A 141,196-nucleotide genomic window follows, 5' to 3' on the forward strand; every position below is an offset into this window, starting at 1 on the left:
TGTGCCCGGCTTTGTCTCCCTAACCCCCAATGTGATGGGTTTGGAGGTAATTAGGTTTAGATGAGGTCATGAGGGTGGGGCCTCTATGATGGGATTAGAGCCCTTATAAGAAGCAGAAGAGACCAGAGCTCTCTCTTTCTCTACCACATGAGAACACACTGAGAAGGCAACCATCTGTAAACCAGGAAGAGGGTTCACCAAAAACCAACCATACTGGCACGCTGATCTCAGACTTCCAGCCTCCAAGACCGCGAAAGATATTATAGATTTCTGTTGTTTAAGCCAAACAGTCTCTGGTATTCTGTCATCGCCACTCCGACTGACTACAATACTTTTATGTAGTCATCATCCACACTGAATCAGGGCTGGCCTAAGTGGACAATAGAATGTGGCAGAAGTGACAGTGTGTGACTTTCAAAGCTACATCAAAAAAGGCATTGCAGCTTCTTTCTCCCTTGGTCTCTTGAATCTCTCAAGAGCATCCAGCCACCATGTCATGAGGACAGTCAGGCAGCCTGCAGAGACAACCAGAGGCCACCCACCAACAGCCAGCAACAGCTTGTCAGCCATGCGGGTGAACCGCCTTGGAAGTGGGAGTGGAGTCTCAGTTAAGATGTCATCTAACTGTGATTTCACCAGAGACCCTGAGCCAACACCAGGCAGGTAGGCTACTCCCACATTCCTGACCCACAAGAGATGAGAGATGATAAATGATTTTCGTGGTGTTTTTGTGTGTGTGTGTGTGTGTGTGTGTGTGTGACAGAGTCTCACTCTGTTGCCCGGGCTAGAGTGAGTGCCGTGGCGTCAGCCTAGCTCACAGCAACCTCAAACTCCTGGGCTTAAGCGATCCTCCTGCCTCAGCCTCCCGAGTAGCTGGGACTACAGGCATGCACCACCATGCCCGGCTAATTTTTTTCTATATATATTTTTAGCTGTCCGTATAATTTCTTTCTATTTTTAGTAGAGATGCGGTCTCGCTCAGGCTGGTCTCGAACTCCTGACCTCGAGCAATCTGCCCACCTCGGCCTCCCAGAGTGCTAGGATTACAGGTGTGAGCCACCGGGCCTGGCCGATTTTCGTGTTTTAAACCAACACATTCTAGGTGATTTGTTTCACAGCAATAGATTGCTAATAATACTGAATCAAAAGCCAGCATTCTTAAGATGTGTGATCTAGAATGCCATTTTTCTTCCCTTTTCATATCACCAGATTGTCAGTTCTTATTCTGACGTGGAACTGGCTTGCATGATCTAAGGTGATCTCCTGGTAGGAGCTCCTGTCAGCTCTGGAGATGCGAGGTGTTTGCAAAGCCCCACGTGTGACCGACAGCCCTTGCCATGCTGTTCCCACAGGAAGATTGGTTTTTGATTTGTGGCTGTGAGCACTTCCAGGACGGGATGTTCACAGCTTGTTACTTGGGCCCAGCTAAACCATCTAATAGCCCAAGCCAGGCAGCAGAGAAAGCCCAGCCTGTTATAATTGTTCCTTTCTCTGGATTCTGAAAAGCTTTCGAAGGAGTGTAAGCAAAAACATCTGGCCTATGAAAGAATACTTCGTCAGAGGCCATGCAACCGAAGTGAGGGTTATGGTGAGGAGGTCAATGTTCATTTCTACGGCTCACGTGCCCAAAACATTCCCCACGTGATATACAGACCAAGGAACCTACATGGGCACCTGGAGATGTATTCATTTCATCATTAATATGCTCAGTAAACATTTACGTAGCATCCTAGACACTGCTAGGCTTTGGAAAAATTCAAAGGAATGGAAGTCACAGTGATCTTCATGCTTGTGGTTGTTCATAGAGGCAGTAATCGGACTAAAAAGCCCACAGATGTAGTTTGAACTAGGTTCAAATCCCAGCTACACCACCTACATCCTGTGTGCCCCTGGTTGGGTTTCTGGACCTCTCTGAGCCTTAGTGTCCTTTTCTAAAAGGAGAGGAGAATAATAGTTCTTATCTATTTGGAATATTTTGAGGAATAAATGAGATATGCACATGAAACACTTAGTACCAGGCTTAGAGCATAGCATGTGTTCAACAATTGCTGAGTTTATTATTATTGGTAGTAAAATGTCCCAGGTGCCTTGCATGGGCTCATGTGACAAAATTAGACACATCCATATTTGAATGCCAACTGTGTGCATTGCATAAAAATATAAAAACATAATAAAAAATAAATAAAAAAACACACTATAGCAATAACTCAGCAATGTGGGTGTGGGGAAGGGGAGAGTGCAGGCTCTGAAGTCAGAAACACCATGTGGTTCCTCATTCTATAAGATATAGCTATATAATCTCAAGTTCCTTCTGCTCTGGAAGCCTTAGTTTCCTCTTCTGTAAAATGGGCATGACAATGGGGCCTATGTTCTAAGATTGCTGTGAGGATTCAATGAGATCTTTCCTATAAAGCTCCTAGCCCAGGAAGACTTAATGGGCTCTGTATGTCCGAGCAGCCAATTTTTTAGCCTCAATACTATTGACATTCGGGGCCTAATACTTCTTTGCTGGGGAGCATGAGAGGCTGTCCCATGCACTTAAAATATTTGGCAACATTCATGGCCTCTACCCACTCACTGCCAGGAGCACCCTCCTAGTTGTGACAACCAAAAGTGTCTCCAGACACTGCCATATGTCCCCTGGGGGGAGGTGGGGAAGAAAATTGCCCCTAGTTGAGAGCCACTGGTGTAAGCCTTTGTTGTTATTAATTAACAATAATTCCGTTTTCCTTTGAGGCTGAGGCACGTGATTTGTGAGGGGGGTGCTGGCCAGGTTGGGCTCTTGCAGACTGTATAAGCCGTTATGAGCTTTATTACCTCAATAATGAGATTTACATGGACGAGTGAGCCCTTTTTATGCCAAGATTCATATTTAAGTTTTGAAAAAATCTGCATGAGAGCATTATCTGGAAATTCTTCTAGCTGAAGTTCTATTGAGGTTGTCAAAGGGTGACCTTGGACCTAATTAGGGTCTTGATATAATACCTAGAATTTATAGAATCTCTTCCCCCTTTAAAAAACACAATAACGTTTCTGATTTCCAACTGTTGATTGCACGTTGCAGAAAAACGAGAGCAGGAAATACAGGGCAGGAAATGTGAAAAGGAAGCTTACCTATTGTGATGGTTAATTTTATGTGTCAACTTGGCTGAGCCACAGGATGCCCAGATATCTCATTAAACATCATTTCTGGATGTGATCGTGAAGATGTGTTCAGAGGAGATTAACATTTGAATCAGGGGGCTGAGTAAATCCAACGGCCCTCCCCAGCGTGGGTCATCCAACCTGCTGAGAGCCCAATGGAACATAAAGGCTGAGGAAGGCGTGTGCCAACTCACGCCTGTAGTCCCAGCAACTCAGGAGGCTGAGGCAGGAGGATGGCTTGAAGCCAGGAGTTCAAGACCAACCTGAGCAACCTAGTGAGACCCTGTCCCTAAGACAACTAAATACAAATAAATAAAAAAATGATTTTAAAGAACTTTTTTAAAAAGGCTGAGGAAGTTTAGATTCTCTCTCCCCCTGCCTGTTTGAGTTGGGACGGTCTTCTGTCTTCGGCACTCCTCGGACTTAGGCTGTCGTTCTTGAACTGGAATCTCCACCATCGGCCCTGTGGACTTTGGACCACACCACTGGTCGTCCCCAGTCTCCAGCTCGCACGGGGCAGATTGTGGGACTTCTCAGCCTCCATATTTGCACAAGCCAAAACTTTATGACAAATCTCTATCTATCTCCTGTTGGTTTTGTTTCACTGGAGAACCCTGACTAATACACCCGTTAATTCTAAATCCTAGGTCTCACAGATAATTTTTATTACTCTGCACATGCATGCATGTGTGTGTGCGTGTGGTTTATAAAAATGGAACATTGCTGTTTTCTGACCTACCTGTTTCCTCTAAGAGCACATCTGGAATGTCTTTACATATCGTTAAGTCACAAATGTTCTTCCATAAAATTCTTTTACTTTTCCTACTTAAGAACCTTCTGTGGCTTCCGGTGGCCTGGGAGTACTCAGCCTTCACCAAGAGAACAAGCTGAGGCCACACTCCGTGGTTCCTGTTGAACTGCGGTTCTTTGCCGGTGTCTTCTGGCCACGTAGAGGCCGGAGACCACAGATCTCATGAAGGAGGAGGGCAGAGGTTGGTACTAGAGAGTCATTCTTGCCTTCAAGATGAGGTACAGACATTTTTAGCTGTTGTTCATGCTCTGTAACGCCCAGCCTCAGTCTGGTGGTATCCCTTATTTATAGCATTTATAGCGTTCTTTCCAATCTTACCCATCTCTTCTTATTGGGTATCAAGGGTTGTTTCCATAACGAACAGTGGTGTGACAAATGTCCTTATACGTAGACCTCCTCATTATTCATTGATTCCGTATGTGCGCATTCATGTATTCACCAAAATTTATTTGTAACCCCAAAAGCAATACTCGGGGTGACTTTGCAGTCATTTGTGGACACGTGTATGTGCAGAGTAGGGAAACATTTGGGACCCCAATGTGCACATTCCCAGCGGAGGTTGAACAAGGCAGTGTTCTGCCTTTTTGTTTCAGCTCTTGTACTGTAAACGAGCATCCTGTCTTAATCCTTTGGGGCTGCTATAACAAAATGCCATAAACTGGGTAGTGTATAAACAACAGAAATTTATTTCTCACAGTTCTGGAGGTGAGGAAGTCCAAGATCAAGGCAGACTTAATGTCTGGTGGGGGCCCATTTCCTGGTTCATAGATGGTGACTTCTCACTGTGTCCTCACATGGTGGAAAGGGACAGGGGGTCTCCCTTGGGCCGCATTTATAAAGGCACTAATCCCATTCATGAGGGCTGTCCCTCAATGACCCAATCACCCACCTCCAAAAGCCCCCAACTCCTAATACCATCACCTGGGGCTTAGGATTTCAGTGTCTCAATTTTAGGGGGACAGAAACATTCAGACTATAGCATAACTTTTCACAGTATGTTTTGTGCTACATTTTTAGCATTTGTGTGCTTTTTTGGCTCTATTTCGCTGTTTCAAATAGCCCCCAAATGTGCTAAAGTACCGAGTAGTATTCCTAAGCCAAAAAGGCAGCTATGTGCCTTATGGGGAAAATACATGGCTTAGATAAGCTTCATTCAAACACGAGTTATCATGGTATTGGCTGTGAGTTCAATGTTAATGAATCATATAAATCAACCGTATATAATCCTAGCACTCTGGGAGGCCGAGGTGGGAGGATCACTTGAGGTCAGGAGTTCGAGACCAGCCTGAGCAAGAGTGAGACCCCCAGGACTGCTGCTGCTGATCGCCTTGACAGGCTACACGGTGAAGAATGCGTGGAAGAACGACCTCTTCTTCTCCTGGTCCTATTTTTCTGGGGGGCTGGCTTTACCCTTCTCAATTATCGCGGGTAACCTGGAAGCAGGAAGAGGGTGGAGACTGCCTAGACGACCCTCTCCCCCAGAGACTTCCCAGCTGCCCTCCTAGGAAACCCTACAGTGGCCCCCCCAGGAGCTCCTCAACACATTCCATTCCCGAATCCCCCGCAGACCCGGCAGAGACGCCCTTGGAGCCCCAAACCCCAGTCCCCAAGGCCTGTCTGGCCATCTGCCCCAGGACCCACCTTCCTCCACCCGCCCTCTGCTCCCCTCCACCAGGCTTATGCTTTCTGCTGGCAGACATGATCGTGCAGAGCACCGACGCCATCAGTGGATTCCCCCGTGTGCCTGTGACTGCAGCCTGCCTGGGGCAGAATAAAGGAATAGTTTTTTAAAAAAAGAAAAAAGAGTGAAAAAAGTGATAGCACACACACACTCCCGGTCACTTTTCACAGAGAAATGAAGACTTACGTTCACGCAAAAACCCATACATGAATGTTTATAATGTTTATAGAAGCTTTATTGATAATGACCCCAAACTGGAAACAACAAACAACTTAGATGTCCTTCAGTGGGTGAATGGTTCAAGCATGGTTCAAGGATATACCAAGTGTGGTATATCCACACTATGGAACCATACTCAGCAATAACAAGGAACAAAATATTCATACATGCAACAGAGATTTACGCTGAGTGAAAAAAGCCAATCCCCCAAAGTTACATTTATATCACATTCTTGAAATGACACAATTATACAAATGTAGAGCAGATGAGTGGTTGCCAGGGGTTAAGGAGAGGGTGGGTGCAAGATGGAAGTGGGTATGGCTATAAAAGGGCAACATGAAGGATCCTTGTGGTGCTGGAAATACCTTGTATCTTGACTGTATCACTGTCGATATCCAGGTTATAATGTACTATAGTCTTGCAAGATTTTACCATTGGGGGAAACTGGATAAAGGGTACACATGATCTCTTTGTATTATTTCTTATAGCAGCATGTGAATCTATAATTATCTCAAAATAAAAGTTTTAGATAAAAAAAAGGGCATCTGTCGGTAGCTGGTCAATTATTCAGCACTTTTCCAGTCCCTATTTTGCAGAAATAAGCACCCGAAGCAGTGAGAATCAAGGTTCATCAATGTAGGGTGAATTTTAATATTCCCCAGGCTTTGTCCTCTTCTGTCACTCAATTAGGGGTCTTGACTACTGAGATTACTCTAAGGGCTTCCAGTCTCATTTATTTAATACTATTATTATTAATGCTTCCATGGGGCTAATTCACTTAGCTTCCAGGTTACCCTGGCAACCTAAAACTAATGTCCACATTTGGTACTAAGAGATACCAGAAAAATGATTTGCTAAGGAGCCTCCGGATGCAGCTCCCGCTGTTTTTGCTTCTTCAAACACGAGCAAGCACCTGTATCATGTAGAGCCTGGAATCACTCTTATTTTTTCTGATCATTAAATTCCTCTCCATCTAACATCTGTCTTAGGCCACTTTAAAAATCACCAGCTTTTGAGAGCCTAGAAAGAGTCTCAGGCTGAGTGTGGTGACTCACATCTGTAATCCCAGCACTCTGGGAGGCCACGGCGGAAGGATCAGTTGAGGCCAAGAGTTCAAGACCAGCCTAAGCAACATAATCTCTACAAAAAATAGAAAACCTAGGTAGGCGTGGTGGCACACACTTGTAGTCGCAGCTACTTGGGAGGCTGAGGTAGGAGGGTTGCTTGAGCCCAGGAGTCTGAGGTCGCAGTGAGCTATCATGATGCCACTGCGTTCTAGCACAGGCAGCAGAGGGAAACCCTGTCTCACATACACACACACAAAAGAAAAAAAAAAAAAAGAGATAGAGACTCTCAAATCCAGCATCTTACCTGATCTTACCTGGACCTGAATCCCTTCATTTAGGACCAGATTGGAAAGAGCCAAGGTTTCCTTCAGGCCCACAAAGGGGTGGCTGGAGATTCAAGAACAGGGAAATGATGGGGTTTGCTTCCAGCAAAGGGTTATGCATTTTTCCTGCTGTTTCTGGGAGTAGCAGTTCTCAGCTATCACATTTGGGGCAGGTGTCGGGTAAGGTGATGTGGCATTGCTTCTGCTTTTGGATGCATCTATGAAAGGATCACCTCCCCCAGCTCAGGGATAAAACTAGGAACCGAAACAAGCAGCTGGAAGGTGAAGACCTTGGAATCTTTCTTTCTCCGCGTATTGCACGGTTGCTTTATGGTGGTGTCATCCAGTGGGGGGAAGTGGTGTCATGGGAAACTTTACTTCTAATTTCATCATTTAAAGAACTGGGGGAAGGGAATCACCATGTTTTAAGCACCTGCTGTGTGCTGGGTACTTTGCCATGTCTTAATTCATTGAATCTGAACTCCTGAATCTTCAAAACCACTCCCTGACATAACCATTTACATGATCCCCACCAGGAGAGTAGGGCTCAGAAAGCAGAAATGACTTACCCAATGTCACACGGGAAGAGGTGGACCCTGAATTTGAACCCAGGTCTGTCAGAATGCAAAGTCCTTGGTTTTTCTATTCTCTCTTGCTGCCACAGAGGCACTTTAGTCTAAGGACTAACTGGCCAAGAGTGTTAGGTTCTGCAATTAGACAGATGTGGGTTTTACCTGGTTTAAGCCGTGTGACTTGGGCAAGTAATTTCGCTTCTTTGAGTCTCAGTTTCTTCACCTTTATAGGTAGGGATTAAGAATTCTTTCTATGGCCACAGGATTATTGAGGGATTTCAGGAGATTCTGCATGTAAAGCACTCAGATAGTGCCTGGCATATATAAGTGATGGCTAAATGTTAGCTATAATCTGTTTCCAAAAGTAAGTCACTTACTCGGTGGTTCCCAGTTGCAACGCAAAGCACTTTATCAACCTTCAATTTCCCCAAACCGTGCAGAACCCACTGCTATCAATGCCCTTGTTTAAAGATGGGAATCGTAAAAATAGTGAATTGTTTTTCAGCATTGCCATATGGCAGGCACTGCACTGGGTGCTTTAACACATTCGTTTATCTCATTTAAATGAAGAGCGTGGCAAATCTTGCTGCAGAAAGGGTGCTGAGTCCCTCCCATTAGGAGTGGCTGCTTGAAGGCAGAATGTAACCCATCCTTTCATACTGTGGAGGCAGGGCAGTAGCAGCAACAGGTAGCATCTGCTGAGGGTTTATCACAAGCCAGGCACCCTTCTAAGTGCAATACTAACATGGTCTCATGGAACTCTGTGAGGAGGTGTTGCTATTATTCCTATTTTAGAGACAAACTGAACCTTAGAGAGCATAAGTCATTTGCTGTGATAGCTGTTTTAGTTCAGGTGGACCTTGGTTTACATAACACACATTTCTGAGACTCATGCTTAAAATGAAAAATCCCCCTGTGACTTGCAAAGATGCCTTGCTTTGGGAAGTCAGCAGCCCCACCTCTCAGCAGGCCCGCCCTGTCAATTCAGTTCCCCAGGCCCAGTTTCCCCAAATCTTGGTATTTCTGAGCTTGGTATTTCAGGAAGGGGCTCTGGATATCAACAGGACAACTTCTTCACGACGAGGATCAGGAATCTCAGGCCCAGTTCCAGAAGGAACCGCCCCAAGTCACAGTCTGACGGCAGATCTGGGACTGGAATCCCGGGCTCTGAGTTTCAGGCCTGGGACGCCCAGCTGTTGAGGGACTTTGGCCAGGGAAAGGAAGGGAGGGACTCTGCAGTTTCCATTTCCTCACCTGTGAAATGGGGTCAATCCCGGGCCATCTTTGCGTCGTTGCTGGGGTCACGTGGGTGTGGCCCAGCCCAGGGGAGGCCACCCTGCACCAGGAACTTACAGGCAGGGATGGAACGTCGGGAGTCCCCAGAGGTGGCAGTGGGAGGGTGAGACGGGGCAGGGGCGGAGCTTCGAAAGCCAGAGGCGGGGATTCGCGGCTTCGGGGCGGGATTTGCAGATGAAGCGTTTAGACAGATAGTGGGCGGGGCCTAAGTTGCTGCCAATAGCATCGAGGGTCCCTGGGCGGGGCTTCTGGCAGTCTGGGCGGGGCTTCTGGCAGTCTGGGCGGGGTTTTGCGGCGCCCATGGGCCAGTTCTGAAGCGGAATTGGGCGGGGAGCTGGGCTCAGGGAACTGGGAGGCGGGCTTCAGGGCTTGGGTGGGCGGTGGGCGGGACTCAGGGGAGCCGATGTTCCGGTTTTAAGGGACTCGGGGGAATCTTTGCGGAGCCAGGGACTGTGGCTCGCTGAGCCAAGCGGGTCAGTGGGCGGAGCTCTAAGAACCCAGCTGCAAGTTCTAAGCGGCGGTGGGCGTGGCCGGAGGCCCCTGTGGGCGTGGCCGTCCGGCCACTCAGATGACTGGAGAGCGGGGCGTGCGCTGGGGCACCGCCCTCCTCCTCGGCCCACCTGCATCCCTCGGCGCGACCAGAGGGGCGCTAGGGAGGGCGAGGCGTGGAGCGTCGAGTGGGAAGCGGGCTTCCCCTCCCGGAAGTGGGCGTGGCGCGGCGCGGCCCGGCGGCCCCGGTTGGGCGCGGCGCGGCGCGGGGGCGGGGCCTGCGCGCGGCGGCGGGGGCGGGGGCGGCTGCCCGCGCCCCTCCCCCGCGCGGCGCTCAGTGCCAGGCGGGAGGCGGCAGCGGTTGGAGGCTTCGCCCGGCTTTGCAGCGGGGACTTCGGCGGCGGCGGCGGCGGCGGTGGCGCCTTAGGCACCTCGGCCCTGGTGAGCGGCGCGCGCTCGGCGGGGCCGCTCGGGAGCGAGCCGGGCGGGCGGACCTGTCCTCTCAGCATGTGGCAGCGCCCGCTGACAGGAGCCGGCGGGGCGAGGGGCAGGGCCGGGTGGGGCAGAGGGCTGGGGCGGGCGCGCGGGGCGCGGACCCCCGGGCCGGTGTGCAGGGGCTGGGGATGCGGGCTGCTGCCGGAGGCTCGGGGTCTCGGGGGCAGGGGAGCTGGGACGGAACCAGGTGGCCTGGGAGAGTGAAGCGGGGACCCTGTGGGGAGGAGGCTGCCCAGGGGAGGGTCTTAGAGGTCCGGACCCCTCCTGGCCGGGTGAGGAGTCGCGGGGGATGCGGCTGCCCAAGGAAGGTTTTGGGGGACCAGGGACCGCCTGGTTGGGTGAGGAGAGGCTGCTGGGGTCTGGGGCGCAGAGCCCGGGGGCGCCAGGCCTGGGGGCGGGGTTTGAGTCGCCCCGGGGAGCGGGTGGGTGAGGGGTGGGCAGGGGCCGGGCTCACGTGGGGCCGGGGCGAGCTGGGCCCTGCGTTGGGAGGGGCGAGGGCGGCTGCCTGGCGTAGGGGTTGCCTGGCTTTGGGGGCGAGGCCAGCTCTGGGCCCCGAAGGTCTAGGTTGGGGGCCAGGCAGGGCGGGGCAGGGCTGGAGCCGGAGTAATGTGGGTGGGGGCGGCCTGGGAAGAGGCTGAGCCCGGCCGAGGGAGCAGAGGGCTGGGACTGGCGGGGGGGTTGGGCGAGGAAGAGCGAAGCAGGAACGCTGCAGGGTCGGGGGGCCTGGGGCGTCCGAGTGAACGGGGTGATTCAGAGGTGTGTTCCCCTAATAGCGGGGCAGCTGGAGAGGGACGCAGGAAAAAGCAGCTAGGTGCAGGTGGGGTTCCGCTGCGCCGAAATGACTGAGGATGAGGTCAGATGTTGAGGGTGGAAATGCAGGAACCAAGCTCTCCCGCCTGTCCCCACAGGCGCCCGCTCTCACCAGCTCTCCGTCTCTCAAATGATTTGAATGTGTTGGGGGAAGTGGCAGGCTTCGGGGAGAGCCGAGAAGAAAGGGGCTTCCTCTTGGAGGGAGGCGCTGGCCCTGCCATCCTTTTTTGGGAGTGTTAAAAGGATTTTGAACGCTGGAAAAGGAATCGTAGGCTTTACTGCCTCATGGTTTAGAATCACATCCTATATTTGGCCTTAATGTAGGCTGCCCTTGTTTTGTGGTGTCTGAAGTGCTTGCTCTACATGTTACAAACGTGGGATTCAGAGTGAGAAGCAAATTGCAAGTTGTTCATCTCCCCAGGGAGAGCAAGATACAAAGGCTTTTCCTTCCTATAAGACATTTAAAAAGAATTGAATGTAGTGCGTGTTTATAAACTGTGTTTATAAACTGGGTGGCAAATATATTCACTTTTGGGGAAATAGTTATTACGAGATATTGGGCTGTGTTACCACAGCCTTCCTGCCTGGGATTACATTCTAAAACAGTACTTGTAGGGCTCTTAGTCACTCTATATAATAATGCATCTCATTGTCCTTATCTGGCAGAACGTTCTCCTGACACCAGGGCCTGCTAGAATAGACAGAAACATGATTAAATATAAGCAGTTGCTTTGTACCGTCTGTTCAATTGTAAAGGCAAATAGATATCTGTTTAATATTAATTCACTTTCTGCATTCCCCGTAAAACTGCAGAAATGCACAAAATCTATTTTGGACTTGATTCTATACATTTTAGAAGACTGATTTAAGGAAACTTTTTTTTTTTTTTTTTTTGGCTTTAGTCATAATGTTTAGATATGAAGCCTTAAGTAGTAAATGGGTGTGAGAGATTGCATAAATAAATAGAGAAAAAGTGAAATAAAACTGAGAATTGTACCTTAGGTCTTGAAGTGCAGTGTTTTTTTATATATTTTTTTTTCTTTTCTTTTCTTTTTTTTTTTTGAGACAGAGTCACGCTCTGTCACCCTGGCTAGAGTGCCGTGGCGTCAGCCTAGCTCACAGCAACCTCCAGCTCCTGGGCTCAAGGGATCCTCCTGCCTCAGCCTCCTGAGTAGCTGGGACTACAGACTTGCACCACCATGCCCAGCTAATTTTTTGTATTTTTATTAGAGACGGGGTCTCACTCTTGCTCAGGCTGGTCTCAAACTGAACTCAAGGAATCCTCCCACCTCAGCCTCCCAGAGTATTAGGATTACAGGCGTGAGCCACCGCGCCCGGCCCTGCAGTGTTTTATAGTAGATGATAGTCATGTGTACTGTGGATTGAACGAAGATTTGGCATAAAGGTCAGGTACACACCTTTTTGACAAATCTGGAACATATCTTGTTCACATTTGTTTTTGATTACTTATGGAAGGTACATTAAAGCCTGATGAATAGATACATACCAATGAAACATCACTGCACACAATATTGAATTTTTCACGATCATTTGTTACTTTGCCTGCAGATTGTGCTAATCAGCATTTATGTCTATTTATGTGTAGTTTAAGATGAGATTCATCATCAGTGAATAACAATTTTTAAACACTGTTGGGTTTTTTTGATATAAGTTTTATGTTTAACGCATCTGTCACTTCTGGGATCCACTCCAACCATGAGGAGGAGAGTGACTCTAATGCCTATGAGATGGAATGTTCCAAAGGATAAATTATCAGTTCTTATTAATAGTTATATAAGTGGGAATGTGGAAGATTCAGTTCTTTATGATGGCAGAATATTCATTTCTTAATATTTGGATTTGTCACACCGTGGTACTTTAGAAACAGATATTATTAATTAGGCTGTTTTACCTTTTTCCTCTCTTCAGGGGTAGAGCAATAATAAATTTGAGTACTACTTTCGTATTCAGAGTACAAATCCATATGGTATAACCTCTTAGGCTGGTTTTCCATTTAATGACTTCCCTGTGTTATCCTATCCCTAAGTTTTGAAAACTCTTTTCTGACACTTTTATGTCTTTTTAAACTTAAAATCCCTTTTCTGTATTAAACATGGAATTCTTCATGAATATTTCAGTATGACCTAGTACCTAGAATGTTAAGTAATAGGATCTCTCTGGGTTTTCATTGCCCTAGTTCAGATCCTTTAAAGTGAGTGAACAATATTCTCTACTCCTTCCTGAGCACACACTTTGTATTTGAGCAGTGCATAATGGAATTTTTTTTTGTTTTATAACAGCTTTATTGAGATGTAATTCATGTACCATATAATTCACCCATTTAAAGTGTATAGTTCAGGCCGGATGTGGTGGCTCATGCCTATAATCTTAGCACTCTGGGAGACCGAGGCAGGAGGATCACTTGAGGTCAGGAGTTCGAGACCAGCCTGAGCAAGAGTGAGTAATCCCAGCTACTACTTAGAGTAAGAGCCCCTGTCTCTACAAAAAATAGAAAAATTAGTTGGGCATGGTGGCATATGCCTGTAGTCCCAGCTACTTGGGAGGCTGAGGCAGGAGGATTTCTTGAGCAAGACTCTGTCTCAATCAATCAATCTTAAAAAGTGTACAATTCGGTGGTCTTCAGTATACAGTATTCACTGAGTTGTGCAGCCATAACTACAATCAATTATAGAACATTTTCATCATCCTCAAAAAGAAACCCCATCCCGTTAGCAGTGCCCCCTCATCATACCCTTCCCTCCCCAGCACTAGGCAACCACTAATCTGCTTTCTCTATGGATTTACCTATTTTGGACATTTCATATAAATGGAATCATACAATATATGGTCTTTGTGTCTCACTTCTTTCTTTTACTTAGCATGTTTTCAAGGTTTATGTATGTTGTATGTATAGTACTTCATTCTTCTTTATGGTCAAATAATATTCCATTGTATGGATATATTGTATTTTGTTTATCGTTCATCAGTTGATGAGCATTTGGGTATTTCCCCTTTTTGGCTTTTATGAACAATGCTACGAACATATATTTTCATTTCTCTTGAGTATATAGCTGGGAGTGGAATTGCTGGATCATATGGTAACTCTGTGTTTGACTGTTGGAGGAACTGCCAGACTGTTTTCCAAAGCAGCTGGGCCATTTTATAATTTTCACCAACAGTGTTTGACGGTTCCAATTTCTCCATATTCTCACCAACACTTGTTATTCTCTATTTGATTCTAGCCATCCTAGTGGTATCTCATTATGGTTTTTACATTTTCCTAATGGCTAATGATGTAGAGCATTTTTTCATTAAATTAGTGGACATTTGTGTATCTAATCTTTGGCAAAATGTTCAAAATGCTTTGCTCATTTTTATTGAGTTGTCTTTTTATTGTCATTTTGAGAGTTTATATATTCTAGATACAAGTACCTTGTCAGATACATGATTTGCAAAAGTTTTCCCCCATTCTGTGAGTAGACTTTTCATTTTCTTGATGGTGTTCCCTTTGAAGCACAAACACTTTAAATTTTGATGATGTCCAATTTTTGCATAATGGAATCTTACTAGTTACAAATAATTTAGACCTTAAACCATATCTCATCAGTATTTTGGTTATAAAAATTAAAAGCCAAATGTGAAAGGGTGAGGGAAAAATTTGAGTTAATTCACTTTAGGATAGGCTATAGATCAAAAATGGTTCATCAGGGAGCATGTCATTGGTCTGTTCATATCCACCGGTGGCTTACACCCCATTGTTCATGAAATAAAGTTCAGACTTCTTAATGTGGTTGTGGATTAAGGCATGTCTGATTTCAGCCTGCTTTATCTCTCACTGTTCCCCTTCCGATGTCTTCATCTCAGGTGCCACTCCCTGAAACGTCTCAGCTTTCAAATCTGTGATGAGCTTATTACTCCACCTCCTTTCCACTTTCTAGTTCCCACTTGTCCTTTGGGATTCAGTTCATGAGGCTTTTCCTCCATGAAAACTCCTCCTCCTCCTCACAGCCAGACTTTGTCCCTGTCCTCATGGATCATACATTCATTGCTATTGTCTGCTGTTGTGAGTGAATTTGAGTTTACAGTCTGAAAGGTGCCTTTCCCTTGAAGGCAGAAGGCAGCAGAGAACTTCTTGGAAGGCAGACTGAAATTTTCTTATTCACAGTTTGGTCACCAGTGCCTTTTGGATATTCGCTGAATGAATAATTATTTATTGAAGTTAACTGGAAAGATTCTGAGGTCAGTGGGTTTCTCTGATTATTATTAACATCTTTATTGACTATATTAAAATAACACAAAGGACAGGGGTAATTCCCTTCTGCCTTTCTGGCATCCAAGTCTAGCTCTTACCAAAAAAGTGCTCAGATGTAAAAACCAAGTGTTTAAAACATTTTTCCCCAAGGGCAGAACATTCTCGTCCAGGTTCTTTCTTCTTAATGAACAGTAATGACTGGCGCCCAGCCTTCTAAGTAGGGCAGATGGCCAGGGAGCACATTTAGTTTGGTATGATTTAGCCACACCAAATGCATACAGGCCAGCCTTACTGGTCTTGGGTCAGTCAATAGTGGAACCTCCCCTGTGCACTCATGAGAATGGTTGCAGATTGGATTTTAAGGGCATGTACTTGTTTTCGTTCTCTCGCTTCTCTTGGAGCATCTGACTCAAGTTAGTATTCCTTAGTTATATTTTATGTTATGTTCATTTTTAATGCTTTAATTATTAATAGAATATTTCACTTAGGATCTTCTGAGAATTAGGAGAAACCAGTTGGCCATTTTTGGGTACATTTTCTTCTTTTGTGTTCATTAAAGGTTGAATTGTAGCAAGGTAGTAAAGAAGAGAAGAAGAAAAATAAATTTCAAATTTCTTGTTTGTCTAATCAGGCTGAGTGAGCTATGAGTACCTTACATAGTTTCTTGCTCTGAGAGAATTTTGTGTTTGGGGGAACTGAGGCTGTGGAGGTGCAGGCCTTTACAGCCACACGGAGCTGGCTTTCACTCTGGGGTCTACTTCTCACTAGCTGTGGCTTCACCAGGTACCTCACCTCCCTGAGCCTCATTTTCCTCTTCTGTGGTATGCTGATGCTAATGGCTACTTTAGAGGGTCATTGTCAAGATTAAATGAGGAAAAGTATGGAAAGTGCCTAATGCAGAGTAGATGCTGAGTACATTCCTGTTCCCTTGCTCTTCACTCTGAAAGGTCTGTTAATGAATGGAACTGGGGAGAATCAAATAGAGTACGTTTAATACATTTTACTGCTGATGTTAAGCTATTAAGGTATGAGTTCCCATTCCCACCTGAGGATTTTACACTTTGAGTCACAGTTGAGTCACTGAAGAGGGAAAATAATGTCTAATTTTAGGATGAGAACATGGTGTTAAAAATGAGGCAGTGTTTTTGCATCTGTCTGAATTGGAAATGTCTATTCAGATAAGCTTCCCTTATTCAGGCTTTATGTATTCAGTCTGTCTGTCTGTCTGCCTGCCTGTCTGTCTGTCTGTCTATTTTAAGGACAAGGGTTTAGTTCCTGGCAAAAGATTGATCATTTTAGGGTTTGGAAGGAGATTGCACTGCAGTGCCTGAGATACTCATCTGGTTATAATGTGACTGGCAGTGTTGTGATAAAGTGTAACATTCTGTGTGGGAAGAGAGCCTCTGTAGTTTCATGGGATGTGAAATTAGGCCTGTCATTTGAATCTTACGTTAATAACAAAAATCAGTTCCATTTGCTGCAGTAGTGAGAAATTAAAACAATGCAAAGGTGAGTGTGAAAGAGAGAAACTACAATATAAATGAGAGCAGAAAGTTTTATGTATTATATAACTGAAGGCAGTAACTTCACAATACAAATTTATTTTTTCCCCTTTGGGCATGCAATGATCTACATTTCTTTTTTAAAAATTATGAATGATAGATCATGTTAGCACCAGTATTTCATCACTTTTTAAAGAACATACCATTTTAGGGGCGTTTGGGAGATTATTTATTTCTCAGGTCCAGAAGTCCTCAAGTCCTCATTCCTGACGGTCTGTGAGGATCAGCTGTCCACCTTTATGAACATGGCTGCCGGGCCCTGAGCTCCCTGGTGAGTCTGAATCACAGCCAGAGCAGGAAGCGCTGAGCACCTCGTGTTACGGATGGATGGGGGACTGTGGTCACAGGAGCTTGAGGGACTTGCCCAAGATCAGGAACATAACTGTCCCTTCCCTCCTTCCCCTCAACCCACCTCCACCTCATTTCATGTGTAGTGTGAATTCATTTTTATAGTTGGTAATGTAGATGTGTTGTATAGTGTGTATTTTTTTTTTTCAAACAGTGTGAATCTGACATGGCTTTCCCTTTTAGTCTTTGACCCAGTGCAGCAGTTCTATTCTCTTAACCTTTCACTGTGGTCTTTTGCCAGATCTGCAAACTGAGCCTGTTCACAGGGTTTGTCTCTTCAATTCATCACCACAATGGTAGCTAGTACCTGTGTTGCTGTTGTTGTTGTTATTTTTCCACACATATTCAGGTTGTGCATATATTAAACTGTGAAACTTGGCCCGGCTTTTCAAGAGGCTTTTTAGATGCATTTTTGGGAAATTTGAAAATACATGCAATTTCTTAGCTAAGCCTTTGGTAGTCTTGATTTTCTAGTTTTAATGTAAAGTTCCTCGGCAATCTTTTATTGATCCCTTTTTATTTCCTCAGTCTTACAATCTGACCATTAGTAATCAACGATTTTAAGGCTTTGTCTTGTGTATTTGGAAGACCAGTTATTTTTGAAAAGGTGCCCTTGCACTGTGTCTTGCCAGAAGATTCGGCACTGGTAGGCCACCTGTATGTGAAAACACTGAGTTTGGACAGGAACAGCACAAGTCCAGTACTGGAACTATATGGATTGCAACAGTCACAGTGAAAACCATTTCAGATTAGCAGATGTTGATCATTGCTTCACAGTGTGGTCATTCTGTCTCTGGGGATCCAAGACAGACTGCAAGTCTGGTCACATGGTAGTTTGGTGTAAGAGCCTTTCTTGCTCCATTGTGGAATTGGGTATGTGTCCCCATGTCCCAATGACCGCTGAGGCCTTCATTCTGAATGAACAAAGCTGTAGTTTTTCAGTTTCACAAGAAACCATAGTAGACACATGGGAAGGGAAGTGTTGGGAGAGTGAAGCCTTCGGGTGTATTTTCCACTCTTGGCATTGTAGGGGTGCTTAACAAAATTCGCAAGCACCCCCTCCTTATGACAAATGTTTAATCACCATTATTTGCTTACTTCACATGAAAGATACTTAAATTCCTTTTCATAATGGTCAAGCATTCTTTTCTAGTTAAAGATTCTAATTCCTTTCATTCTTAGGAACTTAAAGAATTGAGACTGATTTATAAAAGCTCAAATGCTGCCTGAGTGGTGACTAAGGAACACATGTGAACTCGAACGATCATCTCTGTTAAGCAGAGAGATTTATTAGGACACTAGTCACTTTACAAGCTGGATGGTGAATTAATTTTGTGGTTAGTAGTATCTTTAGCTTAACATTGTCATCCTAGTTTTTCTTGGCAAGCAAGAGAGAGACTGGAGCCAACGAGGTTTGGCCACAGCTCTTTGGGGTGATATTTAATAAGATGCATGTTGTCTGTTTTAGAAATAGAGTAACTGTCCTTTAGGCTCTCTCTTATGTGGGCCACTATTGCTTTATAGTGCTACTGTAGGCAAAGGTAAGTTGGAAGTCTTTTTTTCTCTCTCCCTAGGACTGCCAGTTTGATCTTCTCACGTACTATGGCAATGTATTGAATGCACTGGGCCGAATTACACTGTCAAGTAGAACACATAACATATCGTACCTGCAAAGAAAAGTTGTGAACCATGTGTTTCTCTCAAAGTGAATGACAGCCCAAATGCAATTTCTGTTTTGGAGGCAGTGTGTGCATTTGGTCCCCAACCCAACTCAGGACTGGGTTGTGTTCCAGAGTCTAACTTGGTTATTTAGAACTCAGGTGGCATTTTTTATGTAGAGTCAGCATTATAAGTGGTGGGTAAGTTCCCAGCCGAGACTGAAGGAATCTGTTTAAAAACAGCACAGTTTTTTAAATTGTTAATGGTGATAGTAGAATTCTGGATCTTGGGAGCTGATAGTCCCATGAAAGCGAAATAAGGACCCATGTTCCACGCTCAAGGGCCTCCCTTTGCAGGCTATGTGGCATTCAGAGGCCTCAGGCCACAGCAGCCCTCCAGATCTGTGCTGGCCCTCCAAGTTCTCCCTCCTCCTTGGTATCTCTTTTAATTTGAAACTTCTACTCCTCTAGTTAAGCTGATCTCCTTTAAATAGCAGTAGCAAAGCACATGGTTCAAGTTCATTTCCACTAATATGTGCATATGTGATCACAGTTAGTACTAGACCACTATTATTCAGTGTTAGGACGCCTATGGGCTTTATTTATATTGTTTCACTCACGTCCTTTAATCCTTTTAGAGGTAGAAGATTAATATTTTTTAAAAGGAGTTTCCTTACTGCTAAATGGATTGTCTCTGAGGTTTTTGCATTCAGTCAGTTGTGGCAAGGCTTCAAGGAGAAAGTTGTGTGGAGGCACGTGGGGTCAGGCAGAGCTCATACAGGGAGGCCACCCCTGACACCTGGAATCAGGAAAAAACCCTGCCTGCTTTTGAAAGATTCTTCCTGTTATCTATAAAACAGTGAATCTGCCAATTTTTTTTTAAACTATTCATGATTCCTTTTCTTCTTTTCCATTGGGAGTCACAGCTTGAAGGGAGTCTTAGGTTTTAAGCACAGTGGCTTGGTTTCTATGACCTTCGGGAAGCAGATCAGGGCAGGGTAATGGTTGTAAATTAGGGAAGCTTGTACGGGCCAGAGCTAGGCATTGGTCCCGTCTATTTTTCTATTCTTTTATAAACTTACCAAAGAGTGACCAGGTGTGGTAGCTCACACCTATAATTCCTAGCATTTTGGGAGATCAAGGTTGAAGGATTGTTTGAGCCCAGGAGTTTAAGACAAGCCTGGATGACATAGTGAGACTCCCCATCTCTACAAAAAAATTAAAAAATTAGCCTGGCGTGGTGGCGTGCACCTGTAGTCCCCGCTACTCGGGAGGCTGAGGCAGGAGGATTGCTTGAGCCTTGGAGTTTGAGACTGCAGTGAGCTATGATGGTGCCACTCCACTCCAGCCTCAATGACAGAGCGAGACCTTGTCTTAAAAAAAAAAAAAAAACCAACACCACTTTTTTACATCAAGCAGTGGGAAATAATTGACTTCTCTTTTTTGTTGATGCCTCTGTGAAGGGTTTGGACTGCCTGGTTTCAAACAACTCTCCTCATTCAAACATTTCATGATGCATAGTGTAATAAGGATTAGGGACTTGCATTTTCTGGTTTCATTAAAAAATTCTTATGCACAAAGTCTCTTGTGGGAAGCTTAATGTTTTAATTTACTTAAAAAATATGTAAAAGTTTAAAAAATACATTAGAAGCTTCCTGTAGCCCTCAAGTGAATGACTCTTTGATGCTGAATTCTGCGGTATGGACTGTGAGGGCCTGTAGGAATTCAGGGGGCAGGCGTTGGAGAGTCGGTGGCTATGGGCCACTGAGAGTGGGACCCTGCCCAAGAGTGAGAATAGTAGTCCTAGGCTGACTCAGAACAGGTGTAACTGGGGAAGAGTAATGTAAAGATGGGCAGGTAGGGTGGCCTGGACTGTGGAAAGCCATGATAATAGAAAGTACATTTATGCAATATGTTAGAGTAAAATGTAAATATCGTTTGGTTATGGAGTTACAAAGGTAGATGTAAATGTAATTGTGGGTGTCACTAGTGTTAGTGATTTCTGTGCTAATACTAATTACATTTTGGATTAAATGAGTAGAAATTAAACAATAAGTAAAGTATAGAATTATTTCCTAGTTTGTGAACGTGACCACCAATACCACTATATTTCACATTCCTTAAAGGCAGAGAATGTCTTACATTCTTTTGTGCCTCCATTTCCTAGCATACTGCCCAGCACATAGTAGGTGCTCAGTAAATGTTAGTCTAATTGAATTTTAATTTTGCTTAATGCACTTGTGATAGAGATTATCAGTCTTTTCACTTTCCTAGAACATGAAAGGAATAAAGAAGTTTTCTATTATGTAAAAGAAGGACTACTAATTGTAAATATGTGCTTATTAAATTATCTGATGATAGGATACATTCTCTGTTTCCAGGGTTAAAAATATTTATGAAAAATATATTTTAAAAATTATTTTATAAGCTAACCTCATAATTTTAAGCCAGGCACAGTAGCTCATGCCTGTAATCCTTTGGGAGGCTGAGAAAGGAGGATTGCTTGAGCCCAGGAGTTTGAGACCACCTGGGCAACATAGCCAGAACCTGTCTGTACAAAAGTAAAAAAAGAAAAAAATTAGCTGAGCATGGTGGCACATGCCTATAGTCCTAGCTATTTGGGAGGCTGAGGCGGGAGGATCACTTGAGCCCAGGAATTTGAGGCTGCAGTGAGCTATGATTGTGTACTACACTCTTGCCTGGGTGACAGAGTGAGACCCTGTCTCTGAAAAGAAAAAAACAAAAATGTTAGCAAGGTGTTTGTGTCTATGTGCATATATATATATGTATATGCATGTGCATATATATGTATATATGTGTGTATATGTACACAAAGGAAAAATTTTATAAAATTTTGGAATGCATATTTTGTAAATAAAGGTAACTTTAGCCACAATTTCCCATTTTCCCTATGTATGGCAACTTTTGGGACACCCTGTGTATACATACACACACATATCCTTATTTATCGAAACGTGTTTTATTTGTAAAGCAAATATTGGAGTTTTGGTTATTTAAAGCATAAATTCTAATAAAAAGCATGATGACATTGCATTTTGGTAGTTTATTGCAAATTTACTTAACTGACTTGAATAAATTGAAAATATTGGTAGCATGAGGTTCTTATGGCTTTTTTTTTTTTGTAGCTCTGGTTAGCATTGACTTTAGAATCAATGAGGTAGCATCCTAAGGAAGCTTTCATCTGAGAGTCTTTGTCAACATAGATATGGGAAGAACCATAATTTGTATCAAAGTGAGGATTTAAAGTTAAGGTAGCCATTGAAAAAACCGAGTTTCCCTTTATTGTCTTTGTCTTCTTGTTTCTTGTCCTTTGATGTGCGGATTGACTAGAAAGTGTCATGGCACCAAGTCCTCCCTAGAGGAGGAAGTGGAAGTTTGTCCACAGTGGACCTGTTGGGGGTTCCAGGCCCAGCCCCAGAGGAATCTTAGGACAGGTCTTGGGGCATATGAGTGATGCCTGGAGCCCCAAGGATTTAATGTGTTGGGAATTTATTTGACTTGAGAATGTGACAAAAACTAAGTAAATTAAGATAGGGTAAATTGTGTACCATTTCAACTATTAAATGATCTCAGCATTTAGGAGTTCATTTATACATATTAAAGTTTGAAAAATTGTAGGCTTTGGTTTATATCCTATTAGTGATGTTATAAGTGGTCACAAAAAATGAATTTTATAATTGCATTGTGTGTGTGTGAGAGAGAGAGAGAGAGAGAGAGAGAGAGATTTCTGGCAGTTTTGAGAGATTACTACAAACCATAAATGTAGTTGTTCAGAAGAGTATTAGGAATGGGAAACCCCCAATCTTTCTGCTGGCATTCTACTCAAAATCATTTAAAAATGATCCATCCTGCTTTCATTTGAGGAATAGAGAATTTCTCTTTTAGTTACCATTATGCAGTTCAATTAATTTAACACAGAGAATTGAGAATTACAATGTTCTTTTTAAGTCTTGATACAATTTGGAAGGAAAGTGGATTTGAGATAGTTACGGTTTTACTAGCTAAGGCTGCTAAAAGCCTTGTGTGTTAGCGTATTCACTCTCAGAATATCTAGCCTAAATGTTTCCTCCTGAAAATGGGCTTTATTTATTTGTCTCTACTTTCCCCGAGGTATTTTCATTTTATTGGTGAAATTGGATGTGTAGTGTTTTCTTCCTAAAGAGCTGAGATCTTCTAAAGGTATTGGGTAGTGGTACCGTATTTATTTGGTAGTAACTACACTTTCCCCTGTGAGTTACATTCTTACAGTTTCTTATACTCTGTTGTGGATACTGATATTATGTTTTTTTTGCTTCCCTTTAGAAGAGAGGTATGCTGATAATGAAATAGTTTGTAATTTTTTCAAAAAAGATCTGGCAGACAAGATGATTTTTCCTAAGGTGAAGTAAGACTGTAAAAGCTCTGTTTTCGTGTTTCTATAGGATGCCTGAAAATTCCAGAAACAGGGAGATTTTTATTTCAAACAGTGTTAGTTTCATTTTCCAAAAGCATGTTCAATATGTTTTCCTTTAAGCTGTAGACACCTTTGTGGGTGAAAGTACTGTAATTTTAAAGCCACAGATGCAGTTATTAATCTGAAAAGGTAATTACGTTTTAAAAAATATATTTGAAAGTATTTTCTCCATGGTTTTACTCTTCACATATCTACTTGTAAAGAGAAAGCTCTTCGGAACTACTCCTAAGAGGCAGTAAGTCTTCCTCAGCACTAAAGAGCTCAAGGGAAGGCCCTACAAACCACCTAGTTGCATGAGTCAAAATTAGGCCTCAGTGTTGATACACTTCTGTATCTAAAACGCTTTTAAATTCAGTTGATTTCAAGTCTTTTGAGTCCATCCATTTGTCTCTATTTCCATTGAGACTGTCACTTCTGGCCTGGACAAGTGCGGTGACCTCCTAACTTGCTTCCCTGATTCCTCTCAGATGCTTCCACCTGCACATCCATTCTCCAGCTGCATTCATGGTGATCTTTTTAAATGCAAATCTGATTATGTGACACACTCACACTTAAGAAATTTCCTATGGCTCCCAAGACTTTAAAGATAAAATCCTTAGCATGGCCTAGAGGGCCCTGCTGGCCTCCCAGTCTCTTGTAGCCTAGCTTTTTTTGGCTCCAGCCCCTCCTGGCTAAGTAGTGCCGTCTAACTAGCCCTTGCTCTTAATACAGCCCCTTTACACCTGTTGTTCCTCCCAGCTGGAACTCACTTTTATTTTTGCCCAATTAACTTCTCATTCTTTGATTTCAACCTAATGTCGCTTATCTGGTTCTGTTCCCCTGATTATTGACTCGCTTACCTTGTGTACTTCTGCATCTCAACACTTGTCACAGCAGCACATTAATGTTTGTGTGACTGTCTGGTTAAGGTGTGTCTCCTCCAGTATACTGCAAGCTCCATGAGAGTAGGCGCCGGGTCTGCTTGCTCAGTTGTGTCTGCACTGTCTCCATGGTGCCAGGCAGGTCAAAGCTCAATAAATAGTTGTGGAATAAATAAATGGGATTAAGGGCCTATTCAGCATTCACGGTTGAGTTTATGTGTTATACGTATAACCCTGTGAGTGCTAGTAACTAATTTAGTTTGCAGTAAGTTGTGTATGTTTTATGGGGGGGGGAGAGTAATACAGATTGCATCCCAGTGAAAGAAGGATTCCCTGTAGACCCTTAGGCTTCAGATTCTGATAGGACCCTAGAAAATCATTTATTTTAGTTCTCCCATTTTATATATGAAGAATCCAACAACCAGAGGACCAAAATGATTTGTAGGTCAGAATATACTCGTGTATGACACCCAAGCCATAGATTTTCCTTGATGTTACTTTGAAACATCGTGAGGAGTATATGTTCATTTAATCCATTTACTCCCTGCTTGCCCAGGGTATAAGGTATTGAAAAGGGAAGACAAATTCTTCAGTTGAAGGTGAGTATTTTGTCTTTTGGTGCTGCTAGTTTTGCCTAAGACTAGCCTTTTGAGGTTCTCATAAAAATGCCCTCCTCCTTAAGGACTGGGAGTACAGTAATGCATTTCCTGGTATAGCAATATTGCAAAAGAATTAATAAAATTTTATTCCAAGAGAAACTCCATCTGACTAAATAGTGGAAAACAGACTCAGCAGGTTTGAACAGTCATACGGTGTGCTTTTTACCAGTTGTTGATAAGAAAAGTAGGTCATTAATATAGAAAGAATATTTCGAAACACATTCATGGATTAATTTTTAAGTGAGATTGCTAGGTCGCTTATGTCTGTAAAAGTTCTGCAATTGGTTTGGGATCTCTTGGGATTAATTTGGCTCTTTGAGTTGTGTCCTCCTTTTTCAAGAGAGATGCAGAATTGAGCTGCTGAGTCTAGTCTCCTGTAGTGCACTTTAGGGAGATGGCTGCAGCCTCAGATGATTTTATACGGTTCCACGGTGTTCTCTGGGGCAGGGAGTGCTTGCCTCTGTCTTCGTGATGGAGGTTTCTTTAACAGTCTTTTTTCAAAGCTCTGGGGATGGGGAGAGGTGGTTGTGTTTGTAAAGATGCTGGTGATAACCAGAAAATTGGGAGATATGAGGAATGTCATCCTTGCACATTATCTCTGCAATAAAAATATGCATTTCTGTCATTAGAACTAGAGATGACTCCTAAAACTTTATAATCTTATGTTTTAGTAATTGCAAATTTTCTGTGATGTCCTTATTATATTTTAAGTGAGTTACAAGCCTCATTAAGGTTATCTTTTAGTTCATAAAGGGTCTCTCTTTAATACAAGTGTGAGAGGATTTAGGATTTTTATCTTTTGTCTTCAGGCTCTTTATGTGTTGCTGTTTTGCTATTTATATGATGCTCATTTATTTTTTGTCAGATTTGATTTTCAGCAGTCATTTTCATGGCTTCACATTCTATTCTAAATCATCAGTGAGTGCCTATGTTTGATGTTAGGTAGTCCCCAACTTCTCTTTGTAAGAAGTTCCTAAAATGAGTACAGATTATAAAAATGTGAAAGTAAAAGTTCTTTTCTTAGAAAGCTATAAAAAGTAAAACCTCTTCATTATACCTCACCTTTAAATACTTTCCTTGATGTATACACACACACACATTTCTAGTGTTTATGCATGCTCTTTTATGTTCTCTTTTTGGACAATTGAGCACATAGTCCTCCAGCTTAAGCCTAAGGGTTTTCAGTCAGAAGTAAAGATTTGCTTCCTTGGTCATAACTAATGCTTTCTGTTGTTTGTCTCAGTATATTTGCATGTGAGTTTACGTGTTTTGATTTTTCCATTTTTACTTATATTTATAAAGTGTAGGCAAAAATGCAATTTCATATTTAAAACTTGTACAAACTGGCCAGTTGGACACGTGGGCTATCAAGGCTGCACTCCCATGGCAGAGCTCTGAGTGCTGTTGTTGGCTGATGTGGGGAAGCTGAATTATATATATGTATGATGCAGGATTTATCATTGAACGAGTATGAAAGTTCATGGGGTGAAAAGTTGAACTGCCCTGTACTTTGTGGTTGGAGGTCATGTGTTTCTCTTAGAAGTTCTTTATCTTTGGGCGAGTCACATGATGTCTCCAGGCTGAAAAAATGAAGGGCCTGGAAGTGATGAGTTTTGGAACCCTGGCCACTCCAGGCTTCTGTGAGCCAGATGAGTCTTGGTAGATCTTATTTGCATTTTCTTGTCTCTTTCTCCCTAGAAATATTTTAAAACTAAATGATATGGGGTTATTGATGCCTCATTCTCAGCATGTTACATATTACCTGGATTGATAAGCACATGAAACTACTTGGAAGGCTACAGCAAGTGTGAATTTTTCCCCCTTACTCTTACCATTCTTGGTGTCATGATAATTGAGCCAACATCAAGGTTGTTCCATACTTGCAGTCAGTTGTCGTAAGTGGTCAGCAGTTTTTCTAGAAAAAACATTTCTTTCAAAAAGTCCATGTCACGGGGGAATGCAAATCTCTTTCAGCCGCAGCTGCTGTGAATGAGGAGGTCTTTCGTGTATCTTTTTTGTTGTGCTTTATAGCAAATGTTGCGTGTGGTCTTTTTTCTTCCTTTTTAAAAACAGCTTCTGGCCAGGCGCGGTGGCTCACGCCTGTAATCCTAGCCCTCTGGGAGGCCAAGACGGGTGGATTGCTCGAGGTCAAGAGTTCGAGACCAGCCTGAGCAAGACCCGGTCTCTACTAAAAATAGAAATAAATTATCTGGACAACTAAAAATATACATAGAAAAAATTAGCCGGGCATGGTGGCGCATGCCTGTAGTCCCAGCTACTCGGGAGGCTGAGGCAGTAGGATCGCTTAAGCCCAGGAGTTTGAGGTTGCTGTGAGCTAGGCTGACGCCACGGCACTCACTCTAGCCCGGGCAACAGAGTGAGACTCTGTCTCAAAAAAAACCAAAAAACAGCTTCTATTAAAGTAGGTAAATAAGGTATGTTTTTTCTTGGAATGTCTCATGTATGAATCTCATAGTTAAAGAGTTGGATGCGGTATAAATGTGATTTGTTAGGTGGACTCTTGGGAGTGTCACGGTGGGTTTTGTTTAAGAAAATTTGAAAAAGCTCAGCCATCTCATATCCAGAAAGGATGAATGTTGAATTTTTGCATTTAATCAGAGTACCTCCCATATTTGCTTTGCGTGTCTGCTCTCATGAATGTGTATTCTGTGTAGGCTTACATATTACTACATTTCCAACTTCTTAAAAGGAATTTTCAACTGTTGGCAATGCCATTTTAATAGCTGAGTTTAGGACATTTATCTCATCTGCTATCCTACTTGTCTTTTTCGATGAAATAACATATCTCATCTCTTACACATTGAAAAGTACCTGCCCTAAGAGCAGCAGCTTAAAGGGAACAAGTCCTTTGTCTAGTGAGACATTTTGGAGTCTTGCTGTGGTTGCTGCTGGCTGAGGGAACATTTCTCAGCCTACTGAGCACTGGAGTAGCTGATGCTCCAGAATGGTCTCAGCAAATGGGCTGAGCAGGATTTTGCTACTAGTAGGGGTTTTCCTGTAATGTGTTCCTAGCAGGATGTGTTTCCTTTCATATGAACCATAAAAGTCCATCTGCTGGAATCTTTAAACAGATAACTTCTCAAATAAACAGGAAAATGTCAAAATTGTGGTCATTTTTTATGAGATTGATGGAAGTAGAGAGAATAGAGAGAACGTAGTAACATTTACTCAGGTGTTTTGAGTGTATTTTATTTGGTGCCATTACAGTATAAGTTCCCTGTCTTGTCTACATTTTTTTCCTCCTGACACCCAACATGTTTCTTGTGTGGCCTATGAAATAAATTTTCTCTATATAACCTGACTTAGTAGGACCATAAGAAGCATGCCTTTTTTACACTGTCCTAGAGGTTGAGGATTATCAACTGACTATAAAATGGAAATTTTATTATAAGAATGCAAACTTTCTTCTGACACATAAAATAAATCCTTAAACCATGGAGGTAGACCTTATTCTTATTGTTCTTGGTTAAATGTTCACCCAGCATATACAGAAAATTTTAATTGTTTTTGTTTCCTTAAATCTTAAGTATTATGAATTTTAGTTATTGCTTTTAGATTTTCTTTATTGGAAGCTAAAAACAGGAGTATGTTGTCTGCTTATTAAAAATTTATCATGATGATTTCTGGATAGTCAAGATGTATCCTTTAATTCTCCTGTTTGGCTTTTAGTATCACCTGGAAACATGGGCAGGGAAACAACTGTCCATGTTTCTAAGATAGAAGTTTCAACCAACTCCCAGAGAGACCATCTCATAGTTGAGCCTATGCACTCAGCCTATTCTCACATTATCTTCAAAGGTGTATCACTTTTTATTATAATAAGAACCCATTCTAGAAATGAAAACCATGTTAAAGTAGTGCCAGTCTTATTGGAGATATGGGTAGAGTGATAAATTTCATCTTATAAAGCCTAATTCCACATTTTGTGGAAATTAAAAACCCTATTGCATTGTCTCCCATCTAAAGTCAATTTATGTTGAAATTTATAAACATTTCTTTGTTTTGTTTAATGAATGACTTATTGCTACATCATCTTCCTCTTTATTACTGAGATGATCTTACCATTGCAAAGAAAAGGTCTTTTGCAGTTTTAAGAATTTGTACTTGAAAGACCTAATGAGCAAGCAGCTTATCCAACTTTTCTATTCTCTGACAAGACATTTATAATTGTGCCTAGTATTTCATTGGACTTTGTGCCTATTGTATTAATTCAGAATTTTTTTCATTTACTCTTCTATTTTTTTTTTTTTTTTTTTTGAGAGAGTCTCGCTCTGTTGCCTGGGCTAGAGTGAGTGCCGTGGCATCAGCCTAGCTCACAGCAACCTCAAACTCTTGGGCTTAAGCGATCCTCCTGCCTCAGCCTCCCGAGTAGCTGGGACTACAGGCATGCGCCACCATGCCTGGCTAATTTTTTTTCTATATATATTTTTAGTTGGCCAGATAATTTCTTTCTATTTTTAGTAGAGACAGGGTCTCGCTCTTGCTCAGGCTGGTCTCGAACTCCTGACCTCGAGCGATCCACCCACCTTGGCCTCCCAGAGGGCTAGGATTACAGGCGTGAGCCACCGCGCCCGGCTACACTTCTATTTTTTTAATGGAACGCTTCATAAATTTGTGTGTCATCTTTGTGCAGGGACTATGCTAATCTTCTCTGTATCATTCCAAGTTTTTAGTATATGTGTTGTTGAAGTGAGCACCATTTATTCTTTTTGAGAATTAGACCCCTTTTTAAAATGCTTTAGTTTTAGTGGGAAACTTTATTTTTTAATTATTCATTATTTATTTTTTTGGAAACAGGATCTCACTCTCTTATCTGGGCTAGAGTGCAGTGGTGTCATCGTAGTTTAAACTTCTAGGCTCAAGCGATCCTCCTGCTTCAGCCTCCCAAATAGCTGGGATTACAGGCATGTACTACCATGCCCAACTAATTTTTCTATTTTTTGTAGAGATGGGGGTCTTGCTATATCGTCCAGGCTGGTCTTGAACTCCTGACTTGTCAAATGATCCTCCTGTCTGAGCCTCCCAAAGTGCTGGGTAGGGGGACAGTTTAGTCCTCTAATTTGTGGTTTAATCAGTTTGGGATAAGATATCTAATAAAATAACTTCTAAGTTTGATTATATGACATCTTAATTTGGAAATTTATAGCTGAACAGTTTTTAAATTGGTGAAACACTAATACCATTTGACAATTCAGGCAGTTCTCTTAAGAAGAAGGAGGTTTTGTGTTTGGGATAGTTCCCATTTTTTTCTTTGCTTGAAGAGAAATTAAAGTGTAGAAATACCGTGCTGAGGTGGGAGAACGTAAAATTTTATAAAGGGTCTTTTATAACTGATCCTCGTTCTCTTATATGAAAATTGTACTCTTGGCCCATAATCAGTATGGAATTGATTTGGGTTTTTCCTCCTGGGTAGGGAAACCTATTAGTGCTCGTAAATAATAATAGCTAACATTTATTAGCTAATATGTACTATTTTTTAGATTCTATGCTAAGTACTTTGCAGATCTTTTAAAAAACATTTTTGAGATATAATTAATATACCATACAATCCACTCATTTAAAGTGTACAATTCAATGGTTTTTATTATTGAATCCATTTTTTTAAATCCATTAATCCATTTTTTTTTTAAGAGATGGGGTCTTGCTGTGTTGCTCAGGCTGGTCTTGAACTCCTTGCCTCAAGTGATCCTCCCACCTGAGCCTTCCAAGTCTCTAGGATTACAGGCATGAGCCACTGGGCCCAGCTCCCCTTTGATCCATTTTTAAATTGGATTATTATCTTTTTATTATTGAGTTATACAAGTTCTTTATGCATTCTAGATACAAGTGCCTTATCATATATAAGATGTGCAACAATTTTTCTCCCTTTCTGTGAGTTGTCTTTTCACATTCTTGATAGTGTCCTTTGAAGCACAAAAGCTTAAATTTTGATGGGGTCCAGTTTATCTACTTTTTCTTTTGTTGCTTGTGGTTTTAGTGTCATATCTAAGAATCCTTTGCCAAATTGAAGACCACGAAGATTTCCTCCCATGTTTTCTTCTAAGAGTTTTATAGTTTTTTAGCCCTTAGAGCTAGGTCTTTGATCTATTTTGAGTTAATTATTTATGTGGTATGAGGTAAAGGTCTAACTTCATTCTTTTGTATGTTGCTATCCAGTTGTCCCAGCACCATTTGCTGAAAAGATCATTCTTCCCCCGTTGAATGGTATTAGCACCCCTGTTGAAAATTAGTTGACCAAAGATGTATGAATTTACTTCTGGACTTTAATTCCATCCCACTGATATGTATGTCTGTCCTTGTTTCAGTATCAGTGCCTTGATTATTGTTGTTTTGTAATAAGTTTTGAAATTGGGAAATGTTAGTCTTCCTAATTTGTTCTTCTTTTTCAAGGTTGTTTGGCTATTTTTGGATCCTTGTAATTCCATATGAATTTTAGAATCAATTCATCAATTTCTACAAAGAATTCATCTGGGATTCTGATAGGGATTGCATTGAACTGTATCAGTTTGGGGAATATTGCCATCTTAATGTTAAGCCTTCTGATGTATGAACGTGGGATGTCTTTCGTTTATTTGTGTTGTCTTTAATTTTTTTCAACATTGTTTTCAGTGTACAAGTCTTACACCTCCTTGATTAAGTTTTATTCCTAAGTATTTTATTCTTTTTGATGCTATTGTTAGTGGAATTATTTTCTTAATTTCACTTATGAATTGTTATGACTGTATAGAAATATAATTGATTTTTGTATATTGATCTTGTATCCTGCAACCTTGCTGAACTTATTAGTTCTAATAGTTCTTTTAATAGATTCCTTATATATATTTTCTACATATAAGATCAGGTCATCTGTGTACAGGGATGGCTTTACTCCTTTTCCAATCTGAATATGTTTTATTCCTTTTTCTTGCCTAGTTGCCCTGGCTAGAACCTGTATTACAATCCTGAATAGAAGTTGCAAGGGTGGACATCTTTGTCTTATTTCTGATCTTAGGGAGAAGCATCCTTTACCATTGCATATTGTGTTAACTGTAGTATTTCATGGATGCCCTTTATTAGGTTGAGGATGTTCCCTTCTATTCCTAGTTTGTTGAGTTTTGTATCATGAAAGCGTGTTGGATTTTTTCAAATGTTCTTTCTGTGCCTGAGGTGATTGTGTGATTTTTGTTTTTTATTCTGTCAATACAATGTGTTACATGAATTGATTTTCAGATGTTGAACCAATGTTGCGTTCTTGGGATAAGTCGATAAGTCCTGGATCGTGGTGCATAATTCTTTTTCTACATTGCTGGCTTTGGTTTGCTAGTATTTTGTTAAGGCTTTTTGCATCTGTATTCATAAGAGATAATGGTCTATAGTTTTCTTGTTATGTCTTTGGTTTTGGTATGAGGGTAATACTGGCCTCATACAATTAGTTTGGAAGTGTTCTCTCCCTTTCTTTAAATGTTTGATCAACTTCAGCAGTGAAACCATCTGGAACTGGGCTTTCTTTCTCAAATACTGGTTGAAATTCTTGTTAGAGGTATCATTTCCTTTATTCTATAGATCAGGAAACAGAGGCTCAGAGAGGTTAAAGAATTTGCTATTAAATGGCAGAGCTAGGATTTGAATCCAGATTATTTTATATCGATTACTAGATGACAACAGTAGGTAACATTTATGGAGTGGTTAGTTTTGTGTGTCTAACCATACAAGGTGCTATAACATAGTCATCTCTGGCCACCATCCTATCACCAGTTGCTCTTTTAATGATCACTTCAACTTTATATGCATTGTACTCATACAGAATCTGACACTTCCGGGAATTCAGTGACTTGCCCTGCTGAACCATGGCCAGGAAGTAAATGGCACAGTTGTGCTTCTCACTCACAAGGCTGTCTGACTCTGGAGCTTGCTCTCTTAATTGCTATTCTCTATTGTGTGCCTGGAGGGTCTGAGACATTCTGTGTAGCAAAAGCAGCTGTGCCACATGTGCATAGCTGAGCCCAGATCAGGTCTGACCTTGGAAGAGAATGGGCTTGTACTGCCCTTCAAGCTCCACTTTGCCGTGCCTGAGTCCGCACAGCACTGTGAAAAGCACTGGCGTTTCTCCCTCCTGCTCTGTAGCTAAAATTCTACTCCGTGATTGTAGCAAAAGAACTTCTATGATCACTCTGCCCAGATGTAGTTAGGATGAAAATAAGTTGTCACTATGCATAATACAGAAATGTCTTTTTAAGGTATTTTAGTATGTAAGTCAGCCAGCAGATTTGTATTATATAATGTGTTTCAATGAAGACAGTCTAAGTACTTTACATATTTATATTAGTCTTTGTATTGTGAGATTAAATGGTATCTAGCTTATTTGAGTGAAGTGGAAAAATTGTTAGAGGCTTTCGTCAAATATCCCTGCACATTTAAACGTGAGGCTCTAAAAGGTGACCTGATGCCTATGTGGGAGGAAGGGCATGTTGAGTGGTGGACCTCACCCCGGGCAGTGAGATCTGATCTCCCGCAGGGTGGGGTGAGTGGTATCTTGGGAGCCAGGAGGAACAAGGGGCCGGAGGCCCCATTGTGCAGAACCGGCTTGTCAGTACGGCACCTGCTGACACCTGTGCTCTCTTGTGCTGCGTGTCATCCTGTCCAGAGGCCTGCAGCCTGGCCTCTCCTGGCTTCTGCTGAGGAGAGGCCAGTATCCTAGTTGTGCAGCCCTAGAGGGAGGGGCTCTAGTTGTCCAGCTGTCCCTAATTTAGGCTTTCAGTCAATTCTCTTTGCAGCCCCTCTCCCACATCCCTGTCTTCAGAGACACACAGTTTCTCCTCTGAGTGTTCTGGCTATTCACAGTGGGCTCTGGCATTCTTCTGGTGAGCACTCTCTGAGACTCTCAGCTGAGTAGAGGACACGCACACTGTAGTCAGTTACATGTGCATGACAGCTTTCCATCATCCAAGAGTTTGTTGTCACAGTTGTCCTCTTGTAGGCTTGCTTTTGGTTCTCTTGTCCTTTGGTGTTTATACCTGCTTTTATTCCTTTGCTGAGATTAGGATTTTAGGAAGGGGTGGAGATAAATGCCATTTGTGTTTCATTTATAAATTACTTCTTCATGTCCTTTAGCTAATTTTTTTTATATAGGAGGGATATTAACTATTTGACATGGTGCAGTCTTTTTTTTCTTCTATGTTAACTTACTTTTGAAACCCTTGCTGGAAGGTGCTGGTGGGGATTCCAGCATTTGTTACTTGTACAGATGGTTGTGGGGAAGTGGATTCTGAGATCAGCTGGCTGAATGTTGGCTTTTATATGGATGGGCTTTCCTTTTGGTTCTCCCCGCCTCATGGAAGCTGTCTTATCTAACTCATGCTTGAGTATTCCCACTGTTGCACAAATGAAGGGTCCTGGCCAAGTAGAAGCATATCATTTGCCATCTCCTGCATCAAGTACTCAAAATGTATGGTCCTGGTCGTCGGCTGGAAAGGTCTGGCAACAGCTGGGCTGAGGAACATGGGTGCTCAATGGCCTGCCAAGGGTCTGTTGCCTCAGCCCAGCCACATGCCCCAGCATTGGAGAGAGGCCACCTTTGCACGTGCCTTGGCAGAAGTGGACAAGTGTTAGCCCTCCTCTGTACATGGGGTTCTGGTTTTCAGCTGAGCTGTTAAGGTTGAACCATATTCTATTTCCACTTAGGTTTTATCCAGGCTCCTTCTGTCCTAACCAATATGAACAGAATGACCTGCTGTAGCAGGTGGGAAAGTTACACTGGGTGCGGTCTAGGAAACCTGAATCAGGCAGGGCCTGGTCATCCTAACGTGCAAAGCTTTCAGTGTCTATCAGACAATTTAGTGGAATTTGGAGTCTGAAATGACAAATAAGGGAGGGTAGGAACCTAGTTCTGTGTTCCCTTCCCTCCCCTCCCCTCAGATTTCCTGGTTCACTAGGGAAGTGGCTATGGTGAATGGTCAACTCTGACTGGAAACCCATCCTGGCTTCACTTCCCCTCGAGAATAGCCTCTGCATTTTTCCTTTCCTCTGTCCCAACTGTTGCTGCCAGATCATTCTGGACCTTTCTCGGGCTTGGTTTATTATCTATTATGGTTTCCTAGCCCAGTGCCTGGCTTTGAGCTTCCCATCTAATTCGTTCAGTGTGCCACTGCCAGACTTATTGTCCTCTTAAACATCCCTTTAATCACATTGCTTTCCATTTAAATACTTGCTCCTCTTTTCTAAGACCTGGCTCTTGGTCCATTAGGCTGTTTCAGGCTGATTTTTCCTGTTTTTCACTGTGAAGCACTGAGCACTAGGCAGTTGGTCCTGGGGTGGTCCGATTATTATGCCTGTGTTAGAAGGAGATTAGAAGGCTCCTGAAGACAAAGGTGGTTGCTGGGCCTCTTGAATTCCTCCCTACCTGGAGTTGGTCTTGTGGAAACACTCTGGGGAGCAGGCACAGTTCTCAGACAGCAGAGTGCTGATGTCTGGGGAAAATGTTTAAAAACTGAAAAATTACCTTGGCAGGCTGAGGACAAAGCCACAAAATCATAACTTGTTTTTTGGGCTTTATTTAGCTTCACATCTACCAGATAACTTCACTTTGGAGTTTTCCTATCTTTAAAAGGGGAAGGGGTGAGAGTGAATTATCTGTCAGTTCCCAACCAACCCTGAAAAGCTAATTTTCCTTCATTCTTTGCCTTAATCTTTCTACTGTAATTAAAACTGATGAGTTGTTTCTGGATCTTGAATTAGGAATTTTTCATTTCTTTGTAATTCTTTCCCTGACGCATTTTGCAGTTGTCTCTGGGTATGTGCTGCTAAGGGAAATTTGGATTTGCAATTTGGCTACTTTTTTGAGGAGAGGAGACAAAATGCCATATCATTCTGTTTTTCCTACTTAGAGCCTTTCATTTGTAAAAGTAAAGCTTTCAGGGCCTAATTCTAACATAATTCCCGCTCTTCCTCTGCAGACACGATGAGGCGAGTGGTACGACAGAGCAAGTTTCGGCATGTTTTTGGACAAGCAGTGAAAAATGACCAGTGCTATGATGACATCCGGGTTTCTCGTGTGACCTGGGATAGTTCTTTTTGCGCTGTCAATCCCAGATTTGTTGCCATAATCATAGAAGCGAGTGGGGGAGGAGCGTTCCTTGTGCTCCCTCTGCACAAGGTAAGTAACTTCACCTTCCATTCTGTTAGACACCCTCTGGTAGTCTCTATATTTTTTCTGTAATAGATTGACAGTTCACTAAGAATTGTGTTTACTGCGACCATTAGACTCTGATGTAATTGAGGTTAAGTTCCACACGCCTTACTAACCACATCAGTTTTTCTCTAACAGAATCATTAAACAGAATGGTGACCTCTGTTCTGGGCGTGCCGTCTATGGATGAAAAAAATTATTAGAATGATGTGAGCACAAGTAGGCATAGGAATTTTACGATTTGGGTCTTAATCATCCACTTTTCACAAAAATTTTTCTTTTGGAGTAGTTTTAAAAACAGTTATGTTTTTGCTCCAAAGTGAAGTTTTAAAACCAGTTATATTTTTAAATGGGCAGAAATTTATAAGATAATGTTCACTTTTTTTGTGAAGTCACGAGGACGGAGACTTTTTGGCTTTGTGAATAGTAAATGGAACGAGGGCTCAAAAAAATGTTCCAAAGCAATACAGATTTCAATTCTGGACAGTGATAAGTTTCACTATAGGATTTAAACAGTGTTAAGAAGTGGTAGAAATAAAGGATCTTTACTGAAAATGGATCTGTGTGTTCAAATGCAGTGGGCTTCCAAGTCCTCTCTTCTCCCTACTTTATCCTCCAGAGAGCCCGCTCCAAGGTGGGAGATTAGATAGGAATTTTGTGTATGTGCTGACTGATCATGAACGCTGCAGATCAAAATCTGCACTTACTTTATCAGCAAATCCCAGAGTGGCAAATAATGAAGGAAAAAAAGCTATGAAGACGGCATAGAAGCAGTTGTTTTCTGTTAGCTTTTGGGAAGAAACTGAGTTTGGGGAGTCCTGAGCTCCAGTGATGAGGCTCAGTGCTGGTGCAGACACAGATGTGGGTCACATTACAGCTGTGTCCACTCTGCTAGAGGCAGTGTGGGAAGTGGATGCCCCCCTCCCCCCAAGCCATGCACATTAGGGGTGCATCTCATCATAATGGTCCATGGGATTGTGACAGTGGTTACAGTAAAGTGAATTTCTGTCAAAGTAATGTTTGACAGAGTCAAAGTATTGTATTTTGATATTTTTTTCCTTGGGAAAACTTCCATCTCTTATGCTTTTCTCTGAGTGATGCTCATGACTAACTTGTTTTATTTTAATATCTGATTTTTACATTAGTAGCCAGATTGATGTGGTATTGATATTACACAGTAGAACTGTCTCACTATAGAAGTAGGGAGTTGGATGCCTTTGGGGAACAAATTTGATTTGTGTTTTCAGATGCACCTTCTTTCTTATTAGCAAAGGTGACTCTTTTCATTAAGTTGAAAATTGATTTAATATTTGGGTACTTTCATTTCTGTGGAGAAAATTGCCGTTGAATTGCAAATAAGTGCACCACACTATTATTTTGAAGTAGATAACCAACACTTCATCCAAACATGATAATTTTTTAAAGCAACCTATTCTATCCTAATTACTGTAAGGCTGGTGAAAGAGCAAAATACTAAAATAACTTAACTGTGCATTTGGTTTCCACAACTTTTTAGTTTATTTGGAAACTTGACTTTTTATTGGTGGGTTTTATGGCTGCCAGCTGAGAAGACAGCCACACATTGTCAACCCAGATCAGGCACTGGAATGCCATGATCTGTTTTGGAGTTAGTTTTTATTTCCCCTTTATAGACTGAGGGATAAATTTAAGACTTTTTTTTCTTCAAAGAAATGAAACAAACCAATTAAGAAGCCCAGATAAACTTTTGAATGGCTAATCTTCCACTGAATTTAGATAGTTCCCTTCAGCTTCCACATCCAGAAAAGGCTCTGTGAGTCCATCATTGCTTTTACAAACCATGGGAAACTTTGAGTTTCATTTAAACCATTTAAGGGAGACTCGTAAGCTCCAGCCTTAAGCTTACTGGATCTTATGATTTGGTTTTTCATTAAGTAGCCTACATTTAATAAATATGTTTTAGTATTTTGCTCGTTAGCCTTACAAGAATTAGGGTAGAATAAGTTGCTTTAAAAATTATTATGTTTGGATGCAGTGTTGGTGTTCAGAGGAGCCATGAGGATCTTTTGTTCCCAGGCTATAATACTGTCTTTGTGGCTTGCACCTTAAATATTGTTTTAGAGGTGGTAACATTGGTCTAACCTAAGCCCGTGACAGTCATTGGAAATGTCAATACTTGGGGTTCAGTAACTGGTAGGTTGCCATGTACTATGTGAGATTCTTGTGTATTAAAGTGTATTTAGCCCTGAATGTCAATATGGGTAGAGGAAAGAACACAGGTCTGGAAATTGAGGAGCTGTGGAGTTCAGTCCTGGTTTGGTCACTGACTTTCAGTGGGGTATGGATGTGTCACTCTGCCCTGCTCTTCTACTTCTCTATAACATGAGGGGCTGTCTATAGAAGCGATTTTCTGCCTTGGTAGTTCTCGATGATCTCAGAAGTGCTGCTCATCTCCCACGGTTCCCATTATGAAGTGATTCTAACGCAGCTGGTCTGATACTCAAAATTCAGCAGAGAAAACACTGTTGTTTCTTTCTTTCCCTTAGTCCAACATGTAACTTTGAGAAGTAGATTAGATGCCTTTTTACTTGTGGCTACTTTTCCACCAAGGCCCAAGGCTGAGCCCAGCGAAGAAGAATAGTCTCGTGTTTTCTCTAGACAGTTGTGTGCCTGGGGAGCTCTTGGAAAGATGGCCTGTGGTGGCAGGGCCTGGTCCATGAGCCCTGGAGTGTCAAGTGACACTCTGCTTTCTTTTCTTCCTAGGTCACTGTCCCTGCCTAAGTTGCTGGCTGGCTACTGGGGCATCAGTAGCTGTCAGAAAATGTAACCCTCTTCCACATTGTCAGGAAACCAACAGTTTTGTCTCATTTATGGGGCTAACTGTCCTTTTGATATCTACTTTATAATTTTGGTATAATCACGAATATTTAAGGACTATAAGTTTTATATTTTCACAGTTGATATTTGATTGTTTATGAAATATGAGTAAGTCTTCACATTGATTAGTTGGTTTGATCTTCTGTAAGCTGAGTACCTGCTGTGTGCCAGCATCTCTCCCCTGCAGGAGCACTTGCATCTGGTTTTTGTTGTGGTCAGTTTCCTGGTCTCCCCCAGAAAGCATCCTAGCAGATCACTGGTACTGAGGTGTTTGTCCCCTCTTTAGATGTTCAGCCTTGAAGAATAAAAACATGATGGGGACTCCAAGTACATTGTGAACCTGTTAATCCTAATATAGGGCTCTTCGCCCTGGAAAAGAGTCCTACAGCTTCAGTGTGTTGGCAGCTATGAAGTAGTTTTATGATGAGGTGCTGCTGTGTTTTAAAAGCAAAAAACAAAAAAAAACCTCCAAAAACAGCCAAATTCCAAGATATAATATGAAGTTATGCTTGAAATCAAGAAAGCAAGAAATTAATACCATAGGTGTGTGTTAGGCTAACCCCAGTATATGTTGGTAGCATTCTGGGGTTATTCTAAACACGAACCTTAGGAGATGGGCATAGTTTTTAATAACTATTTCAGGGGCTTCTAATAATATTTCCCCTTTTTATTTCTGGTTATAGACAGGGAGGTTGGTTTTGGTGATGCTTTTGGGGCTCTGTGCTTATTAATATTGAATATGTGTACATATTGATCTTAAAGTGGATTGTAACCCTTTCAGAAAGGCTCCCATTTGCAAACATGGCTTTCCGTGAATTTCTCTTGAAAGCTAGTGAGTTGTCAGCAGCTAATAGGGCTTATTATTGCAAACTCATGAGGCTTGTGGTTAGATTCTGGGAGAATGTAAAATCAGTTAGACATGATCTCTGTCTTCCAGGTCTTAAAATCTGAAGTGGAAAGTGTAATAGGAACAAACACATTAAAACATGTGTACAAGTACATGCACACATGCAGCAAGAAGCACACTTATGAGTGTATGTTTACATGTATGGTTTATGAGGTTTGTGAGGAAGATTTTATTAGAGAAAGTGATATTTTAAGAGGTCATTGCTGGAGGAATACGGGAAGTCCTCAATCCTGAGGTGCGGTGATTTAGATTAGCACACGTGATGCCTGATGTCTTTTGTAATGCTTCCATCAAGCTGTGGCTTGCCACTCTGCCATGACTCTTCAAGGTGTGGCTTAGTGCATTTTCTCTTTAGTCTTTCAGAAGATGAATAATAAACAGCAGTCTTGCTGAACACAAGTTGGCTTTGTGGTTTTGGCTATGAGGTATACTTTTTTTTCTTGCCACAACTACACAAACTGCCTTGTCGCAAGAACACACAGGTTTTCAGCCCCCTGTGTAATCTACCACGTTGGCATGAATAAGCCTTTCCTTTGTGGAGCAGCCACACTCGTGATGTAGGGCTGAGGCATTCCCTCCCTACTGTGAACCCTGGAGGCTCATACAGACATACCAGTGTTTCTGGTTAGGTGTACGTGTACACACACACACACACACACACACACACACACACACACACACACGTCAGAGGGAACCTGTAAATCCTGCCTTAAAACAAGTAAGAGTGGGGGGAATTGGTTAGAATTATATGCTCTTGATCTCTTCACATTGACTTGAATGGAGGATGCAAAATGGATGGCTCATCTTCTCTAATTGCATTCTCCTTCCTCCCTTGAGTATTCCTGCTGTGAAGGAACTTCAGTGTGTTGGAATGATGGCTATTTTCAACCTTGCAGTAACTTGCCTGGTGAGATGGGTCACTGTCTCTCCTTCTAGCTCCTTTGCTGTAGCTTTGCAGTTCCTTCTTGTACATATTTTTGTTTCTCCTATTTATTTTAGGAACTGTGTGCGAGAATATTTGGGATCTTGCTTTATTTGTGTCTATGAACTATTTTTTTTCCAACTCATTTTGCAGTATTTTTCAACGAGGGTTTTGTGAAAGAATTTAGCCCTACAGAAAATCATTTGAATGACTGTTTTTTTAGTTCTACCCAAGAAGGAACATAGCTGGTGCCTGCTAGATGCATAGGAGAGAAATTAATTTATTACATACAGTAGCTGCCTTAGAGCATTAGGATTTAAATCTCTTAAAGGACACTCTAAAGCAAGGTTGACAAGGTCTGCTTTAGAGTGTTTCTGTTGTTTGTTGAGGAAGAAATCTTGATTCACTTCAGTCAGTATTCTGCTAGTGAGACGTGGTGGTCTCTTCTTACTGTTCAGGATCCAGCTCACATGTTACCTTGGATTTGCCGAGATGGAGGAAATCATCCTTTGTGTTCTCTTGGTTGCTTGTCTGTACCGCTAGTACCACAGGCTGCATTGTCACATTGTGTTATAATTATTTTCTTATTCACTTAACAGATGGGGGAAGCAGTTAGAGTTATATGCTCTTGATTTGTTGACACTCCTGATTTCTTGACTCTCTTGGATAGGGGATGCAGACTGGGTGGCTAGTAGCCTTCTGTACAGGTTCTCCCAAGTCTTGCCTTACTGCGTTGTGGTAGGCAGCCCTGAAGATGGCCTCCAGTGGCTCTCATCTCCTGGTATTCATGCCGTTTTGTGGTTTCCTCCCACATTAAATATGGCTGACCTGTGTAACCACAGGTTATGGTGGAATTGATGGAATGTGACTTCTGAGACTAGGTCATAAAAGCTTATTGGCATCCACTTTGTTTCTTTTGGAGCTACCATGTTGTGAGGATACTTAAGCAGCTCTGTGGAGAGGTCCATAGGACCTCCTGCCAACGGCCAGCACCAGTTTACCAGCCATGGGGATAAACCATTTGGAAAGTAGATCCTGCAGCCCTAGTCAAGCTGCCAGATGACTGCAGCCCAGACAGACACCTAGACTCATAAAAGACCCTGGGCCAGAACCCCCCAGATAAGCTGTTCTTGAACTCAGAAACTGTGTGAGATAATGAATGTTTGTTGTTTTAGGCAGCTGGATTTTAGGATAACTTGTTTAAAGTAGCAATTGATGACAAATATATGTATTCTCAGAATATATTACTTGACTCATAATGGTTAATTCACACAATTCATATATGAATAATTCAGAATGACCTAAAAGGCCTTCTGGTGGTTTCGAGCACTATTTTTCCGCCTCTCCTTTTAAAAAATACAAAATATAAAATATATCTATATAGATAGATAGATTATATGTATATACATATAAACATTTTTAAATGTCTTAAATGAATAATTGAAGAATTCTGTGCAATAGAAGAGAGAGTTATATTATGTGGCAAGATTTTGTTATTCTGTGTTCTGTGATACCTTCAAAAAATGTGTTATAAGATCATAGTCACTATTTTATGCTTAACTTCAATTATGTTATTGGTGTTTAGGAAAAAGTCTGGAACGTTAACATTGATGGGACTAAAGGTGATTTTTATTTTCTTCATTATAATTACCCATATTTTTTTCAAAATATTTTACAATAAGTTTATTATATGCCAAGATTATTATTATTTATTTTTTTTTTTTTTTTGAGACAGGGTCTTACTCTGTCACTCTGGCAAGGGTGCAGAGGCATCATCATGGCTCACTGTGACCTCAAACTCCTGGGCTCAAGCTATTCTCCTGCTTCAGCCTCCTGAATAGCTGGGCCTACAGGTGTGCACCACCATGCCTGGCTAATTTTTCTATTTTTTGTAGAGATGGGGTCTCTCTGTTGCTCAGTCTAGTCTTGAACTCCTGGGCTCAAGCAATCCTCCTGCCTCAGCTTTCCAAATTGCTAAGAAACAGTACTTTAAAAAGTCACATTCATTTATTCACATACTCATTCCTTAGGCATTTGAGTACCTGTTACATTCCCGGACCTGTGCTGGGTTCTTGCTTTTAAAAAGCTTCAGTGACAGCTGCCCTTGATCTCTCTAGTGCAGAGCTTTGTGTGTGCATATAGTGCTCTGGCACAGCGATGTGAGAGATGAGTTCCACCTGAGCCTCGGAAGGCAAGGAAGACTCACAGGGAAGGAAGGTTCAGTTTGAATTCATACTTCTCCTGTGTGTAGGGGCAAGAGATGATAACAGAAGAGGAGCCCAGCCAATTCCCTAAACCACTAAGTGAGAAGAGGTGCTCTTCTCACTTCTAAAGACTCCAGAATGACATCAGATTGTACTTGGAGGGTCTTCTTCATAAACAGTGTCTCTGTTTTTGCACTTAGTAGGGTTGCTGTCATTCCTCTGTTCTACAGCTGCAGAAATTGAAACTCAGATTGAGTGATTGCCCAAGACTGTGGGGTCCTTTGTGGATTTGAATTTAGGTCTCTGAGTCTTTATTTGATTTGTACGTGTATATTTTTTACTAACATTTTTTGTCTACTGAGCATGAAGAATTTGTTTGGTATAGAAACTGTGGTCTAATTGACACTTAATCCTTTGCATTCTTTCTCTGGGATTAGGAAGCTTAATAACAAAAACACTAGCTTCTCATGGCTTTGATTCTGTCAGCTCAGAGAATTGTCTTAAGGTTTGGAAAGTACTTGGTCTATGCCATGCAGTGATGAAATCACAGCAGTTCGTATTTGTTGCAGGCTTCCTTTAAGTGCCAGGCGCCATGCTGATAAGTGCCTCCTTTCATGGGCTAGTTCAGAGGGAATGGCAGTCTCCTGATGGTGCTTTTCTGTGTGATCTGCAGTGGCTGCCAGCACCTGCTGGATTTGCATTGGCTGCATCTTCGTCTTACTGTACACTGCTGACAGGCAATTTCCATTTCTACAAATAGTGGTGCTCTGTTTTAGTCAAGGGTGGCAGCACCAGTAGCCTTTTGTACAGATGTGGGCGTTTGGCACTTGGTAGCTTTGGTGTTATGGACAGAGGATATCATTCGGTGCCAGCCAGTGTCCTGATGCGCCCAGGGGTGCCCACTTACTGCCTCCCGAAACAGGTTCTGTCTGATGCCAGGGCACCTTAAACTGTCAAGCACACGGGCTGTGAAAGGCTAGGGAGAGACGGGGAGGGGTGGAGGATACAGGGGGAGGGCACCAGGTGCAGAACAATGACTTCCAAATTATGTCACGAGCTGCCAGCCACACGAGCACTCTGGCCTCATTACCACATGAAGTGCCACAGAAGGGCCTTTTCATTTTCTCCTAGTGACTGTTTGCCACGGTCTTGCTGGGCTTGGGGGGAGGGCCACCCTACTCACCCCCAGTTAACAATGGAGCACAAAGTCCTGGCAGAAGGAACTTCACAATGTACCCTGGGGCTATTTTTGATGACAGTGAGTGGCTGTGACTCACTGTGAGAGGGTGCCCTGGCAGATGCCGGCTTTCCATCCTCCCTTCCCAGCCCTCCCCTGGAGATGAGCAGGCAGCCTGTCCTTTGTGCGCTGCCTGGCCGGCTGCTCCTGCTGCTGCAGCTCACTGATATGTCCACAGCAGCGGCCTGACGGGGCTCTGACAGTGGTTTTTACCATATATGGCCATCAGCGCGCCAGGCTGTCAGCTGGCCAGGATAATTTCCTTCCTTTGCTTTGATTGGCTGCACTGTTCTCAGAGAATGGTGGGATCTGGGAGTGTGTGGTGAAGAGAAGCCACTGAGTCAAGTGCAGAGAACGGTTAACCCTTTCTTGGGTTTGTGGAGAGCACTAGTCTGTGCTGAGCACACAGGCAAGTGCTGCTGCAAAAGCCCTTGGTGTGTAAATGTGATAACCCCAGTCTGGGAAAGCGGCTCTATCTTAGGCTGAGAAAGGTGCCTGAACACAGATGCCTCTGGAATAGACTCAAGGTGTAGTGAACAAATTTCTGCACTCATAATTTGTCCAGAGGCTGCCTTATAACCACGCGGAGCAAATTGCTCCCGCCAAGCTGAACGTCTGTGTTGGCTAGGGGTGGGACCTGAGTTCCATCCAGGGAAGACTGTGCGGGGAGGGCCAGTGGTGGGGCACATGCCTGCTTCCTCTGAGGAACAGGGGCTTGGGTTTCATTTCTGGTTGAGCTTTAAGTCATGAGTAAAAGATACCAGCTACTGAATTGGGTCTGTACTCCAGTCCTCTTGCTTGTTTACAACTGCTGCACGATGTGAACTGCCTGGGCCATGGAGCCCAAGGCATTTACCTAAAAAAAAAAAAAAAGTTGCAATCTTTTTCTGTCTTTCATCCCCACTTCAAGGAGGATTGATTTTCCTTCTGAGGCTCGTGGATAAGCCAATGCAAAGCTGCGATTGGAAAGGGTAGCCCTGGAGTTCTTCGTCAGTCACAGAGGGTCCCAGTAGAGAAATCTCTAGCATCATTTGCTCTCTGCGAGAGATTAGGCAACCAATTGTTCTCTTTTCTGATTTGATTTGAATGCTTTAATTTCCTATATTGCATTTGCATCTATCTATAGTTCTTTTGCTTTTTAGCTTTTGCTTTCCAGCCGAATTTTATTTTAACTAGGTTCTACCTCATTTTGGATTCCTGGTTTTGTTTGTTCTCTGCCTAGAAGCATCGTGTGGAATTACCTGTCTGCAACGATGAGCAGGAAATATTAGATTTTCACTTTATAAATTTGTTGTTAAGTCAGGAATTTAGGAAATACAGCTTCTCTGGTCTCTATTGCATATTTAGACATGGTTGAGTAAGGAAATGTTAACTTTTCTACTTTTTTGCTTTCTGACAATAAAATATTCATAGTTTTACAGTAATTTCCCTCAGGTTCTTAATGGGCTTTAAAATATGGTGTATTCAGTATTAAACACAGTTTTTTTTTTTTTTTTTTTTTTTGAGACAGAGTCTCACTTTGTTGCCCAGGCTAGAGTGAGTGCCGTGGCGTCAGCCTAGCTCACAGCAACCTCACACTCCTGGGCTTAAGCGATCCTACTGCCTCAGCCTCCCGAGTAGCTGGGACTACAGGCATGTGCCACCATGCCCGGCTAATTTTTTTTTTGCTATATATATTTTTAGTTGGCCAGATAATTTCTTTCTATTTTTAGTAGAGACGGGGTCTCACTCAGGCTGGTCTTGAACTCCTGACCTCGAGCGATCCACCCGCCTCGGCCTCCCAGAGTGCTAGGATTACAGGCGTGAGCCACCGCGCCCGGCCTAAACACAGTTTTTAAAGAGGACCTGTGATGCCAAAATTATTTGCTTGGCATTTTCACTTCTGCCCATGAAGACTGCTCTTTTTCACTCACAGGCAGGTGAGGTATCTACAGGACCACGCTGCCTCTCCCTGGCAGCTTTAGTTGCTAGCTTACCTTACCTTACAGGGTAACTCAAGCTGTATATTTTATTCCAGAACACCTCCTCTTACCTCAAGGTTGGTGTTTCTGGTTCCCTTAAAGTAAAGCCTCGTCAGAATGCTTTAATCCTGGGCTGGGAGCTGTGTGTGAGGGGCCAGCCTGTCCACAGGTCACAGATTGTGTGCATCAGTCTTTCTGGTTTGCTGCCTAGTCCGTCCCATCATCCACTCCACTCCCTGTCCCACGGCCACAGTCACTCTAGCTTCTCCCCGGGGAGCAGTGAGGGCTCTAGAAATTCCAATAGAACATGTAGCCACATAAATAATACTGTCATAAGAGAAAGGAAGTTGTAAAACAAGGAAAACCCACTTCAATAGATATCCTTCTGACTCCTTTGAACTCCGTATAGTGTGAATGGAGCCCTTATGCTCGGGTGGAAAACTTTTCTTCTGCTTCCGAGCACATGTGTGACTTATGATTCTCTTTGCTGAGTTCAAGACTTCTCATTATATTGCCCCAAGCCAGAAATGAGTTGTCGTTGAAATGTAGGCACATATGTGATTTTGATACTCATTTTTTCCTAAGTGAAAACTTAGATATAAAGTAGGAATGAACAGTTTGGAAAATCTTTAACTCTCCCTTATTCCTTGAGTCTGGTAATGTAAAGTGTCTTTGATTGCCTTCCCTGGGATGTGGTGGGGGCTCTTCAGGCCCTTACATCTGAGAGTGGTATAACCAGTCTGGATAGTAGGCACAGAGGACTGCAGATTAGAAGTTGGAAAAGTACTGGGAAGTGAGACAGCTGCCTGTGCCGGATTAGATAAGGGCGGCAGTATGGAGAGCAGTCAAAATCCGGCACCCTAGGAAGGTTTAGGTTTCTATCAGGAATTCCATAATCTAAACTAGAAAGCATTTGTCTGTGAAATGTACTAGAGGGAACTATTTGATTTGAATGATACAATGAGTGTTACTTTTTACCACCATGGGGGTTTATTAACTTTATGAAAACATATGCTAGTTATGAGAAAGAGTAAGCCAGCTGGGCGAGGTATTGTGTGACTTTGACAAAATGTGACATGTCTCCATTCTTGAAGGAACAAGTGATTATTAGATTGATCTGCCTTAGCACCGATTTGGTAGCATCATCAACCCTAATCTTATATTGAGCAAGTTAATGTGTGGGTTGAAAACAATTATGTGAGGAATCACTCTTACAGTAAGAAATAATCATTCTGAATAATCTTTTGTATAATATGTAGGACATATTGGAAGCATCCCAATTTGAAATTTGAGGGTTTAGGAAGGTGAAAATGTCTTCAGGTACATCTGCAATATACCATATCTCCTTTAAAAACATATCCCAGAGGAGAACTACTTTATTGAAACATATCTGGGGAATTTTCTATATATGTTTATATACATTTAGGATTTTTTGGTTGTACAGTACTGTCCTCAGTATGTAGGATGAGTATGTTTCTTAAATGTGGATTCCTTTTTGGAATGAGGTGTGAGATAAATAAGATACACTATTAGATGTAAGTAGAAGCTTTATGATTTTTCATTAAAATTGATGGGAAATATACTTGCAACTAGAAATACCATTTCTTAAGAGTTACATTGAATTTTCTGTGCCTAAAGATAAATGTTTTTGCAAAGTTATTTAAATTACAGACATTACTTTTTATACCAATTAGGTAAATCTCCCTCCCTGTCCCCCTTCCACCCAGGCCAAATGCCCTTTGGAGGAAAATGTTGCCTAACTCTGTGGGTTTAGTTGATGCCTCAGTCTCTAGGAGCTCTCCTGAGTCTCTTGGATACTTTGAAATTTTTAAGGTTTTTCCCCAAAGCCAGAGCAAATGATAATGCTGGTATCTAGGATGGTTTTCGCCATGGTGAGGGTTGCTGGCTGGAACGTATTCAAAGCCATTACCCTCAGCTCGGGCGAGCCACGCGGGAATTGTGCCATTACACCTCTCCCTTGTGCCAACTGTACACACGCTTCGGAGGCTGAATTTTCCCTTGGGCTCATGTTGCTTGGCTCTAGGCAGGCCACTGGATCTCTCAGATAATAATGTCTGTAAGCCAGTGTCCTGACCTATTTCACCAGTGTCCCATGAGTTTATGAATTGGGCTCTGGGCCAGAGCCTTTGGGAACCTCGGTGTTGGTCATTTTTGCCACTTGTTGAGTTGACTTGCTGATAATCCCAATCACTTGGAGTTTTAATTAAAGATGTATAATAAAAGCTATTCTATGGCATGTGATTTGGACTAGTAATAATCAATCAAAAAGATTTATTTAAAGCGTGATCTAAATAGCTGTTACTTTCTCAGCTAACTTCAATTCTGTGCTAGAAAAATAGTAATATTCTAGATGATGCAACAGAGGTGGTTTATCCTTAATGAAACAGTAGACTGATCTGATAGTAAAATGAAGTTATTTTATATGTTAGCCTTGGAAGATTGGTGGGAGGTTCTTAAAATGGCACCTTCTAGTTAAACAAGTTATCTAAAAGCTGGCGTTAAATTCTTATACATCTTCCTTCCTGCCTGAGCATTCATTTAAATTTGCTGCCTAGAGGTGCAGGTAAGCTGTGTTGTCCCCAAAACGTGGTGGATATCTTTCTGAATGGCCCTTCACAATCTAGCGAATTAGACACGGATTCTTTGGCTTATTCACTGGGTGATAAACGAGTATGTGTCATGGGGATGAATGAGAATTGCATTCTCATTAGATCCTAGTGTAAAGTGTCGTTCAGAATGAGTTTCCTCATCTTTACCATATAAGGCCATCATTAGTATGGTTTTCTTCAGTCTCCATGTACTTGAGCTCTCAGCAGTTTATAAGTGCCTAGCTCTGCATTTTTAATAATATATACTCACTTCGTGAATAATGTATACTCACTGGGCACAAATACATTGTTGTGCTTTTGTCTTGATTTTTGTTAGGAGTAGGAAGATATTTGGATATTAATTATATACTAAGAAGCTTACTGAGTGACTTTTTTTTTCAAGTTAAAATGAATAATAACCCCGGCTAAAAGCTAATAGCAGTTCACTAGCATTCCTCAGTCTAGCTTTCCCCTGGATAGCAAGGTAGCTGGTACTTGACCGTGTGCGTGTGAACGTCCAGCGTGTCAAATGATTGATGTACATTTAAGATGCCATTTTCCCCATACTTTCTTCTCATTTTTGTTCTTTTATCACTATCAGATATTTAGTCCATTGCCTTTCTCTTGTGCTGCAGTGTGATGCTACTTTCCCTGTTTTATTTGTTGTAAGGATTTATGGTGACGTCACAACCAGAGGAAGCAGCTGCTTGCAGAATATCATTTTTTATTAACTCTGATGTTTCTGATGGCCAGCTGCCAATTATTTTAACATTACTTCTGTGCCTTTTCCACAACACATGGGACAGTGGAAATTTTCTTTCCCTATCCAAATCTAGTATGGATGGTCAGTAATATTTTATTGTCTGCTTCTCGACTTTTTGCCTCAGTCTCTTTATTTAGAAGTGGGGATAATAAAGTTTGATAATAAAATAAAGGTTGTTGTGAGAATGAAGATATTAAGGTCTTCAGACAGTTCCTAGCATGATAAATATTCTAAAAGTATTAGCCATTATTGTTATTATTATTTGATTGTGATAGAAAGGATGGAAGTGTAGGCGGCAGTTGCCCTTTCAGTGATATTCAGGTCCCTGTGAAAATGTTAGATGCTAGTATTTTTATGCTACAGACTTACCAAGGCTGAGTTGGGAATGGCAGAAATGTATATTACTATTCTCAAATGCTTTAGTTGACTGAGGAATGCTAGTGAATAGCTATTAACTTTTAGCCAGGGTTATTCATTTTAACTTGAAAAAAAAAGTCATTTAGTAAGCTTCTTAGTATTTAATTAAGAACAACTAGTGCTAGTACTTTCAGATTCCCCTCAAAATTGCTTTATGTCTGAGCAAAAGTTCTTAGCCCAGATTGGAAAAAATCACTTGGTGTTCTTGGAGTTTCAGAGTTCAGTACTGTACTTTGCCATCAAGGATGCCAAATGTGGTTTTCTGGGGAGAGCCTAAGAATGCAGACTCTGAGATAAAGTAAAGCAATTCAGGTAGAAAACCTTTTTTCCTTGGGAGTAAAAAGTTTTTAAAATGTAAAGTTAGTAACAATGCATTGGTGTGTTTCTCAACTTTATTATATTTTTAATTCTTTTTCTCAAAATAGGAAATGTATCAAACAAATAAAATAACAGGACACTTATTTACTCACCCACAAGATTAAACAGATGTTAATATTTAGCCATGTTTATTTCATATCTCTCTTTTTTGGAAGAAAAAAAGGCATAACAGATGTAACTAAAATACCATTTTCCTTCCTTCTTTTCTCCTTCCCCCAGTTAATCATTTCTTCAAATTTTGTATTTTTATTACATATGTATGCATCTGTAACATACTTTTATGTGTGCCAACTTTTATGTAAGTAATATTTATTTCCATATTGAAAGATAGTGAAATTGCTTCTGCTTTTACCACTATTTCCAACAGTACTACAAAAAATATTCTTCTTATACAAAATGTGGGAGCATTTCTCTCACCCAGGCCACCTAGAAGTGGTATTGCTGTAGTGGACATCGTCACCTCTGCCCATTACCAAATTGCTCTGGAAGAGGATTGCTGTGGGATATTTTGTAAGCAGTTTATATGAGTGCCTCTGTCTTGACATTTTCACTGGCACTTGTATTTAGACTTTCTAATTTGTAGTTGTCTCTAATGACTAGTGAGATTGAGTATCTTTTTTTTTTTTTTTAATTTTTAAAAATTTTTGAGATGGGTCTTGCTCTTTTGCCTGGGCTAGAATGTAGTGGCATCGTCATAGCTCACTGCAACCTCAAGCACCTGGGCTCAAGTGATCCTCCTGCCTCAGCCTTCAGGGTAGCTGAGACTAGAGGCTCATGCCACCACACCTGGCTTATTTTTCTATAGTGACAGGGTCTCACTATGTTGCTCAGGCTGGTCTCCAATTCCTGACCTCAAGTGGTCCTCCCTCCCCAGCCTCCCAAAGTGTTAGGTTTACAGATGTGAGCCATAATTTTTAATCGTATTGCATTGTACTCAGAACATGCTGTATATCACATTGATTCCTTGGTATTTTTTGAGATTTGCTTTGTAGTCTCCTAATTGGCCATTTATAAAAATTAATGTTTAATGTGTGGTTGAAAAAAATGTATTTTAAAATGTTGGCTACAAGGCTAAATATATATCTATTAGATCAAAATTGTTAATTTTGTTACAGTCTTTTTTTTTTTGCTGAGTATTCTCCATAACAAAAATTCTTTTAAAATCTTCTGTATTCATGTTAATTTTGTCTGCTTGATCTCTTAAGTCTTTGTTGAAATGTCTTAAGATTATGGCCTTGTCATTTTCTTCTTAGAGTTCTGTCAACTTTCGCTTTAATTATTTTGAAGCTATGTAGTTACAGCTACATAGTTGAAGTTTATAGTGACAATGTAACTTTCCAGTGAATTGTTTCTTTAAATCTTGGGTAGTGACATTAATCTTCAGTGATGCATTTCACCTTAAAGTCTGTTTGTTCTGGTATTAATTCAGCTACCAGGTATATATTTTAATATGCCGCTCCCCACCTTTAGTTGCCTTTTAATTTCCTGTTTCTCTGGGATTGAATGAGTTTTTTAATTCCAGTGGCACTGCCCCCTCCTGCCTTTTGGAAGTCATGCATTTTCTTTCCTTTTAGTGTTTGCCCTTAATTTTAACATGCTTGCATGACTTAAAATCTAAAATTAGTCAATTTTTCTGCTTTTCTCTAGAGAAGGGCTCTGAAACCTTTGACCTCAGATCACATGCCTTTTACCTTACATGTTATTGTTTTCTAATATTTTATTTCTGCCTTGTTTTTATCTGTACTCCAATTAGTCATTAATACTAAGGTTTTACATAGTCAGTACTTATTTGTATTTACCATATTTACTGCCCCCCCCCTTTTTCTCACTGTTGTTTTGATGTCTCAGTCCAGTTCACTTTCTTTTCCTGAAATGAGTCCTTGAACTTAATTCTTTGAAATTAATTTTGAAATTCTTTAAGTCCAAAAATTTAATTTTGTACAAGGGTTGATACATGGTAAATTCTGTCTCTTTTTGTCTAAAATGTCTTTTGTTTGCTTTTTTTGGTCATCACTCTTGAATAATAATGTATCTTGGTATAGAATACAAGGGTTGTTTTTCTTAGCATTTCCAAGATACTTTCCCATTTCTCTGTTTCTATAATTGCTTTTGAAAAGTCTGCTCACCGTCAGATTACTCTGTAGGTAATCTGTCCTTTCTCTTGGTTGCTTCTGAGATTTTCTTTGTTTTAGGTATTTTACGTTGCACTAGGATGTGACTAGGTAGGTATTTATTTTCATTTACACTATTTGGGACTTGTGCCTCTTGAATCTAAAGGCTTACACATTTGAGCAATAGAACATTACCTGGGGTGGTAGCTCCAGGGGTACAAGTGAAAACTAACTCTCACATGGCTTTTGTGGGAATACAGTAAGAGAATTAGGTAAAATCACCTGGCTTAAGTGTAGTAGCTCTTCCTTCTTTAAGGAGAGACACCATCAGAGCTGTGGTAGAGTGGAGTCCAGCATTTGTTCAATTTTGGGTAACATTTATTGAGCACTTCAAGTGCTGAGACAGTACCAAGAACTTTACCTTCATTATCTCATTTAGTCCTCACATCAACTCTTAATGAATGAACTGCTAGCATTCTAGTTTTACAGATGAGGAAGGGGGTTGACAGGTGAAGTCATCTGGCCAGGACCTCCACAGCTAGGAAGTGGCCAGGAAGCTGGCCAGGACCTCCACAGCAGAGCTGTGACCCCAACCTGGGCCGTCTGCTTCTCAACCGTTGGTGCTTCATTGCCTGTAAATGACCCACGTGGCTCCTTCTTAAAACACCTAGATTCCATTTAATATGGTGTTCATTGACATTTCCTTTTTTAAGTCCCTTGCTGGTGAGGGATTTCGGGATATTAAAGCTGGGTTTAATTAGTTTTGCAAGGGAAAAGGGGAGGATGTGAAGAAGCCTAGGCCTTCGGACTGGACAGGCCCATCTTCAGTTCTCAACTTAGAACTCACTTTTCTCAGCAGAAAACCTTCCCAAAGACGATGACCCCATAAGCCTGGTGGAGAGCCCTTCTTCTGTGTTCCTCTGCCCTGTGCCTGTCCTCATGCAGCATGTCTCATGCTGCGCTGTCACTGGCTGTTTAGATGTCTCTCTCTGTCCTCTCTCTCCCACTGGACTCCACGCTTAGCCAGGGCAGGACTGCCCTGTTCATGTCTGTATCTCCAGCACTCAGCACAGTGTCTGGTCCTAACAGTTCACAAATAACACATATTTGTTAATTCTTAATGATGGAGTTAATTATTGTATCAGAAGAACTAACTAATAGTGACCGTTTTTTATCGAGTATTTATTGTATTATAATTAAATTTTTAATATTATATAATATATAAAATTTATTATATATTATGATTTATATAATCTATATAATATGTATAATGTATAATATATATTATATATTATAATTTGTATAATATATAATTTATTATATTATATTATAATTAAATTTTTCACATACCTTACACAGATAATTGTAATACTGAATTATGATTTACCTAAAAACGTTCTCTCATTTGATTCTTGTAGTAATCCCAGGAGGCAGTATTATTGTTACCTATTTTACAGATGATGAGCCGCAGCTTAGAGAGATTACATGACTTGTGTAAGGTTACCTGCTGTTTAATCAGTAAAGGCTGGATTTGAACCCACATCTGTTTGATTCCAGAGCCTCTGGCATTGCACTTTAGCATACTGCTTCTCTAGAGATTTCTACAGTCAAGTCAAATTAGAGAAATCATAGAATTTACTGATCTTGAAAAATTGCCAAGAGGCCTGCCCAGTGTTAGAATGATTGGCCATACTAAGAGAGCAACAATGACAGCAAATGGATTCAGTTATACATTGCGGTGATTCCTTTTTGTTCACCTGCTCTTAGAGCGTATACAACCTCAGCATGAACAGCATTAACTTGTTTAGAAAACAAAATAGCTTTTATCCACGTGTTGTTACACTGGCAGTGGTCTCAGCTGACACAAAATTGGTCTGATAAGCTGGGTTGTCTTGTTAGATACAAATATGTAACATAAGCAAATTGTGGTGGCTATTTATGACCAGCATTACACATTTTATTCTTAACGAGATGTGGAACTGGCTAATGGGTGAGGTCTAAGTTGGTGTTAATTGGACTGTCTGGCATTTCTGCTGAGTGAAGGCAGTGGAGAGACTGAGGCATTATAGTATAGTATGCCCTTTAGCCCCTAAGCAATAACTGAAGCTTTTCTTTTTTTAACTTAACTTTTTTTTTTTTACTTTAACAATGCCATCCATTTCCAGACCGTTAACTTGTATATTCAAGGGTATTGTCTTATTGTATTGAGAGGTATATTTCACATTTTGAATACCAAGATTCAGGGTTTCTTCTGTTTGTTTCTTTATACAGCAAAAACATCCTTATAAGTTATAATTTGGCTATTTTAGAATTGTATTTTGATAAAAAGACATATTCTCTTTTGCTATGTCTGTTAATGCAGTTGATTAAATAAAATCTTTGTGGTTGTAGAAATTTAGATCTTTGTAATTTGATGGAGTGTGCTTGGTAGTAGCTTTTTCTAGAAATGAAAGTTTACAGTCTCACTAGTTGACACTGACTAATACAAATGTCGTCATATGTAGACAGTTGAGAGTTTTGGATAGAGGTTATAAAAGAGAAATGAACCTGAGAAAACATTTAAACTCTATGATGTTGGTGCTACATAATAGGTTTGTTTCTGTCTTCTTTCAGACTGGTCGAATTGACAAATCCTACCCTACAGTATGTGGCCACACAGGACCAGTGCTGGACATAGACTGGTGCCCACATAACGATCAGGTCATTGCCAGCGGTTCGGAGGACTGCACAGTTATGGTAAGCTCCCCGGGTGCTGCGTGCACATAGGCCAGGCCAGCGAGACTCACCTGCTGCTTTCAGAAGTGTGTGTGTGTGTGTGTGTGTGTGTGCGTGCGTGCGTGCGTGCGTGCGCGCGCGCGCGCGTAGGCTTAAACAGCAGAAAGTCGTAGCAGTTTTGACTGTCCATTGGATTATATAGGACTACGTTAAAATTTAACTACAGATAAACCTTTTATAAGCCCTTCTATCAGAGGGTTGTCCTGTATTGTCTTTCTTCTTCTTTTGTGTATATATGTGTATGTACTTATTGGCCGTTGATATCTACTCTGTGGAATGATTTTTAGGGAAAGTAAAATGACTTTCCAATAATTCAATGAATACTGTTTGACCATATGACCTCCCCAGAAAAGGAGAGGAATAATTGCTGGCACAAACTGTATATGATGGTGAAGTAAGATGCCAAAAGAGACATGTAACAGGTATTAAGAGATAGTAAGATTTTTGGCAAGTGCTTATTTCCAAGATAATTTCAAAAGGTATGTTCTGTCTAGTGGAACCTGGTTAAGAAAGTCCTTTTCATGAAGATACGCAAACAAAAAACTGGAAAGATAAAATAAGTTCTTTACATTCCCTCGTTTAGACTCCAAAAGTAGGTTGTATATGAAACCAGGCTTTGGAGTACGTTTTTATGTAAAGTTTTTGTTCTTGATTATCATCTTTGGCTTTAAAATGTGATTGTTGGTTTGGATCAGTTTTTAATACTAGCCAAAATACATTGAAAAGGTTAGGCATAAGCATAGATGAGAATATTGCTGCCCTGGGAATAAGTGAAGATAGTCCCTAATTAATTTGTAAGTAGTCTCACACATGACAGGTAGAGAGCTCGGAGAACCATGCTACTTTTAGTTTCCTCTTCATTGTGTGTAGACTGAAACATTGTTTGGAAGGCTTTATTAATTGAAATTATTTTACATAAACACAAATTAATTCCTAAACTGTGTCATTTAAACATTTACCCACTTTTCCTCATGGGCTTTTGGCTGAGGATGTCTCCTCCTGTGATCTCATAGTTTTGGCAGCCAAAGCATATTAAAGAAATATGCTGCTGTTAAAAGAAATTGTTCCGATTAATGTGCTTTGCTAAATTGACCATTTTAATGGCTGCAGATACATTTTGCTTACGGAAAGGAATATTATTTAGACTCAATGCCAGAATCTTAAACTGAGAATCTTCACGTCTTCTAAGAGGCAGGTTTGACCCTTGACCCATCTCTTCCCCACCCCACCCCCAGTGTTACTGGTCATATTATACTTTTTTAAAAAAACTTTTGTATTATAAAACACACAGAAAAACACACAAAATTGTTAAGTGAAATAAGTGAGTTAAATGATTTGTTACAGATGAACACCTTGTGAACCACCCCTTCCGGGTCAAGAAATAGAACTTTCCCAGCCCCCTTTCCAGGTGCCCCATCCTGCATAAAGGCCATCTGCATTTTACTTATTACACCTTCATGGTGCAGTTCCACATGCTCCTCGGTCCTCCAGATTTCTCGTAAATTGGCAGCTGGATCCCGAAATGTGTTCACTATATTGCTAGTGTCAATTTCTTCCATCAGGAGGCACGAGATGTCATGATATCTGGTTTTTGGTCTTTTTGATTTGTGCAGCTATTGGTGCTCAATGCCTAGGTTCTGTAATTCATTAGGGGTTGTAAAATGGTGATAGTAAATTCTATCATTTTGTTTGCAATTTCTAACTGGTAAAATTTTATCAGATGACGTTCTCTCTTGATTACTATTAATATTTAGTTACTCAGTAAGCATAGTTCATTTAGGAAAGCGGGTTAAATGCTTGATTCTTTCCTTTTATTTACCCAGTTTTCAAGATAATGAATTGGTTCTCTGTCATCCTCAGAAGGTGACGAAATTAGTTTTTTTGCCCTTTCCTTTCATTTGTGACATATGGATTTGAACATATTTGATGGATTTCAGTCCATCAAAGCTCAGATTGCCAATGGGAACCTCTTCAAGGTTCCTGAGTTGCTTTGAAATGACATTTGTAGTCTTTAATAGCTTTCTTGCTGTCTGATATGTTAAGGTGTTTCAGGCTCACATTGGATATCTCTGCCCGGACTGTTTCTTTCAGAATTAGCTATTTCTTTCAGAAGCCCTGCTTTCTTTTAATGGAAAATGATATTTCTAGGTCACAGTCTGGGTGCTGGGGATGGTCATTATTACCATGATGATCATTATTTTTAATGGTCAAGTAAATGAGGCTAGAAATCGCATATATATTTAAAGATATGATGCTTTGTGATTTCATCCTAATTTCAGTTCAAATTCAGAATACAGACATACCTGTAGAATACAGGCATACCTCAGAGACATTATGGGTTGTGTTCAAGACCACCACAATAAAGCAAATATTGCAATAAAGCAAGTCACAAATAAGAATACATATGAGAGTTATGTTTACACTAAACTGTGGTCTATTAGTATGCAATAGCATTATGTCTAAAAAATTATGTACATGCCTTAATTAAAAAGTACTTTATTGCTCAAAAATGCTAACGATCATCTGAGCCTTCAGTGAGTCCTAAACTTTTTGCTGGCAGAGAGTCTGAACCTTGATGTTGATGGCTGCTGTCTGATCGGGGTGGTGGTTGCTGAAGATTGGGGTGGCTGTGGTAATTTCTTAAAATAAGACAGCAATGAAGTTCACTACATTGATTGATTTTTCCCTTCATGAAAGACTTCTCTGAAACATGTGATGCTGTTCAGTAGCATTTTACCCACAGTAGGACTTCTTTGAAAATTGGAGTCAGTCCTCTCCAACCCTGCTACTACTTTATCAACTAAATTTATGTAATGTTCTAAATCTTTTGTTGTCATTTCAACAGTGTTTACAGCATCTCCACCAGGAATAGATTCCGTCTCAAAAAACCACTTTCTTTGCTCATCCACAAGAAGCAGCTCCTCATCAATTCAGGTTTTATCATGAGATTGCAGCAATTTAGTCACATCTTCTAACTCTCTGGCTGTTTGTACCATATCTGCAGTTAATTCATCCACTGGAGTCTTGAGCCCCTCAAAGTCATCCATGAGGGTTGGAATCAACTTTTTCCAAATTCCTGTTAATGTAGATAATTTGACCTCCTCCCCTGAATCATGAATGTTCTTAATATCATCTAGAGCGGTGAATCCTTTCCAGAAGGTTTTCAATTTATTTTGCCCAGATCCATCAGGGGAATTACTATCTATGGCAGCTGTAGCCTTACGGAATGTATTTCTTAAATAATAAGACTTGAAAATTGAAATTACTCCTTGATCCCATGGGCTGCAGAATTGATGTTTTATTCGCAGGCATGAAAACAATCTTAATCTCCTTGTACATCTCCATCAGAGCTCTTGGATGATGAGGTGTGTTGTCAATGAGAAGTAATACTTTGAAAGGAATCTTTTTTCTGAGCAATGGGTTTCAACAGTGGGCTTGAAATATTCAGTAAACCATGCTGCAAACAGATTTACTGTCATCAGGCTTTATTGTTCCATTTCTAGAGTACAGGCAGAGTAGATTTAGCACAGTGTTTTTTTGTTTTTGTTCTTTGGGGGGTTTTTTGAGACGGGTTCTTGCTATGTTGCTCAGTATGGTCATGAGCTTCTGGACTCAAGTGATCTTCCTGGTCAGCCTCTGGAGTAGCTGGGACTGTGGCTAGATTTAACACAGTTCTTAAGGGCCCTAGGATTTTCAGCATGATAAATGAGCATTGGCTTCAACTTAAAGTCACCAGCTACATTAGCCCCTAACAGGAGAATCAGCCTGTCCTTTGAAGCTTTGAAGCCAGGCATTGACTTCTCTCTAGTTACGAAAGTCCTAAATGGCATCTTCTTCCGACATAAGGCTGTTGTGTCTACATTGAAAATCTGTTGTTTAGTGTAGCCTATGATCTTATTTAGATCTTCTGGATAATTTGCTGCAGCTTCTACATCATCATTTTCTTCTTCACCTTTCACTTTTATGGTATGGAGACGGCTTATTTCCTTAAATCATTAATCAACCTCGTCTAGCTTCAGGCTCTTCTTCTGCAGCTTCCTGACCTCTCAGCCTTCATAGAATTGAAGAGAGTTGGGGCCTTGCTCTGAATTAGCTTTGGCTTAAGGGATCGTTACAGCTGGTTTGATCTTCTGTCCAGACCACTAAATTATTTCTTCATATCAGTAATAAGGCTGTTTCACTTTCTTAGTGTCTTCTATCTCATTTTGAAATAGTATATTATAGTTTTATCTCTTTTGAGCATATCTGTTTAGCATTCTTATATTTGTAGTGCTATTATTGTGTTCTTTGTTCTTTTTTCTTATAGTAATTTGGGGATTTGGCTTTGTGGTTTTTTTTTTTTTGCTTATTTTTGTGTGAATTTAGATTTCCCAAGCTTTTTAGAAGGTGGCTTGGTTCAGATAGCTGTTCTAACTTCTCAGAGCCCCCTCTTCTGCCATCTCCAGGTACTGTTGAGAAACAGGGTGGCTTGCTTTTTGAGATTTCCTGGCCTGCTTTTATTTGGCCTTTCTCATTCCTTTGTCCGTCTTATTTCTATCCTGCTCCAATTTGATTCCATTCCCTGGGGTTTCTCCTTAGTGTAGGGCCTGTCCTGGAAGGGAGCCCTCTCTGGGTGGTCTGGAGAGTGCTGGGTGTAGATTGCTTCTGCCCCTCCAGACCTTTTTATTTCAGGCCCTCTGGCTCAGCAGCTATTGCAGAGGGCAAAACCCGTCCCCGTTTCTACTGCTGGTCTCAGATTGGCCTGCTGTTCTCAGGTCTGCCAGGTTCCCCGTAGGTATAGATCATTTGGCTGTTGGTTTGACTCTGCCCACTTGCATTTTGGGGTTATCCCCAAGTTTTTTTTATAAATATTGTCTCTGGAGTTTGTTTTGTTTTGTTTTATTATCTGCTTGCTCTGTGTTTTTATGGAGGGACTTGGGAAAAATCCCAAAACTATGCTGCCACCGAGGTCACCATTTTCTCAGAGTCCTCTAATGTTTGCGCCTTTATTGGTGTTGCTGGAGTGACCATTTTGTAAATTAAATAATGCTTTGGGATAAATCCTTCTAATTTGTTTTAAACCCTTAAGTATGGAACTGATATTTAAATCACTCTTTAATCATTTAATGTCCCTCAAATCATATGTTATTATTGGGGTAATTGAAGTTTTTACAGCTTAGCAGTTGAAATGAAAGTTTAAAGAAATATTTGATCTTCTATCCTACCTGCTTCTTAATACCTTATTTTCCACTTTGCTCTTCTAAAGGTAAAAGAACACTGTAGGATAGATCAAATGGTTTCAAACAACACCCCTCCCTTTTTTTTTTTCACAAACAGAAAAGCTTTCTGTACTTTCTTAAGCCTAGGTTATTGGTAGTAGCTCATGAGCTGCAAATAGTATAGTATAGTAGAGTAGAGTAGAGGGAGGATACCAAGAAGAGCCTGAGACTAGGAGTTCTGAGCACATGCAGGTCACTGAAATGCTCTCAGCTTCAATGCCTTACATATAAAATGGAGGTATAATAATAATGCCTATTGAGAGGAGCAAACGGAAGCTATAAATATAGAATGAGCTATTTTTTGTAATGGGTTTTGATGTATATCTGTAGTGGATTCATAGCAGCAAGATTACCTTTAACAGATATTTGGTAGAAAAATATATTAGAACCAATTTATGAAATGAACTGTAAAAGGGATAAAATTAGCTTTCAAAAAACTGCTTTTTGTGTTACTTATAGCATAAATCCATTAAGTACTAAGCATTTAAGCATTGATTTGTTAATTTTGTGAGCACTGATTCTGTGACAATGATGTCTCTTTGCAGTTTTAGGAGAGGGAATACCAGTCTTAAGGTATATTCCTCCATCTTTTAGAGGTGGCTTCTTGAAGCAGCCTAAAAGTAAATTATACTGAGACAGTTTACCTTTCCTATACTGCTTTTTGAAGCAATGCTTCATACCAGCAAACCACAGTTATGTAAATCCTACTCCCAGAAACTACACTTTGCTCCTAGGTTTTCTAAAGTTTTGGTTCTTTTCTTCAACAATATCTTCACATAGAGAGTTTTAGGATTGTGGCTACTACGTATTTTACTTGGGGAAATTTTAGCTCTAAGAAAATAATAGTGCTTTAAATAATACAAAGAGCAGCCGAGTTAAGTTTATCGGATGATGTTGATTCAACATTATTCCTTATCTGCAGGGTAGTAATCAAACACAAATGCAAAAAATGGCTAATTTAAACAATGGGATTGTGTAATTGTTTCTTCCAGAGCCTGGGGGATGGAAAGATCTTGCAGACATGATAATCTTAATTGTCTCCCGTATATGTATGGCCTGAATGGTCCCAAATGATTAAGTTTAAGTGGACACTTTGCCCCTTCTTCCAAATCGGCTTTATTCTTCTGCAGAAATCAACAACAATAAACTCCCTATCTTATTCATTTTTGTTTCCATCATAAATTTCCCTAATTTTTCAGGGTTTTTCAGTTAGAAAAAAAAAGCCCTGCTAAACAGATTTAAAAAGAGCTGTAATACTTCCTAATATAGTTTTTGCCATGAAATAAAAAATGGGAGTGACGTGTGGTTCCTCTCAGTCATTCAGCAGGGCCCCATATTATTTCCATTTGTACAGATTGTATCTGGGCCATTTGCCAGTGAGTATTAGAACCTTGGCAAATCCAAAGCCAGCACTCAGTTCTCGATTTTCCCAAACCTAGTGTTGCTCTTGGTGTCATGGTTCATTTAGGAATGTCCTGACACCTGACATGCCACCCCGTGGGGTTACTGGGTCAGTGTTTCTGTAGGGGATTGTGCTACTCTGCAGCTGCTACCCAATCTGTAAGTCTCTTCCTGTCTCTTAAGATCATCACTTTATTTTCCCTTTGGAATTGGTTTCCTTAGCATTTTAAAAATATGGCCTTTGGGGAGAATAGCCCTTTTTATGGCTGTAACTCTAGTGCCTAACCCAGTAGCAGGTTCATGATGGATGATTAAAATAGAGAAGCAGTGTCTGGAAACACTTAGCGTGTGCTTTAAATTTGCACTGTATTTCAAAAATAAAACCATTAAACTAATTGTACTTTAAATTACTACTTGAGAGAAACCTAAGTTTCTTAATTTTCCTTTTTTTTTTTTTCTTATTGGAATTGTTCTCCTGAGCTGTCTTTTTTTCCCCCCTATCCAGAGTTTCACATGTGAAAAGGATGCCAGTGATACAGTAGTTCTGAACATGTGCTTAAAGTTGTTTTTTTCCTGAACCACAATGGGTTTTCACTGACTTATTCATTTTTTTCATCTGGGAGCCCTTAGGACTGATTACATTTTCGTCCTTTCTTACAAAACAAAACAAAACATTGCCATAGTAATGTCTTGTCCAAATAGAAAATTTTAGAAATACACATCTTTATTTGACAATTAAAAAAAAAGTGGGAGAGGGGATAACTTTTGTAGTCCCTGCTGTGCTGAGATGCCCACTGTATGTGTTTTTAAGAAAGCTGATTGGTGTTAGAGTACCTATCTGTAACCTTGGAGCAGAGAAAAGCTAACAGGTCTACATGAAGATCAAATCTGTTCTCACTGTGGTAATTGGCCTAGGCATAAACTAGAGCTTTCATACAAATGACATCTTGGGTGTAAATTACTTAGTGTTAATTAGTTGGGTGCAGTGCCATATTCATTTGCAGATAAGACTCATTCCAAGAAATCTTGATGTTCAGACCTAGAAATATGTGGGGTCATAGTGGTCATAGTAACAGCAAGAAAAGTAATGATAAACATACAGTAGACCTTTTTTTGCCAAGCACTATTTTAAGTTAATTTTTTTTTTTTTTTTTTGAGATAAGATCTCACTCTGTTGCCCAGGCAGTGGTGTGGTGGTGCAGTGGTATCATCATAATTCACCACGACCTCAAACTACTGGGCTCAAGGGATCCTTCTGTCTCAGACTCCCAAGTAGCTAGCTGGGACTACAGGTGCCTCCCACCATGTCTGGCTAATTTTTTTTTAATTTTAAATTTTTTGTAGAGAAGAGTTCTTATGCTTGCTCAGGCTGGTCTCAAATTCCTGGGCCCAAGCAATCCTCCTACGTCAGCCTCCCAGAGTGGTAGGATTACAGATGTGAGCCACCTCACCCAGCTAATTTTTCTGTTTTTCCTTTCCTTTTTTTTTTTGTTTTTTGTAGAATCGGGGTCTCACTATGTTGCTCAGGCCTCAAACTCCTGGCCTCAAGTGATCCGCCTGCCTTAGCCTCCCAAAGTTATTTTAAGCTTTTATGTGCGTGATGATATTTAATCATTGTAACAGCACAGTAGGGCAGGAGTATGGCCCATTTTACAACTTAGAGTGGCAGTTTTGTCAAAGGTCACACAGCTGATAAAGGGCATGGCCAGACCCAGATCTGTCCAGCTTCAAAGCCTGTGTTCTTCTCCCTAGTAGTAGTTTTTCCTGTTAGGGTAGTGCTTCAGATATGACCTTTCTAGTAACTCCAGAGTAAGCACAGATATCCCAAGTATCAGACAAGGAAATTGAGGCTCCCAGAAGTGAAATCCCTTCTTAATGCTAACATGTTCAGTTAGCGCCCCAGCTCCAGCAGGAGCCTGTGTCTTCTGACACCCCAGCCAGTGTCCCAGATTACACACAAAAAGACTGAACGTGTGCCGAGTGGCACTTCTGTTCCTTGTTGTCCCTGAGCTGCAGGAGCAAGACCTCTTCAGTCCAAACTGGCAGGCCATTACCCAGAAGTAGTAGACAGCCCTAAAAAGGGCAGAGAGCTACATCATGACAGGCCTGTGAGCGGAGCCTGTGGGCACCAGCCAGAGCATGTGTGTGCTGTGCTCAGTGGGGAAAGACTTACCTGCTCTTTCCGCGGTCCACGTGGGGAGCACCACCACGTACATTTACCAGCAGACACAAGAGCTTGGTTCACAGACTTTTCTAATCACTTCCTCCTCCCACTGCAATCCTCTTGCCTATGGCATTGCTGTTTTGACTCTGGTGCCTTTGCCCCGTCAATCCCCTCATCCCAAACCGTTGGGACATTGTTTAGATGCTTCATATACTTTTTAGAAAATTGCTGTACACATGTGTTTTTTATTTTGAAGCTAGGTACTCAACTTCCTTCCTTCCTCCCTCATCCCTTTCTTTCCTTTTACCTAACTCCTGTTCATCCTCAGAGGTCATTTCCTCAGGGAGCCCTCCTGGGTGGACCAAGCTTGGTTAGCAAGAAGGTCACCTCATGACACTTGAGTTTCTATTCGGCATTCAGCGTATGCCAGCATAGCGTTGGTTACCCTACGTGGTTCCTAGTGAATAACATAACACAAGTAATAACAATAGCTACCACTTACTGAGTATCTGCCTCATCCCAAGCATCATTCTGAATGCATCAGATTCATGTCACCATGGTAGTCCTCAAATCAAATCACCCCATTTGAGGGCAGGTTCATTATTATCTCTATTTTATAGAAGAGAAAACTTCAAGCCCAGGAAAGTTAGGTGAGTGTGCCCAAGGCTGCACCACTGATACGTGGCAGAATCAGGAACTGAACCATCAGTCTGGCTAGAGGCCATGTTCTTAACCACTGCTCTGTACTTCTCTACATTTGGGGGCATGATTTGTGTGTCAGGCTCTGTTCTAAGGGCCTGATTAACTCACTTAATCCTCACAGCAGCCCCAGGAGGCACAGGTACTGATGTTTCCTCTGTGCACAGTGATGTTTGCCCAGGATCATCAGGGTAAGAGGCCCAGGCAGGATTTGAACCAGGGTCCATCTGGCTCCAGAGCCCACTCTCTTAACCCTCTGCATCACATCACTTGTATTTGCTGTCTTTGATCTTCAGTCTAATAGAACTCTCTGCTTTCTGTTAGACCATTAGCTTCTCGAGAGCAGGGCCTGTATTTAGCCACCCCGTATCAGACTTGCCTTACAGTGGCATATTCAGTAAATGTGCTCCATGAATGAGTCACACCCAAGGGAGTAAAACGGGCAGTGCCTGTGTCCAATGCATAAACCTAGTTGAGCGAATCATGAAATCTGCTGAAAATGAAGTAAAGAAGGAACAGGGAGTTTCCTCATTTTAAAAATTACATAATAAATGTTTTGCTTCATCATTAAAATTTCCTCTCAGTCCAAGGAAAAGATGGATGGAGGAGAAGCTAGAGAAAGGAAAATGTGAAGTCCCATTATGAGCTCTGCCTCCGCCCTCACATTTAAGGTTGGAGATGCTGATTATAACCAAAGCCTCCCATCACTCCACGCCTCATTAGGGATTTGGAAAATGCACTATTTAGTTGTGGTTGGAGTTAGGCACAGAAGGTTCTACAGTTCTTGCAGGAAAACCCAGCAGTCTGTGGTTAGGGTGCCATCTGGAGATGGCAAGTGGTATTACCCCTCTTTCAGTTCCAAGTGGGGTCAGAATTCTTGCAAAATGCATTTCCTGTTGAGTCACTCATGTCCCATTTCATAATTGTTTCTGTGTCGACTTCATGCTTTGATCAAATCAGTAGTCATTGTTTTCTGTTTGTTCTTTTCAAAATTTCAGTCCTGCTTTATATTCACATAGCCAAGTTAAATTTGTAGTTGTTTTACTAATCATGAACCCTTGAATAAAAATAGTACGTATCAGGATGAAAGCTGGCATATAATGCTGGGGGAGGAGTGGATGCCCACACTCTCCCAAGGGAAAGAGAGGCTTAGTTCAAAGTCTGTTTGGCAAGGAGAGGTTGTGGTCTGAGAGAGGGTGGGGTATCTTACTTCTGCCTTCCATGCTTGTTCACACCTGCCTTATTTGAAATTTGCTGAATGAAGAGGGAGTTCAGGAGAAACTAGGTGATGTCCCAAGGTTGGGTCCTCAAAAGGCAGGCTTAAGGAGTTATATTTAGCCTGGGCAGAATTTAACTGTAAAAATGGATGAATCATTCAACTCATGCATTTTTCCCACTGTTCAGGATAGCAAATTTTCTTATTTTTTTGCAGGGCAGCAAAACTGAGCAGAACCTTAAACACTCATCTAATCCAGGTCTCTGCCTTCCACTAAGCAACTGAAAACAGGCAGTTGTTTGTCTCCTTAAAAATCCCCACAAAGGAAAATTCTATTTCTCACTTGTTCCACTGTTGGCCAGTGATTTCTCACTGGCAGGTTCTAAGTTTTTCATGAGCTAGTTCCTTAAGATCTTTTTTTGATGGTAAATTTACCTATTTTAATCTTCGTATAGAAGATAATTGTTTTAAACCTCAGCTTTTCCCCAAATTTAAATATTATTTAATATCTAGTCTTCTGTAGGGTTCTTGGTGATACTCAGCTTACCTGTAACTAAGTCCTTTTCTTCTTAGAGGGTGTTTCTATTTCTTAACCTTTTAAAACCTTTGTCTTCCATTGTTAAACATAAAATCTCTTATTCCTTCCACTCTGATACTTCCCCTATGCCTTTCTCCTCCTGCTGCACAGGCAGGTCCCCAGTTAGGATATGACGAATCTTTTGCATGTCTTCACCAGTCAAGAGGATTAAAAAAAAATAGCTTTATTGAGATATAATTCACATAGAATTCATCCATTCAAAATGTACAAATTCACTGATTTTTAGAGTTTCCACAGATATGTACAACTATCACCACAGACAACTTAAGAATATTTTCATCATCTCAAAAAGAAACTCCACATCCTTTAGTTATCAGCTCCCTCCCCTGTTCCCCAACACTGGGCAGCCACTAATCTGCTTTCTGTCTCCCTGTATTCTCCTATTCTGGACATGTCACATATGTGGAATCCTACAATGTGTGGTCTTATCAGTAGATGGACATTTGGGCTGTGTCCACCTTTTGGCTATTATAAGTAATGCTGCAATATACAAGTTTTTGTGTGGATGTCTATTTTCATTCCTCTTGGATCTATTCCTAGAAGTATTGCTGGGTCATATGGTAGTTCTGTGTTTAATCATTTGAGGAACTGCTAGATTGTTTTCCAAAGTGGCTGCACCATTTTCCATTCCCACCATCAGTGTCACAGGCTCTGATTTTCCACATCCCTATCAACACCTGTTGTTATCTGTCTTTTCCGTTCTAGCCATCCTGGTGGATGTGAAGTGAGATCTCGTGGTTTTACTTTTCATTTCTGTAATGAATAATGTCAAGCATTTTTTCATGGCCTTTTGGCTATTCGTATATCCTCCTTGAAGAAATGTCTGTTTAGTTTCCTTGCTCATTTTTACATTGAGTTATTTGTCCTTTTATTGTTGAGTTGCAAAAGTTCTTTATTCTAGATACAAGTCCCTTATCAGGTATATGATTTGCAAAGTATTTTCTCCCATTATGTGGGTTGTTTTTTTGCTATCTTTATAGTGTCCTCTGAACCACAAAAGTTTTTAGTTTTGATGAGGTCCAATCTATTTTCTTTTGTAAGGCTTATTTTCTATAGTACGTGTTACAAAAACATTATATTTTCGTTTTCTAAATGTAAAATTATAGAAAATAATGTTTTAAAAACTGCACCGTCCCCTCAAGAACCACGGACTTAGCTAAGAGTTTTTACTCCAATGCTTCGTTCCATGAGTGCTTCAGTTATTTTGTATTTTTCTTTCAATTTTTTGCATGCTTCTAACTGGAGAGTTTTGAACTTAACAAGGAATTTAAAATAATATTAAATAAAAGCCGACAGGTAGCGCTTTATAGCCCTTACTGATATCTTGACCTTTAATATCATATTACATTTTCAAAACAACTGAACCACAGTCATTTCACAATATTCTGCCTTTTATGTAAATATCACTGTATATTGTTTGTGTAAAGACTTTAAACTGGATGGCCACGGTAAATGTGATAATGAAAGGCGATAGCTTTCATATGGATTGTCTTTTCTTTCTTCTCCAACAGGTATGGCAGATCCCAGAAAATGGACTCACCCTCTCCCTAACTGAACCTGTGGTGATTTTAGAAGGCCACTCAAAGAGAGTCGGCATTGTGGCTTGGCATCCGACGGCTCGCAACGTGCTTCTCAGTGCAGGTAGGGGCTGAGCAGTCCTGGCCTTGGCCTGGCCCCCTCACTGCTCACGGCTCTTTGTGGGGGGGGGGCAGCAAAGCGTTTTGATTGTTTGCTATACAGTTTTGAAGCAGATTATTAGGAAACCATGGTGAGGAGCATCGAGATGCAGTGCTTCCCCAACCCATACATGTGTTTGCACGCACGTGTGTGTGTGTGTGTGTGTGTGTGTGTGTGTGTATGAGTGTGTGTTTCAAGGCCACTGCCGACAATCTGATGAAAGCTATGGGCTTTCTGCTTTGAAAAGCGAACAGATACATACTTTTTTGCCTGTAATTTCAGCAGGTTTATGGTTCCTGCTGAGGCCCTCCAGAACCACAGTTGGGAGCCAGAAGCCCTGGGTTCTTTCTCTGGTGTTGCTGCCAACTTTGGGGTGATCTCCATTTGGGCAAATATGCGCCTTCCTTTTAAAAAAATACTTTTCATTTTAAGTAGTGCATATATATTATAGAAAACATATAGACAAAAGGGAAAAAAATAAAAACCACTTGTAATTCCACCACCCAGAGGGTAGATCATTATTACCGTTTTGATATTTCTTTCCAGAAGATATTTCTGTGTGTGTACGTAAATTACACCTCACACACAGAGCTGGTTTCACACACTACATGTGACCTGCTTTCTGCACTGAGTGACACCCTGTGATCCTTTTCATTAAGTATTCATTAAACATGCCATTAAATGTTCTTCCCACATTATTCTTACTGACTCCATGATTTTCCATTGCCTGGATATACCTCAGTTTATTTAATCAGTTCCCTCCTGGACACTGATACTGTTTCTGATGGTAATGAACCCTGTGGCTGAGTCCTAGTGTTCTTACTGGTTTCCCACTTGAGTAGTTTCTAAATTTATCTTACAGAAATCTTTTCCTTTGCCCAGAATTTGAGATTTTATTTTCTTTTATGAAACCAGTATAGAGGGCACAAGGGAGCTTTGTAGGGTGATGGAAATGTTCTATATCTTGGTTGTGGTAGTGGCTACATGAGTCAAAACTTATCAAATGTGTACTTAAAATGGGTGTGTTGTATGTAGATTTTACTTTAATAAAATTAGTTTATGAAAAAAGCAATACTAATGTTACTGGTAGAATTTTTAAAGATCTTTCCCCCCACCAGTAAAGAGGAGGTAGGCAGTTTAATTTTTAACTAGGAATAGAAGATGCGTATGACTTACAAGGAGTTAAATAAAATATTTAATGCCAGGTACCTAGAACACAAGCACCATTTTTCAAAAAGGACACTCTGTGGGATACTGTTGCTATAATCCCCATTGACCATATTTGGGAACCTTTCTGATGTTCCACTCAGAACCTGTCTGACAGGGAGAGAAAAAGAATTCCAGAGGTGGAATTCCACCATGGAAAATTTCCTGCTACCTTCTCATGTAGCTTAAACAGAGGGCAACAGTAGCAGCTGATCCCTGTTCTCCCTTTGACTAACGAAGGAGGATGGGTGATTGTCGTGTTCTGCATATTTTAAGATGACATGACCCATCCACCCTGGCTGGAGTTGCCTGTTTGCCTGAGAGGAGCGAGGCAGAGGAAGGGTCAATTCTTCATCCCAGAGTTTAGCTCTAACTTTTCATACTGTTATGCGGTTTTTCTCCTGTTTCCTACTTGTAGCCCTTAGGCAACCTAGGTATTCTGGGTGTTAGTAGCTAATTTTTCCAAAACGCAAATTGCTTTATTGGCAAGAATTCACCTTTAGGTTGTCCTTCCCTTAGTTTGTGCCATTCTTGAACTAATGTCCTGGAAACAACGCGTGGTACCTCTTTTTAAAGAGGCCTGGGGGTTTGGGGCAGACCCTTGAAGGAAGGAAGGATGGAGTTGACAAGCTGAGGGTGGTGGCTGAGTGGACATTGTGGGCCTCCTGGGGATCAGTTTCTGAATCTGCGTGCCTACTTCATTACAGCTCAGGCTGCTCACCACGATCAGGATGGTCTTGGCCTATTTTCTCCCTTTTAAAGATAAAGATCTGTTGTGAGCAAACAGGCCAAGTGCTCGTATTTCCCTCCCCTTGTTGTAACTTACTACACTTTAATACACCAACGCCATGTCTTACAGCCCCACTGATTTGAACACCTGCCACCCAAAGTTTTTGTTGAGTGTTCTAAACAGTTATTTAAACCCTTTATTTTTAGTTCCTTTGGAAAAGAAATAAGCTGTATTCATTCTGATGCTTGTTTTACTAGAAAAGGAAACTTGAAAACACTCGGATCCACCAGCCCAGTTAACTCTTTACAAAAACATAGGATTCTAGTTTGGTATAGTGCTTTGTTTCTGTATAGTTGTTTGTTTCATATGAACCCAGATTAACAAGTTGTGTTTTTCCTTTAATACTTTTATTTCTTTTATGTAAATCTTTTTTTTTTTTTTTTTGTCATTTTGGTTTTTAACTCCTAGTAAGGCCTCTAATCATCAGCACCTTCTTTTCTACACACATGTATATTCTCATTGTATTTCTAGTTTTCTTGACTGTGTTGTTGTACAGGTGCTTCTAATCTTTGAGGGACATGGTTTTTTGTTTGTTTTAGGCTGTGATAATGCCATCATCATCTGGAATGTGGGAACGGGTGAAGCCCTTATAAACTTGGACGATATGCATTCAGACATGATTTACAATGTGAGCTGGAACCGGAATGGCAGTCTGATCTGCACAGCGTCCAAAGACAAGAAAGTGAGAGTAATCGATCCCAGGAAACAGGAGATCGTTGCTGTGAGTATTCCTAGGACAAAAACCCCAGGAGTTGCTGCACTTCAGCGAGTGTGAACTTTCTGCTTTTTAAGGCAGGCAGCAGTACTGATGAGTGGGCCCTTGCTGTGTGCAGACACCTGCTGTGAATAAGAAAAGGCTCCTACAGGCTTCTGTCTGCCTCCCCAAGCACACTTCTCTCCAGAGTTGGACCTTTCCAGCTTTTACGCAAGTCTTCTCTCACTTGGTTGCCAGTTTTCACAAAGAAATAGTTTTTATCAGTTCACTAGAGTCCTTAAGAGTTAAGACGTCTCCATCAGCTAAACCAGTTAGCTGCATTCCTGATCTCATGGCTTAGTCCTGAATAACGATTAATTGATCCCCACCCTGTTCCAAAAACAACTGTTAGAGTTTCATCTGCTTTGCAGAGATGCAGCAGGTTCTCTCATCAGCTCAGTGTCTTGTTTCTGCCAGCCAGTCTGGGCCTCAATAAAATCACACATCCTGACATAAGATGGACATTTGGGTCTTTAGTCAGGGTTGAAACTGCAAATGTCGATTCCAAGAACATCTCACTTGAGCCACACCCTGAGGCCTCCCTGCGATGTGGTGGTTCTTTGGCAACATTTCTTCGAAAGGGCCATACAGTGATCCTGGCTGGTGCTTACTGAGCACTGCGGACTTGCACAGCCCCATACGAAGTGCTTTATCCACCCAGAATATTCCAAAGGTTACCACTAGTGCACTCTTACTAATTAAACACATGAGGTTAAGGAAGGGGTTAACTAGACTAGGCTTCTTTTTGTGCTGTGATATTGGTAGAAATTGTAGGGTATATCCAACCTTCAGGTTATTATCCTCTCCAGAAACAAACATTTGGCAGAAGCCTTTCATGTGTTTTATTTTTGCAGTGTGTGGACTTGGGTTGCAGCGGGATGTGGTGGAAGGAGTTAGGCTTTTGAGTCAAATCCTGGTGCTCTTGCCAACTAGCTGAGGGGCCTTGCCCAGGTCACGTGGTGTAGTCTATGTTCCCTCGTCTGGGAGAAGGGACGGCTAACACTGACACCCTCCAGGGGAGCATGAAGGGCGTGTGGGTCTGAGGTCGGGCCTGTGCTCGAGTCTCCCCACTCACCTTTCCTGCTTTGCAGTTTGGAGGTGTGTGACGTGCCTTTTTGCTCGCTCCCTCCCAGGAGAAGGAGAAGGCGCACGAAGGGGCGAGACCCATGAGAGCCATCTTCCTGGCTGACGGCAACGTCTTCACCACTGGTTTCAGCCGCATGAGCGAGCGGCAGCTGGCGCTCTGGAATCCGGTACGCCCCTTCCCAGCCTTCTGCTCGCTTTCTCTAGAGTTTCTCTCCTATCTGAGCGGGTTTTCAGGTTGTAAGTAGATTATAGGATTCTCAGCGTGGCTTTCTAAACTCCTACTTGTCTTAAATTGGATGTGGATGTGAAGTTCTTATCCTCACTGAAGACTTAATGGTAAATGTATTTCAAAAACGTACTCGATACTCCTGAGGAATCTATATTGACTATATTTTTTAAGAAGAATGTACAAGAAATCCAGTGTTTTAGATTTGGGAAATAAGTTCTAAACTTGTTTATATTTCATAAAGAATATGCTCAAATGTCTAAATCGAAATAGTCATGCTGGGGAAAATGACTTAATTAGCATAAGTAGGGGAAAAGTACTAAACTGCATACATCATGTGATCTCAGTCTGTATTGTGCACATGTGTTGGAAAGAAATAGACCTCAATTGTCATAGTTTCTGCCACCCGCTGGGGTGCAGAAGTGTGGAATATGAGATGATCTTTATGAAGTACATATATTTATTTTATAATAAAAAAGTACTTTTAAAAAAGAAAATAGTCACAAAGGAGAAGGGCCCTTTCATCTTTGTCATGGAATCTCACTAATGGATACATTAATTATGTTGTCAAATCAGCACAATTCTCAGGGGGTTGGATCCCGTTTCATATCCTTGTTGGTGTTTACATGGATGAATGTTGTATGTGCAATGTTCAAACTTTCATTATTCTAGGAAAATGGCTCAATTAGGGACAGAAGAATGTACAATAAGGTTATAAAAATTCATCTTAAAAATGTATGCACACATACACATTTTATATATCTAAAAAAATTTTTTTTATATATTTTTTTTTCCCAGAAAAATATGCAGGAACCCATCGCTCTTCATGAAATGGACACTAGCAATGGAGTGTTGCTGCCTTTTTATGACCCGGACACCAGCATCATCTACTTATGCGGAAAGGTAAGCAGCAATTTTGATGTTTGATGGTGAATTTAATCCTGTAGGAGGAAAAGTTTGTCCTACCAAGATTTAAAAGATGGGCAACATACTGTATCTTTTAAATTTTTGTAATTTTGTGTGTGTGTGTGTATGTGTGTGTGTGTCTTAAGCTAAGGACAGATAATTTTAGTATGTTTTAGGTCTTCAGAGTAGACTGTTTGCAGCTTGCCAGTTGTGTGGTAATAACATGCCGTGTTCAGTACTTTTGACCAAAGTAGGGATTGGGTTGAGGTGTTAGGGCTAGTGCTTCACTCAGGGAAGTCTGGTGAGAAAAAGAGGACATGTCTTCACCTAACGGTACTACCTGATTGGTGACTTTAGATTTATCCGAACTGATATCAGGGATGACATGAATAACCAGGTGGCCATATCTCATGCTGAAATTTGTCAGATAACCCTACTGACATCTATGTACTGAATACTCATGCCATGGGCTTGTACAGAGAATGTGCTTTGTGGATGTGAGCTTTTGAGGACCTCAGAGACTCTCCAGAGGGTTGTTACTCCTGGAGTTCAGTGTTCGGGCTCTGGGCTGGAAGGCATGTGGCCTGACTAAAGTGTCAGGGTGACAGCTATTACAAGAAGGCTCCACACCAAACTCCTCCTGTCTTTTGCTCTCATTCTAACTAGAAGGTTGGTAGCTTTATTATTATTTCATTTTTGTAGGTGGTAACTTCAAAATACCTTATTCTTCTGTAGGTTCAATTTTGCTTAGAGCTTTTAGTAGTTGAAATAAATGAATTAATAAAAATGGAGCTGTTGATGTATTCCTCAAACTTGTGAGATAGCCCTTTGCTGTGCAAAGCGGGTGATGTTTTACTTTTCATAGCTGCTTGAGTGTGCTCCAGACCTGCTGTCTGTCCTTACAGGTCATTTCCTCAGAAACTGAGATTTTGTCTGTTTCCTTGGAAGTCATTTTACTGATGTTAACAGCTGTTAAGTACATGCACCTTACCGTTGTTGCCACTGACGGCATCAAAACAAACACAATGAGCAGTTACCCAGGTATTACTAACACTAGGTGGAAAATTATTTTGGGTATGCAGAAAATGACTAATACATGTTTAGCTTCTTTTCCATTGCCTTAGATATCTGAAGTCACTGAGACAAACGGAAATCGTGAGAACCATTCTAAGCCAGATAATCAGAATTTTATACATTGCGATGAGATGGCACTACTTTCTGAAATTAACAGGTTCTCACTGAAACTGAGTTTCTTAATTAGAAAAATCTCACTTTTTACTGTCACCTGAGTGCCTGGTATTAGTGCCTTTGAGTCTGTGACCGGTGCTGCACTGTGCCAGTGGATGAATGCTTCAGTCAGTAATTGCACTCGCAGCAGTCCTCCTAGTCTTTGTTTGTTTTTTGAGGTTGAATAGCAATGTGGTTGTTTGGCAGAGGCATTAACATCTTTGTCCTACCCCTGGCCTTGTGTCTAAGCTCAGGAGAGTATAACTGGAGCCTTCAGTAGGAGGCCAAGGAGAGCACTGGAAGGGCATGCTAGCGTTTCGTAGTGAGGGCTTCCTGAGAGAGGCAAAGAAACTGCCACAGGCTTTAGGCAAGCCTCTTAATGAGGAAGAAAAGGTCGGCTACTGAAGTGGGGTCCCAACTAATGCTGGGTCTATAGAGGAGAAAGACGCCGCTCAATCCAGGTGTTTCAGTTAACATCAAACACAAACTTGCCTTTGATTTCTTATAGGGTGACAGCAGTATCCGCTACTTTGAGATCACGGATGAATCCCCGTATGTGCACTACCTCAACACATTCAGCAGCAAGGAGCCTCAAAGAGGGATGGGTTACATGCCCAAGAGGGGACTCGATGTTAATAAATGTGAGATTGCCAGGTAAAGAATCGATATTATAAAGTATGTCAATTGTTTATGCCATCCATGTAGGACCAGAGCAAGACAGCTACAAGTAATTCTGTAATGCCCAAGTCTTTCTCCCCTTGTGTGTGGTGTGGAATTAGTATCTCGTTTCCTGCCTGTACCGTGGAAGTGCAGCAGTTAAGCAGCCTAGCTGGAGGTGTGCTGCACACTTAGTGAAATGGTGAAACCTTCTTTTATCTTCAAGCTGAGGCTGTGGCCAGTGTTCCCTGGGGGGCAAGCAGAGGAGAGCCTGGCTCAGGGCTGGAAAAAGGAGTGGATTTTCCTGCTCTAGCAGGGGAAGAACCAAGTTCCAAACTGGATTGTGGACCCCACTGGTTCTAAACTAAGATCATCATTGGGGTGATGGGTTACCTTGACTTAGAAAGTTCAGCAGTGTTATATATAATTTCTGTCTTTCTGTGCTACGCATTTTTTTAAAAAATTTGTATGCTGTAATGCTTGTGGGCTTCCTAAAGGACAGGCTTTTTTCTCATGCTGGTCAACAGCAGATACCCCATGAGACTCAGGGACCACTGACCATTTCAAACAGTGGAATAGCTAGCACCATGTTATCAGAGATAAGGCCTTACCACACATTTGTGTAGGACTGTGTTTATATGGACTTTTTAAAAGTTTGATGTTCTGGTCACACGATTAAAGGATTGATACTTACATCTTTCAAAATAAAAGGAAAAGAATTTTTATATTTACCTCTATGGGTTTTTAAAAAATAGCTGGTGTAATGGAGGAAAACTGTCACAGATAATTTAAAGTTGTGGTATAAACCAAACTAATCAAAATGTGGTTCACGATAGACTGAATCTGAGTTTAAAATTATATCTGGTATTTTGGGAACACAGGTATTGTACTGTCATCCAAAAGTTTAAAAAACTAAAAGCACAATTATTCAGGACACTTTCTATTTATTAAGTGTTTGTTGAGCATTTATTATGGCAGACACTGTGTTAAATATGTTACATGGATTACCTCTTTTACTTCTGGTCACAATCCTGTGAGGTAGGTATTATTTTTATCCCCATTTTATGGAAGAGGAACTTGAGGCTTGGTGAAGTTGTCGCACCCTCAGGGGCTGTAGTAGCAGAGCTGAAAGTCAAACTCAGTTCAATCACCACTATGCTCACTGCAGAGTTTTCATTAAGTCAGACTTTAAAAATAAAAATGTTTTTGGTTTATCTGGTGCTCTGTTTGGCTGAAAGTGTGAATAGACAGGTTTGGCACAAACACTTTTACCAACCTGAGCTCCACGCGGCTTCTGTTCCCCTGGCGTACTGGAGCAACGTCTCTTCCAGGCCGTCTCGACAAGATTCGTGCCCAGATCATGTTACCCATTTCCAAGTGCCAAAGGCTGCAGGTTTCCAGGAGAAACAAATTCCACTGGCTTTGGGTACTGGAGATGGCAGTATGTCTTCTGACTTAAACTCTTGAAATGCAGAGGCCACTTCCCCAGTAGCACGTACACCTACGCTTAATTCCACCCTGGCACGCTGGCCATTTGACTGGTGATCTGGCCAAAATGCTTACTAAGGCCACGTCCCTTACCCAGAGCTTCGGAGAGAATTTTTGATTATTCCCCATCTTGACTGAAAAAAAGCCCCTTGGCCTTATCAGGGTCATCATAGAAGAAGTAGTTTCTGGTTTGTTTAGTCTTGTTGTAGGGGGCAAATAAAAATGGTATCCCTTTTTTCCCCCACTCAGAAGATATTTGCACCACTTTTCCCTGTTACAGTGCAAGTTGCTTTCCATTCCCACTCTTCCCATATTTTGGATAATTTCACGTTTTTCTTGAGTACTATGCATGATGTGGTTTGTTTGGATGCCAGAATGTTAATTCCTAGGATTGTTTTCTTTTCCTTTTAAAAATCATATTTACAAAGCAGTGGGACAGGCAAAGACAAAAATTAAAATCATACTTAACAAGCGTTCAACCACCACAAGCTGGCTAAGACCTGGTACCTAGGCTGTAGATACTCTCTAGCAGATGTGTGTTCTCTTCTGTCTATTGACATGGTAATGTTTTCACAAGTGAAGCATTATCAGTGTTGCTATTATTTCTACCGCAGTCGATCTGCCCCCAGATAATTGGAATTTGACTGTCATCACACTATATAGATCTCTGTTTGTGGTTCTTGTCTACAGTCTGCCATTTCCCAGCATAGGTACCCTTGGCTTCCGTTTTCTCATCTGTCAAATAGGAACACTAAGTTCTACCTACTCCTAGGGGGGAGCAGATGAGGTGATGGATAAAAAATCACTTTATCGCCGATACAGCATTGTAGAAAAGGAGTTATTAATCCTGTTACTCAGCCTCCTATTCCATTTAATGTGACTTTGCCTTTATTTCCCCTTTGAAGATTCTTCAAACTTCACGAGAGAAAGTGTGAGCCTATTATCATGACTGTCCCCAGGAAGGTGAGTGCCCAGTGTTTTAGACAATCCATGTTTTAAAAAAAATGAAAAAACTAAAATAAAAAATCCCAGACCTTTCTTCCTTGCCCTAAGGGTTTCCCTCAATGTCTCTTGTAGTCCGACCTTTTCCAGGATGACCTGTATCCTGACACGGCGGGGCCAGAGGCTGCGCTGGAGGCGGAAGAGTGGTTTGAAGGGAAGAACGCAGATCCCATCCTCATCTCTTTGAAGCACGGGTACATTCCAGGCAAAAACAGGGATCTCAAGGTGGTCAAGAAGAACATTCTGGACAGCAAGCCAACGGCGAATAAGAAGTGCGACCTGATCAACGTCCCTAAGAAAACCACAGACATGGCCAGTGTGGTAAGGACACAGGCGTTTGGCTGGCTCGGGCCTTGTCCTCTGGAAAGGCCTGTATGGCGCGGTCATTGGCAAGTGCTGTCCCACTGTGGGCACGTGGGGGTTTCCGGTTCACGGTCACCTGTATGACATGTAAGAAAGTCCTAGGGTAGTGACATTGGTGAGTTTGTGGTCATGCTTGTTCCTTTAGCTCTGTTTTTTATAATGACTGGAGGAGATGTCAGTCTACTGCCATCTCTGAGTGTGAACAGGAGCCTCTTGGGTCCTGTCTTTCACCAGATTGGTTAAACCCATCTCTGATTTGGGTAAAAGGAAGAGAAGGTCCCTGGAAGGAGGGAGTGGTGAGAGTGTTCAGGTGTTGCTGAGTGGCCAAGTGACAGGAGGATCTGGCAGTATGTGGGGCTAGCCACAAAGATGATTTTGACAAGAGCCATTTGGGTGGGATGATGGGAACCGAGCCTGCATTGAAGACCCGCCATGGTCACTGGAGAGCCCCTGTGCTGCTGGAAGAGCAGGTCCAGGGGAGGCGAGGAGCCAGCAGACAGGGCAAGAGATTTCCTTCCCAGCACGGAGCCTCACAGCAGATAGTGGGAGCTCCGTGGCCTCTGGAAGTTGCCCTTAACCCTGGTCAAACAGAAGTTACTATTGATGGAGCCTTGAAGGAATCTGGTCCTACAATATAATTGTTACCTAAGAGCCTTTGTCTGGGTGAGTGCCCAGGCATGGGGACAAGAATAGCACTGCAGTATACACTGTTGTCTTGCTCTGGGGTTTCAGATGTATTAACCGGCTTTAATTGCGTTCTCATAAGGCCTAGATGCTGTAGGTTTTGATATCTCTTTTCAACTTGGTGACTGTGGCTTGCCATTTGCAAAATAGAAAATTACATTTTCTGTCTTAAAAATTCTGAACTGTCTTGAAATTTGTTTACTGCTCTTCAGTCACTGACCCCTTTTTTGTTTGTTTTCTTAGCAAAATGAAGCCAAGTTGGATGAGATTTTAAAAGAGATCAAATCTATAAAAGACACAATCTGCAATCAAGATGAGCGTATTTCCAAGTTGGAACAGCAGATGGCGAAGATAGCAGCCTGAAGGTCCCACCCCCACCCCTATAAAAAAACGGGAGCAAGAACTCGTGCTTGGTAGCTGGTTGTTGGTGTGGTCCCAGGGAGGGCGGAGGGGAGGCACTGCCATTTGGAGACATTCCATTTCAGATTTGTCAACCAGCGATAGGCCACATTCCAGTAAGAACTCAATTGATCTCCCAAATTTGCAGAAACAAAACGTGATTTAAAAGCTGAGCTTTTTATCAGAAAGCTTTTTTGATGTTTTAAGTGTTATGTGACTTGTTGAACTTTTAAAAGACAAAAGTGCTACTTTTAAAATCCCAGATATTCTGAATTTTAGAAAACAAACCAATTCTGATTCAGTGTCGTGCCCAAGTACCTTTTTGTTTTTACGAATAGGGGCCAATGCCACATTGCTTTTTATATTTCTTTCTTTTTTTAATGTTGCCAAAACCAAAAGTAGCTTTTTTTTCTTTGTATTTTGCTACTTTGCAGTATTTGTGTGTGGTTTTTTTTTTCTTTAATTTGAAAGGGACAGCACTGTGTATGTTTATAAACTAAATGAAGATAAGATATTATTTTGTATAAACATTCATCTGAGAACAATCAGCAGTAGCCACATGGTGCTGGCTAATTTGCAGCACAAAGCTGGTCATCTTAATGACTGTACAAAAGGAAGACTTGAAAAAATCACGTGGATTCGTATTACTACCCCTCTCATTTCACTGAGTCTTCTGATCAAAAAAGCTCACATCATATCTCTTCCTTTCTTTTCCTTTCTCTTTCCTAGAAATTGGGTGGTTGTACCAGAATGGAATTTTGCTTCTTGGTTATCCTGTGCTTCTGATGATTATAATCTAACCCAAACTAGCATGTGTTTCTGCAGTTTTGTTACACATATAGGATCTGTTGCATTCATCACTGTAAACATCATGTTTCAGGTTTTGGTCAATACTTGACAAGGGTGCCCGGGACAAGAAGACACACACATTGTTGAGAGTATCTTCTTGCCCATTTCCGCAGCTTGCCTAGCTCTTGAGTACAGTGGTGAGGACTAGAAACAAGGGAACTTGGGAGGGAGCCTTTGCCTGGGGTGATCCTCTGTCTTCCCGTGTGACCTGTGCTGTCCCTGGCTGTGCTGGAGGAGGAGGTGGCTCTCCTCCCACCAACAAAGCTCCTGCTCTCCCCTCTTCCTCACATGTGCTGCGACCTCTCAGGGCTCCCCCAGCTGTTCCTTCTCTCTTTCCTGCCTTTCAGCCCTGCTCACGTTCAGCTAAGACAGGACCAGAAGGTGCTATTGAATATTGAGACTGAGGAATGATCTAGAATGAAGCAAAAACAGAAGCTCAGACCTCTGCTGTAGCTTTAATGTGTACAAACGTGTCCCTTTGCATCCTCCACACAACTCATCTGTTCCGCCTCTCCAGCTCGCACCGAGGCTGTGTCAAAGCACAGGGGCTTCCTGGACCCAGAGAGGGGCCAGAGACTGAGCTCTGGTCACCTGCTCATTCCTAGGTTAGCTAGTACTTCACCCCATTTCCAATTGCTCATACTGCATGCTTGAGAAACAAGATTTAGGGAGCCTCTGCTTTGGAAGGGCTGAACGTCTGCGATTGAAGGTGAAGCGTGTAGTGCCGTTGGGACCACAGAGGGAGCTCTCGCACAAGCCCGTGCTGGTGTGGCATGGGGCTGGCTGGGAGCCTCCATAAACGGGGAACCAGGCTGGAGGCAGAGTGTGACAATGGCAGGTTAGAAGGCACAGCTGAGCTAGGGGTAATGTCCGTGTAGAAAAGGTACCATGTTCTTAACCAACCGATATTGGGATCGCTGTCTCCACGATTTCAGGGCATCTGAATGTTGGATGTGGTTTTGTGTGTATGTACGTGTGTATGTGTGTGTTTTTAATATTGAAGTGGATAATGAGATGTAAAGAAAATAATTACAATGACTTTTATTCAAGCCTGTATTTGTTTCTTTATCAATGTAATCTGCTGAGGACCTGCGTTTCTAAGATTCAGAAATGTTTTAGGGTTCTGATATCGAATTAATTAAGTAAACAAAATTGTTGGTGGTGGCGTGAAACACTGTAGGGAATGTGGTCGGAGAGAAGCGGAAGGGCAGGGAAGAGTCATCCTGATCTTAGGCTGTAGCTTAGGACTTACCTAATGAGTGATGCCCAGCCAGGCTTGTAGGCACCTGAAGCATTGTGGATTATTTCTCCTGTTTTGTCTTTTTTTTTTTTTTAAGCCGTGACATCCCTGAGGAGGACAGTGAATTACTCCTAGATCGGCTCTTATAGAGCGGCTATAGTATTCTGTCAAAACACTTGCTTCCATTTTCAAAGATAAAAATCATTGATTACAAAATGGTGTCCGTGTTTATTTCATACCCCAGCTGTCTCTGAAGCAACCCACACGTCTCTGCCTGATACAAGTGACTTTTTCCTCCCTGAGGGTAAGTACAGGGAAGTGTGGGTGGGGGCTCAGCTCGAGCAAAGGGGACAGTGGCATGGGGTCCGGTAGAGGCAAGTGCTGTGTTCCTGATCCCAACAGACCGGGATGTTTGGATCCTGCCTCAAGCCTTTGCCTGCAGTTTGCCCTGGGTCCCTTTTCTTATCTTGAAGGAAGGATAATAATTCCATGTAGTTTAAATGAGAGAAATACATATTTCTGGCCACACGGAGTAGCCCTCACTCATGGCTGCCATTGTTACCACAATGAGCTGATTTCCTCATGAGGCCTTTGGAAGCACTTTTTCTTCTGTAGAAGTAAAATTCTTTTGGCTCAGCTGTGTTTTATTGCAGCAGCAGGTTTGCAGGGTCAGTTGAATTGCAGGGCCCCTTTTTGGCTCTCCTTTTGCACTATGACATTGTTTTGTGACATTTCAGTGATTGTAGCAAACAGTTTCCCACTGTTCGCCTTTTCTACATGTTTATGAAAATGATGAGTAATCAGCAGAAGCTCTGCCTCCTCAAACACCGTATCTTAAAGTTGCTTCAGTCCATGAGAACAGCAGCAGCCAGGTTCCTGATCAGCTGTGGCTGCAGGAAGTAGAAGTTGGCAGATGCTGTCTGTAGACCCGAGGTGCCCACAGTCGGGGGGAGACTTGTGGTGGTCTGCTTACGACTGACTTGTTTTCTGACTCGGGCCACCTTGATTCTCTGCCAGAAGACCCAAAGGTCCGCGTGCTAGCCCCAGACGGCCAGCCAGACCTTGTCTGGGGAGAACTTCCATTTTTTTAAAGGTTACTTCCCTTGCTGTACTTGATGTTCTGTGTCCAGAAAAACTTTTTGTTGGCTCTTAACAATCTGTTTACTCTAAGTGGCCCCTTCTCTCTCTGCTGGCACATTAAAATAGCCTAGTGCCATCATTGGGTCACAGACGGGAGTCATTGTCAAGGATGCACCTTCCCTGCTTGGTGCAATACTGGTGTCCAGCCTGCCCAGTGCCCTTTGTTCTTTTTCATTAAAAAGTTCCCCCCTCCTAAGAATGCAGGGTGTAAGGGAGGTATGTGCAAAGTGGTCAGCCTTTCCGGAGGGCAGTCTGACAGGTGTGTCAAAAGTCTTACATGGGCTGGGTGTGGGGCACTCACACCTGTAATCCTACCACTTTGGAAGGCTGAGACATGAGGATTGCTTGAGGCCAGGAGTTTGAGACCAGCCTAAACAACATAGTAAGACCTCATCTCTACAAAAACCAGGCAAATTAGCTGGACATGGTGGTGTGCCTGTAGTCCTAGCTGTTCAGGAAACTGAGGCAGGAGGATCCCTTGAGCCCAGGAGTTTGGGGTTGCAGTGAGCTATGATAATGCCACTGTATTCTGGCCTGAGTGACAGAGTGAGAGCCCATCCCCCTCCCCCCCCCCCCAAAAGTCTTAAATATTACCTTTTGACCCAAGGTTTTCACCTCTGGGAATTTTGTCCCAAGGAACTAGTGGAAGATACAGTCACGAAAGTAAAATCAGTCCAGCAGAAGGAGAAGTTACTTGTTACATTCATATGCTATAATACTGTATGGTTATTTATAATCATTTAAAAAGAGTTTCCTATCAATAGAATAGGAAACATTTAAAAAATAGATTATAAAATATAGTCGATTCCAACCTGTGTTTTTAAAATATGCCTACCTAGGTTAAAGCATGAAAGTATACTATTTCTGGGTGTTGGATGTCCACCACCAACTTTTCCTGGGTATTCCAAGTGACCTGTATTACTAATGGCATCAGAAAAAGTAAAATTTATGTTTAAAAAATAATTCTCACCAACTCTCTCCCATGGAGTTACTTTGTGGTAAATGATGTTAGTTGGCTTATCTGTTCAAAATGAAGTTGGAGAATTGTGAAGTCCATTAGACCTCATAAGAACATAAGAGACCAGAATTTCTAGCCAGAAGTCTAGACTTCTTAGCTCCATAATCTTTGAATATGGATGTGTAAAACAGAGTAACCACCCCAGAATATATTGTTTTTGACAAACCTTTTTTAATGATATGTGTATGCACAATGTATATTTATATGTGGAATAAGTATTAGAAACGTTATTGCTGTAGGGAGGTAAAGTTGTGGATAATTTCTATTTAATTCATTTTTTTCTGAATTTCTGAGTTTCCTATAAATTTCTTTATTCCCAGAAAGAAATTATTAAAATTAATGTATTAGTGATTAATTATTAAAACAAGCATCAAATCATTGGAGAAGTATGAAATAAATGGTACAACAACATTAAGTTAGCTATGGGGGCAGCAACACCAATATACATTCTTACTTGACTCTGTAGTTAAAACCTTTTCCTTTTTTAGAAGAAAATAAGTTCCCTTTTATCTAAACTTCAGACTAGGGAAAAAATTTAACATGACCAAGTAGGCTTCATCCCAGAGATGCAGGGATGGTTCAACATATGCAAATCTATAAATGTAATTCACCACATAAATAGAAGTAAAAACAAAGACCACATGATGTCTCAATGGATGCAGAAAAAGCATTCAACAAAAGCACCCTTTTATGATAAGAACTCTTAACAAAATAGGCATAGACAGGACTTACCTCAAAATGACAAAAGCCGTATAGGACAAACCCACAGCCAACATACTGAAAGGGGAAAAATTGAAAGCATTCCTGCTTAGGACTGGAACCAGACAAGGTTGCCCTCTGTCACCACTTCTATTCAACTTAGTGCTGGAAATCCTAGCCAGAGCAATCAGACAAGAAAAGGAAATCAAGGGCATCCAAATGGGGGCAAAAGAGGTCAAACTATCGCTCTTTGCTGATGATATGATCTTACATCTAGAAAACCCCAAAGATTCTGCCATGAGACTACTGGAATTGATAAATTCAGCAAAGTCACAGGTTACAAAATCAATGTACACAAGTCAGCATTCATATTACACCAACAACAGTCAAACTGAAAACCAAATCAAAGACTTAATACCTTTCACAATCGCAACAAAGAAAATAAAATGCCTAGGAATATATTTAACTAAGGAGGTGAAAGACCTCTACAGGGAGAACTGCGTAACACTGAGGAGGAAAATAGCAGAGGACGTAAAGAGATGGAAAACCATACCATGCTCATGGATCAGCAGAATCAACATTGTTAAATGTCTATACTACCCAAAGTGATCTACAGATTGAATGCAGTCCCTATTAAGATACCAACATCATTTTTCGCAGATCTAGAAAAAATAATTCTACACTTCGTATGGAACCAGAGAAGACCCCATATAGCCAAAGCAACCTTAAGCAAAAAGAACAAATTGGGAGGCATCAATTTACCAGACTTCAAGCTATGCTACGAGGCTATAGTAACCAAAACAGCATGGTACTGGCACAAGAACAGAGAGAGACCAATGGAACAGGACTCAGAACCCGTATAGAACCATGCTCATATAGCCATCTGGTCTTTGACAAAGCAGACAAAAACAAACTGGGGAAAAGAACCTCTATTCAATAAATGGTGCTGGGACAATTGGCTAGCCACATGTAGAAGACTGAAACAGGATCTGTACCTCTCACCTCTCAAAAAAAATCAACTTGGGATGGATAACAGACTTAAACCTAAGGCATGAAGCCATAAGAATTCTAAAAGCAAATGTTGGAAAATGCTTATAGATATCAGCCTAGGTGAAGAATTTATGAAGAAGACCCCAAAAGCAATCACAGCAACAACAAAAATAAGTGAGACCTGATCAAATTAAAAAGCTTCTGCACAGCCAAGGAAACTATCGCTACAGTGAATAGGCAACCTACAGAATGGGAGACAATATTTGCATGCTATGCTAGTCTGATAAAGGGCTGATAACAAGAATCTACAAAGAACTCAAGTAATTGAGCAAGAAAAGATCAAACAACCCCATTAAAAAGTGGGCAAAAGACATGAAAAATTTTCAAAAGAAGATAGAATGATGGACAAGAAACACCTGAAAAAATGCTTAACATCTCTAATCATCAGGGAAATGCAAATCAAAACCACAATGAGATATCACTTAACTCCAGTGAGATTGGCTTTTATGAAAAAGTCCCAAAACAACAAATGGTGGGATGGATGCAGAGAGATAGAAACACTTATACACTGTTGGTGGGACTGCAAACTAGTACAACCTCTATGGAAAGTAGTATGGAGACACCCAAAGAACTAAAAGTAGACCTACCATTTGATCCAGCAATCTCGCTACTGGGTATTTACCCAAAGGGGGAAAAAAAGACATTTTTATAAAAAAGACATCTGCACCTGAATGTTTATAGCAGCACAATTAATTGCAAAGATGTGGAAACAACCCAAGTGCCCATCAATACATGAGTGGATTAATAAAATGTGGCATATGTATACCATGGAGTACTACTCAGACATTAAAAAAAATGGTGAACTAAGTTCTCTTGTATTAATCTGGATGGAACTGGAGACCATTCTTCTAAGTGAAGTATCACAAGAATGGAAAAACAAACCCCACATGTACTCACCATTAAATTGGAACTAATCGATCGACACTAATGTGCACATTTGGGAAATAACATTCATAGGGTGTTGGGTACATGGGGGGGAAGGAGGGGATAGGTAAATTCACACCTAACGGATGTGGTGTGCACTGTCTGGGGGAGGAGCATGCTTGTAGCTCTGACTTGGGTGGTGCAGAGGCAATTTATTTAACCAAAGCGTTTGTACCCCTGTAATACTCTGAAATTAAAAAAAAAATCCCTAGGCAATGGAATAAATCACAAAGGAAAATATAAACTGGCTACATAAAAATTAAATTATGTAAGACTTTAATATGGAAAAATATGAAGGTCATAGAAACTGGGAAGTACATTTTCCACCAAATGGCAAGGGATAAATATATTCTGATATGCTTAATCTCAGTCCCAGTTGCCTCCTCTATTTGAAATGGGGTTGATACCCCTTGCAGGATGTGTAAAATTTTAAGTCTGAGATGGCTGGTGTGCAGATAGCAGTCCTCATCCCCATGAACTGGGTCCGCCAGCCAACAGCTCATCACAGACTTTGGAGTGCAAGGTTAGGAGTCGCTGGTCATGGTGTGTTATGTGACATTTTGCCATGGCAGGCTTCTAGAGGGGTGGGGAGTGAGAATTGTTCCAGATCCAAAGACACTCAAGGATAAGGTGGCTGCTAAGTTGGCTGGATTGGTTGAAATGTGGAGGAAGGTGAGTTTAGAGAGGTGGACAGGATCCTTCAGTTTCAGCGTAGTTGTATGTCGCTGCATGTGAATGAAACTGGGTGAGAAAACAGATTTTAGGGACCCGAGTTCAATGAACAGGGGAGGGTGTTGGGTGAGAAGTTTGGCTCACTGGCAAGATTTCCTGGCAAGGGGACTAGACAGCAATGCCAGCCTCATCGAAGACAGAGGAGTAAGTTAGTCCCCTTCAGTACTCAACTCCGAAAGCAGGAAGATAGTTGAAAAGCAAGTGGCCAGGTCTGTTCTGTTAGCAGAAGAAATCCGTGCACATTTGAACTTGGGCATTGATCACTAGGTGCTTAGTTTTGTTTTTTTAATGGTGGTTTCCTCACACTGATCTCGAAGAGTAAGTAAGAGAGTTCTTTGGGAAAGGACCACATGGGGGGTTTGGGGTGGTCGTGGGTGGGTGTGATTCAGACAAAGCCCCAGCAGGCAGTTGTGGGTGCAGAGAAAGCTCTGGGCTGCAAGAGGGAGAAGAGCATGAGCTCACCTGGTTATAGTATACAGAGGTCCCGCATAGGGTGCTGGGGGCCCTGAGGTGCTGCGGAAGCTGAGGGTGCTGGTTGCCAGATGGTCCAGCCCCATCTCCACTGGGTGCCTCTAGGTCCCCAGCAACAGGGCGCACCTTCATTGTGGCCCTGTGGTTTCTCATTGCTCATTTCCTCATCTCTCCCCTACTGGACAGAGCTGTGTTCGTCTTGGCATTCACTAGGTGCATCCTTGTTTTTATAGTGGGACTGTAACGATCCTGGAGACAATTGTAGTGGAGCAAGTGACCAAGTGGTCCAGCAAGGACAGAGGTTCGGGCTAAAGCGACTGGGCTGTGGTGACGAGGTCTGAGCACTGGCAGGGAGTTGTTGCTGGTTCACTTCCGTGCCAAGATGCTATCTGGGTTTTCGAGGTAGATACATACCTCGCGGTTAACACACTCCTGGGCTACTTACCGCTGAGCTGATGGACCCGGGGGTGATAAGGCATTAGGAAGGGTGGTATTTACATCAGCTCACTGAATTTTTGGCTGTCTCCCCCCAAATCGAATATAAAGTCCATGAGGATGGGAATTTGTTGCCTTCACCAGGATCCCCAGGATCTGGCACATGTTAATAAATACTGAATGACATACGTGACTAATTGTCTGGCATGGGAGCACCTATTGGATTGATTATCTGCCCAGCAGTACTTTGCTCCCAGAATAGGACCCTCCCTGACCACAGTCAACTCCAGGCTGGGCCAACGAGCCCCTTGGAGCCCCCTTCAGTGGCATCAGAGCTGAGTTTTCCTTCTTGGGGGCCTGGAGTTGGGGAAGCCAGGGAACATTGGGGCAGAGCAGGTGTACAGTGATGAGAAAGGGCTTCTGGATCCCTGTAGCTCCCCAAATCCGTGCCTAAGATCTAGCTGCATTTCTGATTTTAAATTGCATAAGATACCCCAGGACTCTGGCTCCCCCAAACAGGTCTGAAGTCCCTTCCCTAAAGATCCCCAATCCCAGGGGTCTCTGAGTCCAGGTGGTCAAGAATGGCTGTCAGAGGCATGGATGCCTTCAGCCACCACCCTCTGCAGAAAATCACAGTCTGGAGCGCGTTTCTACATTTATTTGCCTCCAGCCTTCCAGGCTTGGGACAAGCCCCTGCGCTGGGCACCCTCCACACTGGCCACCCTCCGGCCCGAGCTGACTCAGTGAGCTCTGGAAAGCCCCGTTCCCTTCCACGCTGCAGGCTCCAATCCAGAAACCGGCTCCTGGTCCTGCCCATTGGTAGCCATGATCTGGGACTGAAAGTGAACTCCCCAGAGCTCTGTTCCCATTTGAGAAGGGGAATTGAATCCTGGCGCGGCGGGCCCCAGAGTGGCCATTTCCCCTTTAGATGATTCAAGTCTGCAAACTAGCCAGTGAGCCCCCTAGAATCCGAGGGTAGTGGGGGAGGGCAGGCAGCTGGGTGTGACTTCCCCTCCTCCCCTCCAGGTCTGTGCCTGTCATTGAGCAGCCCGGTTCTGACTCCGTTTCATGAGACCTTTGCATTCGTGTCAACACAGGGCTCTGTGGCGGGGACATTCAGAGGCACCACTGCTGCGGAGAAGCAGGCGGCGTGGCCAGCTGGACTCCGGTTTGCTTGGGAGGAAGCAATGGGCTTTGCGGTCTGGCCGACCCGGGCTCCAGCCCTCTCGCCCTTTCCAGAGCCTCAGCTTCCTTGGAGGGATCGTGCCCACGTGGGGAGGCAGGTGGGATTCTGTGAGGGACATCACCCCCTGTTTCCCCACAGTTTCCCCCGTTTTCAGGGAAATGGGCACAGGGTCCTACAGAAAGCCGGCACCTTGTTGGGCAGAGGCAGCACTTTCCAGGGAATTGCAAAGAGATGATAAAATCTCGGGTCGTACCTGGCCTGTCCGATGTCGTCTTTGCCCATCCATGTATTTCCAGGATTCCACAGATGTTTAAGTTTTTTCTATTTTCTTTAATAACTGGGTAGTTGACCAGGCTAAGCCTGGTAAATAACCAGGTTGAAGCCAAGCTTCGCTGGCTTCGGCCACCGAAGGCTTCCTTTGTGATCAGGTTTTATTAGAGCTGCGCCTGTCACTGATGCGGACAGTCCCCCACCCAGAAACAACAGAGGAGCAGAATGCGATGAAATAGGCCATGCTGGTGCCCGCTGGGACACGGTGCCCTCCGTGGGCTGCCAGCATCCCCATGCGTCAGCTGGTGTAAGCAGCACTGAATTCCGTGCATGGATGACCATTTAGGAGTGTCCGAGTATAAGGAGGTTGCAGGGTGTTTGAATATCAAATCTTTAAGTTGTCCAGTAACAGAGCTCTGAGCAGGGGCCCGATGAGCCATGTTTTTTTGCTTTAAAATGGGGCTGTTCCAACAGTAACCAGCAATCAGTTAATAGCCAGGAACCCATTTTCCCCAGAAGACCCATAAACAGCCCTCGGTTCCAGGCTAGCCCCACAGCAGGCTGCGGCGCAGGGAGGTCCCTACCCCCGCTGCCTTTGCTGATTGCTGTTCCTGCCCCACACGCTAGCAGCTCGCCTTGCGTTGGGAGGTGGTGGGGAGCGTTGCCTCCTCTCAAACCAGCCCCAGCAGACGAGGTCGGCAAGGAGGAGCCGGGATCACTTAGATATTTATTCAAAAAATATTTGTTGTGATTGATACAGGCTGTGCACCCTGCCTTGCTGCCTTTGAACATCTTGAGTTCAAACTGGCTTTGCCACTTACTAGCTGTGTGATCTTGGGTGAGTTGCTTAACCTCTCTGGACCTTCCCCCCATCTATACAATAGGGATACTAATAGTACCTACTTCGGGAGGCAATTGAGACCATTAAATTAGTATGTGACAAGAACCTAGGACAGTGCCTGGCATGGCAAAGAGCCTGATAAATGTTAGCAGTTATTCCTCATTGCCAGGCACCGTGCTTGGCCCAGGAGATGCAACAGCGAACAAAACAGGCATAGTTTTCTTCTGGAGCTTCCAAAGAGATAGACATTTATCAAGCAGGAGAGGGGCACAGCACTCTGAGATCATGGAGTCAGGGTGGGGTGGTCAGGGAAGGCTTTTCCTGGGGAAGTGGAACATGAACTGGGGTCTGATGTGGGCAATGAGCACTAAAGAGTCCTCCAGGTAGAAGGAACTGTGCATGCAAAGGTCCTGTGGCAGGAGGAAGCATAAGAGGAACTAAAAGAAGGAGCCAGAACAGAGAAGGGGACGTGTGAGTGAGATGAGGCTGGAGAGGAAGAGGGAGGTGAAGACACTGCCAGCCATCGTGGGGATTGGAGTCTTTGTTTTAAAAGCAATGGGGAGCCATTGAGTCCTGTATAGGGAGACAGTTCCTGTGCTCGGAGCAAGGGAGAGGTTTCTGCTCGTTATATACAGAGGGCTGGCACTCCAAGACCTGTAGCAAATTTTGCTCATAACTTTCAAGGAAGAAGGGCTCAGGGAGTCAGAGGTGAAGCGACTGGGCTGTGCCCACACCTGCAGCCCAGCCTACTCTCAGACCTGTACTGATTTCTTGCATTGTTTTGCGTTAAGCATTCAAAGCTTCATTTCCAAGACGAGGCAAGCTCAGAGAGTCCACACGCAATCCCCACAGCCGCACATCAAGGACCCGATTCTGATTCCCAGGGATGGCGTCTTCCCTGTCAGTGGTTCATCCCAGAGGTGCTGGCCTTCGTCAGGGCTCAACACACGTGCGCTGTGCCGAGAATGCCAGTGTCATAGCCTTGAACCGCCCTGTTCATTTACAGACCGACTGTGGCTGCTTTCTTGCTACGACAACGGAGTTGAATAGTTGTGACAGATCCCCAAAGCTGTCAGATTTATTAATACTATCTGGTACTTTCCAGAAAAGGCTCCCTGATCCTATTCTAGGTAATGCGTTGCTCTCTAGGAGTTTAGTCTGTGATGTCTGAACAGGTTCCTAAGCCCCTCCGTAACATCTTCAGTGGAGATGAAGCTGAGGAACACTTGGAGAAGTAACAGGACTGGCCCCATTGCTGTGGCCTAGGGGCATTGGGGACCGTGGCTGGTAGCCCTGAGAAACACAGGGTGGGGGCATGAGAGGAGCTGTGCCCCACAGATTCTAGATAAAGGGGACAGACAAAAGCTGCCTAAGTCCAGCCATCTGGAAATCTGAGGTGTCTGTGAAATCTTTGCCCCATTTGAAATTTGTTTCCTGATTATAAAGCTAATGTAGACATCATTCTATACATTTTTCTAAATAAAAATATGGAAAAGGAAAATACATCCAAAAGGAAAGGGCCATGCATAATCACACTAGCCAGACATAGGCACTGTGAGCATTCCTCTCCGTTTCTCCTCTAAGCACCCGAACACGGTTGAAATTGTGCTGTTCATACAGTTCTACAGCCCGCTTTTCCCACCCAACAGATCGGGGGTGCTTTATAAGCATCCACCTTAAATTTGACTTTAATGCCTACATCATCGTATTCCATCAGGGACCAGTTTCCATAGTATGGGACTTCTATGTTGTCCCCAGTATTTTTCTTACATTAAATATCATTGCTTTTTTTTTTTTTTTTTTTTTTTGAGACAGGGTCTCGCTCTGTTGCCCGGGATAGAGTGCAGTGGTGTCATCGTAGCTCACGGCAACCTCAAACTCGTGGGCTCGAGTGATCCTCCTGCCTCAGCCTCCCAAATAGCTGGGTCTACAGGCATGCGCCACCATGCCTGGCTAATTTTTCTATTTTTAGTAGAGATGAGGTCTTGCCTTTGCTCAGGCTGGTCTCGAACTCCTGACCTCAAGCTATCCTCCCGCCTCGGCCTCCCAGAGTGCTAGGATTACCGGTGTGAGACACCGCACCTGGCCCTGTTGCTTTAATCTTTGAAGGCAATTTGGTGTGTTTTTCTGGGCTCTGTTCCTGGAAACAGAAATCTGTTTTGAATTCTTGAATCACACAGGTGTCAGGTGCAGTGAGTTGTGGCTTTATGGTCTTCACACAGATGAGATGAACCAGGACTCTCTCAGCAATCTTTGCTCCCCTGAAAAGGAAATTTAGCTGTTCAAGTCTTACCCTGAAATAGCTTACCTGCTGCTAAGTTATTCGCTAGCCCTTACCTATGGCGCTTGCTGGTGTGTTGGCGCTCGCTGTTCAGCCTGCACCCCCCCACCCCCACCCCCCGCAGGCTGGGGGTTAAGATGAGAGCTTTGTTCTGTCTGCCTGGATTTGAGTCCTGGCTGGGCTGCTCTATGTGACCTCAAGCAATGCACATCCTCCCTCTGAGCCTCAGTTTCCTCATCTCTAAAGACTGCTCTGAGGATTATTCAAAGTGATAAACGCAAAGCAGTTAAGCACCATTTCTAGCATAGAGTTGAGACTCAGTAATGTTAAGTGTCTTTATTACAAAGTTTTGCAGGTGAGACGGCTATTCAACGCCACTGTTGTCCAGTGAAAGTACCATAGACAACATGTATAGACCAATGAGCGTGCTGTTTCCTGATAAAACTTTATTTATAAAAAAATGAACCTTGAATTTCACATAACTTTCATGTGTCACAGAACGTGTTTTCAACCATTTAAAAACGTAAAGATTCTTAGCTTGTAAGCTGCACAAAACCAGGCGGCACCTTGCCAACCTCTTGACCTCTGCTACTCAGAGAGTGACCTCCAGCCCCGACTTGGGTCTATTCAGAGTTTCTCAGCCCCTGTTGCTGACGGCTGGCTATTTCCAAACTTGCTGGGGAAGAGTTGGAAACCTGGGCTGTAAGGGTCTCACTTCCTTTTTTTTTTTTTTTTTTTTTTTTTTTGAGACAGAGTCTCACTCTGTTGCCCAGGGTAGAATGCTGTGGCGTCAGCCTAGCTCACAGCAACCTCAAACTCCTGGGCTTAAGCGATCCTACTGCCTCAGCCTCCCGAGTAGCTGGGACTACAGGCATGCACCACCATGCCCGGCTAATTTTTTCTATATATATTTTTAGTTGGCCAGCTAATTTCTTTCTATTTTTTTAGTAGAGATGGAGTCTTACTCTTGCTCAGGCTGGTCTCGAACTCCTGAGCTCAAACAGTCCACCTGCCTCGGCCTCTCAGAGTGCTAGGATTTACAGGCATGAGTCACTGCGCCCGGCCTCACTTCCCTTTTTGGGGCCTCAAGCTTCCCTGTCTGTACAGGTGGGGTGAGTGTTTGGCCCTGTCCAGTTGTGGCTTCCTAAGGTGATTGAGATTCTGTCATGGCACACACCCGCTGAGTCTCTGGTATGTGTGCATGTACGTATTTATTTATGAATGAATGGATGAATGACAGGTCTTGCTCTGTTGCCCCAGCTACAGTGCAGTGCTGTGATAGTTTGCTGCAGCCTCAAACTCCTGGGCTCAAGCGATCCTCCTGCCTCAGCCTCCCAAGTAGCTGGGACTACAGGTGTGAGCCACCACACCCGGCCCTGGTTTTCATTTTAAAACAACCTATGTGTTTGGGCCCACCCGGTGGCTCATGCCTGTAATCCTAGCGCTCTGGGAGGCCAAGGCAGTAGGATCAGGAGAATCGCTTGAGGTCAGGAGTTTGAGACCAGCCTGAGCAAAAGCAAGACCCCGTCTCTTAAAAAATAGAAAAATTAGCTGGGTGCAGTGGTGCATACCTGTCGTCCCAGCTACTTGAGAGGCTGAGGCAGGAGGATCGCTTGAGCCCAGGAGTGTGAGGTTACGGTGAGCTGTGATCACACCACTGCACTCCAGACTGGGCAACAGAGTGAGACTCTGTCTCAAACAAAACAGAACAACCCATCCTGTGTGCAAGGCAAGGGCCGAACTTCTGTGCCTGTCCCGAGCCCCTGCCTTATGTAAAGCCACGGGGCAGGCCCTGGGAGACAGTGTTTGCCTTCCTAGAGCATTCTGGGTGTTCTCAGACCCCCCAGCCTCCGCCCGTGCTGTGCTCTCGGCCTGGGATGGCCACTGGGTCACCTCTGCTTGTCATCTCCAGTGCCACTTCTCTTGGAAGATCCTCTCAACCACCCCCGCCCCCACCCAGGGCAGGCTTAGGGCCCCCCCCTCGCTCACCTCAGGGTGACACTTATCTCGCTGTGTCGCAATGCTCCGTGGCCTTGTTTACTTGCCCCCCCCCCCGCCCCCGTCAGCTGGACTGCTGGAACTGCTTACCTGTGGCTCTCAGGGCCCCCAGCCTGGGGTGCCAGAGGGGGCTAAATGAACAAACTAGGATGGAGAAATGAGGGGGTCCTGCCCCTGTGGAATCTGTAACCTGGCTCCCCAGAGAGGTCTCGACTGCAGCTGACAGGACCTGCTGCGCGTCTAGAGATCACGTCGGAATCTGGAAGGACGAAACACGTCACACTTGCACACCCGTGCAGGTCTGTGCTGTGTTTTCTCCTGCCCCGCCCCCAGCACCCATCTTGAGCAAGAAGCGAGAACCATCCTCTTTTTTTCTCTGGTCGTTCCCTTCCCTCCAGGGTGGGGTCCCCTCTCACCCCCACTCTCCGTTGCCCCTGGAGTACCGCTGTGGCCTTCCCAGCTTGGGCCCTACCCCCAAGCCAACGGCTCCTCCCCAGAAAGTTTCCGCTTGTCCTTGGTGTTCACGGTTACGGAAATCCAAGAGCGGTGTCAGGCCCAGGAGGTCCCTGTCTCGCTACTCACCCCATCTTGATCAACGTTGTTACCAAAGCTGTCACAAACAAGGGGGTGTGGGCTGTCACATGGCCCTGCCTGAGTAACCACACTCTCGCTTCCTTCTTCCACACACACGGCCGTTGGGGGTGGGCGGGGTCCGGGACCACAGCAGGGGGTGCCACGGCAGTGCCTGGCAGGCAGCGTGGGCTGGGGCCTTGTCACTTAAGCAGAGAAGCCACTTCTTCTGGGCCCACAAGGCAGCTGTCCCATGCTCTGCTGAGCACGGTAAGTGCTGGCTTGCAAAACCCTGGGGAGTGGCTGGAGGTCCCCAGGGACCAGTGGGCCTGCCCTACAGCCACCAGCAGGCCTGGGGCAGGACCGCCTGGCCCTCCCTGAGCTGCCACCCCTGGGGTGGGGGGTGGGCACAGCAAGGCTCTGCGGGTTCAGGACCGAGGTCTTCCTGGAGTCCGTGGCCTTATGCTGGCGTCTCTTCCGGATCCTGCTCGGTTGCCTGCAGCTGCTTGCTGGGGAACATTCTGGATTGGAAAATCAGAGCAATCCTGGGCACCAGCATAAGGATAATTCCCTAGAAATTACCCTCCCTCCCCTCTCGTGGGTGGGAAACAGGGCCAGCGAGGTGAAGGGATTTGCTGAGGGGCAGAGAGGTGAGATTCGGTCTGGAAGATTCCAGAAAGGAAGAGGAGTGCAGGATTTGTCTTGAGGCCGCATACGTGGAAATACCGTTTTCAAAGATGCGTTCTTTCCACTTTTTATAAGCTTGAGAAAATGACACTTCGTGGCAAATGATTAAAATATTAGGATTAGGATACCATTGTTAGCAAAAAAGAAAATACTCAAAAATGAGAATCTTATTAATTTGTATTTGGGGTATTTTCGGGGCATTTATACCCCTTTAGGAGAATGGCAGTGGCTGAAGTCACTGCCCCCGACACACACACACACACACAGCCCGTAGATCGGGCTTCTGTTGCCTGGAATTCTCTTCCTCTTTCCTGGGCTCTGTTTTCTTCCCTTTCCCATCTCTGACTTCGAGCCCTCCAGGGCGAGCCTCTCGGTGGGCAGGGGCCCGGGAGGTGGCCTCAGACGGCGGGCCCCCGAGTGGCTTCCTCTGGGTGTCCCCGGCGGCCGCGCCCTGTGGCCTGGCTGGCAGGCAGGGAGCTGAAACCCGCAGAGCAGAAGGGGGAGGGCGGGGCTCTCAGGGGGGCTGGGGAGCCGTCCGAGAACCCTAGAGGGTGGGCAGCGCCCCTTTTGCAGGTGAGAAAACCGAGCTCGTAGGGGAGAAGCCGCCGCCTGTGGTGGAGTGGCTGGGTGTGGCAGCGCTCTGACGTGGCACGGCCCTGTCTGGCTGCAGGAGCCCGTAGTCACCCCAGGCCTGGGTCTCCCATCTCCTTTGCTGAACTGGAACAGGAAGGAGATGGCTGGCCGGTGGGCGTGCGTGCCTGTGTCCGTCCGTCTACACTGGGGGCTTCGCAAAACCATCTGTAGTTAAAACCAGGTGTGGGTGTCACTGAATTCATTTGTGCAAAGTGCCTCATCGCCTCTGTATCGGGCCGGCAAATTTGGGTTCCAACAGGTGAAACTTGGTTCTTGGCAGGGGGCACAAAAAAATCTCAGCTGACACTATGGTTTGTGGCTCTGCAAAGGGCCACAGGACACTGAGCGGTCACAGTGTCTCTGTGGTGTTAGCGTTTCACGAGGTGGGGGGGGGGTAATTAGGGAAAAACTGTCCAAAGAGTCTCCTTGATAGGGGTGAGGGTGGAGGATGGAAAAAGGTTGGGACGTGTCCGCTGATGACCACGGCTCAAAGTATCTGACGACGGCGTGTCCCGTGCGGGTCTGTCCCGTCACCCTCCCTCAGTCGTGAGTCCCGTCCTGCAGCAGGCACTTAGTGAGTCCTGGGGATGCCGGGGGACCCTGCCCTCCAAAGGCTCGAGGGCTGGCAGTGCCCGCAAGCCAAGGGGACCAGCGTCTCGAGAGGTGTCTGTACAAGGACCCGCGTGTGCCCATGTGCAGGCGTATTGTCTGTGCTCAGGAGGTGTGATTTACAAAGCGGAGGAGGCCGAGGCTGTGGAGACAGGTTTCTAGGGCTCCCTGCCCTCCGCCCTCGCTAAGAGATCAGAGGTGTGTCAAAGCCCGTCTCAGGGTTGGGGATTTTTCCAGGACGTGGCAATGGTTCACAGAGCGTCCCCTGCCCTAAAGGCAGAATACTGACAACAGCTTGCATTTATTGAGCATTTACTGTGTGCTCAACATTCTACCTGGACCATCTTACTTCAACCCACAGCAACCCCATGAGGAGCAGGTGCCACTACTGTCCTTGTATTCCTGATGAGGAACCCATGGCTCAGAGAGGTGGTATGAGTTGCCTAAGGTCACACAGCTTGTAAGAGACAGAGCCGGGATTGATCCTGGTTGACGTGACTCCCGAGTCAGGACAGGGACTGTCCTGTCTACCAGGACATAGATTTGCAGTGGGATCTGGGGGGACACTTGTGCCTCAGTGGGACCTACTTGTTGGTTTGGAGTCATTCCTTCTCTTGGCGGCTGCTTAACCCAAACCCTGAGATGCTCAGTCTTTTGGATTCTGAGATTCCAGGATCTTGCATGCGGGGACTCCCGGGTTTCCGGATTCCAAATGGAAGGTCCCGAGCCCCTTGGAGTTCCAAGGGTATCCTTCCTCAGCAGCTCAAGGAGGCCACAGGGTGCAGTCTCCGGGGCTGGGGCGGGTGGCCCTGGCAGCCTGTTCCTCCACATGCCTGGGTGGGGCCCGGCGCGGAAGCAACCTGGGTTTAGACAGGGGAAAGGCAGGAAACGGGCAGTCTCTGATCTACTGTCAGGCAAGAGTCAAGACAAATAGGATGTGGCCACTCTGTACCCCTCCCTCAGAGCCCTGTCCTGGACCCTGCTCCTGTGGTGTGTGATTGTTTCTCTGCCTTCCGGGGTGCCTAGAGGTGACCCTGCTGCCCTGAGCCTTGCTTCCCTCATCTGTATAGTGGGAGTCCTAACAGCCAGCGCTTCACAGGGGTGAAGATGACAGAGGCCACCCACATGGTGACAGTGAATTAACCCGTTCACAGTGGGGGCTTTCTAATGGATCATTTGCACCGTAGAACAATGCATTTATTTGATCCAATATCAAAGGGTCTTATTCCACCTGCCGTGCGCAGAGCGTAAACTGCGCCCCTGCACTGTCTCCCTGCGTGGCCTCGGCTGAGTCACGGCGTCTCTTAGAGCCTCGGGTTTTCCTCCTGTCAAACGGGCTGACGCCTGCGCAGCTGTGGCCTGGCTCCACGGCCCCTTCCTCTCGAAGCCCACGGGATGGCAGGGACCAGGTTGGGGTGACCAGCCCCCTGCCCTCGTTTGCCTGGGACTGAGGAGTTTCTGGGGATGAAGGACTTTCAGTACTAACGCTGGGAACAACCGGGACAAGCTGGTCGCTTTGTAACAGGCCCGGGAAGGGAGATTTGGGCTTTCCCGGTGCACCATGTCATATGTCAACTGAGAGTAGCTCTCTGCTTTTGCAGCGGCCCACGGGGGAGGTAGGGAGGTCGCCACCTCCATACCCTCCCTGAGTCCGAGGCCTCCCTTTCCCCTGCTCCTCTGTCCACGGCCCCAGAGAGGGTCTCCCAGATAAAATACCCCCTGCAGGAAGCCAGGGTCTGGGACTTCCACTCAGCATCGCATTCAATTCATTCTTTGAAGCTATAGCGCCCATTTTACAGATGAGGAAACTGAGGCTTGGAGACGGTGAAGTAACCTGCTCAAGGTCAGACACCTGCTAAGTGGAGGTGAACGTGGGATTCAGGCGCGCTCTCTCCTCCACCCCCGGCTGTCTCTCCATGCAGGGGACTTGGGGGATGGGTGTCGGGGAGGGGGCAGCTGATGGTGAGAGCCCACCTTAAGAACATGACCCCGGCCCCCCTCCATGTTATTCTCCCAGCCTCTGGGCTGCAGAAAGTCAGGCCCTGATTTGCCAAGATGTCTCCCCCAGGCCCGGGAACTGGAGGGCTGGGCCTTGCGTTCTTGCCCCCTCCCTCTCTGCTTCCAGGAAGTGGCTGAGGGCTCTGCCTTCCAGGAACCAAGAACTGCCCAAGGTGCATGGGGGGGTGGTGCCAGTGTTTTCATAATTTTGAAATATATCTCTGAGCTGCTGGCTTCCTCCTGAAGTCCTCCACCCCCAGGTAAAGGGGAACAAAGTTGGGCCATACATTCTTCCCCCAAATAGGAACTTTACCCTGTATGCAAAGAAACTCTGCCATCGTGAAGGCAGATTGGGAGGCAAAGGGGTGTGTGTGTGTGTATGTGTGTAGGTGCACATGCATGCACACACATGCATGCACCGCATTTATTAAGCACCTACTGTGAGCCTGGAACTTTGAATCCATCATCTCATTGCTTTCTCTTAACAGCCCTATGGGATAGGTACTGATTTTTATCCCCATTTTACAGATGGGAAAACTGAGGCGCAGGGAGACAGGATCTGTCTCAAGGTCATACAGCTTGTGAGACATAGAGCTGGGATTCGAACATCGCCATAGTCTGTGCTTTCAATCCTATGCTCTGCATGGCACCTGGTACAGAAGGGCTGACTTTTCTGGGGGACACAGCCCAGAGCTCCTCCTTTTCCTTACTCTGCCCTCCCTCTTCCACCTGAGTCCCCAACCCCAGGCTTTTGTCCCCTCAACTAGGTGAGGTCTCTCCATAAAGCCTTCCTGAACCCTCACTGGGTTCCAATCTGATCTTGGCCACTCATCAGCTGTGTGCCTTTGGGCAAGTCGCTTCACATCTCTGACCTTCAGTCTCCTCCTCCATAACACACGGATAACTGTGAGGGCTAGACGTGTCTGGTGCAGATACCATAAAGCTTGGTGTAAGAAATTGTTTTAAGATGTGATCAGATTTGCATTGTGGAAACCAACATAATTCTAACTAATGTATGAAGGAGGCTGGAAGCAGAGGGGCCCGTGAGTAAGTTATAGTCGTCCAAGGAATGAGGAGCAACCGCTCTTTCTTCCAAATCGTATGAATGCAGTACAAAGGAAGGTACTGGAGATCGTCCAGGTGCAGTTGTGAGTGCCCACTCTTGCCAGGCACTGTGGTAGGGATTGTGCACTGCTGAAGGATGTTATGTCAGGGAAGCCAGGAGTACCCGAATGCTGCCCCAGATCACAGCTGCCACTCACCACAGAATCCTCATCACAGGATTTTTCATCCTACAGATACCAGCCAATGCCAGCGGGAGCATAAGAGGAGAGAGGGCAAACAAAGCACAGGTGTTCACGATGCCACAGAGAAAGATCAATGAGACGGCCAAAGTGAGAGGCACTGTCCTTTCTGGCTACCTTTTAGGGAGGACAGTGGTGGTCCTGCCCACAGGCAAATGCAGTGAGTATAAGCTCCCTGAGGGCAGGGCTGTTCTGAAAAGATTTGACTTTTCTCCTGGCCAGAGTGCAGTTAATGGCTCTGGGCCCTTGTGGACTTACGGGGCAGTTTGACTTCAAGAACTAAAGCAGCCGACCTTTGCTGAAAGTTTCCCATGTAAGCAGAGTGCTAAGGGCTTTGCACGCATCCCTTCATTGTATCCTCATAATAGCCTACAAGGTAGGTACTGTCATTCCCACTGTGCAAGCAAGGACACCACCAATGGGAGTGGGACCAAACCCAGACATGGAGGAAGAATGAGACAAACTGAAACTCCAAGGATGGGCAAGGGCTATGGAGGGGGAGAGCCAAGATAGGGGGAGGGGAAACAGGGATGTGCAGGCAGGAGCAGGGGGAGGGGGTGGCGGTCAGAATCAGACTCCAACAGACCTCAGAGTTCCAACAGGCAGCTTTATCCTGCAGGCCTGTGGTTTCCAAACTCTTCCGCTCGTGGCCCTCAGCAGTGGCCAACTGATCTGTTTATGAATTGTGTACAGGGACTGCTGTCCTCTCATGATATAAATGTATACAAAAATAGAATTTAAGGAGGTGGGACATAAAGAGTTACTATAACTCCAAGCTCTAATATTTTCTTTCTACACCCCAACGGGTTGTCTCACCCAGAAATAAAATGTTTTAACCAAAAATGATAAGGAGGTAAATAAAGTTTCTATGCAACGTACAGAGCTGATGAGTCATCCTCATGGCGGTTGCTGCTGGCCGAGGGTCTTCTCTGTGCCGGGCACGTGCTGGGTCGTAGGGACACCAGACCAGACACGCTCCACGCTGCGGCAGCCCAGGGCCGCAGGCGACGGTGCTCGCTGGGCTTGGAGTGAAGCTGTCCTGACCCCCCTGTGCCTGTGTCTCTCCGCAGGTGCCATGCCTCTGCAACTCCTCCTGCTGCTGACTCTGCTGGGCCCTGGCAGCAGCTTCCGGCTGGGGGACATCCAGGCAGACGGAGACAGGAAAGCCCCAGGCCCCCTGCTTGCCCAGGGGCGGAGGCAGGTGTTCGTGGAGGACGAGGAGGATTCCGACTATGTGTCAGAAGGCACAGACCCTCCCGAAACGCTTGAAGAGATCACCAGTGTTGTGACCCAGAACCTCACGCTTCTGGCTGTGACCGGAACGTTGGAGCAGAGAGGCTCTGCAGAGCCCGGAGGCCCTGAACCTGCCACTGTGGAGGCTGCTACCAGGGACCCTGCTGGCCTGGACACAGGAGGGGCGACCATGGGGAGTCTGAGCACAGAATTGGCCACACAGTGGATTCCGGTCACTCTGGACCCTCTGGTCACAGAACTGGCCACTGTGAACATTTCCATCACGGGTGCTCCATCCAACAAGGGGGCTCTGTTTACGGGGCCAGCTACCATGGAAGCTCAGGCCACTCAACCAGCAGCCACAGAAGCCCTGTCCACAGAACCCCCTGCCACGGAGGCCCTGACCACAGAACCCCCTGCCACGGAGGCCCTGACCACAGAACCCCCTGCCACGGAGGCCCTGACCACAGAACCCCCTGCCACGGAGGCCCTGACCACAGAATCCACTGTCACGGAGGCCCTGACCACAGAACCCCCTGCCACGGAGACCCTGACCACAGAACCCCCTGCCACGGAGGCCCTGACCACAGAATCCACTGTCATGGAGGCCCTGACCACAGAACCCCCTGCCACGGAGGCCCTGACCACAGAACCCCCTGCCACGGAGGCCCTGACCACAGAACCCCCTGCCACGGAGGCCCTGACCACAGAACCCCCTGCCACGGAGGCCCTGTCCACAGAATCCACTGCCACGGAGGCCCTGTCCACAGAAACCCCTCCCTCAGTGGCCCTGTCCATGGAGCTAGCCACCATGAAGAGCATGCCTGGGGCAGCCAGCAATCTGTCTGCCATGCCCAACATGAAAACTGGGCAGACTTTGCCCCCTGGGATCTTCATGGCCCCCAGCCCCGCAGGGCCCCCCGACCACATCCCCGTGAAGCAGTGCCTGCTAGCCATCCTCATCCTGGCCCTGGTGGCCACTGTCTTCCTCGTGTGCACCGTGGTGCTGGCCGTCCGCCTCTCCCGCAAGAACCACACGTACCCTGTGCGGAATTACTCCCCCACCGAGATGGTCTGCATCTCATCCCTGCTGCCTGACGGGGTCGAGGGGCCCCCTGCCACGGCCAACGGGGGCCTGCCCAAGGCCAAGAGCCAGGGCCTGACGCCAGAGCCCGGGGAGGACCGCGAGGGGGACGACCTCACCCTGCACAGCTTCCTCCCTTAGCGCCCCCTGCCCGTGTTTGCCTGGGCGAGGCCCTGGCCGGCGGCCTCACTCCCTCCCTGGCCCACCCGGGCCGCCACCGGGCACCCAGACCTCCATTCCATGGGTCTGGGCTTCCTTGGAGACCCCTGGGGATGGGGGTCTGTAGGGAAGGGACCCCGGCTGTCCCAGAAAAGACGAAGAGCAGCCACAGTCCTGTGGCCAAGCAGGACCAGCAAGTGGAACCACCTCCTCCTCCCTCCTGCCTCCAGGGGAGCCCGGCTGCCTCGGGCTGCAGACTATGGGCAGCGGCCATTTGGCCCAGAGAGACCCTCTTCTTCCTGTCCCCATCGGACGTCTCCCACTGCCATCCTCCTTTCTCCAGGCCACTGGAGTCTCTTCCCCACAGGCCCAAGGAAGACCGGGTTCCTCCACCCCACTCTCATCGCCATTTTCTTCTGGTTGCCATGGTCACCAAACAGGAAGGGGACCTTTTGTAGAAGGTCAGGGAGGGGTGCTCAAAAGTGACAGATTCCTGAGGCCATTTCCTGCTGCTCTGCAGATTTGCGGGAGCCCAGGGTGAGGCCTCAGACTGTGAGGGCTGGGGAGGGTTCGGAGCCCTTTCTTTGGCACTGTGTGGACCAATGAGCTTCCCTCTGGTGGCAGAACAGCCCCCACTGTCCTCACTCACCTTCCCCTGTGGCCACTTTTCAGGGTGGGCTCTGGATGGTTCACTGCATTGTCCCCCTGCCTGGCCCAAGGCTGGGCACAGCACAGGCTCTCAATAAATGTGTGATGAACATGTGATGGTTGCCTCCTTCAAGATAGGAAGGCTGCCTCCTCCAGGCAGCCTCCCTGGAACTCTCTATCCCTCAGCACAGGGTCGGGGTTGGCCCTGGCCGTTTGCCCTCAGCCCCAGGCCCCTCGGGAAGCCCCCTTCATGGGCTGTACTGCCTCCTGGGCAGCAGAGGCATCTTGGCATATCACTGGATGGCCTGGAAGAGTTTCAGGCTGTGGGGGACAAAGGGAAGGCTGGTCCCCTGGTGACCACTCTGTTCAACTGCCCCCATGACCCAGTTTGACCGACAGAATTTGGTTCCCCCCAAATCTCAGACTAATACCCCTCTAAACATCGATGGCATCGTCCCGTTAAAGAGAAACACGATTCAATGACACTGGCTAAAGCCCGGTAAGGAACTTTATTCAAGGGGGTTGGGACTGGAGACAGGTGGGACTCAACTCCGAGCACAGCACGGGCAAGTGGGAATTTATGGCCAAGGAGCAGGTGGAGGCCACTGGATGGAAAATGACTAAGAGGAAATGTCAGGGGTCAGGGGAATTCTGGCTAAACGGACCTAACAATAGCATTCTTGCTCAAGACGGGCCAGGGTGACCAGACGTCCCCTGGGGGGTGGTGGAGGATGAGGAACCCCATTAAATATTGAGGGTGACCAGATATCCAGGGCGTGGGGTTGTTGCTAAACTGACTTAGCAGAGCTCTTGTTAAAACTGGATTTTACAGGGATGTGCACAGAGGGGCCTAGGAGACAATTTGGGAGGCTGAGTACAGTTTGGTGAAGCGGAGAATGTCTGTCACCCCCCGGAAGCCCACCCCGACCTCCCCTTGTCACATAGGCCTTATCTCTCTTTAGCACCCAGCAGCTACCCCTGCGCAGCTGCAGCCACGTGGCTTTTGTACAACTTGCTGTCAATGGTGGAAAAGTTTGGGGCCGGCAACCCCTTTCTTAAAGGGTCAGACAGTAAATATTGCAGGCTTCGTGGGCCACACAGCCGCTGTGGTCGCTTCTCAGCTCTGTCCTTGCAGTACGAAAGCGGCCATCGGCAATATGTTCTAAACGAATGGGTGTGGCTGTGTCCTAACAAAACGTTCTTTACAACAGGGTGACAGGCCGGACCCAGCTCTGCGAGTTTGCTGACCCCTGATTTAAGCATAGGGTGACCAGTCACCCCAGTTTGCCCAGAACTTTCATGGTATGAGCACCGGAAGTCCCATACCCCAAGAAACTCAGCCCCAGCGAACCCGGATGGTCGCCCCACTATTTAAGCAACGCTCACCACGTGCTCGTGTTACCTCACTCAAAACCCCCAGTGACCCCAGAGGGTCAGAGCAGAAGACAGAGGCGTGGAGAGGTGAGGCGACCGGCCCATGGATAGTGGGTGAGACGGGATCAAACTCTTGACCTTTGGCCTCCAAATACCTTCTAGTCGTTTCCACAGAGAGGAGAAAACTGCTGCTTAAAACATACTGTTCTACCTTCTAGGAAAGGAGTAAAATTTATCTCGGGGGAGAATTGTTTTGTTCTTCTAGAAAAATGCCTCCAGTGGCCTCCTTGGCAGTGAAGGGCCCCCAGCCCAGGGTGCAGAGCGGGGAGACGGGGACAGGCTGGAGAGAGCCTGGCAGGTGGCAGGGGCCGGGGGAGACTGAGGCGGGGAGGTGTGGGGACATGGCCCCCACATGTCTGGAAGTGCTGGTGTCTGTCTCCTGCCCCCGAACTTCTAGAACAACGGATACACACAAGGAAGGTGTGTTCAAGGTGCTTTGCGGGGTGCTGGTGGCAGAGAGCAGGAGTGTCCACGTGGCTGGGGCAGCCAGGCCCGGGGGAGGCAGGCCGACGGGTCACCTCCCCTTTTGGGGGCAATCGGGAAAATCACGGAAGGGGAGCTGAGGGCTGCACAGCTCGGGGCTGCGGCCCCAGAGGCTGCGGGGCTTGGGGACATCGGAGAGGTTCCCCAGGGGTCTTGTCACCCTGGCCTTCTAGGGGCTCTCCCCTATGCCCTGAGGGCTCCCAGAGTGCCTCAGTTCAAGGGTGCTGTGTGGCTGCACGAGCCTGGTTTTCCGTCTCCACTGTCGTCCCTGCGCAGCTCGCTGTGTCCCAGGGTGACAGTCAGTCCGGCGTCGGCGACGCTGGGTGCAGCAAGCAGCCACCAGGGGGCGCCCGCCGCCAGCTCTTCGGCCCGTGGGCGCGGGCGCTTCCCTGTGACCCGACTCTGAGGATGAGGCCGGAATCCTTCAGCCACCCTGTCCCGACCCGGACTCCTCCGGCATCCAGGGGGAATGCTTTGGCCAGGAAGGAGCCCAAACCCCGTGCAGAGCTGGTGAATACTAACAACCGGCTCCCGACCAAAAGCGTCCCTGATTCACGGCGTTTGTCAGTTTCCTCAGGGTAAATAACTACCCCCGTGGCCGATTTGGGGCCCCGGGGGCTGCGGGCGACGGGAACCACCGCAGCTGATGGGCGAATGTGGGAGAGTCACTGGCGGGTGGTGAGCTGTGAGCATCGATGACCTTGGGTTGTAATATCAGATAATTTCATTTATTAAACAACTGATTCACAGCATTATGAAAATTTGCTGATTGGCTCTCACGGGCGGGTACCACTGTGCCCTTCCTCCTGCCAGGCCTCCCATGCCCTCGAACGTCGCCAGCCTGAATGGCCTCACTCGTCCGTCCAGCGAGCACGCCCGGAGCACACGCGTCTGCCGTGTCCCTGCGAATCCCCTCCGGCGGCCTTCCCAGGGGATACTGGCATTCTCTCCATTTTATAGAAGAGGAAACTGAGGTTCAGAGAGGCAAAGTCACCCGCCCCAGACCGTGCATGGGGACCTGAGACTGGAAGCCAGGACTGCAAGCCATGTTCTCACCGCTATGCCACACTGTCCTTGAGATCACGGTGGGGTTCTGGGGGAATCCCAGACCCCAAAGTCTCACCCTTGCTGACCCGCCCTGGTGCCTGGAAGTCCCCCGTTAGTCACCCTTGGTGGCTCCTGACTGCTGAGGGAAGGCACTCTTCCTCACAGAGAGCAGGACACAGCAGAGCTGAGGTCTAGGTCAAAGAGAGATGGCCAGGAGCAAGGAGCTGGCATTTATTGAGCACTTATTGCATGCCTTGCCACACACTCTATCTGTATTATCTCATTTAGACCCCACAATGACCACATGACGCGGGTGACATGACTGTTCCATTTTCCTGCCGGGGAAACTGAGGCTCAGAAAGCGGAACCACTTGCTCCAGCAGGTTGCGCTGCTAGGAAACTGCACCCTGCTGACTTCAGCTCTGCCGCAGGGGAGGAAGGAGAGCAGACAGGAAATGGGGGGCCCCGGGGACAGCGGGCCAAGTCTGCGCCAGGTCCCCTGTCTCTTACAGGCTGAGCCTGCCATCATGCAGCAGCTGAACTGGGCAGGGGCTCCCCAGATTCTTCCCCCAGACCCCACCCCCATCTGCCACTCCTCCAAGCCACAGATTGTCATAGAATGTGCCGGGCACCACTCCGGGACCTGGGATGCCACGTGAGCGGGACAGGCCTTGCAATGGCCTTTGGGGTCCACAGTTTAGACGAGGGACAGATTAATCAGATGACCCCCCAGGAGATTACGGCTGGGCCCAGAACTCAGAGGAGAGGTGCTGGGGGTTTGGGGGCATGTGGCCCCGGGGCCAGACCTGGGGGTGCGGGGTGGTTGAGGCTTGAAGGATGCAGAGTTTTGACTTGGGAGGGTGGGAGAAAGGGAAGAATGTTCCAGGCATCGGGAACAGGCACTGGGGGAATGGACAAAGCGGGCGTGGCTGGAAGGAGCAGGAGCCGCTGCGGGGAGGCGGGGGAGGCTGCGTGGGGATGACGGTGCCTGGACGGGGCAGGGTGCAGGGAAGGTGCGGACGCGAGAGACAGCTGGGAAGGGCAGGTGGGAGCTGGTGAGGGACTGGACGAGAGGAAGAGGGAGGTTGAAATCTCAGGCTTCTGACTTGGGCCGCTGTCCTGAGCGGGGCGCCCCTGGGTGGCCGGGGAAGCCGCGGAAGGAGGAGGTTGGGGCTGGCCTGGGGTGAGTCCAGTCCTGAGTTGGGGAAATGCAAATGAAAACCACGCGAGCTGCCTCTTTGCACCCACCCGAAGGACTAAAATCAGGAAGCCTGACACGCCCAGTGCTGGTGAGGACACAGAGATGCTAGAACGCACCGCTGGTGGCAATGCAAAACGGTGCGGGCCACTTGGGAAACCGGTCGGGCAGTTTGTCACAGTTAGACGTGTACTCAGCAGGCGACCCGGAAATCCCAGCCCCAGTGTGTGCCCAAGAGAATGCAAACACGGTCACACAGAGACTTGTTTGCAACGGGGATGGCAGCTTTATTCATAAGAGCCGAAAAACTGGAGACGGCCCACGTGCCCACCCACTGGTGGTCCGTCCACACCGCAGGATCCTACGCAGAGCAGAGAGGAATGACGTCCTGACACGCACACCAACACGGACGGATCTCACCAACACGGACGGATCTCACCAACACGGACGGATCTCGAAAACACGCCGAGTGAGAGAAGCCAGACACGCGAGGCCATGCATTATGCTGTGTGACTCCAATGACAAGTTTTCCGGAAAAGGCAAAACTAATCTGTGGTGATAGAGATCAGATCAGTGGTCACCGCTGGGGGCGGGAACGATGCGGAGGGGCTCGCAGGAAGCGTCTGGCGTGACGGGAACGCTTTACCTTGGTCTGGGTGGCGGGGCCATGGGTGTCCGCATTTGCCAAAGCGCATCGTTGCATTTGCATGATTGGTGCATTTTACTGTAAAACATGCCTCGAGAAGCAGGCAAACCAGCAGGCGAGCAGGCCAGTGGCACAGGCCGTGCAAGCCCGGAGGTCTGCCGAGGTCTGTGTGAGGCCAGAAGGGCTTGGACATGTTTCCTGGAGCTCCCATAGCTGCTGTCCCTGGCCCGGCCCCTTGCCCCTCCCTGGGACAGGCTGTCAGGGAGGCCCAAGGAAGCTGCAGCTGCTGGAGGTCCCCTGCCAATGTCCTACGTAGTTCTAACCCTCCTTAACCATCAGTGGCTGCTCCGCTGCTCAAAGACTATCAATGGCTCCCTAGTGCTCAAGTCCAGAAGAAGTTTCCAGCTTCCTCACTCGCTGCCCACTAACCTACATGCCCGCCTCTTTGGGCAGACTGACCCCTCACTTCTCACCCAGGCCTGATGCTTCCTACCCTCTCTGCCTTTGCTCCCCACTCTTTAGGGCTTAACTCCCCCAGGCCTTGGACATCTTTTTGGATCCAGCCATGCCTCTGGGCTCCTCCTTTGCTGTTCCCCCCTTTCCCTACTTCCTGGGGGGTGGTATTTCTGGGGGATTCCCTGTCCTTGCCCCAGTCCTGGGCACAGAGACCAACAGATTGGTCTAGGTTACTCCTCCTCCACTTGGAGCCTCGATCTCTCCATCTGTAAAATGGGTCCCTCTGTGTCTGATCATGTCTTCAGGGGGCCACTGTTTATTTGTCATTCACGTTCAGATGGCAGTTGCACGAGGCAGGGAGTTGTAGATTTTTCGTTCCCTCAGAAGACTCAGGAGGGAGACAGAAGTCAGTCTGATGCCTGTTCCGTCTTTGCCATGTGCCTTTCTGAGCCCCACGGTCCTCACCGGTAACACGGGGTGGTCACAGGGCCCAGGGCCCTGTAGACGGTTAACCTTGGCCATAGCAGTAGTAGTAGAGTGGCAGCTCACCCCTGTGTGCTGGTCAGGGGCTAAAGTCTTTGCTTGCATTTTCTCATTTAATCCTCACGTGGAAGGTCCTGTTTTCAACCTCATTTTGCAGTTGAGCCCTCTGAGGCTTAGAGAGGTTCAGTGACTTTGCCTAAGGCCCCACAGCTTGAACATCACAGATCCCGGAATAAACTCTCAAGACCTTGTGGGGCCACCAGCCACCAGAGGCTGGCTCCTCCAGGACGTGTTGGGAACTCCCTAAATCTCCAAGCCTCCAAACAAGGTCCTGGGCTGACATCAGCTGCAGAACTCTTTCCTGGAGGCCACTCTGTGCTCACACCATCCCCAACTGGGGGGTGGGAGGAGCTGGGAGGCAGTCACTGGGCACTGCCCATCCTGGTGCCCACACAGTGCTGTGAGAGCAGAGGGGCCACTTAATCTCACCAGCCCTGAACTCAGCTCTGTGAGGCCTTGGTCATGTCACAACCCTCTCAGGCCTCAATTTCCCCTTCTGCAAAATGGGAGTATCTGTGTTAGCTCCCCACTGGAAAGACGACTCCAAGGGCCTGGAAGCAGATCTGCAGGGAGTGAACTGGGTTGACGTGACGGGCAGTGACCCTAGAGAGGGTGTCCACCAGCCAGAAAGAGACTGCAGCTTGGGAGAGGAGAGCCCAATGGTGGGGCTCTGTGAACATCTGCCCAGAGGTGGGACCTACAGCCATGGGGAGGGGTGGGATTCCCCAGAAGAGGGTGTGAACTCTTTCCAATATGGTGCCCCTTTGTAATGGCAAAGATGCTCTCAGACCCTACATGATGGGGCATTTTCACATCCATTGTGGGAGAAAACATGACCATAGCTCCTGTATGAACAACTCCAATGTATTTCACCATATGTCGTCCAGCTACATTTAGAGTCAGTTAACAAAGGATCAAACCTCCGTGTCTGAAGTGTCATATGAATTGGAGTCCAAACACAGTTGGGTTTGAGGACTTGTGTACTCAGGTTGTACTGTCCCCCAGGGAGCAGAGGTGGGCAGAGACCTGATTGCTGAGCTTTTAGGGGCACAGCCCTCTGCTTCTCACTCATGCACTGCACTCTCCCACACACAGTCCGTGGGCGTGAGATGGTGTGTGCTTGTGGGAAGGAATTGTGATTCACCTTTGCCCCCAGCCTCTAAGTGTGATCCTGGCACAGACTGGGTGACTCAGAAATGTTGGTGGGCTATTCCAACAACCGAGAATAGCTGCAGAAAATAAGACAACCCCTGCTGCACGATCAATAGGACATTATTCAGCAATTGAAAATGATGTTTTTGAAGGATAACATGGAAAAATACCCATGATGTAATGTTAAATGAATTCTGAGTCTTAGTTTTCTCATCTGTGAAATGGGATGATGATGATGATGATGATGATGATAATAATAATTTCACCTCATAGGGATGTCGTGGGGATTAATGAGACAGGCATGGAAAGCACTCAGCATGATGCTAGGGAGAGGGTAAGTGCTCAATAAATCATAGCTATTAGGATTAGCAAGTGGGGAAAAAAGACTGCAAGGAAATACACCGGGTTAGTAAGAGAGGTCAGCTATTGAGTGTAGGGTTATGGGTGAGCTTGATTCACTTCTTTCAACTTTTCTGCATTTTCCTAATATTCCTCAACAGACAGAACCAAACCACAAGTGTTGGGAAGTCTGGGGGCTCCAGGCTTCCCCGGCCGGTGAGCAAAACCACCATCCTATAGGTACTAACGCCCAGGCAGGAAGCTGAGCCAGTGCCAGTTCTCGCCTGGGGCAATTTTGCCCCCCAGGGGACAGTTGGCAATATCTGGAGAGATCTTTGGTTGTCACAGCTTGGGGGAGGGGTGCTCCTGGCACCTAGCAGGTAGTGGTCAGGGATGCCCTTATTGGGGGATGGCCTTATTACTGCTCTTGCCAAGAAAAATGACAAAAGATGTGCCCCATGGCAAGGAGACCTGAGCACAAAAGTGGCAGAAACATGGTCCCCCTTCCCAAGCACAGGAACCCTGCCAAAGTGGCCTGGGACAGACGAGCTCTCGTAACTGTGGCCAACTTCAGCCTTGGGGTAGTTCTTTCTGGAGACCCTGTTGTCTGGCCTTGTGTCCAGCCTCCCAGCCCTTAGAGGGACAGGCTTCAAGTGACTTCCCCAGAGGTTCAGCAGCCCCTCAACAAATCACTGGATACCAGTGACCCCGTGGGACAGTGGAATCCCCTAAGCTTCTGGGCCCCAACTCCTGCCCTGCTCAGACCCCCGTCTCATCTGCCAGCGAACATCTTGGTTGGACGTGTGAAGGAAGCTCCTGTCACCTCCCACTCTGCACCAGCCCCGTGAGCCTTCTTGCTCTTCGTCAAATGCTCCTGCCCCAGGCCCTTTGCACTTGCTGTTTCCTCTGCCTGGTACTGTGTGGCTGGCATCTTCCCATCCTTTAGGTCTCAGCTCGAATGTCACCTTCCCAAAGAGCCCTGCTTCACAGCCCTGCACCAGGAATTCACTAGGACATCCCCTTTTTTCCCCTTCAAGGACTGTGGGAGTGATGTTGAAATATTGATTTGTGCTGACGGTGGGGCCTCTGTCCCTCGCGTTCACTCTGTCCCTGTCACTGCATGGTGCCAGGCACAGCATGGGAATTCAGGAAACATCTACTGAATAAAGGAACCAGCAAGGGAGGCTTTGCAAAGGGGTTGAGGACCCAGGCCGGGCAGCGGGACGGATACGATGTAAGAGAAGCTTCGGGAGCGGAGAGCAGGAGCTTTAGGTTTAAGGCTTGGAGTCCGGCAAACCCGGTTCGCGTCCCGGTCCTGCCGCTCGGGAGTTGGAGTGAGGACTGGGGCCGGGAGCCCCACTTCCCGGCCTACGAGGTGGGGGGAAGAGTCCTCCCGACTCCGGGGGCGGTGGGAGGGGGGCCCCGCGTGGACCGCCTGGCACACAGTAGGCGCCAGTTATGCTCATCCGAGGGTACCGTGGAGGCCTCCACGTCCCCGCCGCTCCCACCCCCGTGGTTTGGGGAACACGACCCCGCCCTGCTGCGCTCTCTGTCTTTTGGCCTAAAATTAGCTCCCAAATTCCTTGGCTGCCTGGCGGGCGCTTCCAACCGACAATTCGAACCAGATGTTTCCAGCTGTTGGGGCCCATTCCCCGCCCCCCACCCCCGGCCAGCGCCTGGTGCCTCCGGCTCACGAAGGTCCGACTCAGCCCCGAGGGGTCAGTCGGCCCCGGCTGGGGGGCGGGTTCCAGGGGGACACAAGCCCTGGGTCTGCCGGTACCACGGCCCCCCAAGGACGGGACAGCCCTCGCCGAGGCCTGTGGCCCCCGTCGGCCCCCTCCCAGCCCGCAGCCTCATGGAAAGCCGCTGCGAGCCGGGCTGCCGTGCCAGCCGCTGCCCAGGGGGTATCAGGAAGACCCCCAGTCCCAGGTGTCACCACTGTGGCTGTTGTTAAGATTAGCATAGTTTCTAAGCTCCAGGTGCCAAGGGCTTGTTGCAGTCCCAAGAACCCAGAGTTGCTATTACCCCACTTTACAGATGAGGAAACTGAGGCTCAGAGTGGTTGAGTAACTCAGCCCAAGGTCGCCCAGCTCGGAAGCAGCAGAACCCGGAGGTCCCCGCAGGGCAGGTGGCCTTGGCTCACCCTGGATGGGGTCACCTCCTCGCTCCTGCCCCACGCGGCCCTTCCCACCTGGTGGGTGGGTCTGGGTGTCGTGGAAGAGCCTGTCTGTGAAGCTGTCCCCAGGACACCTCTGGGCCCAGGGGCAGAGCAGGCTGACTTAGCTGCCCGGACAAGGTGGCTCGTCCTTGTCAGGAGCCCCCTGGGCGCCACGTTTCTGGCCCCAGCTGGGTCAGAAGCAGGTGGTCAGGGAGGGAAGGAAGGAGAGGGCCGGGGACCAGTGTGGCCTTCAGAGGGTCTCACGCAGCCCTCCCCTCCGCAGAGGTGGGACCCTGGGCTGTCTCTTGGTCGGGGTCCTCGAGAGATAAGGGCATCTGTGTGTGTATATATGGGGGGCCGCAGTGAGGATGAGGAGGGCTTGATGCAAGGCGAGGAAGGAAGCAGGGAAGGGTTCACCCACACGGGGAGCCAGGGTCAGCCCTCCTCACTCACGGTAAAGCCAAACCCCTGCGACTGCCGCAGAGGCCCTCCGCGACCCGGCCCTGCTGCCCTCTGACCTCACTTCCTCCTGCTCTCCCCCTCGCTCACTCTGTTCCAGGCACGTTGGGCTCTTTTCCACTCCTGGGAAGTGCCAGGCCCCCCTACCGCAGGACCGTTGCACGGCATCCTTCTCTTCAGGCTGGTGGTGGGGCACTGCTGGGACAGTGACCCAGGCCCGAGGTCGCTGGCCGTTTTTCTCTCCCCACTGGCAGCAGGTGAGCACCTGGTCACCTTGGGGGAGGACGGGCCCAAAGGCACCTGGTTGGGGGCAGGTCGTGGGCAGAGCAGGGCACCGGGGCCAGGTCGGCAGCCCGGCAGTGACATTTACAGTCCTGCCCGGCTCAGATGGCTTCCCCCGGGGTCACGAAGCTGCTCCTTGCGCCGTCCCTGGGGAATGTAAATGTTTACCCGGGAGTGAGTGCCCAGCTGGCCGGGACGCCACGGCCACAGGAAGCCCCACGACCCCCAGCCCTCAGCACCTGTTCGTGTCCGTCGGTGAGCAGTGTCCCCTCCCTGGTGGGGACGTGCCACTGTCTGTGCACCTATTCTCCTGCCCATGCGCATTTGGGCTGTCCCTGGCTTTTTGCTATTATGCATAAAAGCTGCTTTGGACACGTCTGTCTTTGTGTGGATGTCGTGTGGTTTCTCTTGGGTAGACACCTAGCACAGAGATTGCTGTGTCACACGGGAAGTGCACGGTTAACTTGCTAAAAAGCGTCAACCGTTTTTCCAAAGTGGCCGCACGGGGTTCCTCTCCCACCGGCAGCGACCGGCCGTGCGCTGGGGCGGGAGCGGGGTGGCTCTCGAAACCAGTGGAACAGTGACCGAGAATCACGGAACGGCAGAGCTTCGAGAAGCCTCCTCCGAGCCTCCCCGGTCTGGGAAGGGACACCGGGGCTCAGGTGGCGCAGTGTGCGGGGCGCAGAGCCAGGAGCCCGCCGGCCTCCCGGCCTCCAAGCCCTACGAGTCGGCGGCCCCTGGTCTTGTGTCCCTCGAGGGGGCTTTATGCCAAGCCCCTTGCTGCCTCGGGGACTTCCCGCTTGCTGTCCCCGTGGTCTGAAGCTCTTCCTCCTGCTCTCGCGCCTGGTTCCTCTTCGCCCACAGGGGTCAGCGCGGACGCCCCTCCCGAGAGGCCGTCCCTGGTCAAAGTCGCAAACAGCTGCCCAGGCCTCCGCCCCACCCCCGGCCGAGCTACTCCCCGATTTCTCTGACAGCATTCTGCAGAGTTGGGTCATTGTCCCTATTTGCTGGCTGACTTGTTTCTCGTCTGTCTGCCCTGCCAGGAGCCCCTGCGGCAGGGGCCGGGTCTTTCTGGTTCCCTGCAGGAGTGGGAGCAGAGCGGGGACCCAGTAAATGTTGCTTAAATAGATTTGTCCCCTCCCGGAGCCTCAGTTTCCCCATCTATAACATGGACAGGTTGCCCTGGAGTCATCTGCCCAGTGGGCGGGCATTTATTGAGCATCTACCGTGTTTCGGGCATGGGTGCTGGCGGTACAGTGATGGACAAGGCCCTGGTTCCGGCCCCGAGAGGGTCGCAGTCTGAGACACGTGTGAACGGGACGTTACAGCCCCGCCTGCTCAGGACTCCAAGCCGGAGCCACAGGGTGCAGGGACGTAGAGGAGGTTGCTGAACTCCCTGCCTGGAGGGCTTTCTGGAGGTGGTGATAACTGAGCCACGATATGTAGGGGGTGGTCAGGCAAAGGGAGTGTGGAGGACGGTGGCCCGGGCAGGGGAGTAGCCCGAGCAGAGGCGTGGCAGCGTCTGTCTCTCTCACTGCCGTCTCTCTCTGCCTGGCACGGTTCCTGGCACAGGTAGGTGCTCGGTGAACAGCTGGGGAATAAGTGAACGTGTCCAGTTTACAGATGGAGAAACTGAGGCCCAGGGAGGTTTCACAGCACACCCAGAGCTCGGGGCTGCCGGGGCAAGGCCACTCTGCCTCCCTGGAGCTGCCAGGCAGGAGGCCGCTCCACGGGTGTACCTCTGAAGGCCAGGCCTATCCTGTGATGTGGCCGCAGCCCGGGCCTCTCCTGCCACATCAAAGTCCTGGACTATTTTTGCCCCGAGGGCAGGCCCCATGGCTCGAGGGCCATGTCATTAGAAGTGGCCCTGGGCCCAGGAGGGCTTGGAGCGGGGAGCTGTGGTGGGCAGGGCAGCTGCCCCGGGCTCAAATGCGGAGGACCCTGGCGGACGCCCGAGGTGGGGGTGGCCCCGGCTGCACAGCAGGGTGGGGGCTAATTGCACGGTGGGTGCAGGGTGAGGTCTCCGAACCGTTTCTAGGCCGGGCAGAGGGCCCGGCCACCGCTCTGTGCCTCTGAAATTACAGGTTCCAAGTCGTGCCACAGGTCCGCCCGCGTCCCTTGGAGCCACCATGGTGCAGGCCCCAAGGAGCATCCTGGCCGGGCCCACGGCAGGTCCCAGAACTGGAGAACGTGGAGTGTGAGTCTCTTGGGGTGGAGGAGGAGCAGCTGCAGTGCACCCTCGGGGGTCAGCTGGTCAAAACCCGAAAATGCAAGAGTGGAGGTCAGAGTGGCCATTCACACGGGCAACAGCATTGATTAAGCATCTACTGTGCTCCAGACGCTGGCCCAGATGCCGCAAACCAGAGCGAGTTCCTTGTCCCTGCAGAACTGGCTCCTTGACTCGTGCGTGACAATAATCTTCAGGAGCTTTCCTGAAGGTGCTGTGTTCCCACCTACCTCAGGGCCTTTGCACGTGCTATTCTTGTTGCTGGGAACCCTTCTGCATCCTTGCCTTTCCAAACGCCTCCTCCTCCTCTCCAAGAGCAGCTCTACTGTCACCTCCTCCCAGAGGACCCTGTGAGGCCTGGGACCGGATTATGAGGCCTGTGGCCCCTGAACTACCCCCTCCCAACTCTTAGCCCAGTTTGTAGTTAGATATTCATTTGTTTGTTTACTTGCTTACTGCAGGTGTTCCTGCCACTCTGTAAACTCCGCATCTCTGTTTGTTCATTGCCATCTCCCGGGACTTGAGCCTGGGCGGTGTGCAAAGTAGGGCCTCAAGAAATATTTGTATAAATATGTCCAACTCTTATGGGTCCATAAAAATTAGAAAAAAATCTGTTGACATAAAAAAGAGAACTATTTGTAGCATGAAGGACATTTCGAACGTTGGAGCGTTGTAGTCTTAAGTCTAGTCCAACCCCGCATCTAGCTGTGGCCCAGAGAGGGACAGTGATGCGCCCCACCGCCTACAGCTGTGCTTGAGCCAGGGCTGGGGCTCTGGGCTTCTTTATTCGCTCTGATTGGTGACTGATACTGTTGTGCTGTGTCCTCGGATTGTGGGTTGGGACGTTCTGTTTAAGGAGAGCGTGTGTGTGTGTGTGTGTGTGTGTGTGTGTGTGTTGACAGGGTCTGACAGCCCTTCGACAGGACAGATGGGGACAGTGGGACCTGCTGTGGGGAATGGGCCCCTTAGGACAGGGGGTCACACGACTGGCTGTTGCATTGCCAGATGTTTTTTTTCTTTTTTTAATTGAGACACAGTCTCACTCTGTCACCCTGGGTAGAGTGCAATGGCGTCATCATAATTCACTGCAACCTGGGACTACAGGCATGCGCCACCACGCCTGGCTAATTTTTTTTATCTTTTGTAGAGACGGGGGAGTCTCACTCGTGCTCAGGCTGGTCTTGAACTCCTGGCCTCGAGCGATCCTCCCGCCTCGGCCTCCCAAAGAGCTGGGATTGCAGGTGCGAGCCACCGCGCCCGGCCCCTTTCCAGATGTTTTGACACAGGGGCCGGTGCAGGACAAAAGGGCTCTGCTCCCTGGCGTGCTGGTGGATCCTGGGCGGGCCACACCCCCACGGCCCTCGTGGCCGTGTCTGCCGAGTGGCCTTCGCTCGCCCGCCCCCTCTCTGCAAGCTCGTGTGGAGTCTGAGGCACAGTGCCGGCTCGTGGGGGAGGAAAGCCCAGGGCCACGGGTGGATGATTCCGGCTCCACCGCCAGCAAATAATAATAATATCCAACGTTGGCACAGGGGGCAGAATAACGCCCCTCTCCTCAAGATGTCCACAGCTCAATCTCCAGAACCTGTGAGTATGTCACCTTACGTGGCAAAAGGGACTTGCAGGTGTGGCTAAACTGAGGATCTCAGATGGGGAGATTATCCCAGATTATGTGGGTGGGCCCAATGTCATCACAAGCGTCCTTAACAGTGGAAGAGGGAACTGGAAGAGAGACCCAGAGAGACGGCAGCACAGAAGGACCCGGCCGGGCGCGGTGGCTCACGCCTGGAATCCCAGCACTGGGGGAGGCCGAGGCAGGAGGATCGCTTGAGCTCAGGAGTTCGAGACCAGCCTGAGCAACATAGTGAGACCCCGTCTCTACAAAAATAAGAAAAAATTAGACAGGGGTGGAGGTGCACACCTGTAGTCCCAGCTGCTTGGGAGGCTGAGGCAGGAGGATCACCTGAGCCCAGGAGTTCGAGGCTGCAGTGAGCTGGGCTGATGCCACGGCACTCCAGCCTGGGTGACAGAGCAAGATTCTGTCTCTAAAAAAAAAAAAAAAGAAAGAAAGTAAAGAGTAAATAAATAAAGAGTCAGCCCACTGCTGCTGGCTGTGAGGATGGAGGAGGGTGCCTATAAGCCAAGGAATGCCGGCAGCTTCTGGAAGCTTGAAAAGGCAAAGAAACCGGACTCGTCCCCTGAACACTCCAGAGCGAACACGAGTCCCACTGGCACCTTGATCAGCCCAGGGAGGCTCCTGTCAGACTCCCGACCACAGGAACTTACAGCAAGACCATAAATGTGTGTGTTTTCTGCCCCTAAGCTTGAGGTCATGTGTTACAGCAGCAACTCGAAGCCAGTCCCCTCGGGCTTTGGCCAGTGGTTTTTGCATGGCCGGGCACTGCCACGCTCGCTGGTCCCCTGGTTTCCCCAGCAGGCTGTGAGCAGCGGGGACTCTCGGTACCCATTTGACAGCTGAGGCTCCGTGTGGGGCAGGTCGTGGTGGAGGCAGGATTTGAACCCGCGTCTGCCTGCTCCTGGGCCCAGGGCTCCTGGCGGGGGCTGCTCTGCCGGTGAGGGAGGGCCAGGGGAAGGGGACTCAGAGCGGGCCCTCAGGCTGGGCCCACCTGTGCTGGGAGCAGGCCCTGTTTGGGGTGGCGATGCCATGGCCATTGGCCTCCCAGCGTCCCCAGACTGCAGCCTCAGACTGCTGGGCTCAGAGTCCCCTCCGCTGGTGGCGGGCCCCGGCCCTGGTGGTGACCAGACCACCCGCGTCTGGTCTAGGACAGGTCAGGTAGGGCGGGGACACCCCCAGGCCATCTTCAAGTGGCTGCAGCTGCAGGACATGTCTGCGGGTGGCCGCTTGCACCTGGGGGCCTGCGTGCGCATGACTGTGTGTGCCCGTGGGAGGACGGTCCCCTGTTCCCTCTGGGACGCAGGGTTTGGGGGATCTCAAGAGAAGATGAGGAAGCCTCTGGTTTTATTCTCCAAACAAATGACTGTCCCCCTTTTGGGAGGTGAGGGGGGCGCTTCTGGGGCCATTGCAAGGGACGACGATAATCTAGAGTCCCGGTTGCTATGGGGAGGGTATGGGCTGCTCCTTCACTCGCTCCCCTGTCCCAAACCCTCACTGGCTCCCTACTGCCGCCTGGATGGGTAGGGAACGTTCTGGGTCCTGAGACGTTAGCCCGGACTTCCCCAGCCCTCATCACCTGCTCCTGCCTTCCGTCCACGCTCCAGCCCTGCTGCGTGCGGCGTTCCCAGCCACCACGCCTTCACCTGGAGCACATTTGCAGGGTCTCCTCTTGCCCAGGCTGCGTGTTGGCAGGTGTGTCCCAGTCCGGGCAACGTCCCTGCTCTCTCTGTCACTGGGTCCGTCTCTGTCCTGGGTCCCCCCAAGCCCTCGGTCTGGCCTCTCTCCGGCCACAGACCCCTTTCTGTTTTGTAAAAGAGTAATTCACCCACGTGCCCTTCTCCCTGGAAGTCGCCTCCGGAACCTGCTTGGCACAGCGCCTGGCACACCGTGGGTGCCGGTGGGGCATTCGCTGAATCAGTGAATGAGTGCACGAATGAATGAATGCAGGGGGCTACTGACCCAGTGGACTTCTCAGGTCAGCCAGACGTCCTGGTTCCGGGGCCTGAACCACTGGGACTCACCCTGCCTCACTCTTCCGCTCTGTGGAATGGGTTCAACTCCTGCCCAAGTTACTCCATCTGGGGCACTGGAGGGGGGCTCAGGTCCCAGAATGTCAGAGCCAGAGAAAGCTCAGAAAGCTTCCTGCCCAGCTCTACAAATGGGGAAACTGAGGCCCGGAGACAGACGGGGAGGTCTGGCCAGGGCCAGAACTGGGCTTCCCGTCTGGGGCTCGGACCTCCAGAGGCCTCCCTAGAACACGGCCCGGCTCCCACGCCGCACGCTGGGCCTGGAAAACCTGAGTCACACGAGGACGGGGAATTTTCCTTCTCGCTTCCAGAGGCCTCCGGACCTCCCGGAGCTCATCCCTTTTGGGGAGTGGGGGTGCGGGCAGGACCCCAGCCCGCCGTCTGGGGGAGGGCTGTCCCTGCCTGTCTGTCTGTCTGTCTGTCTGTCTGTCTCGCCTGCCCCGGGGGCCCGAGGTCAGGGAGGAAGTGCTGCAGCTGGTCTTCCCCAGGGCAGGAGTGCAGGAGGGTGGGACTGCGTGTGGCCGGGCGGCCCCTCCCCTCCCCCTGTCCCCACCCCACACCCTCTTAATGAAATCAAGCTGGCCCCGCAGCCCCGCCGGGAGGAGGGAGGAGGAGGGCCGGGAGGAGGAGGGCGGGCGCCAGCCCAGAGCCGCGCTGGGCACCGCGTGGACGCGGACGCTCTCCCGGGCCAGGCGCCCCCAGCGCTCGCTCCACCTGGCGGGAGCACCCAGGCCGGAGCGCGGAGGATCTGGTGAGTCCGGGGTCCCCACCTCCTCTGTCCCCAGCACCTGGGGCCATCTCGGGGCTTAGGGGCAGGGGACTGTTGGAGTCACACTTTGCAGCGTGTCTCTAAGTGTGTGTGAGCTCTGAGTGTGTCCGATGGCGTGTGCGTGCGTGCGGGGGATGCGTGTGCGGCGCTGGGGTCAGCCGGGTGCTGTGCCAGGTGTGCGGGGCTTGGTGGAGGGGGGTGTCCCCTGGCAGTGGACGCCAGGGTATCGGTTCCAGGCTCTGTGTGAGGCTGAGGGTGGTGTGGACGGCACTGTCCCGCGTGTGGGTATCCACTGCGTGTCCCGGGGTTGCACACGTGCCTGTGTTGTGTGTCCGTGTGTCTCTGCGTGTCCGTGCTGTGGGCTGTGAGCCCTCCTGGGTGTCTAGGTGTCGTGTGGGTCCGTGTGCCTGTGTTGTGTGTCTGGGTATTGTGTGTCCCTGCTGCTGTGTGTGTGCGTGTGCGTGTGTGTGTGCGTGCGTGTGTGTGCATGTGTGTGTGTGCACATGTGTGTGCGTGTGTGTAGAGTTTGTGCCTCCCAGACCCCCTTCCCCTTCCAGACCACCAGGGCCTGGGGTCCCTGTCCTCGGCTGGCCCCGGGGTGGGGGTGCAGTGCTCCAGCCAGAGTCCCCCTCCCCCAGCCCAAGGCCACTAATTGGAGCCAGGTTTCTGTGGCCGCCCCTCCCCCCCAACCACCAGTCTCTGGGTGGGGGGTGGGGCAGCCACTCTGGCCCCTCGGCCTGAGGTCTTGGGGTACCCGGGCCTCAGGGGTGGTTTGCGTTGGTGCACAGAGTAGGGCACATTCGCGCACACAGTAGGGCCTTCGCCACGTTTGCACACAGCAAACCCTGAGTGCGATGGTCTCCAAGCAGGGAGTCCTGGGCAGTCACACGGTGGCCACTAATCGATACCTCCCGTGTGCCAGGCACTGCTGCGCCTTGTCCTAACAATGGTCCAGGGAGGTGGCCCTTCTCCCCATTGTGCAGATGTGGGGACCGAAGCTTAGAGAGGTGACATGCCCGGCCCCAGGACGCAGAGCTGGGAAGTGACCCCCTTCTGGGGAGTCCAAGAGAGGCCGGGGCTCAGCCCCGACTTGCTGGGCCTGAGTTCCTTCTTGGGTGAAACGAGAGGGGACCCCAGCTCCTAAGGGCTTGTGACATTTCGAGTCCCTGAAAAAGTTCAGACCCAGGAGGCCGGGGCCGCTGGCAGGCAGAATGATCATTTCTTATAGAAGGACAGTTCTATTCTACAGATGGGAAACTGAGGCCCAGAGAGGGCAGGGGACTCGTCCAGGGTCACACAGCCATCTCTTGCAAGGCCCTGCTGGCCCCAGGTGGGGCTGTGTCCCCACACTTTGCATCCACCTTTCTCAAGAGGCCAGGGGGTGTGGTGGGGGGCAGGGGACTCTGAGGGTCAGGGTCTCAGCCTTTAGGAGCTAGTGACAGTTTGTGTGCCACCGCTTTGTCCTCCACCCCTGACTCCATGCATGGGTGTGTGCATGTGTGTGTGTGCGTGTGTGTGCATGTGTGTGTGTGTGTGTGTGTGTGTTCGGTCCTGCATTCCTCAGTGCCCAGAGCTGGGGAGGGTTCACTCAACGGGGTAAGAAAGTGGATCTTTCCCTGGGTGGGGCGTGGGCAGGCCATGAGCCGATGTGCCCACCAGGTGAGGACAAGCGTCTGTCGGCTGAGGGTGGGAAAGTTCTGGTTCATCCTGGAGCTCTGCGGGGGAGGAGGTCGGCCACTCTTGAATCCCACCTTGCCTGGGGGTGTGGCTACTCCGTGCCAGGCACTGAGCGAACGTTGGCCCAGGCGATCCTAACAGCTCCGGGGGGTACGACCTGTGGCCACCCCACTCCCCTGCTCCCAATTTACAGATGGGGACAGTGAAGCCCAGAGTCATCAGACCTCAGAGCTAGACCCGGTGGAGCCAGGATTCGAACCCCAGCCTAACCGGCTTCTCAGGACTCGAGCAGGTCTTCAGCCACCCACGGTCATAAGCTGCCCTCTGCAGTGACACATTTTGGTTGTCACCATTACAGGTCTCTCCGGGCTGGGCTTGTGACTGGCAGGACAAAGACTCCACAGCTCAACGCTTTCTGTAGGAAACTTTGCTAACAAGTGCCAGAGAGGGGAGGGTCCTGTGCTTCATCTGGCGACTCAGATCCTGTCCCAGCGGACAAGGGACGCTGCCCCGGGGCTGCAAGCCCATCCGAGGCCAGAGTGTGTTGTGTGTGTGCACATGTTGTGTGTGTGCACGGCGCATGTGCGAGCGTGTACATGGACTCCTGGAATCAGGGGAAGGTTCAGATCCCAGCTCTGTCAACTTAGCGTCTGTGCATCCTCAGGAAAGTCACCGTCTGTCTCTGAACCTCCCTCTTCCGCTTCTGTAACTCCAGCGCCCGCCGCCCAGGGCTCCTGCAGGATTGGATGCACCCAGCGGGTGTAGGCAAAAAGCGCAGAACGACCAGCTCATTTGAAACGGACCCTTGAGTAGCTTTGCCTCTTTTTATGTCCTGGAATTATTTTTTTAGTTTTTGCCATCTGAGCCAGTCTGTCCAGATTTGTGCCACTACAGTTAATTCCAGTTAACAGCAGGCCACTGGGGAGCCTCAGGCCGCCTGCCACAGGCCACTGAATGGCCCCTGCCTGGTCCCCACCTCATCGCCTGAATCCTGTGGAGTAGATAGTGTCGTCTGCAGGCGTGACCTGCATTCAAGGCGCTGGGAACCTTGACTTCCTCCTCCAGCCCATGAAATTGCTGTGTGGCCTTAGGCCTGCCCCTTGCCCTCTCTGGGCTTTTGTCTTCCCATCTCAGTCCCCTCAGGCTTCAGGACAGGGGCTCCTAAGGCTTTCCTGTCGTGAAGCTTCTAGCCCCAGCCCACTTCAGGGACCCAGGTCCCTCACTGGGCCGGGGGTGGGGGGGTCTCAGGGGACACTGCAAGCTGTCCCTGGGTTTGTCCATGCGCCAGGCCCCCACTCCCCCCGGCTGGGAGAGTGCGTGTTTTAGAAACTGAGCCCCTCTGTAGACTCGGCCATGAGGAATTTATGGATCAGCCCGGCTGTCTGGGCCAGATGGGGTCTGGGGGTTCACGCCGGGAGCGGCTTCCAGCGGGTGGGGCGGGGGAGGTGCAGGGCTCATCTGGTTCCCATCTAGTGGGGGTGGGGCGAGCGGCAGCTCCAGCTTTGTCTCGGGCACAGGGCTGTCCTCGGGGCCCCGCTGGCCCTGCTGGCGCCCGGAGGTGAGGGCAGCAGGGTGAGATGCACTTGGCATGCCCCTGGCATCGGGGACCCTGCCCGGCTCAGACACCTGGAGGCCTCCACACCTAGGAATCTTCTGGAGAAGGAGGTAGAGCTGGGCTGGGGAAGGTTTGAAAAAGCCTCTGACTGAGCCGCTGGGATGTGGAGCCTCTGCAGTCGCCCAGCGCATGGGGACAAGGCCCTGGGGGACAGGACCGCAGAGGGGCTGGGGGCTGCTGGAGAGAGTCCCTGGGTGGAGGGGGACTGTCCTTCGGCTCCCTGGGTCACGCACTCGGTTTCTCACTTACTCAGCCCCGCCATCATCCCTTCCTTCACGCCTGGATCCAAAGCCCGGCTCTTCCTTGGCGTGTCACTTCGCCCCTCCCGGCCTCAGTGTTCTCACCCGGAGAATGGGGCTAATCGTAGCACTTCCCTGCCAGGGTAGACATCTGGATGCGGCGAGAAATTGCCTGTGAGAAACTTAGCTAGGAGCTGGCACCTGGTGAGCGGGGAAAGTGTGAGTTATTAATTCAGCCAAGTCAGTCAAGATACATTTATTGAGCACTTACTGTATACCAGATATGGCGCAAAACCTGGAGGATGCTGAGATATGTAAGACTCAGCCCCTGCCCTCCAGGACCTCAGAGGATAGTGGGGGGGACAGGTGTGCATTCCACATCTGAATGGGGTCCCTTGTATGGTGGGGACAAGGGCTCAGGCCTCGACAGGGAAGGGAAGTGCTGGAATATGTTTCAAGTTCCTTGTTCCTCCTCAGGGCCTGGTGACCCCTGTTTCTGAATCCTGAGTCCCTAGAGTCCTTGACCTCTCTCCCCTTTCGTGTCCCCACAGGTCCCGGGGGCGACATGGTCTCTGCAGCGGCCCCCAGCGTCCTCCTCTCTCTGCTGCTGCTCCTGCGGCCCGTGCCCGCAGCGGCCCACTCTGTGCCCCTGCGGGCCACCTTCCTGGAGGACGTGGCGGGCAGCGGGGAGGCCGAGGGCTCGTCGGCCTCCTCCCCGAGCCTCCCGCCACCTTGGACCCCGGCCCTCAGCCCCACGACGCCGGGACCCCAGCCCACGCTCCTGGCGGGCCCCTCGCCCCCCACCAACCTCCTGGACGGGATCGTGGACTTCTTCCGCCAGTACGTCATGCTCATCGCCGTGGTGGGCTCGCTGGCCTTCCTGCTCATGTTCATCGTCTGCGCCGCGCTCGTCACCCGCCAGAAGCACAAGGCCTCGGCCTATTACCCGTCCTCCTTCCCCAAGAAGAAGTACGTGGACCAGAGTGACCGGGCCGGGGGCCCCCGCGCCTTCAGCGAGGTCCCGGACAGGGCCCCCGACGGCCGGCCCGAGGAGGCCCTGGACTCCTCCCGGCAGCTCCAGGCGGACATCCTGGCCGCCACCCAGAACCTCAAGTCTCCCGCCAGGGCCGCCCCGGGCGGAGGGGACGGAGCGAGGGTGGCGGAGGGCAGCCAGGGGGTGGAGCAGGACGCCCAGGGGGGACGTGGGGTCCCCGCGCAGGAGCCAGAGGTGCTGGAGGAGCCGTGCTCAGGGGTGGCCAGGGAGGCTCAGGCGGCCGGCGAGGGCCAGGGGGGGCCGGAAGGGTCTCTCTCGGTAGCCCAGGAAGCCCGGGGGCCCGCGGGTCCCCCCGAAAGCCCTTGTGCTTGCAGCAGCGTCCCCCCCAGCATCTAACGCGCCTCTCAGGCTGCCGGCCCTGACTGTCAGACCCCAGGCCATCGTCTCCCTGCGGGTGAAAAGGCCTCAGTCCCGCCTGCTTCCTGACACCCCCTCCTTGGCCACCCGGTGCCAATTCCAGCGTGTCCCGAGTCTACCGCGAGCAGAGACGCTGGTCCCAGGCCCACCCCAGGGGTCTCGCCGAGCTCCGGGCCATCTGCCTCTGCGGCCCCAAGGGGACACATCCCACAGCACAGCCCTGAGGAGGAGGAGGAGGAGGAGGGACATGTCCTTATTAGAACCACGACAAAATGGCCCATGCAATCAGCCACATTGATCGGGAGACATACCTCACAGGTCCCTTGTGAGAGAGCAGACATGGCTGCTTTTCTGTCGAGGTAGCAGAGGGAAACAGAAGAGTAGGTGTTTTGGAAGAGGTTGGGTGACAGCCGCTGAGATGCCCCAGGGCTGGTGGCCCAGGGTGGCCCGGCTGGAAGCAGTATTTTGGAACTGCAAACGATGCCATCCTTTGTGTCCCCCCACCCCTGAATACTTTAGTGTCACTCTGTCTCTGCTCAGAGCCTCCACGGCAGAAGTGAGCCTGACTAATCTGGAAGCTTCTGTGAGGCCCCTACACACACCATGACAGGTCCCTAAACAAGCGTTTCCCAAACTGGGTTCCCTGAGGCGCCCTGAAGAAGCAAGGTTTTGAGGTCAAATTTGTTGAGGAAACGCTGCTTCTCTAACCACCTCCCCTCCACCCCCGCCACCTTTTTTCCGAGCACTGCAGGGCTCTGACAAGTCCCGCAGGAGAGGCTCCTGCTGAATTTGGTTTTGCTTAGCTTGTCCCAAACGTCTTTTAACCAAGAAGTCCTTTTTTTTTTCAGCTACAGAGTAAAGTCCTGTAGCACACACTCTGGAAAATACTGAATTTTCCCGAAGGGGCCCCCAGGCTTCTGGTTGGCCCAGGGTTAGGGTGTGGGGGGGGTTCAGCCCCCCTTAGGTGCCGTCCAAGCAGCCCCAGCCTTGGGGTGAATTTCTCATCTCGCTACTGCTGCTGGGCTGGGGATCAATGGCTCGAACCCCTGCTGTCAGGACTCTGAGGGAGCCTGGAAGCTGGGGGGGCTGTGTTTGAGGGGACCTCCACGCTGGGGGAGTCCCAGGGGACAGGGGAGGGTTTGCGATGTCCACGCAGGTCGTCTGGCAGCCTGTGTCTGCGTACTCAGTTTCTGACAGGGGGCCTGGGCTCCATCCTGCTTTGGGGAGGCCCTGGGAGGGGGGGTCTGTCCTGTGTCCCTCCATCTGGGCCCCCCCACCCCCCCCCCCGGCTCTGCACAGCTCTCCGGGTGCTGAGCTGCAGCACACCGGCACAATAAACCTTTATTCTGGCCTGAGTCTCACTGGTTTTCTGGGGGGCTGTTCCATGGGGGTGGGGACGACTCTCTGGGGAGGGGGGACACATCGGCCAGGCCCTAGAGGCTGAAGGGGCAGGTCGGTGCGGGGAAGAGAGGGGCAGACGGTGCTCCCTCGGAATGGGGGGGTGCTGGTGCTCCCAGAGGCTGGGCGCAGGCTCTGGACTCGAGGTCACACGGACGGAGGGGACACGCCGGGCTCTGCCACTGATGGAGGCCGGGGGGCAGGCACACCATGGCAGTGGCATGGCCCCCGGCTGCCCACCCCCTGCAAGGCTGGAATGGGTCTCACGGTCAGTGCCAGGCTCTCCGCACCCTGGGCCGGGATCTGGGTTTGGAGCCCTCTGACTTCGTGTCCTCGCCCTCCAGGCTCCTCCTCGCCTTTGATGGCAAGTTCCTGCGGCCACCTCTCCCCCTCCGCCCCGCCCACGAGCTGCCAGCTGGAATCCAGATGTGGCTGGGCTGGGAGCGAGTGCGGGATCCCGGGTGGGCGGGCAGGGAGGCCGACCCCACCCCCATCCGGAGGGGGCCGGGGGTTTGGGTTTCACGCCACACAATGGCCTCTGTCTTGCTCGGTGGGGAAGGGCCCTCCCTCCCCTGCAAGGCCTGCCAAGGACATCGGGAGAGTCACACGAAGGCCCGAGTGCTGCGTGGCCCTGCCCACGTCCCTCAGCCTTTCTGGGCGTCCCAGGCGGGGCTGTCTTCTCGCTGAGCTCCTGCGGGGTCGTAGGGACTGCAGTGTGGCTAGGACGTGCATTAGGCTTCCCCGCGACACACAAAACCCCGGTAAGACAGAAGCAGGCGTTGGAGACCCCTGGGGGAGCAGGCAGGCTGAGTTTCCCAATCTGCAGCTTCCTGGGCAGCAGCCCCCCACTGTTCTCAACAGGGTCCTCCGGAGGACGTGGTGTGTGGCTTTAGCCATAGCCTGTGTCTCCCAAGACTGGTGGTGGGGGGATTAAGAGGTGGCCCGAGCACCAGGGCAGGAGTCAACCTCTCCCTCACCTCTGAGCTTTTACAGCTGCTGTTCCCTCTGCCAGCGACACCCTTCCACCCCTCCCAACACTTCACTACCTGCTGCCTTGCTAACTCTCCCTCATCCTTAGATGTCCCCTTCTCCTGGGAGCCTCCCCAGTTGCCCCTACCCAGCCTCCTTCCATAGTGCAGGGGCATTTTATGGGCACACATCTGGCCGGGCGCCAGCAGTGAGCCACAAAGGGGGACGAGGGCTGGGGGTGGTGTGGGCCCGGCTCGGGGAGAACCGGGTTTGAGGCCGGGGGAGAGGGTTCCACTGTTCCCAGGGGCCCTGGAGCCTGCCAGGGCCTGAACAGGCCCCCACTGTCCCAGGGCTTGTAAAACTGCACAGCTGCCCCCAGGCTGCGGTCTGTCCCCAGGCCAGGCCTGCTGTCGCTGTGAAGGGGGCAGGGGAGGGCAACCCCAGCTCAGGGGGATTCTGGTCACCTGTGGTGGGGGTGGCGGGTGCGAAGGAGCCACTGGAGGGAAGCGGGGCTCCTTCCCGTGCCCTGGCCTGCTCTGATCAGCGTGGGGGGCTGGGCGGGGGCTGGTGCGGGGATGTGTCCTATGCTGGGCACGTTGTCTTCAACCCTCTCATGGTGCCTGGTATACAGTAGGTGTCATGTGTGTGCACACGCAATGTGTAAGGCTGAAGGAAGGTGTGTGTGCCGGCACATCCGTGACCCCATTTAACCCTGACCACACAATGAGCAATGTCACCACTCTCATTTTACAGGTGAGGAAACTGAGGCTCAGAGGGGTGCAGTGACTTGCCTGAGGTCACACGGCCCAGCATAGCTGGGATTTGAACCCAGGTCTGTCTAGCCGCTCAGACGGGGACTCTTCGGGGCTGACCTCCTGGCTCATTTTAAAACATATCGATGTCACAAAGGCCGAGCTGCCTACTGACAGCGGGTCCCACTTCTTTGTTTCCACTCTGCCCTGTCCCACTTCCCGGCTAGGGGTGCTGTCTGTGGGTCAGATCTGTCCCGGTTCTCATTCATAGAGACCCCGGGGCGGGGGATGAATTAACCCTCTGGGTTCTGAGGTGGCCCAGGAGAAAGTAGCAGATTTGTAGCCTCACTGTTTTCCAACCGCCACCATTTAATGAGCACCTACTATGTGCCAGGTATTGAGAACACATTGTTAGCAAACCAGACCTGAGTCTGGATTGTAGGGGAGGAAAATTAATCAAAGAATCACCCAGATGCAACTATTAATAAATTGACTATTATGCACGTGTCCAGGGCTTTACCAATATTATTTTTTATAGCTTTACTGAGGTTTAACTGACGCATAATCAAATGCACATATTTAAATTGTGCAATTTGATGATTTTTGACATATGCATTTACTCCTAAAACCATCACCACAATCAAGACAATGAACATATCTGTCATTTCCAGAAGTTTCCTGGTACCCCTTTGTACCCTCTTCTTAATCTTCCTCTCCATCCTCCCTCCCTTCCCCAACCCCCAGGCAAACGATGATTTGCTTTCTGTCACTATGATTCATTTTCATTTTTCTGGAATTTTCTATAAATGGAATCATACAGTGTGTACTCTTTTTTTGGTCTGGCTTCTTTCGTGAATATTCTGAGATTTATTCACATTACTGTAGGTATACACATTTCACTCCTTTTTATTGCCAAGTGGCATTCCATTGCACAGACGCACCGCAATTTGTTGATCACTGTTTCCAGTTTAGCGCTGTTACCGATAAAGCTGCTAAGGAACTACTGATGTTGTGTGATTTCTTCTTCACCACCTTCTTAATGAGACGGTCATTGTTTCTGCCCATTATACAGAGGAGAATAATGGAGACTCAGAGAGGTCAAGCAACCTGTGCGAGGTCACACAGCCAGCAGTCGGAGCGTTGAGCCTTAAACAACGGGAATGTTTGAGCGGAAAGTGACTTTAGGGAAACTTCGAAGAGCAGAGGGATCAGAGTCGGCGTGTGCTGTTTTATTAATAGCTCTGCAGGTGCTTCTCCCGTACATCAAAGTGCGAGGACTCCGGATTTAGCCCAGCCCTTCATTTTACACTCGGCCACGTGAGGACCAGACAGCCGGCTGGGCTGTGCTGAGCGGGCCGGGCGTCGGGTCTCCCGTGGGCAGTCTTGTGCCATGTCCAGCTCTGCTCTTCATCTGTTTTGGGGGACAGATCCGGCCTGTCTAGAGTGGGACGGGGGTTTGCCATTTTTTCAGGAGGTTTTAATTTCAGGATTCCTCCAGCTGCTCTGAAATAGCAGGAAGGATTTGACGCTGGCTCCAGGGCCGGGAGGCTTCCCCGCAGCTGCTGCCCCCTCCCCAGGAGGGTCCGAGGTTTATGGTGGCAGCTGCAAAGTCAGAAATAGCCCTGCTTGTTAATCTGCTCTTGCCAGGGACGCTGATGCCAGAGGCCCCTGGGTGTCCGCCACCCACTGGGGCCCTGCAGCGACCCCTGGGGGTGCCCTGGGAGGCTGGAGGGTCCAGGCCTGTGGGTGGCCGCCTGTGGCTTCCCCCTTAGGGTTTGGGGTGCCAGACTCCACTGGTGGGGCTGGAGGGGGAAGAGGAGGGACAGGGATCGTACAGGGGTGGAGGGCTGGAGAGAGCAAGGGGCAGGGCTGGGGACATTGGGGCCACAGCCCTTGCCCAGCCTTCCCCCCACCCCAGAATAACATGAGGCTAAGAAATGCAAATGCCCTTTATGTGCAGGACAGTGCAGCATGGTGGTCAGGGGCACAGGCTTCGGATGACCTGGGTTGGAATCCCAGCTCTAGCGCCTCCCAGCTGTGTGACCTTGGGCAAGTCACTCAACCTCTCTGGGCCTGAGTCTCCTCATCTGTGAAATGGGAATAATAGTGGTCCCTACCATTATTGTTATGCTTATTAGAGTTGGTGGGAGTTGAGTTCATTTACTGAAAGTGCTTAGAACAGGCCCCCGTGGGTGCTCAATGAACGTTCACAGGGGCTGTTGGCTCTAAGCTGGGAAGTTCAGTGCTCAGAGAAAAGGGGAAGACGTCTGTCTCCAAATGTCTGGCTGTTGTAGAGTCACCTCTTCTTTCCAGGCTGGCTTAGAATCCTCAGGATCCTGAGATCAGTGGTGCTAAGACTCTCGGAACTTTGCACTCTCAACATCTCTTCCTAGGGGGGCAGGGCGCTGGAAGTGTTGGTGAGACCAGAGTGGGGACAGCAGCCGGGCAGGCATGGGACCCACAGGGAGGGCGGGTGGCGTGGCTAGAGAAGAGAGACAGGCTCATGTCACCCCTGGGTGGCGTAAGCGCCATTCCATCCTTGTACCCAGTGGGGGTCAAGGGTCATGCCTCAGCTGTTTCCTGTTTCCCTCTGGGGTGCGGTGACCACAACCAGGGCTTAGACGTCGTCTGGGCCACTGTGGCTGGAGACGTGGGTGGGGGCGCCAGGCCTTGGGCCCATCTGGGGCAGGTGCCAGGGCTATTTCTGGGGAGAGGCGAAAGCGGGGGGACCCAGCTGGGTTAATTACCAGAGGACCGGGAACACCTCCCTCCTCTCTGCCGTGTTCCCATCTATATAAACTGTCAGCACTGACTCTGGGTGGGAACGTCCCCCAGGCACAGCGGGGCAAGGAAGATCACGAGGTGTCTGACTCACGTCCCAAGAGACTTGGGTTCCAATCTCAGGGCTCAGATTCCACGTCCAGGGCCCGGGATGGAGTAGGGGCTCCATTTCTGTCAGTTCTTCTGATTATCCTTGCTGCGCCTGCCCTGGGGAAGCTCCAAGGAGCTGCAGGCGGCTCTGAGCTCTGGGCTTGGGTGGCTCCTCCTCGGAGCCCTGCTTGTTAGAGCCTGGCGTGGAGATGGGCACCCAGTAGGTGCTCAATAGATACTGAGAAGGGAGTGCTAAGCCCCCCTCAAGGCTGGGCCCTTGAACGAGGAGCGGAGGGGAAGCACGAGATGGGGTGGGGGGAGTTGGACACCTCCTGTGCACCCGCCCTGGGGGGGGGCTGTGAAGTGAGGGGCTCCGGGAAACCCCCTTGGACTCCGAATCTCCCACCTCTGTCCTTCCTCAGTGTTCAAATCCCACCGTTAAGATTCCCATCACTTCTTGAGCACCACCGTGTATCAGGCATGGGGCTGAGCACTTTCTACACACTGGGTCCCCCCGAAGCGGAGGGAGGCATTGATATTATCCATCTTCCACAGACAGCGATGCAGAAGCTCAGAGAGGCGAAGCAACTTGCCCAAGGTCACACAGCCAGAAAGTGCCTGAGCCGAGCTTTGAACCTCCTGGGGCTGCGGGAACCTATAGCGAGTGCTCTCTCTAACCACCGCTCCACCCTGGCCTCAGTCCCGTGCATGCATGCATGAATGCATTGGGAGAGGGGGCTCAAGGTCAATACGTCCAAACTTCCGCGTGGTCCCCCAGCTCAGCTGGAGGCTGCAGGTGTATTCACAGGTGCCGGTGGTGGTGCTGCGTCCCTGGAGCACTGCAGGGAGGAAAGGCAGCAACAAAGGCTTACAGTCAGCGCATGCGCGCACCCAGCCCGGAGAGGCGTCCACGCGGTGGAGCGCGCGCCATCCTGGCACCCGCGCGACGCCCGGGTAGGCTGCTGTTTCTCCGCATCCTGTGCAGGCGGAAGCCGGGAGCACGCTGCGGTGGCCTGCGCCAGGGCCCGTGGCGGGCCAATGACCGAGCCAGTTCTGTGGGACTCCAGCGCCCAAGACGCTGCATGCGGGCGATGCTGAGTGGCCCCGGGGTCCGGAGTCCGGGTGCACAGCTCTGGGGCTCTTCAGAGAGGTGAATGCGGAGGTGGGGGTCCCGGAGCAGGCCCTGGCCCTGGGTTGGGAGCCCCAAGATGGAGGCCCAGCTCTGCCCCCTCCCTGGCTGTGCCAGGTGGGGCACGTTGCTGGCTGTCCCGGGCCCTAGCTGCATCTCCAAAGGGAGGGACGAGGCTTGCTTTGGAGCTAGTGGGTCCCACACCCTGTGTTCCCATGGGCAGCATTATCGTTTGCACCTGGGGGAAAGGGCTGCAGGATGTTTATTCCACCTTTAATCCGACCCAGAGAGACCACTCCCCAACCCCCGTTTTAAGAGACCCGTAGGAGAAATCTCCTAGGTCGTTTGGTCCTCTCTCCATGATCCAACAACCCTTCATTCTCAGGAAGTTCTTTCTGCTGTCTAGCTTAAGTCAAGCAGACTGAGCCCAAAGGCTAATTTCCCTACAGCCTGGCCTACAGCAGAGTTCTGGCTGCACAGACTGGGCTGGCCGTCAGGGAGCCCGTTAGAAACACGCTTGAATTCTTCCCACGACCTCTCTTAAGATAAGAACATCTTGTCTTTGTCCAGATCTGATTCTGATTTTTTATTTTTTTGAGACAGGGTCTGGTTCTGTCGCCCAGGCTGGAGTTCAGTGTCTTGAGCATAAAGTCACTGCAGCCTCCGAGTCCTGGGTTCAAGTGATCCTCCTGTCTCGGCCTCCCAAAGTGCTGGGATTACAGGCGTGAGCCACTACACCCAGCTCAGATTTGATTCTTTGCATTGTCTGGCTTTGAGCAGACGGGGTGGGAGGTAAATGTTTTTATTGGAGGGTTACATGGGCAGCATCTACCAATGTTGTAAATGTGTTTGTCCTTTGATCCCGAATTTCTTTCTGGAACCTGTCTACAGAAATACCTGTGTGTGGCTGCTAAGATGACTTACGAGGATGCGCGTGCCAGTGTTGTTTAGCATAAGTGACCAAAAGGAAACCACCCACGTGCGCATCAGTGTGTTAAGGGAATGGTCGTCTTATGCAGCGAGAGGTTCGGGGCTTTGACTCTTGAACAAAAATACTTAGAATTTGCTTCAGGGCAAGGGTCTGGAACACAAATATAGTCCATATTTCATAATTTGCTGTTCACCTAAATGATTTCATGTGAAAAATCACTACGAAGTTGGTTTGATCAGGTTCATTTTGCTAATGAGGAAACCACCCCTGCCTGGCGAATTGTTGCCAGAGAGGTGAGGTGACTCATCCGAGGTCACACGGCTAGAGTGTAAAACAGGAAAAAGAGCAGGAGTGACTCCATGACAGGCTGGACCTCCTGGAATAGGCCTAAGTTTCGGTTTCCCTGACGAGGGTCCTCCCCTTCCCCGAAATGAGGTCCCCAGACTTGGAACCAACCAATCAGGAGCCAACACGACCTTGGAGCCAACCAATCAGGAGCCAACACGATCAGCCACTCTTGAAGGAGCAAATGAACTAAGGGAGGGAGGAGGATGGTGTGCCCAGCGTATGTAACCTACTGAAAGGTATAAAAGCTTAATTTTTAGCCCAGGGCAGGGTCCTGGTTCGAGGAGAGGCCACTGCGTTGGTGCTCTGGGACTTGGACCCTAGCTCGAGCTAGTCAGTAAACTCCTTTGCCTTTTGCAGCCTCAGTGACTCTGCCTCTCTGTTCCTGGGGCCGGGGGAAACCGGTTCTAACAAGAGAATGGGGAGGAGGGCGCAGACCCCAGCTCTGCCCTGGGAGCTCAGCCTCCCTGTGGTTTGTGGCCTGTCTTACATGAGGGAAAAGAGCTCGGAGCTCCGGAGGGCAGCCCCGATGCACGGATGGAAGGGTCTAGACTCACACCTGGAAGTCACCCATTTGAGGTGTGAGCTCAGACTTCCATTCACTTGGGCTTTGGCTGTTGCTAGAACGGAGCCAGCTCAGGGTTCCTCTGGGTCAGGTGTGGCAGCCGGTACAGGCTCTGGGCGTGCTCATGGAGGGAGATCACAGATGGCAGAGTTAGAGGGTCTCGTGTCATCCCACACATCTGGGGACATCCTGCGTGTGCACGTCTTTGCAGACATGTGGAGCGCTCCTGACAGCTGAGTTCTACTGGCAGGTTTGCCAGGTCAAAGAGTACATGCATAATGCTTTCACTGGGGCTACCGAATGACTCTTCATAATCCGATTTCCATTCCCATCGTGGTAGAAGAGTGTGCCGGTTTCCCTACATCCTTGCCAACACTGCCAGTCCTCAGTCTTTTTGCCAGGTCAATGGGTGAGAGGTGGTATTCCATTACTGTTGTAGTCCTAGTTCTCTGACTACTGGGGCTACGGAGGTCTTTCCCTTCTGGAGTTCCTCTTCCATGAAGCACTTGCTTCTGTCTGTCGTCTATACTTGCATTGGTTGTGTGTCCAGTGATTTTCAACTTTTTGTGGAACAGAATCTCTTGTTCAAAGAAACTCTTACTAGGAATCCTAACGTATAAGCCCCATGCAAGTAGCGCTGTATCCTTGAAGGGGACAGGACACCCGGGGCCACCTGTTTGCACACAGGTGTTTGCAACCCCTTTTCCTGTGGGGGCCCCTAAGGCTTAGCGGAGCACAGTTTGCAAACAATTGGTCTAGTCCGACCATTCAGGCTCCAGATGGAGAAACTGAGACCCCAAGTTGCCCAGAAAGGTCATGGCCAAGGCCAGTGTCTAGCCCAGGTCACCTGACTCTGTCCAGTGCTCATTCAAGAATGGTCTCTAGGTAGATGATAGAAGCCTCCAGAAAGGACCATTTCATCGCCTCCTTTCGATGCTCTTCACTTGTTTTGTGTGTATGTGTGTCTTACTGCAATCGCTAGAACGTCTAATTCAATATGGCGTGCTAGCGGTGGTGGAAGAGCTGGAGGTGGTGGTCATGGTGGTCATCAGGGCAGTAGTTGTTAGCGTCCTTGCCTTGTCCCCCATCTTAATGGGGATGCCTCCAAAGTTTGGTCAGCGGGCAAGATGTTTGCTGTTGTGTTCTGGTTCTGCTGTCTGGTTCTGTCCCAAGTTAAGGACATTTCTTTCTCTGCCTGGATTGCCAAGCTTTGAGTCGCACATGGGCATTGAAGTTTATCAAATGTTTTCCAGTCTCTACTAAAATGATGGTAGAGTGGTTTTTTTTTTTTCCCCCTCCCTGTGGGAAACTGGGTTAAAATATCCCCCAGCTATCTGAACAAGCTGGTTTTGTCTCAAGTGTGGACTCCCCTTTCCTTCCTTGCACGCTCCCTGCCTCTTCTTGCTCCCTGCCGAAAACGCAGACCCAGTGCAAGGCCGGGGCCAGCCGAGGAGCCGGGCAGCGGAGGAGGGCGAGGCATCAGGGTAGAAATGATCTCCCCGTGCTGGGTCAGCGCTTTCGCCCGCCCGACTTCTGCTGCTGCTTCCTGTACTAATCCCAGGAGGGGCACAGTTGTTCCAGACAGCGCCGGAGACGCTCTGAGGTTGGGTTGAAATGCTGCTGGCAGACAGGCGAGGAGGGGCTCTCGAAGCCTTGCATTCCTCCGCAGGACGCTGGGGGCTGGGCGGGAGTGCGGTGGGGGAGGAATTCTTCTTGGGGAGGGAGCTGGTTTGGGGTGCGGGGAGAAGGCCCGGTTGCTAGGCAGAATCGGCAGAGATGAATCATGTTCTGGCGTGAGCTGGTTTATTGGCTGAAATGAGAAGTTATCCAAGTCTGCGGAATCTTTTTGTTTGCGCTGGAAGGGAGTATGGGTTCATCAGCTCCAATCCCCTCGTTTTTGCAGAGAAGCTGCCAATGTGGACAGGGAGAAAGATTTGCCCAGGGAGTTAGGGATGGATTTTTCGTCTTGGAGCTTTCTCCAGGCCCCTGACTGAGAGTGAGGACTGTAGCAAGGTAGGAACTTTCAGGAGTGCCTCCTGCATTGTTGGTGTATCCAGGCACCAGAGATTTCACGGTGACTCCTCAGACACGGTCGCCCCTTGAGCAAGATATACCCAGAGCGATGTGTGCTGCAAAGCAAATTCGCAATGTGGTGACATGGTGACCAGGCGTGTGTCTCTATGTAGCCAGGGGGGTTGGGGGAATCCTGTCTGGGGAGATGACATTTAGGTGAGGCCTGAAGGGAGGAGGCAGCTCTGCAAAGCTCGGGGGAAGATGCCTCCAGGCAGTGGGACCAGCAAGTGCAAAGGCCCTGAGGTAGGATTGCCCTGGGAAAAGCAGGAAGGCTGGTGGGACAGGAGGGGACTGAGTGAGGCCAGAGGTGGGCAGAGTCCAGGTCAGGTCGGGCCTTGAGGGCCAGAGAGAGAGGTTCCGTAGGGAGCTGTTGCTCAGTGTCAGGCAGGGGCCGGCCACCCCCATGACTCCTTGTCCTGTCACATGTTAGCACAGGGCCTGTCTTGTGGACACCTGAGCATTTAGTAAGCACCTACTGTGTACCCACCTGGGCCGGGCACTTTGTCCATGCAGTCATTGAGTCCTGCAAACAAGCCCTCTCCGGTTGTCCAAATAAGGAGGACAAATGAGAGAGGCCCTGCGCTGGCTGGCCGCAGGCTAGTTAGCTCAGCCAGAAGGGACCGGTCTCTGTGTCAGCTCGCAAGAAGAAAGGGTGGGAAGAGCCAAGAGGGGACGCAGATCCTGCTGGCTGCCCAAGCGGGCTTTGGCAGGGGACAAGATCGCCTTGTCCCGAGCCTTTGGGGTTTGGAGTAGATGAGCGCTCCCGTGATGGGAGATGGTCCCCAGGGGCCCGGCTGTGGTGGGAAAGTGAGCAAGATTCTGGTGCTGAAGGGCCAACGGGACAGTGTGAGACGCTCCCACAAACTCCTCTGCCCCCAGTGAGCCCAATGGATGCCTGGAATTCCAGCGATTTAGTCCTCGGTGATAAACATCGCCCTTAGCTTCCCTCTTCTTGTAAAATGAAAATCTCATTTGGAAAAAAAGTGAGAAGATGAAATCCTGAACCCAATAGTGTGATAAACTTTGTAGACTGTAAGTGATAGAGGCCCCGGGGCAGGACAGCGCAGAGGGGCCCCCCGATTTAGAGCTTCCCATGGGGTTGACTGAGACCCTTGTTGGGGCCACACTGCTGCCTGTCTCTTCCCTCTGCCTGATCCTTTCTTAACCCTCTTCTCCAGGTGCTGATCCCAGGAACACCCCCAAATAAACACCCGCCCGGCATGCTAATCTCTAGCTCCGGGGCAGCTTCGAATCCACCCTGTAATGAAGATGGTGGTGATGATGATGATGATGGTGATGCTGACTGGGATGACAATGATGGTGATGGTGATGGGTGATTGTGATGACAATGATAGTGATGGCAGTGATGGTGCTAATGGTGGTGATCATGATGATGGTGATGATGATGATGATGAAGATGGTGGTGATGACGATTACGATGATGACCCCGATGGTGACGGTGGTCAGGGTGATGAAGGGGCTGATAGCTAACATTTATTAAGCACTTACTACCTGCCTGGTGCTGAGCTTTTTTCACTATACCTGGGATTATTCATTTAATCCTCACAACAATCCTATGACTTAGGAGCTTGTATTCTCCTGATTTTCCAGAAAGGGAAACCAAGGCTCAGAGAGATTAAGTACTTGCCTAAGGTCACGAGGAGAGATCATGGCAGAGCTGGGATCGGAACCTGAGCCCCCAGGGTTTTGGTCACTGGGCTCAAGCCCCCTTGAGCCAGTGTCCTTGTTTGAAATAATTCCTACCTTGGAGGGTTGTCATGAGAATTAACAGGATTAATTAAGGGCCCAGCATGGAACACAGGGGGCTCGATATACCGATTTAACTAGCTGTCAGTATTTCCCATGCAAGAGTTTGTTAAGAGATGCTAAGACCCACTAGAGGCACAAATCTCGACTTCAGCTCGTGGAAGGGCACACGACGCCCTCGTGTGGCTAAAACTAGATTTGTCTGGGAAAAGGCATGTCTTTAATGAGAATTTAAAAAATATTCATTTCTTTTTATAGCAGCAGCACAGGCATGTCTTGAGGGTTGGGCTGTTTATGAACTGCTTCTGATGTGCAGAATTCAGTTTCAATTCTCAGAAGATGTTAACTGGGACAGAAATGTTTCATTTAAAAAAAAAATCACAGAAAGTAGCAGGGAATTGTGGTGTCACCACATGTTATAAAGGGAGAGACCAGCTCAGCCTAGAGACTGAATTAAATAGCAGAACATGCCGCATGGAACAATTTTACATGGTTCCACCAGGGTTCTAATTTGAGCTTCTTATAAAGGCCCTGGTCTGTGGCTGCCTCCACAGACTATGGGGGGAACGGCCTTTGAAGTTCTGTACCCTCCACCAGAACCCAGAGCATTTTTTTTTAAACAGAGGTATGTTTAAGGGGCAAGGCAGCCAGCCTATGCCTGAACAACAACAATCAGAAAAACAAACACATTTTACTTTTGAAGTTGAAGGAGATTGGAGACTATGGTAGTTGGCATTTCAGCATGTGTGTTTTTTTTTTTTTTTTTTTTTTAAGAGACACAGTCTTGCTCTGTCATCTGGGCTGGAATACAGTGGTGCTATCATAGCTCACTGCAGCCTGGGATTCCTGGGTTCAAGTCATCCTCCTGCCTCAGCCTCCCGAGTTGCTGGGACTACAGGTGTGAGCCACCATGCTTGGCTCAATATCGTTTTCACTAGAAAATTGGGCCTCCCCTCGAGATTTGTGTGACTGTAGGTAGTTCAGAATGGGGAGAGATCCAGGTAGGAGGGACAGCAATTAGAATGCTATTCATGCCTGAGCGAGGGATGAGTGTTTTTAAACAACTTTAGTGCACTGAATGTGTATGGATGAACCACTTAAGTATCATACCCGCGTGGAAAAGACAGTTGACAATTTGCCACCACACTAAACCTAGAAGGTTCTCAAGTCAGGGGCGTTGGAACCACCTGCCCAGACCGAAGAAGCCTGGGCCTGGAAATCTGCATTTTAAACCCATTCCCTGGGTGCTCTTTACGTATTTGTGTCATAGCTCTAGGATGTCACCTAAGCCAGTGTTTCCCAGATTTCAGGATTTCACAAACCAGTGAAATTACAAGAACCTTCAAGGCTCACTGAGTTGTCAATGTTATCCTGCAAAGAGCAAGAAAAAATGATGACCATCTCTTTTTACTCTTTTCATAAAACATTGTGTATATTTGGCTTTGTAAAAAAAAATCTCTGTACGGGATCTGTATCACCCAGTTTGCTGGGAAAACTGTGTGTGTCATCAGAGTCCGGCCTTCGGGAACCCACGGGGCTTTGGGCACTTTGGAATGAGGCATCCGAGAGACAAGGCTTACTAGAGAAAACCACCATCTTACACTCTTTTATTTATTATAATATATATAAGCAGATCTGTTTTATGTACAACAACTGGTTCTATCAAATAATCACACCAAGGCATCCTACTGGTTATTTCCCCAAAATCAATTCAGGTAAAATTAAGATATTTCTGTACTTCACAGGCTATCAAAGCTTGAGACTTCATTATTGATTTCAGTTTTGAGGCCACATACACAATTCAAAATATACATAAACTGGGTTAAGGCGATGAACATGGGCTGAAAGAAATCGCAGGATTCAGAACAATTAAACTGTGTATTTTGCTTCCACTAGAGTCACAATGTGAACAGCAAAACTTGTGCGTATCTCATAGCTCTTTTATGTAGTGCCAGGGGCTTCTGAATGTCTAAGGTGACTGCAGGCGGGTGGACGAGCAGCGGACGTGACGTGAAGGCTTTGCGAGGGCTCACTTCTCTGCCTCTCCTTTCTTGGGTTCCTGTTTCAGTTTGTAGTCAGCCAGGGCGGCCTTGATTGCATCTTCAGCCAGCACTAGCGGTGGTGGAAGGAAAGAGAGCTGAGTTTCTAGACACTAAAGAAATGGTCTTCGGACTCTAACTGTTGGACTCTAATTGTTAAGTGCTGGGAGGGACTTCGCAGAGTAACCGAGCTGGGGAGTTGGGGAGAGGAGCAAGCCGGGCTACTCCCAGGGGTCAGTCTGGAGACAGATTAGAGCTTGAATATCTGTGATTCTAAGCTAGTTCCTTAGGCTTCTGGAATCTACTTTCTGTTCTGTAGAACTGTGATAATGATTGTGCTTGTTTTGTTGGGATAGTGTGGGGACTTACAGGAAATGTCTGACACATAGTAGGGACACAACAAATGTTAGTTCTCGTCTGCTGCCATGAGAGTCTGGGATAAACGTGGTGGAGACGCTGGCTATGCAGCTGGCATAACTTGGGTCTTGTCAGTCTGTTTATGGGATGGCATCTGCCACATCACCCTCTAGACGTTCCAAGTTTGAAAACTTCTGTTTAGGAGTCAATATTAAAACTGAGGCTACAGGGGAAAAATAAAAATCGAGAGAGCTAGAATGTCAGCAGAAAGCATCGGCTGAAGGTTTCAGCACCCAAAAAGGCCTCATAAAAAGGCTGGGGTTTTTCTGAAACCACGTGAAAATGTTTACAAGCTATGACCTTTCTTCATGGGTACTTAAAATTCCAGCTCAAGTGGAAAGAACTGAGGTCTTACCAGGCTTCCTGAAAACTGCCTTAGTATGTCCCCAACCCAGCACCCGGCTCTCTGCTGATTGTTAACTAATTTGGTCAGTAAACCTCCATCAGTATGTTAAGGCTACTGTTTCTCATTCTCTCTTTCCCTGGCAAAGTTAAATGAGCATGAAAGAAACATTAGATTTAATACAGACACCAAACTGGAAAGCCAAGTGTAAGTCTTAAGGCATCCAGGCTTTCTCTTAGGACAGTGTAGAGGGGGATATTGCACAACAGAGCTTAGTCATTCCATACAGACAGATGCAGACCCTGTCGGTCACAGCACCCAGACAGGAAGTGATGAAATACACGGCAAACAGGATTATGGAGAAAGCTGAGTTTTCTCCTCTGCTGGAAACAGCATGGATTCTGGAATCAAAGATTGGGGTTTTAATTCTGGCTCTTCCACTCGTTAGCCATGTGGCTTGGGTGCCTTAACCCTGAGCCCTAGCTCCCTAATCTGTAAGAGGGGGTAATGACACCTGTGGACTCAAGGATGCTTCTAAGTTTGCAAATTATGCCCATCAAGTGCTCAGTGTGACACCTGGCACACACCACCTCCTGGCATGACTCTCCTAGAGATGCACGTGAGACCACGGGGCTCTAAGCCTCTGAAGGTTATCACAGACCCACGAGGCCTAATTCTCTGAGTGTTATAAACATGGAGTCCCTGACCTGAAAGGACTCTGTCACAAATACCAAGCTGAAATTACTGCCGAGCGCCCTGGCTGGCATCTTGGAGAGCAGAGACTTACTGGAGCAGTGCAGTTTCACGGGGGGAAGGCAGAGTTCCTTGGCGATGTCTGTGTTCTTGATAGTCAAGGCTTCCTCCACCTGAGAGGCATTAGGCAAAGACAAGCAATTT

At 47.3% G+C, this 141,196-nt stretch overlaps 5 protein-coding genes, 1 long non-coding RNA gene and 2 other non-coding genes across 11 annotated transcripts in view; 4 read left to right on the top strand and 4 right to left on the bottom strand.

The window, feature by feature from the left end:
- Positions 1-568: 568 nt before the first annotated feature.
- Positions 569-8,496, top strand: LOC123625978 (claudin domain-containing protein 2-like). Its single transcript, XM_045534718.1, has 4 exons — positions 569-659; positions 5,264-5,383; positions 5,631-5,701; positions 8,452-8,496. The coding sequence occupies exons 1-4, from the start codon at positions 569-571 to the stop codon at positions 8,494-8,496; spliced, it is 327 nt and encodes a 108-aa protein (XP_045390674.1).
- Positions 8,497-9,873: 1,377 nt separating this feature from the next.
- On the top strand, positions 9,874-81,151 carry CORO1C (coronin 1C). The gene is made up of 11 exons (XM_045534623.1): positions 9,874-10,043; positions 35,673-35,872; positions 54,884-55,006; positions 67,893-68,022; positions 70,594-70,775; positions 71,942-72,061; positions 72,919-73,023; positions 74,762-74,907; positions 77,304-77,361; positions 77,476-77,721; positions 78,691-81,151. Exons 2-11 carry the CDS (start codon positions 35,678-35,680, stop codon positions 78,808-78,810), a joined length of 1,425 nt encoding a protein of 474 aa, XP_045390579.1. The 5' UTR covers positions 9,874-10,043; positions 35,673-35,677; the 3' UTR covers positions 78,811-81,151.
- Positions 29,330-29,438, bottom strand: LOC123626316. The gene has a single exon (XR_006730804.1). It is a non-coding gene; the product is annotated as a U6 spliceosomal RNA (small nuclear RNA).
- On the bottom strand, positions 61,500-61,562 carry LOC123626325. Its single transcript, XR_006730810.1, has one exon. It is a non-coding gene; the product is annotated as a U7 small nuclear RNA (small nuclear RNA).
- A 10,545-nt stretch (positions 81,152-91,696) lies between the features above and the next one.
- Positions 91,697-94,678, bottom strand: LOC123625906. The gene is made up of 3 exons (XR_006730685.1): positions 94,563-94,678; positions 94,071-94,239; positions 91,697-91,962 (listed from the first exon to the last, which is right to left on the bottom strand). It is a non-coding gene; the product is annotated as an uncharacterized LOC123625906 (long non-coding RNA).
- On the top strand, positions 94,678-103,017 carry SELPLG (selectin P ligand). Of its 4 annotated transcripts, none has more exons than XM_045534625.1 (4): positions 94,678-94,820; positions 99,776-99,941; positions 100,852-101,711; positions 101,772-103,017. In XM_045534625.1, the coding sequence occupies exons 2-4, from the start codon at positions 99,839-99,841 to the stop codon at positions 102,237-102,239; spliced, it is 1,431 nt and encodes a 476-aa protein (XP_045390581.1). In that variant the 5' UTR covers positions 94,678-94,820; positions 99,776-99,838; the 3' UTR covers positions 102,240-103,017. The 4 variants fall into 4 exon arrangements, with proteins under 4 accessions (XP_045390581.1, XP_045390584.1, XP_045390580.1 ...); XM_045534628.1 differs by having other exon boundaries at positions 100,852-101,591; XM_045534624.1 differs by having other exon boundaries at positions 100,852-103,017.
- A 16,597-nt stretch (positions 103,018-119,614) lies between these two features.
- TMEM119 (transmembrane protein 119) lies at positions 119,615-126,055 on the top strand. Its single transcript, XM_045534629.1, has 2 exons — positions 119,615-119,740; positions 123,841-126,055. The coding sequence occupies exon 2, from the start codon at positions 123,855-123,857 to the stop codon at positions 124,677-124,679; it is 825 nt and encodes a 274-aa protein (XP_045390585.1). The 5' UTR covers positions 119,615-119,740; positions 123,841-123,854; the 3' UTR covers positions 124,680-126,055.
- Positions 126,056-139,076: 13,021 nt separating this feature from the next.
- Positions 139,077-141,196, bottom strand: part of ISCU (iron-sulfur cluster assembly enzyme) — a 6,930-nt gene continuing 4,810 nt past the window's right edge. The window contains exons 4-5 of the mRNA XM_045534630.1: positions 141,087-141,165; positions 139,077-139,612 (exon numbers count right to left, since the gene is read on the bottom strand). Coding sequence (XP_045390586.1) covers positions 139,530-139,612; positions 141,087-141,165 — 162 coding nt within the window. The 3' untranslated portion in view covers positions 139,077-139,529. The remainder of the gene's footprint in view (positions 139,613-141,086; positions 141,166-141,196) is intronic.

Source organism: Lemur catta, chromosome 21, assembly GCF_020740605.2.
Source record: "Lemur catta isolate mLemCat1 chromosome 21, mLemCat1.pri, whole genome shotgun sequence".
Lineage (NCBI taxonomy): Eukaryota > Metazoa > Chordata > Mammalia > Primates > Lemuridae > Lemur > Lemur catta.

Coding starts and splice junctions, on each gene's coding strand:
- TMEM119 (XM_045534629.1), top strand. CDS start 123,855: ATGGTCTCTGCAGCGGCCCCCAGCGTCCTCCTCTCTCTGCTGCTGCTC.
- CORO1C (XM_045534623.1), top strand. CDS start 35,678: ATGAGGCGAGTGGTACGACAGAGCAAGTTTCGGCATGTTTTTGGACAA. Junction 35,873..54,883: donor TTGTGCTCCCTCTGCACAAG/GTAAGTAACTTC, acceptor GTCTTCTTTCAG/ACTGGTCGAATTGACAAATC. Junction 73,024..74,761: donor TCATCTACTTATGCGGAAAG/GTAAGCAGCAAT, acceptor GATTTCTTATAG/GGTGACAGCAGTATCCGCTA.
- SELPLG (XM_045534624.1), top strand. CDS start 99,839: ATGCCACAGAGAAAGATCAATGAGACGGCCAAAGTGAGAGGCACTGTC. Junction 99,942..100,851: donor CCTGCCCACAGGCAAATGCA/GTGAGTATAAGC, acceptor GTCTCTCCGCAG/GTGCCATGCCTCTGCAACTC.
- LOC123625978 (XM_045534718.1), top strand. CDS start 569: ATGCGGGTGAACCGCCTTGGAAGTGGGAGTGGAGTCTCAGTTAAGATG. Junction 660..5,263: donor AGACCCTGAGCCAACACCAG/GCAGGTAGGCTA, acceptor TGAGACCCCCAG/GACTGCTGCTGCTGATCGCC. Junction 5,702..8,451: donor GTGGATTCCCCCGTGTGCCT/GTGACTGCAGCC, acceptor GGCTGCTTGAAG/GCAGAATGTAACCCATCCTT.